The sequence below is a fragment of the Rhinoderma darwinii genome, chromosome 2 (assembly GCF_050947455.1).
Source record: "Rhinoderma darwinii isolate aRhiDar2 chromosome 2, aRhiDar2.hap1, whole genome shotgun sequence".
NCBI lineage: Eukaryota > Metazoa > Chordata > Amphibia > Anura > Rhinodermatidae > Rhinoderma > Rhinoderma darwinii.
Window position 1 is genome coordinate 350,800,459 of NC_134688.1, and position 144,179 is coordinate 350,944,637.

At 43.6% G+C, this 144,179-nt stretch overlaps 1 protein-coding gene and 1 long non-coding RNA gene across 2 annotated transcripts; one reads left to right on the forward strand and one right to left on the reverse strand.

Annotated features, from left to right (window-relative positions):
• Positions 1–17,466: 17,466 nt before the first annotated feature.
• On the reverse strand, positions 17,467–83,143 carry LOC142743208 (uncharacterized). Its single transcript, XM_075853719.1, has 5 exons — positions 82,733–83,143; positions 29,380–29,483; positions 26,705–26,777; positions 22,654–26,032; positions 17,467–18,233 (listed from the first exon to the last, which is right to left on the reverse strand). The coding sequence occupies exons 1-5, from the start codon at positions 82,869–82,871 to the stop codon at positions 18,140–18,142; spliced, it is 3,789 nt and encodes a 1,262-aa protein (XP_075709834.1). The 5' UTR covers positions 82,872–83,143; the 3' UTR covers positions 17,467–18,139.
• Positions 54,226–72,466, forward strand: LOC142743209 (uncharacterized). Its single transcript, XR_012881520.1, has 3 exons — positions 54,226–54,393; positions 64,365–64,440; positions 72,220–72,466. It is a non-coding gene; the product is annotated as an uncharacterized LOC142743209 (long non-coding RNA).
• Positions 83,144–144,179: the final 61,036 nt, after the last annotated feature.

Genomic DNA, 144,179 nt, shown 5'->3' on the forward strand with positions numbered 1-144,179 from the left:
CGCCGGAGGGAAACGCTACAAGCCTATCTCTCTTCCTGTACTCTCCCTAGACTGAAAGATGAGGAGCTTTCATCCCTGAATGCCCCGATCTCTGCGGAGGAATTGTTTGATATACTGAAGGACCTCCCTAGTGGTAAGGCACCTGGACCAGATGGCTTTACATATGGATATTATAAGACCTTTGCAGAGATCTTGGTTCCACGGATGGCTTCGTTATTTAATGAATTCCTGCAGGGTTCTTCCATCCCTCAAACATTTCTGCATTCTCACATTACACTGATCCCTAAACCAGGTAAAGACCACGCAGAATGCTCCAATTACAGACCCATAGCTCTTCTGAATTCTGATGTAAAAATTTTCACCCGTCTTTTAGCTAATAGACTCAATGTTTGGCTCCCTGGTTTGATTCACAAAGACCAAGTGGGCTTTGTGCCTCTCAGGCAAGGAGGAGACAACACACGAAGGACCCTTGATCTCATTGATGCCCTCCAAAAGCAAAAGGAATCGGCGATCCTTCTTAGCCTAGATGCAGAGAAGGTGTTTGATCGCTTGGGATGGCCATTTATGTTTGAAACTCTAAATTCATTTGGGATTTGGGGCCCTTTCTTGACAGCGCTGCGTGGTCTCTACTCCAAACCGACAGCGGCAATTAAACTCCCACACTCCACCTCCCCTCCATTTCAAATCTGGAATGGTACACGTAAGGGGTGTCCCCTGTCCCCACTTTTATTTGTGCTATGCATTGAACCCTTGGCAGCTCAAATACGGAAATCCAGCGATATAGCGGGGGTCCAGATACAAGATAAAGAGTTCAAGGTTTCCCTGTTTGCAGATGACGTCCTCTTGACTATCACTAAACCTCATACCTCCCTTCCTAACCTTACTACTGTTCTCCGTAGGTATGGGAGGCTGTCAGGGTATAAAACTAATACATCTAAAACAGAAGCGCTCCCTCTTAATGTCCCACACCAGGAGCTCCTGCTCCTCAAACACAACTACACCTACAACTGGAAGGAGACCTCCTTGACCTACTTAGGAGTTCAACTCACTCCCTCCTACACGTCGGCTTACAAGGCTAATTTCCCCTTTGTTTGTGGAACTACGTCAGCTAATGGCCAGGTGGGATCCTCTTCCCATGTCATTCTTTGGGTGCATAGCAGCGGTTAAAATGACCTTGCTTCCTAAATTACTGTACTACTTTGAGACTCTGCCGGTAGCAGTACCCATGAAGGAATTGCGGGCCATGCAGTCTTCTATCCTCAGGTTCATATGGCACTCCGGCAGACATCGAATTCCGAAATCAGTTTTATTATCTGCGGGGGGGCTATCGGTCCCTGATGGGGTGAAGTACTACTGGGCGGCACATCTTCGTCGCATACCCAGTTGGGTGTCTTTAAGGGCGTACAATAAATGGACCGAAATAGAGAAGCTATGGATGGCCCCGGTTCACCCAAACTCCTTGTTATGGGGCGACCCACTGGTAATGCCGACTGCATCTTTATTAGGTTCCCATGAGATTTCAAAGAGAGGTGTGGGAAACCTGTAAAAACCGCTTTCATTTGGCGTCGGGTTGCCCGCCCTTGACTTCGGTGCTCTACACTCCCACTATTCCGGGGGGCACTACCCCCCGAATAGTCCGATTGTGGGCGGGAATTGAGGTATTTCACTTGGCTGATATGGTTGATCCCTACACGCAAGAGCTTCACCCGTTCTCATACTTTCAAAGACATCATAATGTTCCCTCCTCTGCATTTTTTCACTATCTTCAGATCAGACATTACATGCAGCAAACTTTCAGATCCACGAGGGTCACTGCACCTACAAGCTTCGAAAGGTTATGTCGATATGCTACCACCACTAGGGGGCTTATTTCAGCCATTTATGCAATACTGCTATCCCCGGAGGGTTCCCCTCCACCTGGGCATAGATGCATGTTGAAGTGGGAGGCCTTACTGAATAAATCCATCCCTCTCTCATTGTGGCAGATTATCTGGTCGCAAGCAGCTAAAACCTCCATCTGCACTGCATATAAGGAAAATCAATATAAAATCCTTATGTTTTGGTACCTTACCCCTGCCTTTCTGCATAGCTTCAATCCGGGTATTCCGTCGGATTGCTGGCGGTGTAGAAGTCAGAGAGGGGATCTGTTCCATATTTTCTGGAGCTGCTCACTGGTACAACAGTATTGGTTGGAAGTTCAGAACTTGGCATTGGCGGTGTTGCAGCAGGATATTCCCCTAGACCAGGGGTCTCAAACTCAGCCAGGTAAGTGGGCCGCATATAGAAAAAATGGGAAGTTGACGGGCCGCATTACTTTCAAATTTGATACAATACAAAATTATTATTAATCAATTAGTTATTTGAACTACTATAACACTATATTACTAGAATAATAATACTACATTACTATAATAATAGCGCTAGGTTTAAAATTTGAGATATTTCTCCATGTGCTTATTTCAACAATCCAGCTTTCCAGTTTAAGTGTCGCTAAATGCAGTCCGGCGGCTCAGTTAGCACACATGTCAAGATTGGGCAGCCCCTTTTTAGATAGTGCCGCAGTGCCCTCTGTGGATGCTGCCGCAGTGCCCTCTGTATAATGCAACACACCCCTAGATAAGGCCACAGTGCCCTCTGTAGATAATGCAACACAGTGCCCTCTGTAGATAATGCCAGTGTCCTCTTCAGAGGCTGTCACACACCCACTTGTAGATAATGCCACAGTGCCCTCTGTAGAGGCTGCCACAGTGCCCTCTGTAGAGGCTGCCACAGTGCCCTCTGTAGAGGTTGCCCCAGTGCCCTCTGTAGAGGCTTCCCCAGTGATGTCAGGGGCTTGCCCAGAGCTGGAGTCCCAGGCAGAGCACTAGTAGGCTCTTCCTGGGACTCCAGCTGTGCTCCTGACATCACTGGGACTCCTGCTCTGGGGAAGCCCCTGACATCATTGTCGATGTATGGACAGCTATGTCAGAGGCTTCCCCAGAGTCCCGGAGCAGAGCCGACACCAGCGCTCTGCTCGGGACTCCGGCTCTGGCGAAGCCCCAGACATCGCTGTTCATATGTGGACAGCGATGTCAGGGAATTCCACAGAGTCCAGGAGCAGAGCCGACACCAGCGCTCTGCTCCGCTCTGGGCAAGACCGTGACACACTGTCCATATATGGGCAGCGATGTCAGGGAATTCCACAGAGTCCCAGAGCAGAGCCGACACCAGCGCTCTGCTCGGGACTCCGGCTCTGGGGAAGCCCCAGACATCGCTGTTCATATGTGGACAGCGATGTCAGGGAATTCCACAGAGTCCAGGAGCAGAGCCGACACCAGCGCTCTGCTCCGCTCTGGGCAAGACCCTGACACACTGTCCATATATGGGCAGCGATGTCAGGGAATTCCACAGAGTCCTGGAGCAGAGCCGACACCAGCGCTCTGCTCGGGACTCCGGCTCTGGGGAAGCCCCAGACATCGCTGTTCATATGTTGACAGCGATGTCAGGGAATTCAAGAGTTTCAGTGCAGAGCCGATACTAGCGGCTCTGTGTCCCGCGGGCCGCAGTTGACAGCCCCAGGGGCCGCATGCGGCCCGCGGGCCGCATGCTTGAGACCCCTGCCCTAGACCCTCTTCATTACCTCCTGAACGTTCCCCCTAGGTCTTTGGGGAAATCATTAGCTCGACTCTTTCGACACTTTCTCACTGCCGCTAAGACGTTGATAGCCTGGAAATGGAGACAGACAACCCCTCCATCTCACATCGACTTAGTAACTAGAATTAGGGAAATACGTACAATGGAACATATGACGCCCTCTATTGACAATGAACTGGACAGGTTCAAAGTGGTGTGGGACCCGTGGGACAAGTATTGGATACAGGAATCTCTAGATTAGGTTGTTGGTTGAGCTCCGACTATCCCTCCCCCCCTTTTAATCCCCTGTGTCTTCTCCCTGATGTCTTGTTTGTCTATTGAAATTTACTGTTTTGCCATGTGAATTGCATGGCCCTCCATGCAACTCTAAGCCATATGTATATTTTGAAAATTTTCAATAAAAACACAGTTGAAACCAAACAGCAGTCTATGACCACATGTGGGGTACCATTTTACTCGGGACAAACTGCTCTACAAATGTTGTGGTGCTTTTTCTCCTTTAGTCCTTGTGGGAATGAAAAAAATTTTGCTAAACCTACGTTTTATTGGGAAAAATGTCGATTTTCATTTTCACGTCCTACTTCCAATAATTTTTGCAAAAAACCTGTGGGGTCAAAATGCTCACTATACCCCTAGATAATTTCCCCAAGGGGTATAGTTTCCAAAATTGGGTCACTTGTGGGGGGTTTCTACTGTTTGGCACCGCAAGAGTCCTTGAAACCTGACATGGTGCCTAAAATATATTCTAATAAAAACAAGGAACCAAAATCCTCTAGGTGCTCCTTTGCTTCTGAGGCCAGTGCTTCAGTCCATAAGCACGCTACAGCCACATGTGGGATATTTCTAAAAACTGCAGAATCTTGGCAATAAATATTGAGTTGCATTTTTCTGGTGAAACTTTGTGTTACAAAAAAAATGGATTAAAAACGAATTTCTGCAAAATAAAATTAGATTTGTAAATTTCACCTCTACATTGCTTTAATTCCTGTGAAACGTCTAAAGGGTTAAGAAACTTTCTAAATGCGGTTTTGAATTCTTTGAGGGGTGCAGTTTTTAAAATGGGGTGATTTATTGGGGTTTTCTAATATATTAGGCCCTCAAAGCCACTTCAGAACTGAACTGCCCCCTGTAAAAATAGCCTTTTGAAATTTTCTTGAAAATTTGAGAAATTGCTGCTAAAGTTCTAAGCCTTGTAACGTCCTAGAAAAATAAAAGGATGTTCAAAAAAACGATGCAAACAAAGTAGACATATGGGGGATGTTAATTAGCAACAATTTTGGGTGTTATAACTGCCTGTCTTACAAGCAGATACATTTAAATTGATAAAAATGCTAATTTTTGCAATTTTTCACTATATTTTGGCGTTTTTCACAATTAAATACTAAATGTATCAACCAAATTTTACCACTATCTTAAAGTCCAATGTGTCAGGAGAAAACAATCTCAGAATCGCTTGGATAGGTAAAAGTATTCCGACGTTATTACCACATAAAGTGAAACATGTCAGATTTGAAAAATGAGGCTCTGTCAGGAAGGTCAAAAGTGGCTAAAGAGGAAAGGGGTTAAAATGTTAAAGTTTGTGATGTACTTGACGTAACGGATGTGTGATATACAATGCCTTTCCAGTTACTAAGCACTAATCATGTTTGTGCATGTCATATTTGGATTAATAACAAAACACACCCAATGTAGTCATCAGCTGTGCGTCAACAGATGTACAGCGTGCGTAACTTATTGAAATTTTGAAATCTATTATTAGGAAAAAATAACTTAAATAGATCTCTTAATGAAGTTGTGGCTTATGAGTGGGCAGAAACCACTATAAGAATGTACAAGATAATAAAGGAAATTATTAGAACCTATGCATAATGTTTAATCTTTCAACACACATGGTGAACATAGCTGTTGTGCCAATGCAATTACCAGTAGGAAAGTGGCTGTGATATCCAGCCTCACTTCTGTTAAAACTCCTAAATGATCATCCATACGCCTTTTCTCTGCAGTCATAAGGGTGCCGTAAAAAGGGGGCGCTGTGACATAAGCCCAGCATGAGTATCCCGTATCTGCCAGAGTAGGGTCAGGCTGTCTAAATATACTGATAATGGGTGGGCTTAAAGGGTAACTAAATGTTCAACAAGCTACTGACATGTCATACATTTTGATTGGTGGGGGTCTCCATGCTCAGACCCCCACCAATCGGTAAAACAAAGAGGTGTGAGCGCTCAGCCGCTTCGTTTCTGTTCTTCATTTTCCGGAAAGTCGATGTATCGGAGTACAGGCTCATAGACTTTCTATTGAGCCTGTACTCCTATACATTGATTTCCGGAAAAAGCTGAACAGAAACGAAGCGGCTGAGCGCTCACACATGTACTTCTGCCGCTCCGATTTAGCGATTGGTGGGGGTCTCAGTGCTCGGACCCCCACCAACCAAAACGGTTGACATGTCACTATGATATGTCAGAATCTTGTTGAACGTTCAGTTACTCTTTAAAGTTTGCTTCGATCCCACATGTTTAACCGCTTAAATGCCACGATCAATAGCGACCACGGCATCTAAGTGGTTTCAGGGGGAGGAGGCTCCCTCGGTCATCCCATCTGCACCCCTGCGATGCAATTCAGCATGCTGATGGTTTTTATGGCAGCCGGAGGCCCAAAGTTTTACACTGCAATACAGAAATAATGCAGTGTATTATAAAAGTGATCAAAGGATTGCATAGTAAAAAGTCTCATAGTGGGACTAAAACTAAAAAAATTGTTTGTTAAAGCTAATAAATGAAAAATCCCAAAAGGAAAAAAAAAAAAATGGAAAATGAAAAACCCAATTTTTCCCCTTATAAAATACATTATTTAATAAAAAAAAAAATAAAAAAAAAAAACAATACAAAAAAAAATATACTTTTTTGGCATCACCGCATCCGTAATGACCCTAACTTTAACCCCTTCCCTCTTTAGCCACTTTTGACCTTCCTGACAGAGCCTCATTTTTCAAATCTGACATGTTTCACTTTATAAGGTAATAACTCCGGAATGCTTTTACCTATCCAAGCGATTCAGAGACTGTTTTCTCGTGACACATAGGACTTTAAGATACTGGCAAAATTTGCTCGATATATTCAGTATTTAATTGTGAAAACCACCAAAATTTTGCGAACAATTGCAAAAATTTGCATTTTTCTCAATTTAAATGTATCTGCTTGTAAGACAGGCAGTTATAACACACAAAATTGTTCCTAATTAACATCCCCCATATGTCTACTTTAGATTGGCATCATTTTTTGAACATCCTTTTATTTCTCTAGGACGTTACAAGGCTTTGTACTTTAGCAGCAATTTCTCACATTTTCAAGAAAATTTCAAAAGGCTATTTTTACAGGGGCTAGTTCACTTGTGAAGAGGCTTTGAGGGCCTTATATATTAGAAACCCCCAAAAAGTCACCCCATTTTAAAAACTTCACCCCTCAAAGTATTCAAAACAGCATTTAGAAAATGTCTTAACTCTTTAGACATTTCACAGGATTTAAAGCAAAGTAGAGGTGAAATTGACAAATTTCATATTTTTTTGCAGAAATGCATTTTTAATACAATTTTTTTTTATAACACAGAAGGTTTTACCAGAGAAATGCAACTCAATATTTATTGCCCAGGTTCTGCAGTTTTTAGAGGATTTTTGGGCCTTATTTTTATTAGAATATATTTTAGGCACCATGTCAGGTTTGAAGGGTTCTTGCGGTGCCAAAACAGTGAAAATTCCCCAAAAGTGACCCCATTTGGGAAACAACACACCTCAAGGAAATTATCTAGGGGTATAGGGAGCATTTTGACCGCACAGGTTTTTTACAGAAATTATTGGAATTAGGCTGTGAAACTTAAAATCTACATTTTTTTCAAAGAAAATGTAGGATTAGTGATTTTTTTTCTCATTTTCACAAGGAGTAAAGGCACCGCAAAATTTGTAAAGCAATTTCTCCCGAGTAAAAAAATTCCCCACATGTGGTAATAAACGTTTTTTTGGACACACGTCAGGGCTTAGAAGTGAAAGAGCGCTATTTGGCTTTTTGATCTCAAATTTAGCAGGAATGGCTTGCGGAGGCCATGTCACATTTACAAAGCCCCTGAGGGGACAAACTAGTGGAAACCCCCCACAAGTGACCCCATTTTGGAAACTACACCCATTGAGGAAATTATCTAGGAATATAATGAGCGTTTTGACCCCACAGTTTTTTTGCAGAAATTATTGGAATTAGGCCCTGAAAATAAAAATCTATTTTCAAAGAAAGTGTAGGTTTAGCAAATTTTTTCTCATTTCCACAAGGACTAAAAGGAGAAAAAGCACTGCAAAATTTGTAAAGCAATTTCTCCCGAGTAAAACAATACTCCACATGTGGTAATAACCGGCTGTTTGGACATACGGCAGGGCTTAGAAGGGAAAGAGCGCTATTTGGCTTTTGGAGATCACATTTAGCAGGAATGGTTTGGGGAGGCCAGGTCGCATTTGCAGAGCCCCTGAGGGGACAAAACAATGGAAACGCCCAGAAAGTGACTCCATTTAGGAAACTACACTTCTTGAGGAATTCATCTAGGGGTGTAGTGAGCATTTTGAACCCACAGATGTTTCATAGAATTTATTAGAATAGGGCAGTGAAAATAAAAACAATCCTTTTTCTTCAATAAAACGTAGCTTTAGCGCAAAATTTTTCATTTTCTCAACAAATAAAGGAAAAAAAGAACCCAACATTTGTAAAGCAATTTCTCCCGAGTACAGCAATACCCCACATGTGGTCATAAACTGCTGTTTGGGCACACGGCAGGGCTCAGAAGGGAAGGAGCGCCATTTGGAGTGCAGATGTTGCTGGATTGGTTTCTGGGCGCCTGTGGGCCCAAAACAGTGGAAACCCCCCAGAAGTGACCCAATTTTGGAAACTACATCCCTCAATGCATTTATCTAGGGGTGTAGTGAGCATTTTAACCCTGCAGATGTTTTGTAGAAATTAGTGTGCACTCGATGTTGCAGAATGAAAATGGGATTTTTTTCCATAGATATGCCAATATGTGGTGACCAGCTTGTGCCACCATAACAAGACAGCTTTCTAATTATTATGCAGTGTTTCCCGGTTTTAGAAACACCCTACATGGGGCACTAATCTTTTGCATGGACATTCGACCAGGCTCAGGAGTGAAAGCGTACCATGTAAAATTGAGGCCTAATTTGGCGATTTACAAAGTATTGGTTCACAACTGCAGAGGCTCAGATGTGAAATAATAAAAAGAAACCCCTGAGAATTGACCCCATTTGGAAACTACACCCCTAAAGGCATTTATTAATGGGTTTAGTGAGCATATTCACCCCACGTCTTTTCCATAAATGATTGCACTGCGGATGGTGCAAATTAAAAATTTATATTTTTCCCTAGATATGCCATTTTAGTGACAAATATGTCATGCCCAGCTTATGCCACTGTAGACACACACCCCAAAAATTGTTAAAAGGGTTCTCCCAGGTATGACGATGCCATATATGTGGAAGGAAACTGCTGTTTGGGCACATTGTAGGGTTCAGAGAGGAGGGAGCGCCATTTGCCTTTTGGACAGCGGATTTTGCTTGGCAGTAGATTTGTTTGATTATTGCTGGTGTTTCCATTTATAATGTGGGGGTACATGTAAGCCGGGCGGAGTATATAAGGGGCATAGTCAGGTGGTATAATAATAGGGTAAAAAAACAATAAAATGATCCATAGATGTGTGTTACGCTGCGACACAACCCTTTCTGCACAGGCCGGTGTCGCACTGATATATGGCGTCCTTTCTTATGCCCCTTTTGGTCCACACTCGGCACCTTTGCAGTTTGGGGAATTTTGCTGGGAAAGTGTTGTCCTGGTATAATACGGGCACCGTCGCTTCCAGCGGATATGTTTGGGCCCTCCCCTTCCTGGTTCCCTAATTTTAGGTCCTTGATAAATCGCCTCTTGAAACAGAAGAAATGTTCCCCTCGGGCCGGCACAACTGCATATTTTTTATTTCCTGACTTATTGGAGCCTTAACTAATTTTATTTTTTCATAGACGTAGTGGTATGAGGGCTTTTTTTTTTGCGGTACGAGCTGTAGTTATTATTGGTACCATTTTGGGGTACATGCGACTTTTTGATCACCTTTTATCCTATTTTTTGGGAGGCCAGGTAAAGAAAAAACCCCAATTCTGCCATAATTTTTTTTATACAGCGTTCACCACGCGTTATAAACTACATGTTCACGTTATTCTGTGGGTCAGTACGATTCCGGCGATACCTAATTTATAGAACTTTTTTATGTTTTACAACTTTTTGCACAATAAAATTACTTTTGGAAAAAGAATGTATTTTTTCTGTCTCCAAGTTGTAAGAACCATAACTTTTTAATTTTTGTTGTCGACGGAGCTGTATGAGGGCTTGTTTTTTTGAGAGACAAGCTATAGTTTTTATAGGTACCATCTTTGGATACGTGCGACTTTTTGATCACTTTTTATTCCAATATTTGTAGGGCAAAGTGACCAAAAAACAGAAACTCTGGTATAGTTTTTTAAGTTTTTTTTATGCTGTTCACCGCGTGCAATAAATAATATAATATTTTGATACAACAGGTCGTTACGGTCGCGGCGATACCAAATACGTATGGTTTATTATTTTTTTTCAATAATAAAAGGACTTGATAAAGGGAAAAAGGGCGATTGTGTTTTATTTTATTACTTGAAACTTTTATTGTTTTCAAACTTTGATTTTTTTCACACTTTTTTTCAAGTCCCACTAGGGGAAATTGCAGTTCCAACTGTCTGATGTTTTTTTTCTAATACATTGCACTACCCACGTAGTGCAATGTATTAGATCTGTCAGTTATTCACGGACAGCAAGCCGATTAGGCTTCGCCTCCTGGCAGGGCATAATCGGCTTCCGTAATGGCAGAGCAGGAGGCCATTGTGTCTCCTGTTGCCATAGCAGCAGTCGCCAGTCCTGATTGCCGGTCAGGGCTGGCGATCTGCTAGTAACCGCTACGATGCAGCAATCGCTTTCGATTGCTGCATCGAAGGGGTTAATGGCAGGGATCGAAGCTAGCTCCGGTTCCTGCCGTTACAGGTGGATGTCAGCTGTAACATACAGCTGACTTCCACCGCTGATGACGCCGGATCAGCTCCTGAGCCGGCGCCATCTTTCCGGGGGCTACGGAAGCCGATCAGGCTCCGCCGCCAGGCGGATCTTGAATGGCTTCCGTGCTAGGCAGTCCGGGAGGCCAGTATTAGGCATCCGGTTGCCATTGCTGGGGTTCCGATAGGCTGCAACCAGCTTAAAATGTAGCGATCACGTTTGAAGGCTGCATTAAAAAGGGGTTAATGGCGGGGATCGAAGCTAATTTCGGTCCCAACCATTACAGCCAGATGTCAGCTGTAAGATACAGCTGAGATCCGGCGATGATAGCACCGGCTCAGCTTCTGAGCCGGTGCCAAACATTTGTCGTAAGTATACAACATTTTGCGGGAAGCACTGGCTTTCCATGACGTATAATTACCACAAATGTCGGGAAGGGGTTAAAACTATTATAATATTTTAGCCACACTGTAAACACCATAAAAAAGAAAAAAAAAAGACAGATTTGCTGATTTCTGTTCATCCTGCCTTACAAAGAATGCGATCAAAAAGTCATATGTACCACAACATGGTACCAATAAATATTACAAGTCTCCATGCAAAAAATAAGCCCTTATACCACTACATTGGCTCTAAGGGTATGTTCACACGCAGTGATTTCAGACGTACTTCGGGCCGTTTACACTTCAAATTAAGCCTGAAAAAACGGCACCTTACGCCTCCAAACATCTGCCCATTGCTTGCAATGGGATTTACGGTGTCCTGTTCCCACGAGGCGTAATTTTACGCAGAGTTTTCAAAATACGGCACATACACTACCGTTCAAAAGTTTAGGGTCACTTAGAAATTTCCTTATTTTTGAAAGAAAAGCAGTTTTTTTCAATGAAGATAACGTTAAAATTAATCAGAAATACACACTCTATACATTGTTAATGTGCTAAATGACTATTCTAGCTGCAAACGTCTGGTTTTTAATGCAATATCTACATAGGTGTATAGAGGCCCATTTCCAGCAACCATCACTCCAGTGTTCTAATGGTACATTGTGTTTGCTAACTGTGTTAGAAGGCTAATGGATGATTAGAAAACACTTGAAAACCCTTGTGCAATTATGTTAGCACCGCTGTAAACAGTTTTGCTGTTGAGGAGCTATAAAACGGACCTTCCTTTGAGCTAGTTGAGAATCTGGAGCATTACATTTTTGGGTTCGATTAAACTCTCAAAATGGCTAGAAAAAGAGAGCTTTCATGTGAAACTCGACAGTCTATTCTTGTTCTTATAAATGAAGGCTATTCCATGCAAGAAATTACCAAGAAACTGAAGATTTCCTACAACGGTGTGTACTACTCCCTTCAGAGAACAGCACAAACAGGCTCTAACCAGAGTAGAAAGAGAAATGGGAAGCCCCGCTGCAAAACTGAGCAACAAGACAAGTACATTAGAGTCTCTAGTTTGAGAAATAGACGCCTCACAAGTCCTCAACTGGCAGCTTCATTAAATAGTACCCACAAAAGGCCAGTGTCAACGTCTACAGTGAAGAGGCGACTCCGGGATGCTGGCCTTCAGGGCAGAGTGGCAAAGAAAAAGCCATATCTGAGGCTGGCTAATAAAAGGAAAAGATTAATATGGGCAAAAGCACACAGACATTGGAGAGGAAGATTGGAAAAAAGTGTTATGGACAGACGAATCGAAGTTTGAGGTGTTTGGATCACACAGAACTTTTGTGAGATGCAGAACAACTGAAAAGATGCTGGAAGAGTGCCTGACGCCATCTGTCAAGGCATGGTGGAGGTAATGTGATTGTCTGGGGTTGCTTTCGTGCTGGTAAAGTGGGAGATTTGTACAAGGTAAAAGGGATTTTGAATAAGGAAGGCTATCACTCCATTTTGCAACGCCATGCTATACCCTGTGGACAGCTCTTGATTGAAGCCAATTTCATCCTACAACAGGACAATGACGCAAAGCACACCTCCAAATTATGCAAGAATTATTTGGGGAAGAAGCAGGCAGCTGGTATTCTATCTAATGGAGTGGCCAGCGCAGTCACCAGATCTCAACCCCATAGAGCTGTTGTGGGAGCAGCTTGACTGTATGGTACGCAAGAAGTGCCCATCAAGCCAATCCAACTTGTGGGAGGGGCTTCTGGAAGCATGGGGTGAAATTTCTCCCCATTACCTCAGCAAATTAACAGCTAGAATGCCAAAGGTCTGCAATGCTGTAATTGCTGCAAATGGAGCATTCTTTGACGAAAGCAAAGTTTGAAGGAGAAAATTATTATTTCAAATAAAAATCATTATTTCTAACCTTGTCAATGTCTTGACTATATTTTCTAGTCATTTTGCAACTCATTTAATAAATATAAGTGTGAGTTTTCATGGAAAACACAAAATTGTCTGGGTGACCCCAAACTTTTGAACGGTAGTGTAAAAAGACGCCGCGTCAAAAGAAGTGCAGGTCATTTCTTGGGACATATTTGGAGCCGGTCTTCATTGACTCCATTGAAAAACAGCTACATAAACGGCCGTAAAATACGCTGCAAAAAAACGTCTGAAAATGCGGAGCTGTTTTCGCTTGAAAACAGCTCCGTATTTTCAGACCTTTTTAGTCTAGCGTGTGAACATACCCTAAGAACTATATGGCTCTTAGAATATAGAATATAGCAATTCAAAAACAAATACTGTGTTTATCGGGCAAAAGTAGTAAAAACATAGAAAAAAAAATACATAAAGTTGGTATTGCCATAATAGTCACAACCCGCAGAAGTTAGTTATGTTATTCATACCACACCGTAAACGGTGTAAATTTAAGATGCCCAAAAAAATTGTGAAATTTATATTTTCTTCCATCACCCTGTAATTAAAGTTAATCAATCAACAAGTTATATGTACCATAAAGTGGTGCTATTAAAAACTACAACTTGTCCCGCAAAAACCAAGTCCTCACAAGGCTAGGTTTGCGGAAAAATATAAAAGTAATGGTGTTTAAAATGCAACAAAAACTGGGGGGGGGGGGGAACAAAAACACATCTCATCAATAATGTCCAGAACAAGCTGGTCGCTTAAAGGGTTAATCTCGCTCGTTTAACCCCTAATGCACCACATTATAAATGGACGCATACTTATAGACGTCTCAACACACAAAGTCGGCAGGCATCCCACAGACTTTTGAGTCAACAGACCACATCAGTGGCCTAGAGGGGGTACAACTAATGGGATGCAGTACTAGCAGGTGCACCCAGGTCCTGAAGATTAGAGAGGCCCCTCGACCCCGAAGGCGTATAGGAGACCTATACTATAAAGGAGACGGACCCAGTTATATGTTTTGCATTGAGCCCAGTTTTCTATGCAGACGCTAGCAAATTGCCCTATTGTCAGGATCATTTCCAATCTAGTTTTCAAAATTGCAGATGGGGTCATGGCCTTAAAGCGTACACTATAACACAAGTATGATAGGTCAACCAACATGATCTGATTTTATTAGGGATTGTGATCATGTTAGTTTGCAGTTGCTGGGTAAAGCAGAACGCTTGTGTCACCCTCCCCGGTGTCCTTTCAAGGCAGTGTTTTATACTTTTAACACCATCCTCCGCAGTTCCCTAGGGCCAGCTCCGGCAGCTCTGGGGGTACAGCATTTCAATGCGGTTTCCGTGGTGATAGCACAGCTAATTCCTTTAAAAGTACATGGGTGAAGACACAAAAACATAGTAACATAGTATGTGAGGCTGAAACAAGACATAAGTCCATCCAGTTCAGCTTAATATCCTGTACTGTTGATCTAATGCCCATTTTTCCTCATCTTCAGGAAAGACATAAAATAAATATTTCCTGACTACAAATATGGCAATAAGAATAAATCCCTAAATCAACAACCCATCTACAGTAATCTAGTACCCATAAATTGCACTTAAGAAAGGTGTAATGCCAGGGTTATGTTTTTTGGATGTAGTAGACATTCCATTATCCATTTTTCTGGCTGGGGAAAGCAGGAAGGCAGCACTGTTGGGGTCTTCAACTTTCCATCTGGCACCATTTTGTAATGGAGACCACAGCATATTCCATGAAAAGAATATAGAGCAGATTCCACATCGTTCATACAACATGCTAGGGTTGTAAATAGTTGCTGGGTTATTTTAGCAGCAGCTGCATTCTTTGGATGTGGTAGATAAGTATTGCTTTGCCGCTCAACCTGGGGAAAGCAGGAAGCCAGCATCACCATTCCACGACTAACTATTGAAGTAATTCAAGACACGCTGGATATATAGATTCGAAACACCTCTCAAATTATCCTGTGGTGAGTTTGGCAGCTCTGGTGTCTTCAATATTGCACTGGCACTATTTGAGCTTCCCCGTTAATATAGGTTTAAAAAAACAAAATCTGCATTAAAAATTATAGGGCCTCAATGTAATCCGGTCTAATATTGTATCCTTGATACCTCAACAAGCACACAGTGGTATCAAATTCTCAAAACCCCTTCCGGTTGCAGACAGTTTGAACCAGAAAAGATTTTGACCTGGGATCTATGCTACTTATGTAGAGCAGAAATCTAGGGACCAGGACAAGCAATTTGTTCAGGTTAGCCAACCTCTCCTGGGCTCCCTGGTCTGTTCAGTGGCACCACAATCATCCAATACCCTTTACGTAAAGTAAGGCTTGCAGTTCTTTAGATGTTCGTTTGGGCTCTTTTGTGACCTTCTGGATGTTTTGTTAATGGGAAGATCTACCACACCAGCTGTCTATTTGTCAATATTGGCTCTCATTGTGGTCTGCTAGAGTCCTAGAGACTTTCTAAAGGCTTGCAAAACCATTGCTGACCGGTAGATATTAATTACTTTGTTTGGTATCTGTATTTGAATCTCTTTAGAATGTGGCATCATGTAATGCTTTTTGAGACCTTCTTGCCTGCTTCACATTGCCAGACAGGTTCTATTTAAGTGAGGTTTAATTCAACAAGTCTGTCTATAATCACACCTGGTGGGGCTAATGAAATTGAACCCAATTATCAATTGAATTTGGTAAACTGATTAAGTAGCGAAGGCCTAATTCACATGACCGTGTTCGGTCTGTGATATACGGTCTGAGTCGGCCGCATTTCCCAGACCAAACAGTGCAGGGAGCCGGGCTCCTAGCATCATAGTTATTTATGACACTAGGTGTCCCTGCTTCCCCGGCGGAACTACGGTCCCATGCTGAAAACATGATTACAGTAAGCGACGGTTTTCCCTCAGCGAGGCAGGGACTCCTGGCATCGTACATAACTAAGATACTAGTAGCGTGCCTCCCTGCACCGTGTTCGGTCCGGGAAATACTGCCGACACGCAGACCGTATATCACGGTCGTGTGAATTAGGCCTAAGGGAACAATTACTTTTTCACATAAGGCCAGTTAGGACTGTACAGCATTTTTTACTTTAGTAAGGCCTCATGCACACGACCGTATTTTTTCCCACCCGTAAATACTGGCGTAAATACGGGTCCGGTGTCACACGTTTTCCACCCGTTTTGCACCAGTATTTACGAACCCGTGCCCGTAAATATGGGTCCGGTGTCACCCGTATTCCACCCGTATTTACGGGCACGTTTTTGGCGGCAAAATAGCACTGCACTAATTGGCAGCCCCTTCTCTCTATCAGTGCAGGATAGAGAGAAGGGACAGCCTTTTCTGTAATAAAAGTTAAAGAAATTCATACTTACCCGGCCGTTGTCTTGGTGACGCGTCCCTCTCTTCACATCCAGCCCAACATCCCTGGATGACGCGGCAGTCCATGTGACCGCTGCAGCCTGTGATTGACCTGTGATTCTCTGCAGCGGTCACATGGCCTGAAACGTCATCCAGGACGTCGGGCCGGATGTCGAGAGGGACGCGTCACCAAGGCAACGGGCGGGAGACCGGACTGGAGGAAGCAGGAAGTTGTCGGTAAGTATGAAAATCTTTTATTTTTATTTTTTACAGGTTTATACTGATCGGTAGTCACTGTCCAGGGTGCTGAAAGAGTTACTGCCGATCAGTTAACTCTTTCAGCTCCCTGGACAGTGACTATTTACTGACGTCGCTTAGCAACGCTGCCGTAATGACAGGGTGCACACATGTAGCCACCCGTCATTACGAGAGCTCCATAGACTTCTATGGACTGTCCGTGCCGTTATTACGGCCTGAAATAGGACATGTTCTATCTTTTTCAACGGCACGGGCACCTTCCCGTGAGAAAACGGGAAGGCACCCGTCGCCAATAGAAGTCTATGAGCCCGTTATTACGGGTCGTAATTACGACCCGTAATAACGGGAGTTTTTACGGTCGTGTGCATGAGGCCTAAATTAATCATTTAATAAAACAGCATTTTGTGTTTACTTTGGATATCTTTGTCAAATATTAAAAGTAGTTTGATCATCTGAAAGTGTGACATGTGAAAAATAGAAGAAATTAGGAAGGGGGCAAACACTTTCACAGCACTGTATATGCATATTGTCAAAAAGTGTTCAAAAGGTGAATATATGCTTTTCTTCAGAAAGTGTTAGTTCAGTCTTGCTGAGATTTAACTCCATTATTCTTCTCACCGTCTCCTAGCAAAGGACCACAAACTACTATTTTTTACATTACAGCAAATACTCAAACTGACAGTGTGACGCTTGTTGCCAAGGAGACAGCAAGAAGCAACAGAATTTTAAATGGTGTGCAGATGTAATGAAAAATAAAATACATTTTGCAATGTGCAAATATTTCGCTTAAAATAGTTTATTGCTGTAAAATAACATTGAGGAAATAGCATGCGTAAGATTTGAGCATCCTCCTTAAAAGCAATCCAGACACGTATTTTCTCTTCTAACACTAAATATACATAAAAAGTATAGTAACACTTGACATATATAAATATACATTGAATATACAAAGAAAAGTGCTTTTTGTAGCGATTGTCATAGGAATTTTCTCTCCTTCCAAACTTATGTACATCTTTATACAGTGGCCATTCTCTTTTTGATATTTATTTATAAAACAAAATTAAGCATATATGCAAAATATTAGAGAAATACAGAGAAAGGCACATAACATTAACATGTAAAATAAAAGGACAAGTAGCAACATTAAAAAAATGAAAAATTATAAAATATATTATATATTTTTAAAAAGGTTCTAGAAGATTTGCAATATAATCAATTACGGGACACCAAAAGTACAATGGAGTTTTGTACGGATATTCTAGGGTTAAACTGCTTTGTTCCCAAATGATGGAAGCACGGATATATACTTACATTGTGAGCTCTCTTAAACCTGCTCTACTGTGGAATAACGTACCAGCAAATAAAATAAATTGTTATGAGTAACCTTTATGACATCAAATCACAGCTTAAAAGTAGCTGCACGAGACAGTTTGTAGGCAGGATGGCAGGAATATGCATGCTCACATGTAACCACCTTGATACATTTGAGAAATTGGCTGTCGGGTTCCTGGTCTGACAGTGAACGTCATGCCTGGTTGGTGTTGACTTTGTGACCTGGGTAAAGTAGAAAATAGCGGTTTAGAATCAGAACAGGTTAGTGTAATGGTTCAGTCAGGCGTGTCGTATTTGACTTGTATTTACGTAAACATTTTACAATTTAAACCTATGGGAATAATATTTTGCAATGCAAGAAATCTGTGTTGTGTAATATTTTTCCCAATGGGCACACTACAGGTTTTCTAGAGCATTTTTTTTGCTGCGGAAATACAAGGCAAATAAGCCTTGTGTGACTGCACCCCAACTCTTAGATACTGTGGCATCCTGCAGACATTTTCAAACTGGATAGGTCTATCGATGGGGGTCCGGGTGTGGAGACCCTCACCGTTGCTGAAACGAAGGTGCAGAAGCACTCAGCTGAGTGCCCTGCACCTTAGTCTGCGATCAGCGCTCCGTACTGCTCTAAAGACAGGTCACAAATATTCTACGTAAGCCGTCTTCAGCCTGACGAGGATCGATGATCACAGCCAAAGATGCAAAGCGCTCAGCTGTTGCACCTTCGTTTCAGCAATGGTGGAGGTCTCAGCACAAGGATCCCCACTGATCCAAACTTCTGATATGTCTCCAGGACATATCAAAAGATTGATTAAAGTGAAGGCTCTCCATACACATGTAAAAGCAGAAGGAAAAAACCCAAAAACCCTATGTGAATTATATTTTATAAGTTGACCAAATAGATGATCAGACAAGTTAAAAAAAAAAAAGTACAATTCCAAGATGAAAACTAACTTATCACTTTTAAGATCTCGGCTTGTCGTTTTTTACTGGAAACCTTCATGGTTTACTTTTCACTTGATAAAAACCAGTTCTGGCCCTGTGATGATCACAAAGGTGCTCAGCGCATTGGAAAACAGTCAGAATTACAGTACAGTTATCAGTCTGCTCTACTAGCCCGACAGAGGCCAAAAGGACACGGTTTTGGACCCTATTAGGTAAACAGGGGCCTATGGATACGTTTGGAGTATACGCCAGGAGCTTTTACTGCGGACACTGCAAGCGCAGTGTGAAATCAGCACAATGTGATCACCACACAACCAGGACACATTTAATGTCACAACACACACACACACACACACACACACACACAAAATGGCCATGAAGAGTACTACACTTGTAAAATGCTGGCTTTAAATGGTGAGAGCACTTGCAGTGTTTAAACTTTAGAATTTAAATCTTGTCAAAATTTGGCATCAAAGTTGACTCTGTGGGCAGAGCCTGTTTATATGCTGCCTGCATGCTCACATGTAAAAGGATGGAGCATCCTACACTGGCCTATATGTAAGCTACTCCACCCTGAAAACAGGATGGAAGGATTTCGGACCGCATTCCCTGCGGTGTTCATGGCGGATACACTGCGCAGCTTGACGCAGTGTATCCACCCTGAATACGCTGTGTGTTCCTACCATTAAAGGGGTTTTCCCCATTAGGTACATTTATGACATATCCATAGAATATGTCATAAATGTCAAAAAGATGCGGGACCCACCTGTCTGGGACCCACACCTCTCTTTAGAACGGGGTCCCCTAAACCCTGTTCTACGGCTGTGTTGCGGCTGAAGCGTGTGAATTCCGACCAAGAAGAAAAAAAACAGCGTAAGCTCGCTGAGCTACGCTGTTTCCATAAGTCCCATAGAACTTAAAGAGGCTCTGTCACCAGATTTTGCAACCCCTATCTGCTATTGCAGCAGATAGGCGCTGCAATGTAGATTACAGTAACGTTTTTATTTTTAAAAAACGAGCATTTTTGGCCAAGTTATGACCATTTTTATATTTATGCAAATGAGGCTTGCAAAAGTCCAAGTGGGCGTGTATTATGTGTGTACATCGGGGCGTTTTTACTACTTTTACTAGCTGGGCGTTGTGTATAGAAGTATCATCCACTTCTCTACACAACGCCCAGCTTCTGGCAGTGCACACACAGCGTGTTCGAGAGATCACGCTGTGACGTCACTCACAGGTCCTGCATCGTGTCGGACGAGCGAGGACACATCGGCACCAGAGGCTACAGTTAATTCTGCAGCAGCATCAGCGTTTGCAGGTAAGTCGATGTAGCTACTTACCTGCAAACGCTGATGCTGCTGCAGAATCAACTGTAGCCTCTGGTGCCGATGTGGCCGACACGATGCAGGACCTGGGGCAGGAAGTGAGTGACGTCACAGCGTGATCTCTCGAGAACATGCTGTGTGTCTGCACTGCCAGAAGCTGGGCGTTCTGAAGAGAAGTGGATGACACTTCTCGTCAGAACGCCCAGCTAGTAAAAGTAGTAAAAACGCCCCGATGTACGCACATAATACACGCCCACTTGGACTTTTACTTTAAACACGCCCACTTGGACTTTTGCAAGCCTCATTTGCATAAATACAAAAATGGTCATAACTTGGCCAAAAATGCTCGTTTTTAAAAAATAAAAACGTTACTGTAATCTACATTGCAGCGCCTATCTGCTGCAATAGCAGATAGGGGTTGCAAAATCTGGTGACAGAGCCTCTTTAAGGGTAGTTCCGGAAACAGTGTAGATCGGCGACCTACGCGGTTTTCTTCTTCATGGTCGAAAAGGACATGTTTTAGCCGCAACACGGAGCGGTAGAACAGAGTTTAGGGGGCCCCGTTCTAGAGACAGTTTTGGGTCCCAAAGGTGGATGCGTCATAAATGTCCCTGGTGGGAAAACCCCTTTAAGGGCCATGTTTTTGAGTTTTATTTTTAAATATAATGCATTGACATTTGCCAATGTACCAGTACATTAGCCCATGTACAATTCTAAAACATAGGCAACTAATAAAGACATATCTATAGTATTTCCTAACCATCACCATGAGAGGACTCCGGCTCTGTCCATATAAGGAAACAACAAAGAGGGAAAAGTGGCTATAGCAATGTAAACACAATGATTAGTATAGATCATGGTGCTTAAAGTGGTTAAAATGGCATAGATTAGCACTTCACATGCACGGTGCCTAAATGATTCTCATCTGGTATTACATCCGTATATTTCTTCCCAAAACCAGTGAGGACCTATCTGAGGAAAGTACAAATTCTTGCCTTCGGAATGAAACCCCATTGGAAAAAGTCTCACTGCCCTGTAATTCATTACTCTTGATCATTCTTACTATTTTGCCCTAAACCAATAACTTACTCTTATATTAGGTGTTCACTGCTACGGTTAACCTCCGTTAGAGAAAAAGAAAAAAATCGCTTATAACATAAGAAAAAAGAAAATGAAACGCGCACACACACCTTCCAGCCAATACGGTCATTGAACATGTTTAGTGACACAAATATATTGCATGCACAAAACATGCTCCTTGCAGTAATTCATCCATTTATTCAGAACACCCCCTTTCACTTTACTTTAGCCCAAATCTGATCCTACACCTTTGCCAAAAGTTTTTTTAAACCAGATTCTTAGCACTCATATACAGATTGAATATATGACCTGGAAGGAGTAACGCTAAAAAGTAAAATGGAGACCTATGTTCTCAGGAATCATACAATAGCAATGTTAACAGTACTGTAGGTAATGTCAGAGCGATTTTTAATATGTAAAACAATTTGTTTGATTTATTTTAAATTAATTCAAAATTTCATGCCCATGGGTGATTTCATGCAATTTTGTCATAAAACCGAAATTTTAAAAATAAATAAAAAAAATGCATCAAAATAGGAGGTGCAAGGTGTGCAGACATATGACATGCCACTTGGTCAACAAAAAACATTTTCACAAAATAAAAAATAAAAAAAGGAAACCAAAATTTTAGCGATACAGAAGCCAAGTGAGCTGATTGGGCGTAAGTATGATTAAATGCGCAACTGCTCGTCAGGGCCACTCAAATGTGACACATATCCTCTCTCTTTGATAAGGGTAGGGAGATGATAACATGCACATAAGTTTATTTACCACACCTCTGGGTTTACTGAAAGTCTGTAAAAGGGGGAGCTGGTGTCATCTGAAAGTAAAGATTAAAATGAAACCAAGAGCTAAGTAGCAATTGTTGAAGTCATAAGCTTTTGGCAGTGAATGGGGTTAATAAATTGGATCAACCAATAAAATTTATGCAAGAAAGTACAAAATGAACCAGCCGACCAGACACTAAAAAAATAAAGGGGTTGATTAGTTGAGAAAACCCATTTTTGTATACACTATTGAGTTAAACAAGGGGGTCCAATGTTTGGAGACCTCTTTCAATTAGCCAGATGGAATTCTGAATTTCCTCTGTGGTAGCGCAGCAGGGGAACTGAACAGTCGCTGCCATGTTCCCTTGCTGAGGTCTTGTCTATTTTTATTTATTTCTTTTTTTTAAATCTCAAGATGCCGACTTTATAACGATTACCAAGTATGGACCAGAGGATAGCCTTAAACGAAACGGTCTTATTTGGCAATAAAGCATTTTAAAAATAGTTGAATGCAAGCACACTAACCTGGTTGAGGATTTTCCTACTGAATAATCAGAATTCGGAGACTTGTACTTCATATCAGTCATAGGTGGTACCATTCGGCTAATATTCTCAGAAGATACTCTCCTACTCTGAGGTAAGAATCTTGATGTAGTGTTGGAACGACGAGGATCTGGTACCATATTAGAGCTAGACTGTGCATACATGTTACTGTAAGACGTTAGCATAGTAGAAGACCTTATGGAGCTTATATTTTTACCATAGTTCCTTGAACTCTCTGGTTCTGGCATGTACAGTCGTTTCTTAATTAGTGAGCCCCTCTGTGAATCTGAGGGGTTATAGTGGTCACTTGAGTAATTGTTAAAGCCAGAGGTGTTGGAGGACGAGAGGGAAACAAAAGGCTGAATAACGGAGTTATTTCTGTCGTAATTTGAAATTAAATCAGACTGAAGGCTTTTGCCGTGATCAAAATGATATGATCTGTCTTGCTGCATGTTAAGCGAATTACGGTTTGATACTACTGGACTATTCATGAACTCAGCTGGGGGTGGTATTATTCCATATTCAATTTCATTATCCATCTTTGAGCCAGGAATAGGTGAAGGAAAAGAGGATATATTGAAAGGAGTTCCGGGTGAATTTGGCACAGTAGTAGAAATGTTGTTATTGAATGTTGGTTTTGGCGTCAAATATTCCTCATACTGGTTTTTGGAAGAAACCGGTAGGTCAGGGGAACTATAAACATATGTTACACTATGCTGGTCACTGGAGCTCTCAGAATTTCTCCCGAACATACGGCTTATGTCAGAAGACTGGAGCTCTCTATCTCTCCAGGTTGATGAAACTGAAGAGGAGTCTGAATTCTGGAAAGAATTATTTGTAAAACTGGTGACTTCTTCCTCAGAATATTGTCCTACATTTACTTTATTGGGTGAAACAACAAATGTATTCCCCTTCCCCTCATTATATAGTGAGGCAGGTGAACATGTAATGAGCCCACTTGTAACAGAAATTTTTGGAAGATTTCCCCTTTCTGAGGACTTTGCTTTTTGTGCTCGCTTCTGTGCCGCCATTAGTAAAGCCATTGGAGAATTTGCTTCAACCTGTTCTCCAGTGACTTGGTGCTTACTTGTACTTTCAGCTTGAGATACAAGATGCTCTCTATTTACAGGTGGTTCTAACATTGCAATTTCTGTATATTGAGGAACACTATCCCGGTTTATGCTAACATCGACATCTGGTTTTGAAATGGCTAATGGCAGTTCATCTAAGGTACTACTTTCAGTTGATACCTTTGTTTCACGATGTGGCTTGTAGGTTGGAATGGAGCTCTTCAAAACATCTGCTGTATTTGTGTCTTTTTGAAGGGAAGCTTCTGGTGGTGAAGGAACGGATAGGTCAAGAGTTGCCTTCGGAATTTTGTTTTGTGCCTCTGAATAGGTTGACTTCTCTGTTTTGTGAACAGGCCTTGCTTGTAAATAGTCCGGCTCAGGAAGCCGAATATCAATTTTATTACTTTTAGGCAGCCATTCAGAATTGTCTGCATCCAAATCTCCTCTCTCAAATTTAGCAGGTAGAAGAGGCACTTTTAACATTAATGAGTTTACTAATTTATTCTCTCCTCCTTTTGAGTGTGAAAAATTTTCATTGGAGTTCTTATTTGCCTCCAGACTTCGATGTGAATTTTTAAGCCGCTCTCCGTTCTCATCTTTTTTTGGAGAGAATAACGCTTCTAACTCGCCCTTTATTTTGCCAACTCTGTTTTTTTGCTCATCGTCAACACTTGAGATAGACTTTGTTTGAGCAGGTCTCACCTCTATGGACTTTGGAATATTTTTTAGGGTCTGCTGTTTTGCTTGTAAGGCTTCCAGCAAAGGTACCGATGATTCGGAACGTGATGGAGTAACAGAGTTTGGCAAAGGTGGAGGTGCTGGTGGTGCCTTTGGTGGTTGAGGAGGAACAAGTGATAGGGGTTTTGGAGTGACTGGAATAGTCTTTGGCTTAGGAGAAAGCAGAGGTGAAGGCATGCGTACTACTGGTGCAGGAACAACAAGAGGAGCAGGTGGTAGAGCGGTTGAATTAATCGTAGGTGAAATCTTTTGTGGTGTAATATTTTGAGCAGGCAGCGATCGCTGATTCGGTGGAGTCATTGGTGGAGGAGGTGGCGGAGCCATCGGGGGTGGTGAGAGAGGACTCTGCTTTACGTTTTCTAAGCTACTTTCTGGGTTTGGTTTAACTTCCTTATCTATTCTAGTCAACTGCTGAGGGAATATGTCCATTTCCTTTCTTGTTAGAGAATCATGTTTAGACCGATTTGAATTGGATAATGAAAGCTCACCTATAATAGGTTTGAGGGAAATATATTTAATTGTAGGCTTTGAAGACTTGTGCATTTCCTGTGTGTATCCATGTTTGTTAATGGTCCGAGTATTCCTTTCAGTACCATTCTGGGAATAATTTTGCCCCTCCTCACCTTTTGCAGGAAGTGATGACAATTCACCTATAGGGTTATTTCGTTTGTAGGGCTGCTTTGAATCATAATCCTTAAATCCTGGCACAGATTCCATTTTGTGGTCATTTATTGCATCATCAGTTTTAATTTCATTGTTTAATTCTACATGAGGATTATGAAGAATATTTGTGTCTTTCAGTGAAGTAGATCTAGAGCTTACTAAATCTGTTATATTTGCTGATTTTTCTATTCCATGATCAGAGCTTTCTGAGAGATCTGGAAGATCTTCCATTATCAGCATAGATTTTCTCTTATTCAAATGCTGTCCCTGACTTGATGTGAAAAGTTTGGCTTGAAAACTTGGATTAAAGCTAGATGGCACTGGAGATTTGGGAGGATCTTTGGAATAACTGAAGTTTTGAGGCTCTTGCAACTGCATTGATGATGTCCTAGTTGGTGCTGGAGGAGGTATTTTAAAGGACTTTGGTAAAGTGTCCTGGGGCTCCACATCAAAATTGGTCTGTCCTTGGTTATGTTGAAAAGCAGCAGGATTTAAGGAAAATCTATTAGGTAAAGTCATGGGCAAGCCCTTTGACTCTGCATTAAGGACAGTTTCAGATTTCCATTTAGCAACATTATTTGTTTGATGTTGTTCACCTTTTAGTACTGCAGATTCATTTGTTGGCAAAAAACTAGGTGGCATAGGTGCTGAAAAATTTGGTGTGGGAGGTATAAAGTCTGGAGGGCTTGGAGATGCTGGAGACGATATAGCTGATGAAGGAGGACTTTTTTGTGGTGGTGGTGGTGGTGCTGCCATGATGGGTGGTGGCGGTGGTGGTGGCATAGATGGCGGTGCTGGGATCTCATGATAATCATCATAATAATTGTTTAATCGAAGATCTCCAACAGAACTATACATCCTGTAGTTTCCATTCAGCTTGGAGTCATTACCTGGAAGCCAAAAGAAGAAGAATCATACATTTAAATTTAAAAATGATCAATCTAGCAAGTCTGCAATTGAGGGTGCATCCAATAATAAACAAACATTTGAGAGTAACTATACATCCAAACTTTTGATATATCTCTATGACATATCAAAAGTTTGAATCGGTGGGGTCTGGATGTAGACCCTCACCGTTGCGGAAACAAAGGTGCAGAAACACTCAGTTGAGCGCCCTGCACCTTCAGCTGCTGTGATCATCGCTCATTGTCAGGCTGAAGACGGCTCACGTAGACATTCTATGTAAGTAGTCTTTAGCCTGACAATGAGCGCTGATCACAGCTGATGGAGCAAAACGCTTAGCTGAGCGCTTCTGCGCCTTCGTTTTAGCAAACTTTTCATAGGTCTCTATGACCTTTAAAAAAATAAAATAAAAAAAAAGTTTAATGAAAGCGTAGTTTCTATTTAATATGGTCTTTGGAATATTTAAATGTCGTGCTATAATATTACATTGCAATCAACAATCATGGTCCACCATTTATTACTTAAGCAACAATTTTCGAAATTGTACATTTTATATGTCACTTTAATAACTTAAATGCTCTGCAGCATTCCAAACTTTCTATAGTAGGAGATACAGAAAAAAAAACAACAAAAAAACAAAAAAAAAAACAACAACTTACCTAAAGAGGCATTATCGGTAAACCCTGCTGGAACTGAAGGGGTTGGTACAGCTAGCCCTTGCGTGTCTGTGTTCTGAAATTAATAAAATACAAAACATTTATTCACCAAAATGTATACATTTAATCCAGGCCCTAAACAGACGCTGCAGCCATCACACGTCTTGCAAACTTTAACTAGTTGTCACCTTTTCCATTAAACTTCCATTTGCAAAGCAAGTGATTAATACACCTTTGATACCTGTAAACAGTTGCAAGACATGTGAGAACTTGGGGCTTACATCATGAAAATAGCTATTCCACCATTTATTTTTATCTTCATAACAAATCTGTTATTTTGCTTTATAGCAATACCAAATATCTATGCGTTATTTATGGTTTGGTTATATAGAAGAAAATTCTAATTTTTAAAAGATTGTATTTATTGCAGCATACCGTCGTCCACTTTAACTACTTGCCGACACAGGACGAGAACACTCGTCCTGAGCGGCGGGTACGTCGCGCATTAGGATGAGCATTCTCGTCTGCGTGCGATCAGGAGCAGGGCAACGGCTGTAATACACAGCGCAGCCCCGCTCTAACGGCGGAGAGAAGAGAAACATCTTCTCTCTGCCGTTAACCCCTTTATACAGCGATCAAAGCGGATTGCAACATTCAAAGTAAATAAGAGGAGGGGGAACTGCTCTTTGATCGTGTCACAGAAAAAAATCTATGTGACGCGGTAAAAGCCCATAACTTGTATGGCCAGACAACCCAGGGTCCATTGAAGGACCCCAGGGCTGTCTGACCATATTTCCTGTTAGGGCATACGGAGATATGTTAAATAAAAAAAATATATATACACAGAAATACATTTTTTACAATAAATAAACTTTTTCAAATGTAAGTCCCAAAACTTGAAATAGCCATATTTGGTATCGCTACGACCATAACAACCTGTAAATCAAATGTATATCATTATTTATTATGATCAGTGTATGGTGTAAAAAAAATTAAAAACTTCTGCGAAACTGCTTTTTTCACCAAAAATAAAAATGTATATAAAATGAAACGATTATGTAGGTGACGTTTTTTGGTACAAATACATTAAGTACAACTCGTCCCGCAAAACACCACACAGTCTCATACAACTACGTCGTACAAAAAATAAAAAAAAATAAAAGTTATGAGCGTCGGAATGCAAAGAGGGAAATATAAAAAAATGGTTCTGTCCTCAAGGCCAAAATTGTCCGTGTCCTTAAGGGTTTAAAGGGGATCTGTCACTAGTTTAGTAATTCCCAATCTCCTAGATAATCTGATAGACGCGGTCACACTGATACTAGTGAAAATTGTGTCCCAAAAAGATTTTAAAAGTTATGAGCTTTTTTTCTAAATATGCAAATGGAGTTATACTTAATAAGTGGTTGTCAACACCAGCGATTCTCCTGAGGTGGCGCTACCTCTCAGCCTCGGACGTCCTATCCGCATGAAGTGGCTTCACACAGGAGGAGAGACTGAGGCAGGAGGAAAGGGGGGGGGGGGTCACTTAACAGCCATATCTCTGGCTGTGGACCACGTAGAAAAGTGGTGACATATGAAAGAGGAGATTCTAATCTTTCATATGACACCAGTATCACAGTTCAACTGGTGATATCTCTGGTTGTGTCACAGCAAGAAGACCCAGGCGGGAATGGAAGCTGTATATTAGCCAAGCAACACAGCGTGATCGTATATCAAGAGAAGAACTATAGGACGCTGATTGGACAGCATCATACAGAAAACATTACACCGCCCAGAGAGAAAAGAAAAAGTTACCTACCATTTGGCAAGTATAGCCAAATTAGTATATTTAGAAAAACGCACATAACTTTGCAAATAAACGTTTTGAAACACAATTTACACTGTAGTTATCAGCATCATAGCGTCTATTAGATTAGTTTGGAAATGGGGCATTAATAAACCAGTGACAGATCCTCTTTAAATTTTGGTAACCTGAGTCCTTTTAAACATGAACGCCAACATTTGTGAAACCAGAGTCCACAGTGACTTCACACAGATTGCAGGTTTCTTCGATTACATCCACTCTACCCATGGCAATACCGCAGCCATAAGTTCCATGCCCCATACCATCACTACAATAAAAACCTAAATCACAGTACGGAAACACTCTCTCTACTAGGTCCTCCTCTTCTTTTAATTATCATCTTTCTAATAAATATAGAAATCTGACAAAGGTTGTTTTTTTTGGCACCCCCTTCCCAGCTTGCAAATGTAATGTTGTATAATGTAATCATCTGTATTGACTTACCTGCTGATGTATTTCGCATGATACTGCAGGTTCACGTGATCTGTATTCTGACAACACAAATCCTACTGAGTCTACTGTAAAAACCGGAATCCTGTCTCTCAATGCAAGTCTACAAGACTTGCATTGAGGGCCTGACTTCTGGTCTCTACAGATGCTGTAGGATACAGGGAGTCCGAATCGAGAACACGTGATCCCACAGCGCCCAAAACAAAGTGGCTACCTGTAAAATATAGCACAAGGTAAGTCAATACCCATATCAACAATACATTTGCAAACTTGTCTCCCGCTCCGCTCCAGGCTTTTTTTTTATTTTTTTGGGGGGGTAGAGGATAGATGGCAAGTAGGATAAATCCATCATAAAGGGCACGTTGTACTGTAGAAAGATACTTACACTAGTAGAAAAATGAAGTACGGGTCTAACTCGGGGACCAGGCCGGGATTTCAAAGTTGCTGTGCCAGAGTCATCCAAGAATGCAAATGAATTGTGCACTTCATCTAGATTAAAAAAAGACATAAATAAAGAAGTATAAAAAGACAGGCATGTTTTAATCTGCTGAACTGATCTAAATTGGTTTTCTGGTTCATACATTACTAAAAACTTTAAATTTTTATTTTTATTTTCAGTCCCACTAGGACTTGAACAAGCGATCATTAGCTGGTACAATAAACTGCAATACTTATGCATTGCTGTGTATTGTGACTTTTACAGGCTTCTGGCAGGGATTAATCCTTTCAGGACAGCTTGTTTTGGCCATTAGGACGAAGCAGATTTTTCAAATCGGACGTGTCACTTTATGTGGTAATAACTCTGGAATGCTTTTACCTATCCAAGTGATTTTCTCGTGACATTTTGTACTTTATGTTAGTGAAAAAAATTGTTAATAAATTCAATATTTGTAAAAAACATTAAGATTTAGAGAAAATTTGCAAAAATTAGCATTTTTCTAAATTTAAATATATCTACTTGTAAAACAGATAGTAATACCACACAAAATACTTACTAGTTTATATTTCCCATATGTGTACTTTATGTTTGCATCATTTTTCTGAACATCCTTTTATTTTTCTAGAACGTTAGAAGGCTTAGATCTTTAGCAGCAATTTCTCATATTTTCAAGAAAATTTCAAAAGGCTATTTTTTTCAGGGACCAGTTCAGTTCTGAAGTGGCTTTGAGGGCCTTATATATTAGAAAGTCCCCATAAATCACCCCATTTTTAAAACTGCACCCCTCAAAGTATCCAAAACAGCATTCAGAAAGTGTTTTAACCCTTTAGGCGTTTCACAGGAATTAAAGCAATGTAGAGGTGAAATTTACAAATGTCATTTTTTTTTTTGCCAAAATTCATTTGGAATACATTTTTTTTCTGTACCACAGAAGGTTTTACCCAAGAAACACAACTCAATATTTATTGCCAAGATTCTGCAGTTTTTAGAAATATCCCACATGTGGCCCTAACGTGCTAATGGGCTGAAACACCGGCCTCAGAAGCAAAGGAGCACCTAGAGGATTTTGGAGCCTCATTTTTTAGAATATATTTTAGGCACCATGTCAGGTTTGAATAGGTCTTGTGGTGCCAAAACAGTAAAGACCCCCCAAAAGTGACCCCATTTTGGAAACTACACCCCTCAAGGAATTTCTCTAGGGTTATAGTTAGTATTTTGAACCCACAGTTTTTTTGCTAAATTTATTTGAATTAGTATATGAAGATGAAAATCGACTTTTTTCTGAAACATTAAAAACTTTTAATTTTTACAAGGAATAAAGTAGAAATAACACCCCAACATATGTAAAGCAATTATAGCAATAGCCCATATGTGGTAATAAACTGCTGTTTGGACCCACAGCAGGGCTCAGAAGGGAAGGAGAACCATTTGAATTTCTGATTTTGCTGGAATAGTGCTCAGTGCTGTGTCGTGTTTGCAATGCACTGGAGGGATGAAAACAGTGGAAACCTCCCAAAAGTGACCCCATTTTGGAAACTACACCCCTCAAGGAATTTTTCTAGGGGTAAAGTTAGCATTTTGACCCCACAGTTGTTTTGCGGAATTCATTGGAATTAGTCTGTAAAGATAAAAATCTACTTTTTTGCTGAAAATACATTTTTAATTTTTACAAGGAATAAAAGGAGAAAAAGCACCCCAACATTTGTAAAACAATTTCTCCCGCTTACGTAAATACGCCATATGTGGTAATAAAGTGCGGTTTAGACCCACACCAGGGCTTAGAAGGAAAGGAGCGTTATTTGGCTTTTGGAGCTCAAATTTAGCTGGAATAGTTTTTGGGTGTAAAGTCGAATTTGCAAAGCCCCCGAGGGACCAAAACAGTGGAAGCCCCCCCCCCCAAAGCAACCCCATTTGGAAAACTACACCACTTAAGGAATCTATCTAGGGGTATAGTGAGCATTTAATTAATATCAACATTATTTCCACTAAAATGTTGGAGGAAAAAGCCGACTAAGATCTGTAAAGCAATGTATCCCGAGAACTTCATTAGAAAGTAATTAACCCTTTCCAGACTGATCCAGGTTTTGCTTTTTCTTTTTAATTTTTCCCTCCCCGCTTTCCGAGAGCCATAACTTTTTCATTTTTCCGTCAATAGAGCGGTGTGAAGGCTTATTTTTTGCGGGACGAGCTGTAGTTTTTATTGGTACCATTTTTTAGTACATACAACTTTTTTAGCACTTTTTATTAAATATTTTGGTAGAGTCAAGGTGACCCAAAAACAGCAATTTTGCAGTTTTAAATTCTTTGTTTCTCACGGCGTTCACCGTGCGAGTTAAATAATGGTATATTGTAATAGTTTGGACTTTTACGGACGCAGCTATATCAAGTGTATTTTTTTTTATATTACTTTAGACTTTAGATATTTTTTTTGGACTTTAAATATTTAGTTAATTTTTGCCACTAATAATAACTACTTACTTTTCTTTTTACACATAGTTACATCGTTTGTACGGTTGAAAAAAGACACATGTCCATCAAGTTCAACCAAGGGATGGGAAAGGGGAAGTGGGATGGGAAGTAAAAAATTTCTACACATAGCAGTTAATATTTTTTTGTTCTAGGAAATTATCTAAGCCTTTTTTAAAGCAATCTACTGTCCCTGCTGTGACCAGCTCCTGCGGTAGGCTATTCCATAGATTCACAGTTCTCACGGTAAAGAAGGCTTGTCGCCTCTGCAGGTTGAACCTTTTTTTCTCCAGACGGAGGGAGTGCCCCCTTGTTTTTTGAGGGGGTTTTACATGGAACAGGATTTCACCATATTTTTTGTATGCGCCATTCATATATTTATATAAGTTAATCATGTCCCCCCTTAGTCGTCTTTTCTCAAGGCTAAATAGGTTTAGTTCTTTTAATCTTTCCTCATAACTTAGATTCTCCATGCCCCTTATTAGCTTCGTTGCTCTTCTTTGTATTTTTTCCAACTCCAGGGCATCCTTTCTATGAACTGGAGCCCAGAACTGGACTGCATATTCTAGATGAGGCCTCACTAATGCTTTGTAAAGTGGCAATATTACATCCCTGTCCCGTGAGTCCATGCCTCTTTTAATACACGACAATATCCTGCTGGCCTTTGAAGCAGCTGATTGACACTGCATGCTGTTATTGAGTTTATGATTTACAAGAACACCCAGATCCTTCTCAACAAGTGAATCTGCCAGTGTAGCTCCCCCTAGGACATATGATGCATGCAGGTTGTTGGTACCCAGATGCATAACTTTACATTTATCTACATTAAACTTCATCTGCCAAGTGGACGCCCAAACACTTAGTTTGTTTAAATCTGCCTGCAATTCATGAACATCTTCCATAGACTGAACTATATTACATAGCTTGGTGTCATCTGCAAAAATAGAAATAGTGCTATTAATCCCATCTTCTATATCATTAATAAATAAGTTGAATAATAGTGGTCCCAGCACTGAACCCTGGGGTACACCACTTATTACCGGGGACCATTCAGAGTAGGAATCATTGACCACAACACTCTGGATACGGTCCTTGAGCCAATTCTCAATCCAATTACAAACTATACTTTCTAAACCTATAGTCCTTAATTTACCCATTAGATGTCTATGAGGGACAGTGTCAAATGCCTTTGCAAAGTCCAAAAACACTATATCCACAGCGGCCCCTACACATTTTATTAGTCCCCATAGGAGACTTGAACCAGCGATCGTTAGATTACTGGTAGAATACACTGCAATACTAATGTATTGCAGCTGTTTTGTTATTTTTACAGGCTCCTGTAACAGCGCGATCGCTGTTTCTGTTTGTTGGTCCCGGGTGTCAGCTGTAATACACAGCTAACACCCGCAGCGTATGGCGCGGGCTCAGTGCGTGAGACGCTCCGTACATCACCCCCCACACCACGACATGCTATTAAGTCATGGTGCGCAAAAGGGTTAATGCGCAGCGGATGGTGCAAAGTGAAAATTAAAATTTTCGACTTATGTGCCATTTTAGTGCACTATGTTGTGCCCAGTTTGTGCTGCAAATAAATTATTAACCGGGTTCTCCCGTGTATGGCGATGCCATATCGGTGGACGTAAACGGCTGTTTGGGCACGCTGTAGGACTCAGAAGGGAGGGTTTTGGGTTTGGCATTTGGGTTTTGGAGCACAGATTTAGCTTGGTAGTAGCTCTGGCATTTTGCTGCTATTTCAGTTTAGGATGTGGGGGTATATGTAGGCTGGGTACATCAGGGGCATAATAAGAGGGTATAATAATGGGGTAAATAAATAATAATCTGCAGATATGTGGCCAGTGTCGCACTTATAAATGGAGCCCAATCTTATCCGCTTTTTGAACACTGCACATTTTGCATCGCTATATTCTGGGAGCCTGAACTTTATTTTTTTCACCACCGGAGTGGTGTGAGGGCTTATTTTTTGCGGGACAATCTGTAGTTTTCATTGGTACCATTTTGGGGTACATGCGATTTTGTTGATCACTCTTTATTCCATTTTTCGGCAAGCAATGTGACCAAAAACCATCAATTCTGACAATGTTTTTTATTTATTTTTTTACGGCGTTCACCCTGGGCTATAAATGACCATTATATATTTTATTCTGCGGGTCGATAAGATTATGGCGATACCATATGTATATCGTTATTTTTACATTTTGCGCAATAAATTAAACTTATTTATAAAATAAAACAATTTTTTTGTGTCACCATATTCTGAGAGCCATAACTTTTTTATTTTTCAGTCAAAAGAGCTGTGTAAGGGCTTGTTTTTTGCGGGACGGGATGCAGTTTCTATTGTTCCCATTTTGGCGTACACGCGACTTTTTCATCACTTTTTATTGTCTATTTTGGGAGGGGTGGTGACCAAAAAAATAGTGATTCTGGCATTGTTTTTCGTTTATTTTATTTGCGGTGTTCACCGTGCGGGAAAAATATTAGTTTTATAGTTGGGGTCGTTACGAATGCGGTGATACCAAATATGTGTACTTTAATTATAGGGAAAAAAAATGAACACGTAAAAAATAAAGACTTTATAGGAAAAAAAGCGGTTCTTGTTTAGGTCACTTATAACTTTTATTTTTACACTTTTAAAATATTTTTATTCTTTTTTTTACTTGTCCCACTAGGGGGACATTTAGACTTACGGCTCTGATCGCTGATGGAATACATTACACTACCTACGTAGTGTAATGCATTCCAACTGTCATTGTGACGTGACAGTCAGGGCTTATTCAGACGAACGGGATATACATCCGTGAAACGCGAGAAAATGGGTGCGTGAAAACGACGCGCACCGCACGGAAGCACTTCCGTGGGACGCACGTGATTCGCGCAACAGCAGTGAAAAGTATGAATGAAAACAGAAAAGCACCGCGTGCTTTTCCGTTTACAAACATACAGTGTCATAATGATGGCGGCTGCGCAAAAAGCACGCAGCCGCGCACCATATGATCATGACACACGGAGCTGTTAATTGCCTTTTGTGCACGCAAAATGCAGCTTTTTTGCATGCGCAAAACGCACATGCTCGTGTGAATCCTGCCTCACACTGACAGGAAGCCTACAACGACCAGCCTAGGCTTGGGACGCATAGGCTTTGGTACATGGCAGCCCGGAAGCCACTGTCTGGCATCCGGTTGCCATGGGTACCATCGCCAGCCCCCGTGATTTCACGTGGGGGCTGCTGATCTCCACTAAACTCCTTAAATGCGGCGATCGGAGTCGACCGCCGCATCGAAGGGGTTAACTGCTGATCGGCAACAGGGAATACAGGGCAGACACCCTACAGTCAACCGCCGCTGCGGTGTATAGTGCTGCGCGGTGGTTAACTGTCAAAGCACTGACGTAACTACACGTCGAGGTGCGCTAAGTTACTGCACACCTCGACGTGCAGTTACGTCAAGGTGCGGGAAGGGGTTAATAGGAGCGCCAAGATAGCAGACCTGGGAGCCTTCATTAGGCTTTCAAAATAGTAAACGGATACCATTATAGTCTATGGGTCACGTATGCCACTGATCGGTATCGGTCACCGGCTACATTGATTGTATACGTTTGGAGCTTTTCCCGACATATATATGTCGAATTTAGGTAGATAAATGTGACGTGAAAGAGGCCCAATATAGGTCTACAGCGAATGCAGAGAGGGCTGCTTATTAATAGCAGTGGCTACTGACTGCAATGAACTCTCTCTCTAAGCCCATTAGCACTCGCGCAATGCGATCACTCAAGGCAAGACCGAATCGGCTACCTCTCAGCGTGTAAGAGTGTAAGTCCGTAATGGACGGAAAGTATTTCGGCCGCAAGTCCCGGACCGAACATATTGCAGGGAGCCGGGCTCCTAGCATCATAGTTATGTACGATGCTAGGAGTCCCTGCCTCTCCGTGGAACTACTGTCCCGTACTGAAAACATGATTACAGCATGGGACAGTTGTCCTGCAGCGAGGCAGGGACTCCTAGCATCGTACATAACCATGATGCTAAGAGCCCGGCTCTCTGCAGTGTGTTCGGCCCGGGACTAGCGGCCGAAATACGTTCCGTCCATTACGGACGTAACATGCTCGTGTGAACCCAGCCAAAAAATACACTGCAGAAAACGTGTAAACTTATGAGAAAAAATGCAAGGTAACTACGCCACAAGTGACTGCAGTGTGTCAGAGGGTGGCATGAAAGAGAAAAAAGAAAGAAGAAAGAAAGAAATCCAAAAAACAATGGCAAATTGGCTGTTTCATATCTGCCCCCCACCCCAAAAAAAAATAATAGCTACTTAATACATTCTGCATACGCTAAAATGGTGCCTATAAAACTTGTCGTGCAAAATATGAAGTCTCATACAGGAACATTGTATAAAGAAAAAAACAAAAAAAACTTTATGATCTCCGGAGCACAAAAGGGGAAAACATTTTTTATTGAAACAGCTAAAAGTAGTTACGCCACTAAGGGGTTCAATTATGCTTAACCCCTTAGTGACCAGCCTATTTTAGGCTTTAAATGACAAAGCAATTTTTTTCGTTTTTCCATCGTCTCATTCAAAGAGCATAATTATTTTTATTCTTCCATCGACAAAGCTGTATGAGGACTTTGTTTTTGCGGGATTATTTGTATTTTTTAATGGTGCCATTTTGGGGTACATGAAATAGTTTGATTAACCCTTTCATGACCAAGGGTCATTGATGCCCCTGTGTCCAGGTCAAATTTTCCATTTTTGATATGCACTTCTTTAAACGTTAATATTTTTGGAACCGCTTTGAATATCAACTATTTTTACTTTGGTTTTTTTACAAAACGAATGAGGATTTAATTTTCTAGATTGGTTTAATTCAGTGTTTTTAAATTTTTATTATGAGCTCAAAAATCACTAAAAATTAAAAGACAAAACACTTATCATCACTTTTTAACATTTATCTCTTTATCTATCTATATATACACACACACATACATACATACATACTATAGAGCTCTGTAACAATTAGTCCTCTTCTCTCTCAGTCACCCTGGATCGCTGTGAGGGGAGAGTGAAGAGGGCTATATACACACACGACCGTGAAAATATGGCAAACGACGAATCAACTGGCACCTTACCTACATTTTCACCCTTGCATTCGGGAATGATCTTGTTTTAAACTATCCAAATAAAATTGGAACTACGTTCTGTTTTAAACTTGACTACGCTGAACCATTGACTTTTGTCTACTTTTTTCCTGTCTACCATACCGTGAGCTGTCACAGAGATCCAAGCGCAGAGCGCAGTGAAAATCTTCATCAAGGTGAGCTGGAGGATCCTTCCCACAGTTTGTTTTTAATCAACGAATGAACTGTCAGTTTTGCGTGGCTGTTTTGCATCAATGTGTCTGTGAATTTTAATCCATTTCCCGTCCGTCTGACCGTTTTTAACCAGCATTTGCCATCCGTTTTTCATGGATGTTAAAAAAATAAAAAAAAATAATGGATGAATTTTATTCATTAGGGCTTTGTCCCAACCCCCTGAAAACACCACAGTGCCCATATAGTGCCACATTGCCCACATAAATAGTGCCAGTGCCCACATAGATAGTGGCAACTGTAAATAGTGCCAGTGCCCACATAGCGCCAGAGTTCTCCCTGTAAATAATGCCCACTTAGTGCCACATACCGTGCCCATGCGCAAGTGTCCCCTGTAGACTGCCAATATAATGCCACAGTACCCATGTAGATAGTGCCACACCCCCGGTATATAGCAGCCCCCTGTATCTAGCATCGCACCCCCCACTGTAAATAGCGCAACCTGAACTGACTCTAGGAGCGGAATGCCCGGTGTCAGACCGGGGCCGGGGTGGTATTGCTATCTGCAGGGGGGGGTGGCACTATCTGCAGCGGGGATGGGTAGATGGCAGGGGCTCCCTCTAGGAGTGGAATCCTCGGCCAGAGCGCTGGCCTGGGATTCCGATGGTGGAGGCAGCTTATGTGGCGCTAATTTACAGAGGGTTTTGCGGGGGTTGTGGATGGCACTATCTACAGTGGGGGGTGTATTCCGGGGCTCTCAAAGCCCCGGAACACATGAGTGAAGTGCTGCTCACACAAGCAGCACTGCACTCAAAACCCCTTCTAGGCGGATGACGTCTATACACGTGCTAACTAAGGGGTTAACTTTAGTTAAACTTTTTTTTGGGGGGGGTGGATAGAAAACAACAAAACCAGCAATTCCTCCATTGTTCTAGGAGTTAAAATTGACGCCATTTACCGTGCGCCATAAATAAGAGGTTACCTTTATTCTATGGGTCGGTACGATTACGACGATACCACAGATGTATACGTTTTCAATGTTTTACTACTATTGCACAATAAGAAAAAAACACTATTTAACATAAATTTGTTTTTGCATCATCGCTTTCCAAGAGCCATAACTTTTTTTTTTCCGTCAATGTAGCGATATGAGGGCTTGTTTTTGCGGGACGAGACGTAGTTTTAATTGGTACTTTTTGGGGGTACATTGGACTTATTAACTTTTATTACTACTTTTTTGGGGGCAATTGAAAATAGAAATTCTGCCACAGTTTTTTGCATTTTTTACGGTGTTCACCTTGCAGTTTAAATTACATGTTAACTTTATTGTTTGGGTCATTACGGTCATGGCGATACCATATGTATTTCTTTTTTACACTTACTAAAGTAAACCACTTTTTAAATGTAAATTTTTTTTATTTATTTTAACTGTAATTTTTATTACTATTTTTTTTTAGTCCCCATAGGGGTCTTCACTATGCGATCTTTTCATCGCCGCTATAATGCTTTGGTATACTTAGTATACCAAAGCATTATTGCCGGTCCATGTAAAACCAACATGCAATCTATTAGGACGTGCCTCTGGCACGGCCTTATAGGCATATAGCCAGGGCAGGCCTGGTGGACTTTGTTAGGCCCCTGGCTGCCATGACACCCCATCGGAGGCCCTTTATTGCATTTGCGACCGCCGATGGGCGATTGAGGGAGCTCCCTCCCCTTCTAAACGACAAACGCTGCGGTCGCTATTGACCGCAGCATTTAAGGGCTTAAACCGCCACGATCTAAGTAATCTTCGATCACTACCATTTGAACAGGAGCCCGGATGTCAGACAGCCGTGCACCCCCTCCATCCAGCACGGGACACCCGTGCAGGACTTAGAGTAAACTACCATGAAAAGGCAGCGGCCTAGCCTAAGGCCCCTTAATGACCACCGTGAAAAGGCATATTGGTGGTTACGAAGGGGTTAAGGCACATGCCAAATATATTTACTTGAGAAACGTCAAAACTTAAAACAACAATTTTCAGAGGGGGCGGGGGACTGGTTTTGTTCCAATTTTATTGTCACAATTAGGGTTAAAATTCTGATAATTACAAATCATAATTTACTGTATGAACAACCCTAACTGGTTTCACAAGATCTGGCCTTGTTCACACACTGAAAATATGCTACAGATTTTGCATACATTTTTTAAGTCAAAGTGAGAATTGGATCCAGGAGAGTAGACCTACACATCCCTCCTTCACATATATTTCTTCTGTTTAGTTCCGTTCCACATTTTGGGTTTAAAAATACTGGCAAAATCTGCACTGAATGACAGGCCTTAAAGTGCACCTGTGCTTTCATAACACTTTTGACATGTCACATAGTGTCATCATACAGCCCAACTTTCAATTATTGCAAAGAGGGACAAGCTTGTTTTCCTTTTAAGCCATGCCTAACACCACCCAATCCCTACCATACCGCCAAGTTCAGCAAACACAGTATCATACGACCATAGTGCCTCTACACAGTATAATTTTCATAACACACACACTATATGCCCCTATAGCTGTGCCCCGGACAGAATAGTGCCCCCTTAACTGCCCCACACAGCATAGTGCCCCATAAAGTATAAAATACATGGGCTACAATCACACGACCGTGAAAAAAATGGCCATTAAAAACGGATCAAATGTCAGTTTTTAATTGCCGTTTTGCATCAGTGTATCCTCAAATTTTCATCCATTTCCAGTCCGTCTCAGTTTTTAATGGCTGTTTGTCATCCGTTTGCAATCCGTTTTTCATGACCGTTAAAAAAAAAAAGAATGTATTTCATTTGTCAGGATTTTTTTTGTCTCAACTCCCTGAAAACACCAGTGCCCATGTAGATAGTGCCCACAGTGGCAGTGCCGTTTTTCACGTCCAAGTTTCCCCATGTTCGTGAATAAGGCCTTATGCAAACTCAGGCCCAACTTTTGGCCATATAGCTAGTTATACCAATTTAAAAAAAATATATAAATGTCTCTCTCGAAGAGCAAACGGAAGACTCTGTTAAAGGGAACCTGTCACCAGCATTTCACCTATTGAACTTTACTTATCCCTCACTGGCCGCTGCTATCACAAGTTCATTGCCGTTATCCCCGCTCCTAAACTCCTCCTTCGACTGTAAATAACGGTCTTTTATCGTAATAATCCGGTGTCCCTTTGTGCACATACACCAGAAGAGGACATCAATGCACAAGCGCAGGGTTTTGTGTGCTGGGGGAAGGCGAGGAGCTGTCAATCAAGGAGGCGGTGAAAGACTTGAGAAATGAAGACTTGACTTATGTTCATTAGCATACGGTGTGGGAACACTAAAAAACGGAATACTAAAGCTACAGAGCCGACCAAGAAGACAATTATAGGTTATATAGAAATTATTTTTCACCCACTACCACCTGGTATTGCCGGTTTAATAGGTGAAACGCTGGTGACCGGTTCCCTTTAAGTCTGTAGGATTGACTATTCATATTGTCTACCGTTGAAAATTATTGGTCGATTATTAGTAACAAACAATATTGTAAGTTAGTCAAGAAGAAGAAACCATTCTAAAATGATTTGAATTGAAACTTTACTGTGCCACTTGACCACAACCAAACCCATCATACCTGCATCTGGGGACGGCATGCTGCACATAGAGCTAGTTCATCACCCGGTCATCAGCTCTCCCAGGTTGGCACCTCAGATAGATTTGTTTTTCAAGACTAGCTAAAAATGTCAATTATATTCTAAGGGTATGTTCACACGCACTATTTATGGACGTAATTCAGGCGTTTCACGCCTGGAATTACGGCCGAAAATACTGCTTGAAAGCGTCGGCAAACATCTGCCCATTCATTTGAATGGGTTTTACGATGTACTGTGAAGACGGTCATTTTTTTTACGCGCCGCTGTCAAAAGAAGAAGGCGCGTAAAAAAGATGCCCGCGTCAAAGAAGTGTATGTCACTCCTTGGGACGTAATTGTAGCAGTTTTCCATTGACTCCATAGAAAAACAGCTCCAATTACATCCGTAATGGACGCTGCGAAAAACGCCTGCACATGCCATTACGTCTGAAATTCAGGAGCTGTTTTGGCCTGAAAACAGCTCCGTAATTTCAGCCGTAACGGACGTGCACGTGTGAACATACCCTTACAATCAAGGAAGATTAAATCTGATGATCACCAAATCAGCTGTCATTCGCAGCTTTCAGACGCAATGCATTGTATGGTCTGCTTAAAAGAATGCAGTGCATTCACATTCTGTGCTGCCCCACCCTATAATCCAAATGATCAGATTATAAAACTGTACATTCTTCAGGTGGCCATACAAATGATAGCGGCAAGCAGAATGCGCACGTACTCTTAGGCCGGTTTTCCACGTAGCGTAAACGCTACAGAATTCTTGGAATTCCGTAGCATTTACAGTAGCAGCAAAGTGGATGAGATTTAGAAAATCTCATACCCACGCTGCAGGGAAAAGAAAAGAAAACAAAAACGCGTAAACGTTTATAAATTGACCTGCTGTGCAGAACTTAATTCTGTAGCATGTCAATGTATGATGCATTTTCGTTGATTTTCTGTTGCGGGTTTTGCCCATTGAATACAATAGGGATGCCCTACCTGCAACAGAAAGCCTAGTGTTGCGACCTTTGCGCCGTAATCGCAGCGATTACCCCGCAGAAATGGCAACTCCAGAAGAGGCTGGACGCAGCCTGCAGGGCTTAAGGGGAAGCCTCCATGACCTCACTGGTAGGGAAAGGGTTAATAGGTAAGGGAGAGTTAGGAGGAGGTGGAGGAGGGACAAGGAGGAGTCAGGGGGCCGTTGCTGAGCTTCCCGCTGTTTGCGGCATTGAGCCGGAAGCAGCGGGAGGAGTAACACAGGGAGAGACAAGCTCCCCGTTGCCCGCGCTTATAACAATGTCGGAGGCCGTATTATTAGAGCGGCTGCGTGCCGCTGATGTGCACCACGGTCCCGGATGGCTTGAGGAGACCGTGGCTGCATTAACTAGGATCCCGGACGCCGTTTCGCCACGCCAGGCCCGGCGTTCGGGGTCTGTTGCAGGGGACAGGCTCCCCTCCCCCGGCCCCCTTACTAGCATTACTATGGCGGCGGGGGGGGAGTCGGCAACAACCGCTCCTGCTCGGAGCAGGCTGAGAGCGTTGCCGGGGGTGACGGCGACTCAGGCCGGGTCGACCCGTCCCTCCCGGCGGTCCCGACCTCCAGAGCGCCTCAGTCCTGAGGCAGTCCCGCGGACACGGCGTCGCAGAGGGAGCCCGATCTCGGACGCTGCAGGCCAGGCAGCTGGGAGGACCGCCCCTTCCCAGGCCCTGCGTCCTGGCAGGAATCCCAAGCCGCGACGGGGTCCGGCGGTAAGCAGGGAGTCGCAGGCCGGGCTCCCTGTCACCCCTCCCCCATCGGATGGAAGATTCGGAGGACAAGGTACGGCCGCCCCGCCTGGTGATGTTCCGGCCAGGGGGCAGGCTTCTTCAGGATCAGCGAGACGGACGTCTAGATCTGCAGCGACGTCGAGGCAACAGGTCCGGTCGGAAGTCTGGGTCCCGGCGGTCGGGCGGCAGGTTGCCGGCCCATCGGTCAGCGCGTCCTCATCCCCGTTCCGAAGATGTCGTTTGGATGGACAGTCGTCGGCGAGAGAAGAGCTGGAGGAAGGTGAACTGGACGTGTATCGTCGAGGTCAGGATGGTCCGGCTGACGGGAACACAGCGCCTGTGCAGCCCGGTGAGTGTATAACTCCATCATTGTCATATCCAGCGATTTTTATGTCGGGTATCGGCGGGGGGGCTGCTAGCGTCGCATCGGTGGCCGGTAGTGGCGCGGGCGGGCGCGATGGCGCGGGTTTGGCAGACTTAGTGGGTTGCTTGAGAGAGCTGGTCGGGCGCCTAGATAGGGCGGTGGCGCCGGTAGTCACGGAAGTGTCCCCGGCGGTAGTTGGGGAGGGTCCCAGGGAAGGGGGATTGTTACAAGCGCGGCCCGTAACGGCGGTTAGAGAGGCGGTCGCGGTGTCGGTACAGACCGAGGCGCAAAAAGATGGCGATCGGGTGCGTATTGATGATCGCGCTCGTGGGGAGGTGTATGTGTGTTTCGAAGGTCCGTTGGGGGCGCATTTAAAGCAGGAGGTGCGTGAGCGGATCTGGAAGGACGAATATGTAGAGATTTTTTCTCTTGCCGCTCGCTAAATTTAATTTGGATAAGAGCAAGCGGGACGAGAGTAAAAAGGACGAGGAGGAACGGCGGCGGTATAGGCTTATCCCGCAGACGTTCGTTAATTGGTCGCAGACGTTCGCCATATTAGCCAGTGTGATAGGGGAAAAGGCGCCGGAAAATTGTTCGGCGTTGTTTTGTTATTTTGATGCTATTGGGGAGGCTCATAGGGCGTATGGGGGCCAGGCGTGGCTGCGATACGACGAGCAATTCCGTCAGCGAAAAGCGGTTCGGCCGGCGATTCGGTGGGACCAGAAGGATATTGCTCTCTGGTTACGGGTTACGGCTCCGGTTAGGCAGGCCTTTCCCGGGAGCGCCGGCCAAGGAGGCCAGTCTAGTCAGGTTGGACAAGGCGGCGGGGGAAAGGCAGGGTTTTGCTGGCAATTTAATGAAGGCCAGTGCAAGTTCGGGGCCACGTGCAAGTTCAAGCACGTGTGTTCGGAGTGTAATGGTGCATCACACGGGGCGGCGAAATGTATGCGGAAAAGGAGGTCAGGGAACCAGTCCTCCGCGGCTGGTCAAGGGGGTGTCACCGGTGAGGGTGGAAAAGATGGCCCCTTATCTAAATGAGTATCCGGACAGGGCGGCGGCCAAGTTGCTTTACGAGGGTTTTCGTGTTGGTTTCGTTATTCCCCCGCCTCCTTATGAGGTTCCGGTTACGCGGAGGAATTTAAAATCGGCTTACTCGCATGCCAAGGTCGTGTCGGACAAATTGTTAAAAGAAGTTTCGTTGGGTCGCATGTCAGGGCCTTTTGTTGAGTCGCCAGTAAAAGATTTAGTTGTGTCCCCGTTGGGTATTGTTCCTAAGCGCGAGCCCGTAAAATTTCGTTTAATTCAACACTTATCGTATCCCAAGGGTTCGTCGGTAAACGACGGGATAGATCACGAGTTGTGCTTCGTAGCCTATACCTCATTCGATAAGGCGGTGGGGTTAGTGCGGGCTGCGGGTCCGGGCGCGCTGCTAGCAAAAACCGAAATCGAGGCGGCGTTCAAGTTGTTGCCAGTTCATCCAGAAAGCCAACGGCTGTTGGGCTGTTTTTGGAATGGGGCCTTTTATGTGGATCGGTGCCTTCCGATGGGGTGTTCCCTTTCTTGTGCGTACTTCGAGGCGTTTAGTAGCTTCGTGGAGTGGGTAGCGAGGGGAGTATCCGGGGTCGACTCGTTGATCCATTACTTAGATGATTTCTTGTGCGTTGGCCCGGGGGGTTCGCCGGTTTGCGGTAATTTGCTTTATGCACTACAGAAGGTTGCGAGGGATTTTGGGATCCCTTTGGCGCCAGAAAAAACGGAGGGCCCAGTAGCGACGATTTGTTTTTGGGAATTGAAATAGATTCGGTGGCAATGGAGTGTCGTCTCCCTGCGGATAAGCTGGGTGCTTTGAGGCTGGAGGTACGGCGGGCTTGTAGACTGAAGAAAATGACGCTGCGGGAGCTTCAGTCGCTGCTGGGGAAGTTGAATTTCGCCTGCCGGATTATGCCAATGGGGAGGGTGTTTGGTAGACGGTTGGCAGCGGCAACGGCGGGAGTGCGTGCACCGCATCATTTTGTGCGGCTCAAGGAGGAGCACCGAGCTGATCTTCAGGTTTGGGATGACTTCTTGGGCCAGTACAATGGTCGCTCGCTGTGGATGGCCCCAGCGCAGGATACGAGTGATTTGAATAATTTTACGGATGCGGCTGGGGCGGGCGGTTTTGGAGCTTACGGGGGAGGTCCGTGGTGCGCAGGTCAATGGCCGGCTAGTTGGGTGTCCAGCGGACTCACGCGGAATCTGGCCCTGCTCGAGCTGTTCCCCATCGTGGTGGCGGCAACCATTTGGGGGGACAGGCTCAGGGATAAGAAGGTTCGTTTTTACTGCAACAACATGGGGGTGGTGCTGGCCATTAATAACATCACGGCGTCCTCTCCTCCTGTAGTTCAATTGTTGCGACATTTAGTGTTGGTATGTTTGTCGTGGAATGCGTGGGTGGTGGCGGTGCATGTGCCGGGGGTACGGAATTGCATCGCTGATGCTCTTTCTCGCTCGCAGTGGGACCGGTTTCGGCAATTGGCACCGGGAGCGGAACGTCTCGGTTTGGCTTGTCCGGAACATCTTTGGGATCTGGTCTCGGTCCCGTAGAACAACTGGTACAAAGGTCTTTGGCGCGCACGACGTGGAGTGCTTATTCTGCTTGTTGGAGGCAGTGGGAGGAGTGGGTAAGAGAGTTGGGTGACGTCAATACGGATAGAGACAGGTTGGTGGCACTTTTGTACTGGTTAGGGGACGCCTGGGAGGCGGGGTTTTCAGTGGCAAAGGTGAACCGGTTCATATCTGCGGTGGCGTTTGGTTTTAAGTTACGAGGCTTTCAAGATGTATCTAAGGAATTTTTGGGTTGGGCCGAGGTAGAGTGGAGGCGGATAGTAGAAGGCCTGTGTCGTTTGCTTTGCTTAGCCAAGTAGGGAAGGGTAAGCTGATAGTTTTGTTCGCCCTCCCGGGGTCGGTTAGGTGCCCAGTAGAGTGCATGCGGGGTTTTTTAAGCCGCAAGCGGGGTCTCCAGATTTGCCTTTGTTACGTCATGTGGACGGGTCGTTTTGTCCAGGTTTCAGTTTGGAGATGTATTTAAGGAATGTCTGACGGCGGTTAAAAAAAGGTGTCGCGGCGGGCTCATATTCATCTCATTCCTTCAGGTTTGGCGCAGCAACTGCAGCGGGGCGCTGGGGGTTGGATGATGAAGGGGTGCGGCGCATTGGTCGTTGGGAGTCCAACTGAGTAAGTCCTATGTCCGCTCCATTTGTTATAATTGTTTTCCATTTCAGATTCGCCTCCGTGTTTGGTGTGGTTGCTGGGTCATTCGTACGTGCACTGGGTCATTCGTACGTGCCCGGACGGTCGCCAGTTGCGCATTCCGCGACAGGATGCGGTTGTGCATTGGCTGGGATTTAGAGGTATGTCATGGAGCAGGGGGTTGGCAGAATTCCAGACATAGGCCCGGCTTGATAGTGGTCTTCTGGTAGAAGGTATATCACTTGAAGGCTTCATCGGGTGTTATCCCTTTGAAGTGGACTTCTAGTGGTCGGTATATCACTTGAGGGCTTCATCGGGTGTTATCCCCTTGAAGTGGACTTCTAGTGGTCGGTATATCACTTGAGGGCTTCATCGGGTGTTATCCCCTTGAAGTGGACTTCTAGTGGTCGGTATATCACTTGAGGGCTTCATCGGGTGTTATCCCCTTGAAGTGGACTTCTAGTGGTTGGAGCCATCTGCAGAGGTGAACGGTGCTTCCGAGCTGGTTTACGGCTGGAGGTAATTGGTGGTTTGCAGATGGCTAATTCGGTGTGTTCTTAAAAAGGAACATCTGAAGGGGCTTCAAGGACTTCCTCTGCTCGGGTTAATGTTAACGTTAAATTGTTATGTACGATTCTGACCCATGTTGGGTCATGTGAATTATTAGGAGGAATTCTCTGGTGGATTCCTAACTAGTTATCCGAATGTTTCGGATTTAAATTGTTTTGATAAAACTGTGAAATTAATAAACGGCTGCTGTGGCCATTTCACATCCAACCTCGGTGTCACGTGTCTTTCCTAAAGGTGGGGTGGAGGGATAAGATGGGTAAGGGAAGGTTCATTAACACACGACTCTACTTAGGAAGGTCAAGAAGAGGCTGGACGCAGCCTGCAGGGCTTAAGGGGAAGCCTCCATGACCTCACTGGTAGGGAAAGGGTTAATAGGTAAGGGAGAGTTGGAGGGAGAGTTAGGAGGAGGTGGAGGAGGGACAAGGAGGAGTCAGGGGGCCGTTGCTGAGCTTCCCGCTGTTTGCGGCATTGAGCCGGAAGCAGCGGGAGGAGTAACACAGGGAGAGACAAGCTCCCACCCTCCCGCCCTTTGTTTGTTACCCCTGTGGGTCTTTATGTACGTCCGTTTATGAGTGTTGTCTTTGTTTTGTGTGCTTATTTAACATGTTTTTCCTTTTTTCCCGGAGTAGGTTCTGTTGTCATGGCAGCTGGCGGGGGGAGTCCTTGAGGCCAGTCAGTACAAAATGGTGGGGGGGTCGCATCGGGGGTATGCGTCCCCCAAAAAAGGTACATGGTTGAAGACTTCATCGGGTGTTATCCCTTTGAAGTGGTCTTCTGGTAGAAGGTATATCACTTGAAGGCTTCATCGGGTGTTATCCCTTTGAAGTGGACTTCTAGTGGTCGGTATATCACTTGAGGGCTTCATCGGGTGTTATCCCCTTGAAGTGGACTTCTAGTGGTCGGTATATCACTTGAGGGCTTCATCGGGTGTTATCCCCTTGAAGTGGACTTCTAGTGGTTGGAGCCATCTGCAGAGGTGAACGGTGCTTCCGAGCTGGTTTACGGCTGGAGGTAATTGGTGGTTTGCAGATGGCTAATTCGGTGTGTTCTTAAAAAGGAACATCTGAAGGGGCTTCAAGGACTTCCTCTGCTCGGGTTAATGTTAACGTTAAATTGTTATGTACGATTCTGACCCATGTTGGGTCATGTGAATTATTAGGAGGAATTCTCTGGTGGATTCCTAACTAGTTATCCGAATGTTTCGGATTTAAATTGTTTTGATAAAACTGTGAAATTAATAAACGGCTGCTGTGGCCATTTCACATCCAACCTCGGTGTCACGTGTCTTTCCTAAAGGTGGGGTGGAGGGATAAGATGGGTAAGGGAAGGTTCATTAACACACGACTCTACTTAGGAAGGTCATGTGTAAATATGATAATTTTTTTCTGTATGCCCTTCTTCCTGCAGTCCAGCCTGCTGTGATGAAGTTTCATCCCAGGTGACCCCTGAAACGTCATCATAGGAGGCTGGAGCGGAGGTCAAAAGGAGTGAGGTGGTAAGTAGGAGCGCTTTTTTTACGCAGCAGAAATTCCGTCCGAAACACCGCACAACAATGTGGTGCGATTTTTCGGACGGAAGGTGCTGCGGGTTTCAAGTCAGATACACTGCGTGATTTTTACGCAGCGTATCCGAACTGTGGGAAACCAGGCTTCGCAGCAGGTCTTGAAAACTAGATAACACGGATGATGGTCAGACTTCATATGCGTTTTCAGGAAGTAATATAAAAACAATAGCAAGTCTATGTAGAAGGGTAAGTCTGTGGTTCCAACAGGAAGTGAAAATATAAGCCCTTCCTTTATACTTCATTACTTTTTAAACGTTTGATAAACTTCTAACATGTCATAGTGACATGTCAGAAGTTTTGATTGGTGGGGGTCGGAGCACTGAGACCCCCACCAATCGCTAAAAAGAAGAGGCAAAAGTGCTCATGTGAGCGCTCAACCGCTTCGTTTCAGTTTGCCTTTTTTCGGCCGATATATCGAAGTACGGGCTTATAGACTTTCTATTGAGCCCGTACTCCCAATATATGGATTTCCGGAAAAAGCCGATCAGGCACAAAGCAGCTGAGCGCTGACACAAGCGCTTCTGCTGCTTAATTTTAGCGATTGATTGGGGGGGGGGGGGGGGTCTCAGAAGTTTTGATTAGTGGGGATCCGAGAACTGACATGTAACTATGACATGTCAGAAGAAGTTTGTGAAACGTTTAGTTACCCTTTAAATCCACTCCTGGCTTTGGCAAAAAGAAAAATTTGCATGTGTGATTCCAGCCTTAGGCCACGTTCCCACAGGTCAGATACGCTGCGTAAAAATGTGCAGCGTATGCAACTAGGAACCCACAGTACCTTCCATCTGAAAAACCGCAGCACAGATGCGGTTCTTTGAACTAGGTTTCCGCTGCAGAAAGGACTGTGGGGTTAAAAAAAAAAAAAAAAAAAAAAAGGAAGCCGTTCATACTTACCTCCTCCCTCTCTTCTGCACGTAGTCCGGGCTCCCTGGATGACACTGCAGGCCATGTGATGCTGCAGCCTGTGATCGGCTGTAGCGGTCACATGGGAAGGGACTGCAGGAAGGAGGAGAGCATTCTGGGTAAGTATGATCCTTTTTTTTCTCGAGTTGCGATTTTTGTGGCGGAATCGCTGCGATTTAATTGAATGGGGAAACCCCGCAACAGAAAATCAATGAAAACGCAGTACAAATTGACATGCTGCGGATTTAAAATTCCACACCACAGATAGATTAAAGTTTATTTTTCCTCTTTTTTTTCCTCAGTGTGGGCATATTTTCTAAATCTTATCGACTTTGCTGCTACTGTAAATGCTGCAGAATTTAGTTGTGGAAATGCCGCAGTGTTTACGCTACATGGGAACCCGGACTAAGGCTACGCTGACACGTAGTGGACTTCCAGATGGAAATCCGCACCAGAATACAATAGCTGAAAAGTGGATGAGATTCGAACAATGGAAGCAATGCCTCGGAGTATCAAGGGAGGCGAGTATATTGTTTTTTTATTTTAAAACTACCTGGGCTTGCAGATCTTTCCGCAAACCTGCAACAATAGGATTTGCTTGTGGATATATTTTTCCCTATTAGGCCCTGTTACACAGAAAAATCTGCCTCACAATTCCTTCAGAAATTGTGAAGCAGATTTTGATCTGCCTGCACTCTTTGCCACGTTTTTCGGCGGCGGCCACTGAGCGCCGCAGGCGAAAAATGCCTCGGGCAAGAAACATACCTCCCAACCATCCCGGATCCAGCGGGACAGTCCCGGTTTCTCATCACTGTCCCGGGCGGTTTGTAAATGTTCTGCTGGGCGCTGCATCAGAAAAGCTGATCGCTGCGGACTGCAGCAGCGATCAGAAGGAGGCAAGACTCTTGCAGCGGTGTTCTCACTGGGATCGATGCTGACCCGTGAGTGGACCTGACCTATCACCTGACCTCACCGATCAGGTGACTGGACTGGTTCAGTCCCGGTCCGGCATCAACACCAGTGAGAACGCTGCTGCAAGACTCCTGCCTTCTTCTGACGGTGAGTGACGTCAAAGCAGAGCGGAGAGTGGCAGCAGTAGGGCCGGCTAAGCCATTATTCACACGACAGGGTTTCTCAGCCGGGTGACGGCTGTTCATAAAAACGGCTGTCACACGGCTGCAGTAGGAGCAATAGACCCCTAATGGAGCTATTCACACGACCGATTTTTTGACGGCCCGGGAAACCTGGCCGTCAAAAAAATGGGACATGCCCTATTTTTGGCCGTTTACCCAGCCGCCCGGCTCCCATAGAAGTCTATGGGGCCTGGTAATACATGGCCATCACCGGAATGTGTCCCGAGTGACGGCCGTGTCTTCCGTCACTCGCGCTCTCTCTCCTCCTCCTCACAGTGCAGAGTGCATGTGAGGAGGAGGGGGGGGTCTTTTTTGCTCCCTGTAGCAGTCGGAATCACCAATCCCCGGCCGGGGATTCCGCTACAGGAGGAGTGTGTGACTACACTGTCCATATATGGACACAGTGACGTCACTTACTTCTGAAGCGGAATCCCCGACCCTGTGGCCAGGGATTCCTCTCCAGGAGAAGTCTGTGACTACACGGTCCACATATGGACATTGAAGTTGCTCACTTCTCCTACAGGGGGGGCTGTGTGGCATTACCTACAGGGGGGGCTGTGTGGCATTACCTACAGGGGGGGCTGTGTGTGGCAACAAATTTAAATTAAATTCATCCGATTTTAAAACGGGCAAAGAAAAAAACGGATGCAAAATGGGTCAAAATCGGCCGTTAAGAACGACAACACGGCCCGGAACAGAATCGGAACGGATGCAAAACGGCCTGGAAAAACGACACTCGGACCCTGTCGTGTGCATAAAGCCTACCTCTACCGCTCTCCGCTCTGGCGGCAATGTGGCACCTACAGGTGGACTGTGTGTGGAGCTATCTACAGGGGGGCTGTGTGTAGAGCAATCTAAAGGGGGGCTCTGGTGGATGATTTTTCCATTGACCAGTAGCAGAGTTACACAACTGGAGAAAAAAAAAATCCCCATCATGCAACTACGCTACCTATCAATTGAAAAGTCATCCACCACAGTATTTTGCCGTGTTTTCCGCGGAAAAAAAAAACAACTCGGTGTGAACAGGGTCTTAAAGTCAAAGCGAAAAATCTGCAACAAATCCATGCACTTTCCTTGACATGCTGCCAATTTAAATAAAATTTAAATAAAAAAAAACCAAAAAACTAAAAACACAAAACTTCACATTTTGGTGTGAAAAATGTCCACTACCCATGAATTAGATTTGATAAAATCTTATCTACTTTGCTGCTACTGTGTTACGCTGCAAACAGTCTGCAAAACTGGACAGGAATTCTACAGCAAAAGCGCTACGTGTGAACATAGCCTAAGGCTGGATTCACACGCAGTTTTTTGAGCCAAAGCTAGAAGTGGATTAAAAAAAAATATATTAATGGGAAAAATAAAAAAGGACTTCGTTTTTTGAGTCAGGAGTGATACCAAGATTGCTTAAAAAAAATAAAATAAAAAAGTCATTTCTAACTGCCTTAAAAACTACGTGTGCTTCCAGCCTAAGGCCGGATTCACACGAGCGTGTGCGTTTTGCGCACGCAAAAAACGCTGCGTTTTGCGTGCGCAAAAGGCACTTAACAGCTCCGTGTGTCAGCCCTGTATGACGCGCCATCATTATGACAATCCGTTTGGATGTTTGTAAACAGAAAAGCATGTGGTGCTTTTGTTTTCATTCATAGTTTTACTGCTGTTGCGCGAATCACGCGTGTCCCACGGAAGTGCTTCCGTGTGCCATCCGTGGTTTTCACGCACCCATTGACTCCAATGGGTGCGTGATGCGCGAAATACGCACAAAGAACGGACATGTGAGTTTTACGCAGCGGACCAACGCTGCGCAAAAATCACGGACTGTCTGCACGGCCCCATAGACTAATATAGGTCCGTGAGAGACACGTGAAAATCACACGTGTTGCACGGATGTATATCACGTTCGTCTGAATAAGCCCTAAGGCCTTATTTACAGGAGCGTATTTCACGTGCGTGAAAAATCACACACGTCGCACGGACCTATACTTGGTTTTTTGCGCATCACGCACCCATTGAAGTCAATGGGTGCGTGAAAAATTACGGACATCACACGGACGCACATCCGTGTGCTGTGCGTGATTCGCACAACAGTTGCTCAAGAAATGATGGGAAAAAGAAAGCCACCTCCATTTTATTTTGCATACGTCAAAACCACTTGACATAAGGATGCCATACGCGCAAAAATAACGCAGACACGCACCAAACACTGATGACACACGGAACTGCAACGCCCGCAAAATGCACGCGTTCGTGTGAATTAGGCCTAAGAGAGGGGGAAGTAAAAACAAAAATACATAAATAGATTGCACATGTTTCATGCAAATAAACCTACTTCCGACAGTTTGTTATGCATGTCAGAAAACATCCAGCTTGGAATTTATGATAAAAGGTGTGGCCGCTACCAAGGATTCACTAGTTTTGAGGTTTCATATAAAAGGTCTGTTAGCCAACGCCTCAGAAAGAATGCTTCATAAAGGGTGTAGATAGTAACACCTACAGTGCCGAATCTTTCATTAGCTATCACAGTACCAAATACAGAAATCACTTCTACACAGGACACCCCAAAATAAATAATTAATTGAACCAATTATTATGAAGTAAGGTTTTGTAATCTGCTAGTGTCCAGTGCATACATCTGTCGCTGCAGAATTTACATTGTCCATGAACGTTGGACATTATCTGCATTTGTCTATGACTTCATAATTAATGAATGCTCTGTCCCTGGTGGATCTGAGAGAGGCCGGCCGGAGAGACTATGACACACAGCGTCAGTGTTCAAACAGTCTCTGCCATGGGGGGCAGATGCATCTTTATTTATGATGGAGAGAGTAGGCGTTACCCTCATACTTACACATATACATACCACATATGGTAAAATACAGAATTCCAAGCTGATCTTAGTATATATCCGAGGCATGTAAATTTGTGCTGTGGATTCGCTGCCAATTTGGTGCAGAATTTCCCTATGGGGTTCAATGGGCAAATTCCGCAATAAATGCCATTGTTTGCAGAGTTTACCGTGACAGCGCTGCAAATTCCGCAAGTAAATAAAGTCTACACTCTCCTCTCGTGGGGCTGCCGTAGCAACGTATCCCTTGTCTTTCGGCTGCTCGGTGTCCAGGCAGTCCTCTGTGATGGTCTGCCTTTCCTATGGCGGGGGGGCGGTGTGTGTGTGTGTGAAAAATAATGGACCAAAAAATAAAAAATAAACCTATGAGGGAATAGGAAAAGTACAGAACTCCCTTGAATTTGGCAGCACCCTCAGGGCTCATGCATGCGGCAAACCTGTACAGGCTCGGTCTGACAAAAGGCTCCTGGGGGAGAATACTTTGTACATACAGAGTCTATTGGTGCATGGCACAATTTTTTCTGTTCCATTGTACACTACCTGACGAAAAAAAAAACAAAACTGAAATCTAAAGCACGAAGGTAAAGTAGAGGCCTCATGAACCTTTACGGCAGCCCTATGAATATAGCCATGTGCATCAGCCCTTAGGGTGTTGACATTAGTCCCACTGCTGCAACCTCCAGCAATATGTAAGAGAACCCATGTAGGAGGGCGAAATAGCCCACTACACCTTGTGGACTGATGTATACTTTTTGTAAATAGGTTACCTGGCCGTTTATGAGACTGTCCAGATGCCAGAAGTGATTCCATAATCACGAGAAAAGTGGATAAAATGGTGACAGGGAAAAAAGGGAAGAGTTGACAGACCCTAATTAAGCATGGTAGTGGCACAGGGGAGCATGGTGACCCGGATACTCTGCGCCATCATGCTTGGAAAGAGGAGGGGCTGAAGGAGTATATATATGAAGAAAATGGATTCAGCGCCCCAATAGAAGGGGGTAGCAGGAGCTCAGTGTGAAGGAGTGACTGTGTATTGAGTGACAATCCGGGAAGCTCGTCTTACTGCAAGGCAGCAGAAGACCGGAGGCTGCGGATAGAGATGGATGCCGGAGCGTGACCCAAGCCTGTAATATTCTCAAACCTGGGTGGTCTGTAGTGGGCCTGATAGGGAAGATCAGGTGGGCAGAGAAATGAAGGTACAGTGGGTCTGGTTGCCCTGGACCATGGCGTCGTATTTGTAGTCCTGGCAAAGGCAAGGCTACTGGGAGTCATTGGAGTAGGTGGTTGTCCCTATAGAGTAGAGCCCTGGTGAGACCGCTACCGGAATCCTGAAGTGACTGAAGAGATCAGTAGAGAGACCTGGCTGTGGTCTGGTGATGGAACAGAAGTAATACGTGTATTGTGGAGGAGTGGATGGCGATACCCTGGTAAAGACAGCCCTGAAGTACGAGACAGAAGCTAATCAATAGCTTTGGCCAATGTGACAACGGCCAAAAAGGAGTAACGCTGTATTCCCACGTAGCATAAACGCCGCAAAATTTCTGTAACAGAATTCGGTACGGAAATTCCACAGCATTTAAAGCAGAGGCAAAGTTATTTTGAAATCAACTCAATTTTATTGAGACCATACAAAAAATAAACAAATCGTACAATAATATCATAACAGTAAGCAATGTGTTGACAGTCCCACATTCAAGTAAAATCACAGCATAAACAGGTCTCAAACCCATGAAACCCACCCCCAACCAAATCCCCATCCGCTGTTGCACAGTCCCATTGACCTCTAAGGCCCCATGCACACGAACGGGCTTTTGCGACCACAATTCCCCCGAAATTCTACGGTAGAATTCCTTCCCCATTCATTCCTATGGGGCCATGCACACGATCGTGGTTTCCATTGTCCGTGCATGGCCCCAGAGCCATTGAAAATAATGGCCGTGGCCATGTGCACAGCCCGCAATCTGCGGGCAGCTGACACTCCGTGGCCGGCCGACCCAATAATCACAGCCGTGCACATGGCTACTGTTGTGTGCATGAGGCCTTACCCTTCCTAAGCCCCCTAACCTACCCCTCTCACTGCTTTTTACTCCTCCGCTATCTATACCTCTACATGCAGAAAAGTTATTTTAAGCGATTAGCAGTGGCAAAGTTAAAGGACCAGTGTCACGAAAAAAAAAATGTTTATATCAATTTGCTTTTAGTGTTTTATTAAAAAAGGTTTTATTTATTTGGGTTTGTGTGTTTTACTTTTTTTTATTTTTTTAACTTTTTCTTGTCTATGGGGGCTGCCATTTTTTTTTTCCATCTCTGTATGTGTCGATTAATGACACATACAGACATGGAATACGGCACATACAGCCCCATAGTGAATGCGAACGGGGCCCGTTCCATCCACTATGCTGTACGCCGTCTGTGTGGGAACGGCGCATGCGCCGCTCCCACACAGTCCAAATCGAAGGTCTTCGGCCGAGTGACGTCCGGCGCCATTTTCTTGTGGACCGGAAGCCGCGGCCGGACAGTAAGATTACTACTTCCGGTCGCGGCTTCCGGACTTGTGCACTTGGAGCGGAGGGAGCAGACGGAGCGGACGGAGCGGAGGGAGCGGCGGCGGCAGGAGCAGGTAAGTTAGGTCAGGATAAAGGAGGGGGGATTCTGTGAGCTCACTAGAGCGAGTGAGTTTTCTCAAATTTTGCAGCATAAAGCGTGGTTGCTTTACTACATGCCAATGCTGCAATTGTGGGAATTGCTCCATCTAGTGACCAGCACTGGGAAATGTTATAAATTAGAATCTAATTTATAATATTTCCTGACCCGTGAAAAAATTAAAAAAAAGTTAGAAAAATGTTTAATCACTTATACACTAACTGTTTAACTAAAAAAGAAAAAAAATATTTTCTAGCGACACATTCCCTTTAGGGTATGTGCACACACACTAATTACGTCCGTAATTGACGGACGTATTTCAGCCGCAAGTCCCGGACCGAACACAGTGCAGGGAGCTGGGCTCCTAGCATCATACTTATGTACGATGCTAGGAGTCCCTGCCTCTCCGTGGAACTACTGTCCCGTACTGAAAACATGATTACAGTACGGGACAGTTGTCCTGCAGCGAGGCAGGGACTCCTAGCATCGTACATAAGTATGATGCTAGGAGCCCAGCTCCCTGCACTGTGTTCGGTCCGGGACTTGCGGCCGAAATACGTCCGTCAATTACGGACGTAATTAGTGTGTGTGCACATACCCTTAATGAGATTAGGCAAATCTCAGCCAAACTGCGGAAAAAAACTAATAAAAACAAAAAACGTAGAAGGGTCGTACAGAAAGGGTTCTGCAGTGGGACACTCCATTCGACAGCATGTCCATTCACGCTGTGGATTTTGCGCAGAGATTCTGTGTGTTTGCTCATAGACTTGAATGGAGAGCATCATTCCGGAGCAAATATTTTGTTACGGATTGTAGTATTTACAAAGCAGAAACCGCAAAAACCGCTGTAAATCTGCAGGTGCACATAATCTTTGCTGTAATCAAATGTTTATTACAAAATCTGCAGGTAAAACCGTAGTGTTTCCACAGCAGAGTCCACTGCAGATTAACTGTTGCAGAAATTCCACAGTGTATCCTGTGCTCTTAGGAAACGCTATAGAGCGCAGATAAATGCCTGGAGAATAACGCAGGAAGATGCGTCACGAGGACACAGCTAGGGCGTGGCCTTGGACAGAGACAGCTCAAGGAGATATTTTATGCAAATATTTTTTGGGCCGTAAATGCCCCGAAAAACGGCTGAAAATACGGGGGCTGAACGCCTCCAAACATCTGCCCATTGCGTTTCGTTCCCACGGTGCATTTTTTTACGCGCAGTTTGTAAAAACAAGTGCATGTCACTTCTTGAGCCGTTTTTGATTGACTCAATAGAAAAACAGCGCCAAAATCTTCCATAAAATGCGCAAAAAAACGGAAGTTGCTTAAAAAAAACACGGCTGAAAAATCAGGGGCTGTTTTTGCTTGAAAACAGCTCACTATTTTACGGCCGTTTTTGGTGTGCCGTGTGAACATAGCCTAGTGGGGTAAAAAATAAATAAATAAAATAATCTGTGAAGCAATCCTTTCTGCACAGGCCAGTGCCGCACTGATAAAGGTTTTTCCTTATCCCCCTTTTGGTCAACACTCCCCAGCAAAATTCCCCAAACTGCAAAGGTGCGAAGTGTTGTCCTGGTATAATACGGGCACCCTCGCTTCCAGCAGATATGTTTGGGCCCTCCCATTCCTGGTCCCCTAATGTTAGGGCCTTGATAATTTGCCTCTTGAACCAGAAGAAATGTTCCCATCGTGCCTGCACAACTGAATATTTTTTATTTCCTGGCTTATCGGAGCCTTAACTAAATTTATGCAGTTTTTATTGGTACCATTTTGGGGTACATGCGACTTTTTGATCACTGCATCTAAGGGGTTAATAGCAGGGATCGGAGCTAGCTCCGGTTCCTGCCGTTACAGGTGGGTGTCCGCTGTAACATACAGCTGACATCCACCGCTGACGCCGCTTCAGCTCCTGAACCAGCACCATCTTACAGTCGGCTACGGAAGCCTTCCAGGCCCTTGCTCCGCGCGGGGCCTGAACAGCTTCCGTACTAGGCAGACCGGGAGGCCAGTATTAGGCCTCTGGTTGCCATTGCAGAGGCCAAAACCCCTGGCAAGATCATCGCTGGGGTGCAGCGATCTCTTTGGACCGCTGCATTTAAAGGGGTTAACGGTGGGGATCTAAGCAAATTTCGGTCCCCGCCATTACAGCCGGTTGTCAGCTGTAATACACCGCTGACATCCGGCGATAATGGCACCGACTCCGCTTCTGGGCAGGTGCCATCCATTTGTCATATGGATACGGCAAAATGCGGGAAGCACTAGCTTTCCACGATGCATCCATACGACAAATGTCGGGAAGGGGTAGGTGCATTTCTGTAATAGCCATAAAGTTTGCTATGCCTCTTAAAGAGAAAGTAACCGTATAATTTTGTGCCAATGTAATAGAAATTGTGTTCAGTCTCGTTCAATAGTTATTGGTCTGCGATGGTTTTTTAAAAAAGAGGGACCACTCGAGTAAACCACATGTTACACCAGGTAGCAAGTGTTAAATTCCCTTGCAGCGCCATCTCAGGTGAAATGAAGCACTGCACAGTTCCCATTGGAAGCAATGGGCCATCAGTGTAATGCACGAACATAATGGGCAAAGTTCTAGCTAACAGATGAGAATTATGATTGTTGCAGAAATTTCTGCGACTGAATATCTGTTCTATTCATCTGAATAGGATGGTTTCTGCAGCAGGTGCATGGAATTCTGCAAGTTCTATTTAAATAAACAGAATTGATTGTCAGCCACAGAAATTTCTGAAACAGATCTGCCGCTCATGAACTTACCCGAAGACCACTTCCACATGGCAGTATTTTGCATCAGTATTTGTGAGCCAAAACTTTGAGTGGATTCTACACAGAGAAAAAGTCTAAAATCGAAAGATTTTTAACTCTTCCTGGTTGTGCACACACTCCCGTTTTGGCTTCCAAATACGGCCACAAAATACTGCCATGTGAAAATGATCATGGCTTACCGGTAATTTGTTTTTCCTTTAACCTTCACGACAGCACCATCAGGACGGATTCACCACCTCCAAAAAGGGACAGGAAAGAGCAGTTTAAATTCCCCCTCCTCTTTAGCCTCTCTAGCTAATGCCGGAGACTTGATAACATACAGGCTAAGAATTTTAATTTATTCATTCAATTAATTTTATTGAAAAGAGTGGGAAAAACCCTGGGGCTGTCGTTGAGGTTAAAGGAAAATGAAATGACCAGTAAGCAATAATAATTTTTCCCCTCTACACCTCCACGACAGCACCACCAGGAGGATTAAAGGGGTTTTCCCACTAGGAAAATTTATGACATATCCACAGCATATGTCATAAATGGCAGATAGTTGCGGGTCCCACCACTGAAACCCGCACCTAAACCCAGTTTTAGCTTTTTGTGCTCACTCTGACTCCCAGCCGCTTCCTGATTGACGTAATCGCTAAGCTACGCTGTTTCTGTAACTCCCATAGTCATGAATGGCAGTTACGGAAGCAGCATAGAATGCAAACTATGCTATTTTCTCCTTTATCGTCGGAAATTAGCAGGATAAAAAGGTAGAACAGCGTTTAGGGGCACCGTTCTAGGGATAGGTGCGGGTCCCAGAGGTGGGACTCGCATCTATCGGACATCATTTATGACATATCCTGTGGATAGGTCATAAGTGTCTCTCGTGGGAAAACCCCTTAAGGACTGAGCCTGTTTTGGCCTTAAAGAGGCTCTGTCACCAGATTTTGCAACCCCTATCTGCTATTGCAAGCCTCATTTGCATAACTACAAAAATGGTCATAACTTGGCCAAAAATGCTCGTTTTTTTAAAATAAAAACGTTACTGTAATCTACATTGCAGCGCCTATCTGCTGCAATAGCAGATAGGGGTTGCAAAATCTGGTGACAGAGCCTCTTTAAGGACACAGCCTATTTTTTCAAATCTGACATGTGTCACTTTATGTGGTAATAACTCCGGAATGCTTTCACCTATCCAAGCGATTCTGAGATTGTTTTCTCGTGACACATTGGACTTTGTTACTGGCAAAATTTGCTCAATACATTAAGTATTTAATTGTGAAAAACACCAAAATTTAGCGAAAAATTGCAAAAATTAGAATTTTTCTAAATTTATATGTATCTGCTTGTAAGACAGATAGTTATACCACACAAAATTGTTGCTAATAAACATCACCCATATGTCTACTTTAGATTGGCATCGTTTTTTTGAACATCCTTTTATTTTTCTATGACATCACAAGGCTTAGAACTTTAGCAGCAATTTCTCACATTTTCAAAAAAATTTCAAAAGGCTATTTTTACAGGGGCCAGTTCAGTTGTGAAGTGGATTTTAGGGCCTTATATATTAGAAAACCTCGATAAGTCACCCCATTTGAAAAACTTCACCCCTCAAAGTATTCAAAACAGCATTTAGAAAGTTTATCGCTTTAGATGTTTCACAGGAATTAATGCAAAGCAGATGTGAAATGTTCAAATTTCTTTTTTTTTTTGCAGAAATTCATTTTATCTATTTTTTTTGTAACACAGAAAATTTTACCAGAGAAACGCAACTCAATATCTATTGCCCAGATTCTGCAGTTTTTAGAAATTATTTTTTCTCATTGCCACAAGGACTAAAAAGGAGAAAATGCACCACTACTTTTGTAAAGCAATTTCTCCCGAGTAAAACAATACCCCGCATTTGTGGTCATAAACGGCTGTTTGGACACACGGCAGGGCTTAGAAGGGAAAGAGCGCCATTTGGCTTTTGGAGCTCAAATTTATCAGGAATGGTTTGCGGAAACCACGTCGCATTTGCCAAGCCCCTAAGGGACCAAAACAGTGAAAACACCAAAAAAGTTACTCCATTTAGGAAACTACACCCCTTGAAGAATCCATCTAGGGGTGTAGTGAACATTTTTAACCCACAGGGGTTTCATAGATTTTATTAGAATTGGGCAGTAAAGATTAAAAAAAATATATTTTCCAATAAGACGTAGCGTTAGCTCAATTTTTCATTTCCTCAACAAATAAAGGAATAAAAGAACCCCATTTCTCTGGAGTACGGCAATACCCCATTTGTGGTCAAACTGCTGTTTGGGCATACGGCAAGGATCAGAAGAGAAGGAGTGCCATTTGGCTTTTGGAGCACAGATTTTGCTGGATTGGTTTCTTGACACCATGTCACTTTTGCAAAGCTCCTAAGGTACCAGTACAGTGGAAACTCCCCAAAAGTGACTCGATTCACTAAACTAGACCCCTTGAGGAATTCATCTAGGGGTGTAGTGACCATTTTGACCCCACAGGTGTTTCATAGATTTTATTAGAATTGGGCAGTGAAAATAAAAAAAAATATTTTCTTCAATAAGACGTAGTTTTAGCTGAAAATGTTTCATATTCTCAACAAATAAATGAAAAAAAAGCACCCCAACACTTGTAAAGCAACTTCTCCTGTGTACGGCAATACCACATATGTGGTCATAAACTGCTGTTTGGGCACAGAGTAGGGCTCAGAAGGGAAGGAGCGCCATTTGCCTTTTGGAGTACAGATTTTGCTGGATTGGTTTCTGGTCGCTATGTCGCATTTTCAAAGTCCCTGTGGGACTAAAACAGTGGAAACCCCCAGAAGTGACCCCATTTTGGAAACTACACCCCTCAAGGTATTCACCTAGGGGTGTAGTGAGCATATTAACCCCACAGGTGATTGGCAGAAATTGGTGTGCACTGGATGTTGCGGAGTGAAAATGTTTTTCAATAGATATGCCAATATGTGGCGCCCAGCTTGTGCCACTGGAGACACACCCCAAAAATTGTTAAAAGGGGTTCTCCCGGGTATGGCGATGCCATATATGTGGAAGTAAACTGCTGTTTGGGCACACTGTAGGGTTCAGAAGGGAGGTAGCACCATTTGGCTTTTGGAGCGTGGATTTTGCTTGTAGTAGTTTTGTTTGGAGTCTTACTGGTGTTTCCGTTTATAATGTGGGGGTACCTGTAAGGCGGGCGGAGTATATAAGGGGCAGAGTCAGGTTGTATAGTGGGGTAAAAAAAAAAAAAAAAAAAAAATAATCCATAGATATTTGTTACGCTGTGACACAATCCTTTCTGCACAGGCCTGTGTCGCACTAATAAATGGTCTTTACTTATTCCCCTTTTGGTCCACACTCGGCACCTTTGAAATTTGGGGAACTTTGCTAGGAAGTGTTGTCCTGGTATAATACGGGCGCCCTCGCTTCCAGCAGATATGTTTGGGCCCTCCCCTTCCTGGTACCCTAATTTTAGGGGCCTTGATAATTCGCCACTTGAAACAGAAGAAACGTTCCCCTCGGGCCGGCACAACTGCATATTTTTATTTCCTGGCTTATTGGTGCCTTGACTAATTTTATTTTTTCATAGACGTAGTGGTATGAGGGCTGGTTTGTTGTGGGACGAGCTATTGTTTTTATTGGTACCATTTTGGGGTACATGCGACTTTTTGATCACTTGTTATCCTTTTTTTTTTGGGAGGCCAGGTGATCAAAAAAACAGCAGTTCTGGCATATTTTTTTAGTTCTTTTTATACAGCGTTCACCATGCATTATAAATTACATGTTAGCTTTATTCTGCGGGTCAGTCCGATTCCGGTAATACCTAATTTATAGAACTTTTTATGTTTTACAACTTTTTGCACAATAAAATAACTTTTGTAAAGAGAATGGATTTTTTCTGTCGCCAAGTTGTGAGAGCCATAACGGTTTTACATTTTTCGTCGACGGAGCTGTATGAGGGCTTGTTTTTAGCGAGACGAGTTATAGTTTTTATAGGTACATGCGGCTTTTTGATCACTTTTTATTTCAATTTTTCGAAGACAAAGTGACCAAAAAATAGCAATTATGTCAGTTTTTTTATACGGCGTTCACTGTGCGGAATAAAGAACATAATATTTTTATAGTTAAGGTCGTTACAGTCGCAGCAATACCAAATATGCATGGCTTTATTATTTTTTTCAATAATAAAATGACTTGATAAGGGAAAAAGGGTGATTGTGTTGTGTTATTATTTGAAACTTATTGTATTTTTTACCACTTTTATTTTTACTTTTTTTACACTTTTCTTTAGTCCCACTAGGGGACTTGAAGGTCCAACTGTTTGTTTGATGTTCTAATACATTGCACTACCTATGTAGTGCAATGTATTAGAACTGTCAGTTGTTCACTGACAGCAAGCCGATCAGGCTCCGCCTCCAGGCGGGGCCTAATCGGCTAACGTAATGGCAGATAGGAAGCCATTGTTAGGCATCCTGTTGCCATAGTAGCAGTCGCCAGCCTTGCCATCGCACGGCAAGGCTGCCAATTGCATACAAACCACTTTGATGCAGCGATTGCATTGAATCGCTGCATTGAAGGGGTTAATGGCAGGAATCGGAGCTAGCTCCGGTTCCTGCGAATAGATCGGGGTGTCCGCTGTAACATACAGTGGACACCCACTGCCGATTACGCCGGCTCCATCTTGCCGATGGTACCGGAAGCCTCCTGGGCCCCGCCGCCGACGGGGCATAGGAGGATTCCGTTCCTGGCGGACCGGGAGGTAAGTATTAGTCCTCCCATCGCCTTTGCAGCCACCGGCAACCCAGCGATCACGTTGCTGGGGCGCTGGTGGCTATAAACTCCTCACATGCTGTGATCTCTATTGAACGCAGCATGTGTGGGGTTAATCTGTCGGATCGGAGGCTAGCTCCGGTCCTGGCCGATACCTCAGGGTGCCAGCTGTAACATGCAGCTGTCACCCGGCGGTGATGTCGCTGGCTCAGCTCCATCTCCTTCACGTACAGTAACGTGGAGATGCGCGAAAAGACCATCTCACATCACGTAACTGTACGTGAAATGGCGCGAAGGGGTTAAAGCATAGATTTTTTTCTAGAGAGGGGGGGGGGGCAATGGCCTGTAAAACTTTACGGCCAAAGCTTACGTCTTGGTTGGACATTACATTCAATCTATAGTGTTTAAAGAAAGTATTCGGAATAGACCATGTCACGGCCTTACAGATCTGCTCAATTGAGGGAGAATCACTCTCAGCCCAGGACGTTGAAACATGTCTGGTCAAATGAGTGGATGACACTTCTCGTCAGAACGCCCAGCTAGTAAAAGTATTAAAAACGCCCCTATGTACGCACATAATACACGCCCACTTGGACTTTTACTTTTAAACACACCCACTTGGACTTTTGCAAGCCTCATTTGCATAACTACAAAAATGGTCATAACTTGGCCAAAAATGCTTGTTTTTTAAAAATAAAAACGTTACTGTAATCTACATTGCAGCGCCTATCTGCTGCAATAGCAGATAGGGGTTGCAAAATCTGGTGACAGAGCCTCTAAGCAACAAAGGAGGAGTCTTCTCCATGACTTTATAGGATCGGGAGATAGCTAGTTTGATCCATCTTGAAATAGAAATCTTGCTTACATTGTGACATCGGTTTTTGCCACGGAACTGGATTAATAATTGCTCCTGAAATAGGGGAGGATACACCTCCTTACATCCAACATATTAAATTCCACCTCCTTTTCATTTTTAGGGGGAAGAACAGAAAGAAGGAAGGGATATCTCTTGTGGACTGTGAAAACTGGATACTACCGTTGGAAGAAACGATGGTAAGGGTCTTAAAATAACCATCTTCCAGAATGCATAGATAGGATGGGCTGGAGGAGAATAATTGTATTTCTCCTACTCTGCGAGCAGATGTTATTGCTGGAAAACCGTCTTCAAAGTCAGGAACTTTAATGAAGCATCCTGAATTGGTTCGAAAGGATGTTTGGTAAGTGCCATCAGTACTAAATTTGGATCCCAAGGAGGAAATTTAGGGACAGTTGGAGCTGCCATATAAGAAGTTGCTCTAAAAAAAAAAAAAAATATCTTATAATCCACGGTTGGTTAGCTAGTCCCCGATCCAGGAAGGCACAGAGTTTCAACATGGACCTTCAGGGTGCTGGTTCTTAAGCAGAGACCTGATTGAAGGAAATCCAATATAATGGATATTTTGCGTTGGAATAAAGAATCTGCTGAAGACGTTCGGTTCAGGAAGGAGAGGAAGGTTCTCTGTACACAGTGGTAAATCTTGGCGGTGACTTTTTTCCAGCTCTTCAATAACTTATCTACTACTTTTTTGGAAAGACACTTATCCATCAACATACTCCGTTCAACATCCAAGCTGTAAGATGAAGTGGATTCACTTCCAGGTGTAGGACTGGACCCTGAAACAGCAAATCCCACCTGAGGGGTAGATACCACGGAGCTTCTTGAGACATCCTCAGTAACAGTGGAAACCATGACCTCTTGGGCCAAGATAGGACTTTAAGACTAATTTTGCCGCTTTCCTCCAACACCTTCAGTAACTTGGGGATGAGTGGAAACGGAGGGAAGGCATTTAGGGGTTTGCCCTTCCAGGTCGGAGATAGGGCATCTACACCTGTTGAATGGCCCTTGTAAGACATGGGGAAAAAAACGTCATTACTTTCTTGTTCTTCCAGTTTGCGAATAAATCTATTTCCGGCTGTCCCCATGATTTGGCGAGATGTTTGAAAATTTGATTAGGACACCACTCTCCTGGGAATAAGGTCGGTCTGTTACCCGATTTTCTGTTCCTCTTAGATGTATGGCTGTTGGAGAGAAGATCTTATTTTCGGCCCAGATGAAGATTTGTTCTACCTGACAAAGGTGACAACTTTTCGCTCCTCCGTGTTACTTCAGGTATGCTACCGTAGAGAGGTCTGAAAATATCCTGACATCTTTGTCTTTTAATAGACTTTAAGGCTTTCACGGCTGCCCAAACTGCAGTTAGTCGTCTTCGGTTTAACAGCGAGATTCCAGGACCCCTGGACCATGTTTTGATCTGAATGGGCTTCCCATCTGGACTGACTGGCGTCTCTGGTTATAACCACTGGATGGTTCAGTGATCAAGGAACACCTCGTTTTTTCTAGTCTCCACCACATGAGAGATTTTGTGGTTTAGAGATTCTTACCTCTTGTCCCAACAGAACAGAAGGAAGTTCTAAAGAGTTCTTGAGTGTGCCTGGGCCCATCTTACTGTTGGAATATAGGATGTCAGTAACCCAAATAGGGACATTATTTCCATCATGGAAGCGGATGCCTGACAACTAAAAGAAGTGACTGTCTGGAGTAGCGAGTCTCTTCTCGCTTGGAAGAAATGAAGTCTGAACCTGTGAATTCAAGAGAATCCCTAGAAAGACCTTTAATTGCTCTGGTATCAGGTTTGACTTTTCTAGGTTGATCAGCCAGCTCAGGGATGGCAAAAGCTGTTGAGTCGTTCTTAGAAGGGAACTCAAACTTTGTTGTGATTCTGCGGAGATTAATAGATCGTCCAAATATGGGATGATCAGAATTTCCTTTTGATGAAGATAGGCGGTGACTTCTGACAATTTTGGTGAAGATCCTGAGGGTAGATGAGAGGCCAAACGTAGGGCCTGGAACTGAAGATGAAATTCCCCTTCAACGATACTGCAAATCTCAGGAATCTTTGCGAGTCTGGATGTATTGGTACATAAAAGTATGCATCCTGTAGGTCTATTGAGTACATGTAGCAAAAGGCTCTGAGCAGATTGATTGTAGAAGTAATTGTCTCCATCTTGAATCTTTTGCACTAGATAAGTTCCTTCAGACGTTTCAGGTTTATGATCACTCTGAATTTCCTGTTTGATTTGGAGACTAGAAATAAAGGGGAATAATAAACCTGGTTGTGCTGCAAAGCCTGACCGGAATCACAACCTGCTTCTGAAGGAGGATCTATACTTCTCTCCCCAACTTCTCCGGACGAGAAAAAATAAAGTTAATATTGGAGTTATTGCAAAATTTTCTGGAGGAAGGGAGCTGAACTCCAGTTGATAGCCCTGAGACACAATGTTCAATATCCATCTACTTGTAGTAACATCTGACCTTGTATGGGTGAAGGATCTTAATCTGCCCCCCCACAAAAATTCTGGCGTTATTTGTTATTTCTAGAGAGACCTTCTCCAGCGTTAGCATTAAACATTGACCCTCTGTTATTATGCCTTTGATTCTGCCATATTGGATTGCCCTCTTTTCTTAACGGAGGGTTTTTCTTTGGTTTCTAAATGGCCGTCTCTGCTGGAAGAAGCAGGTTTCTGTAGGAAATCCCTTCTTTCTATCGGAGGCCCTCTCCAGAACATAGTATAGCCCAGTGTCAAACAGCCCATCCCCTTCACAAGCTATGGAGCATAATCTCAATTTAGATCCAGCGTCTCCTGCCCAAGAACGAAGCCAGATAGCTCTTCTAGCGGAGTTGGAAAGAGCAGCTGTTCTGGCATTAAGCCTGACAGAATCCGCTGATTCATGAGATATGAAGTCCACTGGCTTCTGAAGTACTGGCATGGAGGCCAAAATCTGCTCTCTTGGTGTTTTGGATTTTAGATCTTCTAGTTGTTCCATCCAAACCTTTAATGATCTTGCAGTACACGTTTCAGCGATAATCTGCTTAAGAGCTGCTGTACTGGCCTCCCATGTTCACTTAAGAATACATTCTGTCTTCTTATGCATGGGGTCTTTCAATAATCCAAAGTCCTCAAACAATAGGGAAGTGCGTTTTGAAATTCTGGCTACCGGGGGAACAATTCTAGGGGTGTCCTCCCATTTTTCTGAATCCTCTTCAGTGAATGGCTATTCACGTTTAGGACCAAGTTGTGCCTTTTTTTTTTTTTAACGCAGATCAATTTAGACAAAATTATTGATTTGCACCAAAAAGAAAAGGTGTTTGTGCCTCACTAGACACAAAAGGGTGCATTTCTTGGCAGAAAGTTGGTCTGACTTAAAATGTGCAGCCGTAATTTACAGCCACTTTGAAAAATTTGGCACATCATCTGACTGCCTGGTGCTAAATATTTAACAGCATTAGTGAATCTTCCCCCAATGTCCCTAGAAATACTCAATCACAAGAGGTCTTTGTCGATTAAAGTTACAGATAAGAGGTACAGAACCGGTCCCAGTGAAAACAGACATACAATCTACGTGCAGCATGTAACAGAGCAGGGGAACTGAACCGATTAATTTCTAGTTTTGTGGGAGAAATCTTTCCGTATACCTTGTAATTTATTAATTTTAACTTTCTTATTCTCGGGCTAAGTCCAGTGGGTGGTCCTACTCCGTGATTGACAGCCATCTTTGTATGCACACTCATACGGGGTAGGCAAAGTAGGACCACCCTAAATGAATAAAATACAAGTTACACTGAATCTTTTACCACAGAACTATATATTAATCTGCTCCGCTTCTCCTTCTCTATAACCTGCTGCCTGCAGAATGGACTGCATTTTTTATGGTACACGAATTATAATGGGCATTTTCAAAAGGGAGTGCTCTCCTAAAAGAGGACCTACCACTTTGGCGATAACTCAGGAATGCCTCCCAAACATCCCAGATCCAGCGGGACAGTCCCAGAAGCCAGTAGCATGTTAGTGTTTCAAAAGTATCTACATCCTAGGGAACAGAACAGAAAAGCGCATATGTGAACAGAACCTAAACAGGGCAGTGATCAGCTAAACCAAAGAAAAAGTACATGGTGCTAATGTATGGGGACGAACAATCATGTTAACGATCATTCGCTCCCATGCAATTTGATCATTGCTCTGTTAAAATGGAACTAACAAACGCCAATCAACATGTTGTATTGTTGATAGGCTCTGGTTTACCTGGCAGTTAATCTGCCCATGTAAAGTAAACTGATCTGCTGTTCACATCACCTCAGAAGGGTCCAGCGATTGCGAGAAGGGGATCTCGAAAGCCCTGATCCTCCTCACTGCACCCCCTGCAGTGAGAAAGAGCTTGAATGGAGCAGTCAAATATGTACTCGCCGCTCCATTTAAGATCTATGGGACTTCCGGAAATGCGAGCGCTATACGGCGGTTTCCGTCATAGCCATAGGCTTTGAAAGCTCGACCGCTGCTCCATTCAACGTCCTCAATGCGGATGAGATGTGGATCGGGATCCCAGTTCTCACTATCAGTGGGGGGACCCAGCGGTGATCAGACATCACCTATCCTATGGATAAGTGATAATTGTCAAGTACGGAAGAAAAAAAAACAAAAAAAACACAACACTATAAAAAGATAAAAAATTCTTATAGAAGCACGTCGTTTTTGAATGTGTTTTTAGGCACACCTCAACGTCTGGATACAGCCTAATTGTATGGTCTTCTGTCACTTCATGATACTTCCCCAGAAGTGATAAATTCTCTTTAAAGAGGCTCTGTCACCACATTACAAGTGCCCTATCTCCTACATAAGGAGATCGGTGCTATAATGTAGATAACAGCAGTGCTTTTTATTTAAAAAAACGATCTGTTTTCACCACTTTATTAGCGATTTTAGATTTATGCTAATGAGTTGCTTAATGCCCAAGTGGGCGTATTTTTACTTTAGACCAAGTGGGCGTTGTACAGGGGAGTGTATGACACTGACCAAAGTAAAAACACACCCACTTGGGCATTAAGCAACTCATTAGCATAAATCTAAAATCGCTAACAAAGTGGTGAAAATAGCAGTGTTTTTTTATTTAAAAAAAAACGATCTGTCACCTACATTATAGCGCCCATCTCCTACATAAGGAGATGGGCGCTGTAATGTAGATAACAGCAGTGGTTTTTATTTTGAAAAACAATCATTTTTGAGCAAGTTATGAGCAATTTTAGATTTATTCTAATGAGCGTGTTTTTACTTTTTACCAACTGGGCGTTGTACAGAGAAGTGTCGGACGCTGACCAATCAGCGTCATACACTTCTCATTGTTCCAGCCCAGCCCAGCGTGCAGTGAAAGAAGCTGGGCTGGAACAATGAGAAGTGTATGAAACTGATTGGTCACTGATTGGTCAGCCTCATACACTTCTTTACAACACCCACTTGGTCAAAAGTAAAAACACGCCCAGTTGGTCATTAAGAAACTAATTAGCATAAATCTAAAATTGCTCATAACGTGCTAAAAAATGATCGTTTTTCAAAATAAAAACCACTGCTGTTATCTACATTACAGCGCCGATCAGATTATGTAGGAGATAAGGGCACTTATAATCTGGTGACAGAGCCTCTTTAAAGTTCTTACTCTGACAAATGTGGAAATAAAAGGGTATGTGCACACAACAATGCCAAATGCGTCTGAAATTACGGAGCTGTTTTCAGGAGAAAAACAGCTCCAGAATTTCAGACGTTTTTACAAGTGCACGGGTTTTTCGCTGCGTCTTTTACGGACGTAATTGGAGCTGGTTTTCATTGGAGTCAAAGAAAAATGGCTCCAATTACGTCCCAAGAAGTGTCCTGCACTTCTTTGACGTGGCTGTAATTTTACGCTCCGTCTTTTGACAGCGACGCGTAAAATGACAGCTCGTCTGCACAGAACATCGTAAGACCCATTGCAAGCAATTGGCAGATGCTTTCCGACGTATCGGAGCCGTCTATTCAGGCGTAATTCAAGGCGTAAAACGCCTCCATTACGTCTGAAAAGAGGTCGTGTGCACATACCCTTAGAGATTTATTCACTTGTGCGTGTCCGATTTGCATCCGCATGAAAACTAACAGATTTCCACGGGTATAAATGCCTGTCGCGTCAGTGTGTCTGTTTTTTCACCTCTGCAAGCACTTCTAGGTTTACACTTATTTTCTGCATTACTTTAGCAACTGACCCATGAAAAACGGACAACATATAGGTCGTCCGTGTACTGTCCATTTTTTTCACACACTCATATACTTTAATGAGCGAGTCTGTTCCACAAAAACAGACCAGAATAGGAAACGATTTGTGGCAATGGACACACTTCATGAAAAAAAAAAAAAAATGCACGCCGACGAGAAATTAGTTTGTGTGAATAAGGCCTAATTCTGAAACAAACACTGGATTAAAAATATTTAGTTTGTCCATATTTAGTTCAGTGTGAATGTTTGTGTTGGTTCAATAGCTTGTCTGTGTGATTTCTGGGTTTGTTTTTTTAAATAAATTACTTATTGAGAGCTGTAGGCCAACATCCAGCTCTTTCGAAGTCTACTCTGACTGTAGTTGAAAGCAAAGTATGGAACATACATACAGAACATATGTAGAGTTGTGAATACAGAGAACCCCTCTTCAGATTGAAGCTGCGGGTTCGGCTTCCCACACCCACAAACAAACAGCTAATTTTGCTGGGGGAAGCCGCGTCTGCTAATGCACAGGAAGTTTAGTATTACATATAGCCATTTAAACGACGGCTCGAGTTTGCCAGAGCAAAAACTGCAGTCTGCCTTGGCTCAGAAGGGGGTGAACACGTATTTTTTCAAAAAAAGGAAACCAGAGAAACAACGTAATGCATTTTCCAGTGAAATACTGCAAAACAAGCCACATTGTATCCAAATACAGATAATAGGATATTGTACAGAACGTGCAGCAGACACCCGCACATGTAAAATACAGCTGTCTGATTCACCAGCATGCCAAGCCACAACATAAACACAAAGGGAATTAAGGCAGCTAATGAAAGCAAAGAGAAACCAAATCCAAAGAAGCAGTAACACATCCATGCACAATAGTTACATGGTTAGTATGGTTCAAGAAAAACACTCAATTGCAGTCACTCCCAGGATCTAGCTTATGTCACATAAGAGGACACTAGTCAGGCCCAAACTGGTAATCTGCACTAACGGACAGATTACCCATAAAACATTCAGGTGCACCACCTGTCAGGCAGTGGCGTCGCTTGCAATAATTGGCACTTTCAACTAGATCTGTATTTCAAGGACACTGATAAAGTTGAAATCTATAACAGAGCAGACAGCCATAGACACCCTGCCCTGCTCAGTCTTTAGGCCTGTGTCCTACAAGTCGCTAGACCCACGCACAGGAAGTTGGCCTCTTTGAGTGGGCGGCAGGATGACGTCACTGCATCAGGCTGTCTGCACCAAGTGGTTAACCTCAATGATAGACCCATTCGGCTCGTTGCGGGATTGGCAGGCTTAGGTGCGTAGGAGTTATTTTTTCCTGGGGAAGCAGGGGGCACTATTATCTATGAGGGGCACAAAGTTTATAATTTTTATTATGGGTGGGGAGGCATTTTTACTGTGATAGGTACAAAGAGGCCATTGTTATAATTAAGGGTCAACTATTACCGTCAAGAGGGCAAAATGGTGAGCATAATTACTATGTGGAGGCACAAAAGGGTCCTTATTGTTGTGTGGGAGATCAAAGCGGACACTAAGAAGCACGATTACGGTTTGGGGACTAAATAGGGCATGAATATTGTTTGCGGGCACAGACAAGATCAGTAGAACGGTGTTTTTGTGTACAAATTATGACACTTTTACTGCGTGGAGCACTATTTTTTTTATTGTACAACGCATTTAGGGGTCTGTTCTGGGGTTGTAATTTTATTTGTGTTGCTACAGAGGTTCGGGATGGCTACAGAAGCGGGGCGCAAAAATGTCTGGACAGAAAACTCGTTCATGGTGGTCGGGGCCTGATGGAGAAGAAAAGGAAAGCTACAACCAGAGAATACGTCACATGTGGATCACTGGATTTATAGAGGCGCCATGTGCCTTATAGTAAATCCTAGTATTCCAGATGAGAACACTTTTGGAGGATCTGTACTTTGGTGATGTTCCTTTTATTCCTCCTGGAAACAAATTAAAAAGGTCTGGCCTACATGGAGACTTTTTGTGATGAAACTAACTGATTTTAAACTATGGAGCTACAGCTATACGTTAAATTTGATGCAATCTTGTGGACTGCAGCTGTCTCGATAAAAAAAAAAAAAAAAAAAATCAGTAGTGCTACAGAAGGTCTCTATGTAGCCCAGGTCTAACTGATAACTGGTTGTTACCATTCCCCTAGTCAATAGAATGTGTCCCAACACGGTCACCTAGTTGTCAATTTACACATACATTTCCAAATACAGAGTTCTATGAAAAGATTCTCAAATGGGGAATATACAGTAAGTATTTACTAAAAACAGACATTTCAGGAGAGCGGACACATCCTCTACAATTGTTTTGTATTCTGCGTCTGATCAGTACTGGATTCACTTGTATATTCTGCAGCATGATAATACTCTGCAGAGCGCATGGGTAGAACTGGTATCAGATACCTATATGGTCACTGTATGGCGGTATTATTGGTGCCTGCATAGTGGTAGCATACACTTGTCCCAGACTAAAAAAAGCAACACCTGTCACTTAGGTGTTTCTATATTCCACTTTTATTTTCCTTCTTGTGTTGAAGATCTAGTTTACATATCTAAAAGGTGTGGTGAGGGGAGTGATCAAGTAATGCAAAGCTTTCTGCAGCGCGCTGTGATTTTTCCACTATATTGGGGGGGGGGGGGGGTTTGGATGTGGGCTAGTGGGGTTAGAGTGCAAGGGCTGATTTTAGTCCTAGACCAGCCCTGACCCCAGTAATATGGTTGGGGGAAGCCTGTCCTAGTTGATGTACTGAGGGATTATAACACAGGTCCTTTTATAAATTATAAATTGCAGAGAATAAGAAAAACTATAAAGCTTATTGTCCGCAGCCACTTTGCATTATGGGTACTGGAAAAATACTGAAACTGGACAAACCTGAATTTAAGATATTACCATACTAGTTAGCTTTGTAAATATGATAAAGAAAGTTCTCGAGAGATTCCATTAAAAAAAAGATTAGTGTTCATACTGACGGCCACATATTTATGAAGGCTTCCTGACTTCTATTTACTGTAATAATATAGCACTCACCAATTGGTAACGGCTATATTAATACAGTAAATAGACCTGAGACAGAACACAAGATCTCGCAATAATCAGCGAAATCTTGCGTCCTGAGCTTGGATTCTGCAGTGGGGGGGTTGTGGGAGAACACAGGGGATGTCGGGATACCCCTACCCTCAAGTTTAGGACCAGACTCCTGCATAACGAGAGTAAAACATATACGGAGGAATCTTTCATAATTTTCGAAATAAATGTTAAATATATAAAGCAAAAAAAATTCTTAACGAGCTAATGGGTTTTTAAATAAATCAGCTGCCCCTTTAGAGTATGTGCACACACAAAATCAAAAACCGTCTCAAAATACGGAGCTGTTTTCAAGGGAAAACCACTCCTGATTTTCAGAAGTTTTTTTTTAAGTCACTCGCGATTTCCGCAGTGTTTCTTTACGGCCGTTTCTCTATAGAGTATGACATGCACTTCTTTTTCGCGGCCATTTTTTTTTACGCCGCCGTTTTGAAGAACGGCCGTCGGAACAGAACGCTGTTTTTTCCCATTGAAATCAATGGTCAGATGTTTGGAGGTGTTCTGCTTCTGATTCTTCAGACATTTTTCGTGACTTTACGGCCCGAAAAACTGCTGAAAACACTGCGTGTGCACATACCCTTACAGGTTATAGGTCCTCTTTAATTTTCAAGTATCTTGTAGAAAATGATTTTGCAACCCCTATCTCCTATTGCAGCAGATCGGCGCTGCAATGTAGATAAGGTTTTTTTTTTTAAACGAGCATTTTTGGCCAAGTTATGACCATTTTTATATTTATGCAAATGAGGCTTTCTAAAGTACAACTGGGCGTGTTTAACGTTAAAGTACAACTGGGCGTGTATTGTGTATGTACATCTGGGCGTTTTTACTTCTTTTACTAGCTGGGCGTTGTGAATAGAAGTGTATGATGCTGACGAATCAGCATCATCCACTTCTCTTCACAACGCCCAGCTTCTGGCAGTGCACAGACACACAGCGTGTTCTCGAGAGATCACGCTGTGACGTCACAGCGTGATCTCTCGAGAACACGCTGTGTGTCTGTGCACTGCCAGAAGCTGGGCGTTGTGAAGAGAAGTGGATGATGCCGATTTGTCAGCATCATACACTTCTATTCACAACGCCCAGCTAGTAAAAGAAGTAAAAACGCCCAGATGTACATACACAATACACGCCCAGTTGTACTTTAACGTTAAACACGCCCAGTTGTACTTTAGAAAGCCTCATTTGCATAAATATAAAAATGGTCATAACTTGGCCAAAAATGCTTGTTTTAAAAAAAAAAAAAACCTCTTATCTACATTGCAGCGCCGATCTGCTGCAATAGGAGATAGGGGTTGCAAAATCTGGTGACAGAGCCTCTTTAAATAGCCATAAACTCATACTTATGGCCATAGGAGCAGGTACAGTGGTGGTAGAGATAACAGCATGGAAAATACAAAACCTACTACTTTATAAATATCGTCTGGTAACAGCGAGAAATATGATGCAATTTCTTTGTGCATTTTAATATCTCAGGAAATTTACCAAACCTCAGTTTTGAAAAATAAAGTCTACGTACAACTTTTTTTTTTTTCCCCCTAAGTCAGTGTTTGGTGCAACTTTTTAAAATAGTTTTTATTAAAAATGTTGACTTTGAGATACAGCTGCTTTGTATCCTGTATACAGAGCAGCTGTATCGCTCGCTAAGACCTGAATTCGTCAGGTCCATGGGACTGACTGGTTCAGTGTCAGCGGGTCCTGCATGTCTGACACGCAGTACCCATCTGTAGTCGATCGCATCTAAGGCCCCATGCACACGACCATAGTGGTAGTCTGTAATAACAGATGTAATTATGGACCCATTAATTTCTATAGACAACTTTCCGTATACTTACAGATGTGTATCCAGACCGTAGAAATTATCCGCAAAATATAGAACATGTCTTATTCTTCTCCGTAATAGAAGTTTGTGGACGCTTCCGCAATTGCAGACTACGGATGTGCATCCGTATTTGCGAATCTGTATTTCAGGACAGTGAAAACCCTTACGGTCGTGTGCATAAGGCCTAAATTATGAACTAATTTGAACGTTGCACCAATACACGGACTGTCATTTATTTTTTTTATATGAAAAATCACTTTCAAAAGTTTTACATAGAATTTAAGCAATCCAAATGAATGAGTATATACAAGTAATTATGGAGCCTTGGTATGTCAGCCATAAACTTCACGTGATGACCTAGGTCAGACAGCCTATGTCAACCCCTTAATTTTATATTAAAGAGTTTGTCCAGTAATACTCTCCTGCCCGATCTGACGTGGGGAGACGCTGCTGAACGCCGGACAAGACCGTAGTCAAGGGTCACCCAGCGAGTTTCATGCACAGGTCTTATTTTAAAGAGTAACTTCGCTTCTAAACGTTTGATATATCTCTGACATACTAAAAGTTTGAGTCGGTGGGGGTTCCAGGTGCTAAGACCCCCCCCAGTCGCTAAAACGAAAGGTGCAGAAGCGCTCAGCTGGATATTCGGCTGTGATCGGTGATCCTCGTCAGCCTGAAAACAGTTCACTTAGACGTTCTGGGGTCAATTCACATTGAGTTTCTTTGGCGCAGATTTTGATATGGAAACCGCATCATAAGCAGCGTCCAAAAATGTTCCAAATTGCCCCCCATGGACTTCAATGGGTGGCAGAGGTATTTACTTTCCCTGGTGGCTTTTGATCACTAGGGGGATGGGGCTCTACTCGTTTAAAAAGTTTACTTTTTTTTTTGCCAGCAGCAAAAAAAGTATTAAAAAAAAAATACAAATCTGACATTTCAAAAAAAAAAAAAAGGAATTTTGAAGCCGATTTTCTCTGCCTGACAAAAAGCTGTGCGATCTTACCCCAACAGGGAGCGCCGATCACAGTCGAATGTGCAGGGCACTCAGCTGAGTGATTCTGCACCTTAGTTTCAGCAATGGTGGGGGTCTCAGCACCTGGAGCCCCACTGTTCCAAACTTTTGATAGATCTCTATGACATATCAAGTTTGATTAAAAGTACCGTTACATTTTAATTAAATAGGACCCCTGCACTATACATGCAGAGTTCCAGAGAGTTGTTTGAGCAACGGTCCCGCCCAGCGTGCAGCAGCGTCTATCTATGCCCTAATTTCAGATCGGGCGGGAGATTAATCGCTGGAAGAACCCATTATAGGGTTTTGTCTATTGAAGACAACCTGTTTCTACATGGAAGCCTGCATGGTCAAGCTTCTCTAACACTTGGCAAACAGACATTATTGACAGGGGAAGCCGCTTCTGGTCAGACATTTCCCACGCATGGGAAATGTAGCATTACATGGCGGACATTCAAATAAATAGCCGTCCAGGTCAGGTCCACTAGAGTAGCTCTCGTTCTGGCTCAGGACTCCCGTCTATGATGTCCACATGCCTTAATAAGATATGTAGACAGGGGTTGCCTTCATGTGATAAGGCCTTCAAGGTACGAACACACACAGCGTATACACTGACTATTTTCCGCAACAGATGAAATTGTGGAAAATCCACAATTAATTTGAAAGTATTACAGTAGCAGCAGCGTGGGTGAGATTTCAACAAATCTCATCCCCACACTGCAGAAAAATTCAGCCAAAATAAAAAAAACGCACATAAAATTGATCTGCGGTGCGGTTTCTTCAACCGCAGCATGTCAATTAATGCTGCGGAATCGCAGCTCTTCTGTTGCAGGTTTGTCCATTGAATTCAGTTTGGTGCTTAAACCCACAACAAAGTGGTGTGTGTGTGTGTGTGTGTGTGTTGCAATATTTGCAGTGGAATCACAGTGATTTCGCCACAAAAATGGCAAGACAAAAAAAATAAAAAAAATAAAAAAATAAAAAACGTTATACCCAGAGTTCCCTGCTTCTGCTCCAGTCCGACCTCCCTTGACAACGTTGCATCCCATGTGACCGCTGCAGCCAACCACAGGCTGAAGCTGTCACATGGCCTTCACCGTCATCCAGGGAGGCCGGAGCGGACGTAAGAGGGAGGGGGTCATGTGTATGCGATAAACTCTGGTGCGTAAATTACGACAGAATAAAACGCACCGGCATTCCCTGTGGTGCTCAGGGCGGATACTCTGCGCAGCGTGGCGCAGCGTAACCGCCCTGAATACGCTGTGTGTGTTCCTACCCTTAAGGAAAATGTCCAGTTCTAAAAATAGAAATGATATGTTAGCTAATACCTTTGGGTAACGTTTACCTGCTATTTATGTTCATCGGTGTTGGATGGCAGCCTATTTCTTAGCACTACTCTATTAGGAAACCGCTCTACACTATGGCCCACACGTACTAAAGCGGTCTAAAAGTTAGACAGCGTAAAACAGACCAGGTTGGCACAAAATGCACCAAATTTTTCCCAGTCGCATATGCGGAATGACCCGTTAAGACCCTCTTCTCTTGCTTATACCACTTTGATTTGGCTTATTTTGCACCAATCCCTCCCCCTGATGCTCTGCTTGTTCAGATTAGCTACAGTGTACAAGCAAAAGTCCTCCAGGAGAATTGATTTCCATTACAGCAAGGACAGACTAACCATAAGCTACAAACAACTACACAAGTGAGAGGAACCATTAGGAAATTGACGCACATACATGAAAGGCAAATAAACCCCAGTAATGGAGAGTGTTTGGAGATCTGCTTTAAAAGGGAACCGGTCAGTAGGTTTGAGCCCTCAAAACAGCTGACTTTACTATATAGAGGGTGGTGAGTGCATTGTAAGAATACCTGCGTTGCAGCTTACATGACTGAGAAATCTACCCTGGCACCACAATTGCAAGTGCCACACTCTGCTCAGAGTGACGGCTCTAGTGGTCTCCTGATTGGATGCTAGAGCCAACATTCAGAACAGAGGTGAGGGCCTGGCAGCGTTAGTAAAGAGCCCGGAGCACTGAACATGAAGAGGCTGCATTCGTGGCACTTGCGATCGCAAGGGACATCAAAACGTAGATTTCTCGGTCATGCAACTTGCATGACCAACAGCACACACAACGTTACGCTGAAATCCCCATCCTGTATATGAGGGCACAAGACTGAAGACCGGTTCGGTCTAATGCTTTATGGCTCGACAATCAAGGGAAAAATGGAATTTGTCAACTTTGAGATTTTCAGATGTGTTCAAAAACACTCTGTATATTACAAAGCGAAGCCTGGGCCTTACCTCACACTAAACATAATGCTCGTCAGATCAACATCTATGCTAAAGTCAAGTGCAAAAAGGGAGACAATATAAAACACTAAGCTTGATCAAATCAAAAATGTAGCGTACATATCCTACCTCAAACTGCATATTCATAGGGCACAGGATTAACAGAATCTACAAATTTTTGATTGCCTAAGCATGTTCCCAACGTCAATAGATTAAGCATATGCGTCACAAAAGATGGCATGCAGTTATTTAAAACTATACAAATATGAAAGGCTTCATGTATCAAAAGGTACGCTGCATTAGTAAAACTATATAGGTTTCAATTTGTTCTCTTGAAGCCTTATAACAGGTTCATTTATTTAACCTTATTGTGAAATATACTAAGATATTTATTTATATTAATTGTTACATTGTCCATGAACACAACTTGGGCAAATAGGAACTGGTCAAGACCACAGCCCCAGTAATGTGCGATACGCAGCTTGGGAGCAAAAGTGGTTAAACTGACAAAGTCATACTACGATAGGGGTCTGAGTCAGATTCCAGGCGGTTAGTCATTCGGGACAGTCCACATTCTAGATGACATCATAGAACAAAGCATGTTTAAATACCATACTCACCTCACTTGTCCACAATATACTCAAATGAATACGGCTTGCTCACAAAAGGCTAAGGCTGGGTCCACACGACCTATTTTCAGACGTAAACGAGGCGTATTATGCCTCGTTTTACGTCTGAAAATAGGGCTACAATACGTCGGCAAACATCTGCCCATTCATCTGAATGGGTTTGCCGATGTACTGTGCCGACGACCTGTCATTTACGCGTCGTCGTTTGACAGCTTTTAAACGACGACGCGTAATAAAAAAAAGCCTCGGCAAAAGAAGGACACTTCTTTCAGACGTAATTTGAGCCGTTCTTCTTTGAACTCGAAGCACAGCTCAAAATTTACAGCTGTCAGAGAAGTCTCGCAAAATGCGAGGAGGAGCATTTACGTCTGAAACGAGGCAGCTGTTTTCTCCTGAAAACAGTCTGTCTTTTCAGACGTAAAAGCCTCTCACCGTGTGCACATACCCTAAGGCTAGATGACACGACCTGCTGCACACAGGAATGTGACTGGAGCAAGCACACAATTGCCTCCAATACAATGTATTGACATATGAGCCACAGCTTTCAGTGGCTTCGGCTTTTGTGGTATAGAATACTGTATTTCAGCCAACTCAGTAGAAATAAGTGATTAAAAAAAAATAAAAAATGAAGAGACTTTCCAGAAATATCAATTGATGGCCTAGCCTGATGGACGATAAGTCGGATCTAAGGCTGGGTTCACACGACCTATTTTCAGGCGTAAACGAGGCGTATTATGCCTCGTTTTACGCCTGAAAATAGGGCTACAATACGTCGGCAAACATCTGCCCATTCATTTGAATGGGTTTGCCGACGTACTGTGCAGACGACCTGTCATTTACGCGTCGTCGTTTGACGGCTGTCAAACGACGACGCGTAAATTGACTGCCTCGGCAAAGAAGTGCAGAACACTTCTTTGCAACGTAATTTGAGCCGTTCTTCATTGAACTCAATGAAGAGCAGCTCAAGATATACGAGCGTCACAGACGCCTCGTATATTACGAGGAGGAGCATTTACGGCTGAAACGACGCAGCTGTTTTCTTCTGAAAACAGTCTGTCATTTCAGCCGTAAATGCCTGCTATCGTGTGAACATACCCTAACCCACGGGAGCCCACTGATCAGCAAAACAAGGGGGCTGCTCAAGCCACTTCAATGTTGTTTTAGAAGTGGCACATCCCTACATGCAGCTGTGCTACTCTGTCTGAAACATTGACTAGGCAGTGGCGCTTGCTTGCCCGCCCCTTAATTCTGCTGATTGGTGGAGATCCCAATCCTAAGGAAAGGTAATCACTCGATATTACTGGAAGGCACCTTTTATTTGTTTTCAATGCCTTATGTGGTATGTCATTGCAGTACAGTGTTAGGAGCCTATATGCCCTCTACGTACAGCGCGGTACAGTCACCATGCGCCGTCATACAGGCTCCATCTGGTGCAATGCTTCTACGGGAGAACACACAATACATATGGCATCCGATGGAGCACGACACCATTTCTTTTGTGTTGTATTTCTACCAAATCTGAGAGGAAACAAACCTCCCTATGAAGTCGGAGGCAGACGCCCTATGTATCCAATTATATGGCAGACTATTGCGACTTAAAACAAAACAGAGCCGTAATACAGCTGGGTGCATGCGCCATTAGCTGAAGCCACAGAAAAGTGGAATGGTAAAATGCGCCACAATAAAGACGTGTGAACTTTTTTGCTAAATATTGGTGTATACTGTATATGCCAGCCATAGGTTGGTATAGGGTAGAGCATAAGGCTGTGTATCCAACGATCAGGAAAGCAGTGACCGTAAGAAACCAGCTCTGCCTTCTCTATAGGGAGCCCGGCTTTCTCCGACATTTCCCATGCAGCCGCAAATTCTCTATTGCCAGTTGGAAACCGCTCTGCAGATTTACAGAAGGATCAACAGGACATTTATATTTGTTGAGGAGTCCTCGAGTGGTTAAAATATATATATTTTGTCCGCGGTCATGTGATGGACACAGGTGCTGGGATCGCTAGAAGACACAGCTCTAAGACCTGATTCACACGAACACTGCGCATCTTGGACGTGAAAAACTGCCGTTTTTCATGTCAGAGGTGCATCCGTGCTCAGCGCTGCGGAACGCGATGTCACACATCCCCCATAGTGGAGAGTCTGGAGGGATGCGTGACGCATGAAAAGAACGGACATGTCCTTTTTTTCCCACGGACCGTTGAAACAACGGCTGTGTGAACGGCCACATTGAATTACATAGGTCCGTGGGACGACCGCTGTTCCAACGGCCGTGCCACGGACATATAACACGTTCGTGTGAATCAGGCCTAAGGCCAAATTCACAAAAGCGTATTTCACATCCGTGTTACGCGCGTGAAAATAACGCACGTCACATGGACCTATTCAAGTCAATGGGGCCATTCAATGTTTTTCACGCAGTGTGTCCACTGTGTGAAACTCACTGCATGCCCTAAACTTGTGCGTTTATTGCGCATCACGCACCCATTGTAGTCAATAGGTGCGTGAAATTCACGGACAGCGCACGGACGCACATCCGTGTGCTGTGCGTGATTCACGAAACAGTTGCTAAAGAAACGAGAAAAAAAAAAAAACACCTTCAGTTTATTTTGCTGACGTAAAAAACGCATTATATACGGATGACATACGCACGTAAAAACCGCTGACAAGCGCCATACACTGGCGTCACACGGAACTGCAATGCAGGAAAAAACGCAGCGTTTTTTTTTTTTACGCACGCATGACCATGGACAGAAATTTATCCACATGAAGTAGACAATGAATGTTCCTACTGAACAACAAGCAGAGATCTTGTAAGCGTATATTGGAAAATATAAAGGTGGTCATCAACAAAAATGATCGGGGAGACTACCTCGCTTCTCCTTTAATATCATATTTACAATAAAACCATAATACAAGTGTATATTGCATGTAATTATGTTACAAAACTACTAAAACAAAGTCAATAAATGCTTTCCCGTGCAATATCCGTATAAAATAAACTAAAGAATATTTATACAATCCTGACGAGAGGGTTAAATGAACTCGTCAGTTTACCACAGGGAACAAGTCCAGTGCGACTCCCCACACCAGGTTGTAATGCATGGGATTTGCTCTTTATTCAGTGGTCGGTAACCTGTGACTCCAGAACTCCCAGCATGTGTACATGATGGGTGTTGTGGTTACACAACAGCTAGAATACATGTTGCAAATTTGTGCCGCTCTATAATGCAGCGTAAATAAATTCAGTCACGACTATGGACGAGTATTATTCCTGTCATACAGTGACAGAGAGGAGAAGCCATACCAACAGCAAGTAAAGCAGCTTAGCACGGGAACACCTGCTGCAGTGTCTCCCGCCCAGAGACCCTGTCACTAACCATTGTAGTCAACAGACGCTTTCTTGGCCCCCTGAGACAGTATCCATGGCGGGTTATTCGCATACAGCGAGTTGTTATTTGCGTTCTTCTTCCCAAATAGCTTATTCAAAGTCCCCTGCATGGAACTGTTCTTCTTCATTGTGGAGAAAACGTCCTCACAGCCGAAGAATAGTACTATTAAGAGTCTAGCAGGTCATGTCTCCTCAGGCAGCTTAGGAAACAGCAGTCAGTCCCTGTAGGTCGCAGGCAGGAGGAAATGAAGCTCAGAGCCACCTTTCCAGCAGGTAAATAGCTCATTCCTGTTGGTTGAGAACATGACTTGCCTGTACCTGACCCCACCCTCCTCACAAACTGCACTAGTCACATTCCTGCTCTCACCTGGCACCACCTTCTAATGGAGAGCTCAGCCCAAATGTAACCTCTCTACTACTATAGGCTATGAATAGCACTATATGATGAAAGGTAGCTTACAGGGGTGGTCACCACAGATCTCCATCCCCCTACTCCGCTATTGCTGCAATACATGACTAGGTTTGCTGTACAGGAGCCTGGGAAAGTTTGGTGGTAGCCCTTGTGGGTTCAATGCAATGTGTATTACTGTATGAAAGAAAAGGACAACTCAAAGGATTTTACTTCCATCTGATATTTCTTATGTTTTGTTTTTTTAATGGTTGTATTGCATATGTCAGGAAGACATTAAAGTGATACTCCGAACAAAAGATGAAAGTGTAGGCGTTCACTAAACTAAAGTCTAACCGGAGTGGTCCCTGCCGATCCAGCGATGATCTCCTGACTGATGACAACCACGTAGGAGAGCCTTACTGGCGGTGAGGACCTTTGCCTGGGGTATCACTTTGAGATATCTGCCCCTCCAAATATGCATTATTGAGAAAGCTGTGTTGCGGTTGTTGCCAAGCGGCAAAAAGCGGATGTGGTTTTGCCACGAATTGCCACGGTGTTGTGGTTCTTATGAGCTTCACCTGTGCTAGCTGCAGAACCGCAAGGCAACAACCGCAGCACAACCGCTCCGTCTGAATGTGCTTAACTTCTTGAAGTACAAGCCATTTTTTGTTTTTCCGTTTTCGTTTTTTACTCCCCGCCTTCCATGAGCCATATCTTTTATATTTTTCCGTCAGTGGTGTGAAGGCTTGTTTTTTTGAGGAGTTGGCGTTTCTGTTGGCAGTACCATATAATGTACTGGGAAACTCAAAAATTCTATGTGGGGTAGAATTGGGAAAAACTGTGATTCCTCCAATTTCTTTTGGGTTTCGTTTTTATGTCTTTCACGTGCGGTAAAAATGAAAAATTACATTTATTCTGATGGCCAATAGGATTATGGCGATACCAAATTTATTTGTTTTTTTTATGTTTTACTCCTTTTACAAAAAAAAAGGTAATTTGTATTGCCATTACATTTATTTTCTCTAAGTTGAACAAAAAACAGCGATTGTTTTTTTTGTTTTTTTACGGCGTTCACCGTGCGAGTTAAATAATGTTATATTGTAATAGTTTGGATTTTTAGGGATGCAGCGATACCAATTATGTACAATTTTTTTTTTTACATTACTTTAGAGGAAAAATGGGGAAAAGGTGGGCTTTTTGTACATTTAATATTCAAAAAAAATGTTTCACTACTGAAAACTTTAATTTACTTTTTTCACACTTTTTATTAGCCCCCCTAGAGGACTTGACCAGTGATCGTCAGCTATTGGCAGCGGCATCTAAGTGGTTAATCGGCCAGGAAAAGCACGATCGCTGTTCCTGGCCATTAGTGCAAGCTGTCAGCTCCATACTTCTCCTTCATCATGAGGTACTGGCACGTCATGTTTGGTCAAGAAGGTTAAGGGAACTAGGACCTAGGTGCCAGCACTTGGAATCAGTAGCCACTTTGCTCTCTCTTCTGTGGTGCTAGAGCAGATGTGCTGTATGGTGACACTTTTCTTAAAGGGGCGGTCACCCAACTTTCCTAGAGTTCTTAACCCTTTCCCGTCAGCCATTTTGTTGATTTTCGTTTTAATTTTTTTCCTCCCCACCTTTTAAAAGCCAAAGCTTTTTTATTTTTCCGTCGATAAAGCCATATGAGGGCTTGTTTTTTGAGGGACGAGTTGTAGTTTATAACTTTATGCTTCCAGTCAATACAAATTACGGCGATACCAAATTGATATCGTTTTTTTATGTTTTATTACATTTACAAGGAAGAAACTAATTGTTACAATTTTTAGACTTTTTTTCCCACGAGCGAAAAAAACCGCTTGTGGGAAAAAGAAGCGTCATGCCCTTTCTTCGGACGTTTCCGTCTCTGACCTCCCATTGACAACAATGGTAGGCAGAGAAAGTGTTTTTCGCTGCGTTTTTTTGCCAGTGGCACTCGAAAAACACGGCAAGAAGTGTGCAGACAGGTCAAAATCTGCCTCAAAATTCCTGAAGGAATTTTGAGGTAGATTTTTCCACCTGCAAAAAAACTCAGTGTGAAAAGTGCATTAACCCGTTAGTGACCGGCCCATCGTGTTTCTACGTCGGTCACTAACGGGCCTTATTCCGATGCCATAGACTTTTTACGTCGCGGCATCGGAATAAGTTTACAGAGCAGGGAACTGTCAGATCTCCCTGCTCTCAGCTGCTAGAGGCAGCTGAGGGCTGGGGGCGTCCCTGCTCTGCCGTGTGAGATCGATATTAGTATCGATCTCACACGTTTAACCCCTCAGATGCGGTGCTCAATAGCGAGCACCGCATCTGAGTGGTTTTGGAGAGAGGGAGGGAGCTCCCACCGACACCCGGTGATACGATCGCCGAGTGTCTGTGTCTGTAATGGCAGCCGGGGGTCTAATAAAGGCCCCCAGGCTGCCTGGAGTGAATGCCTGCTAGATCATGCCGCAGGCATGACCTAGCAGATGCCTGTCCGTGTTAAACGGACAGGCAGTAATACACTGCAATACAAAAGTATTGCAGTGTATTATAAATGCGATCGCAGAATCGCATATTATAGTCCCCTAATGGGACTAGTAAAAAAGTGAAAAAAAAGTTTAATAAAGTTAATTTAAAAAAAAATGTGAAAAAAAATGAAAAACCCAGCTTTTCCCCATAAATCTATTACATTATTTAACCCGCACGGTGAACGCCGTAAAAACGCCGTAAAAAAATAAATAAAAAACTATGGAAAAATTGCTGTTTTCTGTGAACACTGACTTTAAAAAAATGTAATAAAAAGTGATCAAAAAGTCGCATCTACTCCAAAATGGTACCAATAAAAACTACAAGTCGTCCCGCAAAAAAAAAGCCCTCATACGAACGCATCGGCGAAAAAATAAAAACATTACGGCTCTTCAAATATGGAGACACAAAAACAAATAATTTTGAAAAAAAAAGTGTTTTTACTGTGTAAAAGTAGTAAAACATACAAAACGATACAAATTTGGTATCGTTGCAATCGTAACAACCCGCTGAATAAAGTTATTGTGTTATTTATACCACACGGTAAACGGCGTAGATTTAGGACGCAAAAAAGAGTGGCGAAATTTCAGATTTTTTTCTATTCCCCCCCAAAAAAAAGTTAATAAAAGTTCATCAATAAATAATATGTACCTAAAAATGGTGCTATTAAAAAGTGCAACTTGTCCCGCAAAAAACAAGACCTTATACAGCTATGTCGACGCAAAAATAAGAAGGTTATAGCTCTTGGAATGCGACGATTGAAAAACGTAAAAAATAGCTTGGTCATTAAGGTCCAAAATAGGCCGGACATTAAGGGGTTAAAGAGGATCTGTCACCAAATTTCACAATATAAGCTGCATACATTATTAAATTGATCACTTAGACCTGATGAGACTGATGTACTTACTTTGAAAATCTGTGTAAGCATGGCTGTATAATCCTTTCTCAAAATTTTCCTGTCCGATATTAAAATGAGCACTTTATGAGTCCAAGTATATACAGTGCATGAGACAAAGTATATGCATGATGTGATCTCAATCCATCGCGCTGTTCCTGGTCGTTTAACCCCTAAGATTCTGTGATCAATTACGATCACAGCATCTAAGACGTTAGAAATCGGGTTGTGCTAATGGCTGTTATGGCAGCCCAGGGGCCTAATAAAGGCCCCCAGGACTACGTTTCTTCATCTCCTGTCAAGCCCTGCCTCTGGCAGGGTTTAACAGGAGTCTGTGAAAATGACAATATACCGCAACACATTAGTATTGCGGTGTATTGTACTAGTGATGTAACGAACGCTGGTAACTATCTAACAAACGCTGGTTCAAATCCCCTAAGGGAACTAATAAAATGTGTAAAAAAAAGTTGAATAAAGATTTTAATTGTGTAAAAAAAATAATTAAAAGTTAAAAAGAAAATCCTTTTCCCATTTTTCCTCTAAAGTAATGTAAAAAATTGGTATCACGTCCGTAAAAGTCAGAACTATTACAATATACCATTATTAAAAATGCCAGAATCGCTGTTTTTTGGTCACTTCATATGCCACAAAAAATTAAATAGAAAGTGATCAAAAAGTCTCTTGTAGCCCAAAACGTTACCAAGGGATTTTAGTTTGTAAATGCTGCTCTATATGTAGGCAACATGTTAGAGAGGACGGTAGCTATATACAAAACAACCTTAGATAACTGTTTGATCAAAGTTTTAATACTTGAGTGCACTATATAAATATCTGATGGAGTAGCATATGTGAGCTGCGCCGCGATTGCAAGTGCCACTAAGTGATGGCTCTAGCGGTCTCCTAATTGGCTGCTAGAGCCGTCACAGCGCAGAAAGTGGCACTTGTGACTGACGAGCCAGGGGAATCAAACGTCAGTTTCTCGGTCATACAACCGGCATGGCTGAGACAAAATTTATGTACAATGCTCTCCCCTTCCTCTTTATCCCTCTGTCAGCAGTTTTGAGGTCTCAAAACTGCTGACAGATTCCCTTTAAAAGGGTTATTCCACCAAAACAACTTATCACCTATCCACAGGATAGACGCTCCATTCACTCTCTATTTCCCTGTGGGACTATTGGAGATAGCTGAGTACATCGCTCGGCTATCTCCAGCAGGTTTGAAGTTGCTGCGTTAGGTACCTCAATGAACGGGCTTCTGTGCCCCAATGAGCACTGTTGTCCCCTCATTTTGCTGTTAAGTGGGGTCCTGTGGGTGGGAAACTCGCTGATCATACATAGATGACCTATCTTAAGGCTTCATTTAAACAAAGATTTCTCAAACTATCAGAGGTTTAAGAAATCTTTACCAAGGATCTCTGCAGCCATTTACCAGCAGCCCTCCTCAGAGTCCAATGGGGAGGAATCTCCTGAACCCAGAGGCGGCACAGCGTCATTTCTATCTAGCAACGGCTCTCGGGAGAGCCGCATGATAGGCAGCAAGGCCTGTAGTAAATATTGCTACAAACAGCATTTACATTTAACAGCTCTGTCACCGAAACCTTCAGTCCCGCTGACCTGACCGATTTGGGTTTGAGCGCAGATACAGCTTCTGTATCCAGGATACATAGGAGCTGTTTCTCAAAAAGTAATAAATTTTTTAATAAAAAAACAATTAAAAGTTGTCAAATCCTCTAATACGTTGTTTTAGGAAAATAAAAAAAAAATATGCTCATTAAGGATAGAACGTCAATGCAAAATCCCGGGAAAACCCTTTGAACTACCCGTTGTGTTTATCCTTAGGGTATGTGCACACGACAACACCAAATACGTCTGAAATTACGGAGCTGTTTTCAGAAGAAGTGCAGGCATTTTTCGTGGCGTCTTTTACGGACGTAATTGGAGCTGGTTTTCATTTGATTCAATGAAAAACGGCTCCAATTACGTCCCAAGAAGTGTCCTGCACTTCTTTGCCGCGGGCGTAATTTTACGAGCCGTCTTTTGCCAGCGACGCGTAAAATGACAGCTCGTCTGCATAGAACATTGTAAGACCCATTGCAGGCAATGGGCAGATGTTTGACGACGTATTGGAGCCGTCTTTTCAGGCGTAATTCGAGGCGTAAAACGCCTCCATTGCATCTGAAAAGAGGTTGTGTGCACATACCCTTAGGGTTTTCATTAAATAAATGCATTTAACCCATGGGACTACTGATTATAACACTATATTTTGTAATTGACATGTATGCCTTTCATTAAAGGCTATGTACACCTTTGCAGCCAACCAATATCTAGATTTTTTTTTTTTTTAAAAGAACAATCTTTGCAAATAGTCTTTTATTAAAGGAAAATCCTACAATTTCAAAATACAGCACCTATTCAGTCTGATGTGTTTCCTTGGTTAGTCTACAAAAAAAATGTGTACAGTAGTCTGATCCTGCATTTATATGTTACTTCTCTTCACCATGTGCCCTTTTCTTGTTAACCTACAGACAGAGCGAGATGGGCAGATGAAAGGGAGTAAAACATGACTACAGGAGCTGACTACACATGGGCATCATTGTGTTTGTTGGTAGTCTGTTACCATGGAGACAAACAGGTCTGCATTAGAGCTGTAGACACAGAATGGTAGAATATATATTTTTTTAAAAACCTATTTGCAAAGTTGCTTCCTTTTTTATGACTTTAGATAAAAAAAATTGTTACAATAGTGCACATCAAATGTAAATTTGCATTTTAAGTTCCGATATTCTATTCCATTCATATTAAATACCGTTATTTATTTGGACTAACCTCTGGTAGACTACTAGTAGGTTATCTCCATAGCAGATAATAACATTTAGTACATTTTCCAATTTGTAGTAGGATGCCTCCACCCCCCCCCCCAAAAAAATTACTTTATTATTCATGTAGCAAAGAAAATATCATATGGGTCAAGGAGTTTATTGATGAATAGTAGTGTTTTTCAATATAAAAGAATGGCATATCCGTATGAGTATTTGACTGTATGCTATTATGTTTGGGGAAATGATCAAACCAGATATGAATGGATATGGAAATCATTTTTAGTCAAACATGGCTGGACATTTTCAGCCATTGTCATCATTCAGATTATAATCACTGGATATGAATGTGTTGATGTTGTGAAAGCGAGCAAATAGCATACTGGAATGTTCACATGCAAGAACAGAATGCCTTTAGATAGCTTAGATTGCATGCCTTTGTCTACGAATAATATGGCTGCTGACTTTCAACCATCAATTCTATGTTCCTATGGCAACTTTCATATTAAAGTTCTTTTGTAAGAAATCGCCCACCAGTACAGCAAAGGAACCTTTGTGGATAAGCATGTATTTATTTTTTTCATCAATATTTCTTGGGTATCTTTATATTCTACATCTCTGTTCGCAAATCGTAGCCACTTAAAACACACTGGCCCCTTTGGGTCTCATAAATTAATTCTATTACACAGGCATGGCGGCTAGTTTCATAGGAATCCAATTAAACGAACAGTATATTTTTCTTAGTGCATGAGCAAATCATATAGAGACTATACATACAGATATTGCCGTGATCGGATATCAACTTATCGTACAGTATAGGAACCGCACCTTTTTGAGCTACGGCATTGAGATACTCCTTGTAACGTCTGCAGACTCCTATCAGTCTGCAAACGTCTTCCTCCCCAGAGATGCCAGCAGATGCGGCCGTCCTGTCCTGTAGTGACCACTAGGGTGCATGCTCAAGCTCATTCCTGGCCTTAAAGGGCCAGAGCGCACACATGTTTTAGATTTGACTGATTGCTCCCAGATGAGCCTTGACTATAAGAAGGGCCCTTCCCCTTCACTCATTGACTGAGCGTTGTTGTGTTTACCTGTGGTAGTCTTTGCAAATGGTCCCTTAGTGTTTTCCAGTTCCCAGTGTTCCCGTTCCTGATACCTGTATCCTGTATCCAGTGCTACCTTGTTCCTGTGCCGAAGAGAGTTGGAGTCGTGTTGTATTATATACTACGCCTGCTGTATTTCACCGCGCCTGGTGTCTGCCTGCTGCCAAGGTCCCATCCAAGCCTGCCATCGCTACCCTCTGTATTGCCACAGGTACCCTTATTCGAACTATAGACTTTGCCTTGGTATCCTGTTTGGTCATCCGCTATGGCGGTACGGCCCAGTGGGTCCACATACCCATTGTAACAGTACGATTAGGCCATGGACCCCGCTGGTCAATCCAAGACCATGACGACATCACAAGCCATGCGGTCAGATATGCTAGACCTCCGCTCACGACAAGACGAAGTCCTCCAGGCGGTGAACATCATTGCACATCGGCTGGATACGCAAGTTGCAGCCTTCCCGGCACCTGTTCCTGTTACCTCTACTATTCCTCCTACTACACCTCCTGGCAGTGCTAACTCCCGATATTCTCTGCCACTACCTCATTGCTATGATGGAGATTCGAGGACCAGCAGGGGGTTTCTGAACCAATGCCAGATTCACTTCACATTCTATGCAGAGGCCTTCTCTTCTGGTGATGCAAATATCGCCTTTATAATCTACCTCTTCACTGGCAAAGCCCTGGCGTGGGCGAACCCCATTTGGGAATGTCAGGGACCCGAGACCCATGAGTTACAGTGGTTCATACAGACTTTCCGTACTATATTTAAGGAACCCGAGAGAATTTCATCGGCTTCAGCATCCCTGCTGACCCTTCGCCAGGAGGACACCTCCGTGGGCGAGTATGCCATTTAGTTCCGCACCCTCGCTGCCGAAGTAACCTGGAATGACGAGGCCTTGTTGGCTACATTCTGGCAGGGACTATCCCCTAAAATTAAGGACGAGCTTGCCGCCCGAGATCTGCCATCTACCCTGGATGACCTCATTCTTTTGGCCAGCTGGATTGACATGAGCATCCGTGAACAGTCCCAAGAGGTTCGTCGTGAGGGAGGACTCCCTAGACCGGCTCCTACATTTCAGCATTCCTTGCTGCCCTGATCAACTGTTCTACCAGAGGAGCCTATGAAGAGGGACCATCTCAAGTTGTCTATCCAGGAGAGACAACGCAGACGCACTTCGGGACTCTGTCTGTATTGCGGTCTCGGAGGCCATCTTGTACGTCTGTGCCCCCAAAAGCCCCGGAGCCTAGGGTTGGTTGGAGAGACAACTCTGGGTGAAGAGGGACTTTCTTCCAAATTGTCCATCCCCATGACCATAGTGTCCGGTGAAAAGAAGCACCGGGTCTCTGCTTGTCTGGACTCTGGATCCGCAGCTAACTTCATTCAGAGAGACCTGGTGGATCTTCTCCAGTTGCCCACAACCCCCCTGGAGAGGTCGTTGATCGTTGCCTCGGTGAATGGACTACCTCTGTCGACCCAATTGTAGCTGTGACCAAACCGCTGAGGCTCCAAGTGAGAGCCCTTCATTCAGAGCTAGCCTCGTTTCTTGTCCTGCCCAAGGCAGTCAACACTGTGCTGCTGGGCCTTCCTTGAGTTCGACTACATGCCCCAGTTCTGGACTGGAATTCTGGAGAGGTTCTCCAGTAGGGTCCAAGTGCCTCAACCGCTGCCTGGGGCAGATCCATCTGGCCCAGCCTCTCCAGCCTCAGTCATTGGCAGGATTGCCTTCTCACTATTCACAGTTTGCAGATGTTATCAGCAAGAGGGAGGCGGATACGCTGCCCACACCCGGCATATGACTGCCCTATTTAACTGGTTCCAGACGCGTCCCTTCCCCGTGAAAGAGTATACCCTCTCCCCTTGTGAGAGACTCAGTCTATGTCCGCCTATATTAAGGAGAATTCGGAGAGGGGTTTCATATGAAAATCCTCCTCCCCGGCCGGGGCCGCTTTCTTCTTCATCAAAAAGAAGGACAAATCTCTTCGACCCTGCATCGACTACCGGGGCCTCAACCAGATCACGGTCAAATATAGATATCTGTTGCCACTGATTTCAGAACTTTTTGACCGCATACGAGGAGCCAAGATTTTTTCTCAACTAAACCCGCGTGGTGCTTACAACCTAATCCGGATTCGCCAGGGTGACGAATGGAAGACGGCATTTAACACCGAAGATGGTCACTATGAATACCTGGTGATGCCCTTCGGCCTGTGTAATGCTCCCGGAATTTGTCAATGAATTTGTCAATGACATCTACTGGGATCTCCTCTATGTCTGTGTTGTGGTCTATCTCGATGACATCTTAATTTTTTTCCCAGACCCGTTAACTCCCTGTAGATATCGCCATAAAGCCCCCCTGTATATAGCGCCACACACCTCCCCCTGTATATAGTGCCACACAGCCCCCTCCCTTGTATATAGTGCCACACAGCCCCCCTTAGTAGATAGTGCCACACAGCCCCCCCATAGTAGATAGTGCCATACACAGACCCTTGTAGATTGCGCCACACACAGCCCCCTGTAGATAGAGCCACAGCCCCCCCCTTGTAAATAGTGCCATATGGCCCCCTTAGTAGATAGTGCCACACAGCCCCCCCCCCCTTAGTAGTGCCACACAGCCCATTGCATATAATGCCACACAGCTCCCCCATGTGTATAGTGCCACACAGCTTCCCCTTGTGTATAGTGCCACACAGCCCCCCCCCCCCCCGTGTATATAGGGCCACAAAGCCCCCCAAGTAGTACAAGGCAATGGCGCATCCGAGAAATTTGTATCAGCCAGGGGGATGTCAATCAAACATGGAAAGGTGGGTTTGGAGGCAGGCCTACGTGACTCTTCAGGATAGCAGCACCGACCCATGACCCTTTAATGAGTAATTAGCATATAGTGTGTGCCGTTTTAAAAGTTGATTTTATAGATTTTGCTGCATCTGAAAAAAACATACATTTGGAAATATTGTCAGGTCATGTATTACTGCATGGTGGCGGTTCAAGAGACTAAAACTACCTGACAGGTTCCCATGAAATATACAATGAATTGAAAACAATTCCATCTGCCCAGCAATTTTGTTACTATAAATATATCCTATATAATTACAGCTCCAGAATCAAGCTCTTAAATATGTACAGTACCACAACCAAGCTCAGTACATAAATACAGCACTAGAACAAAGCTCTGACATATATACAGCACCAGAACAAAGCTCATACATATATATGGCACGAGAGCCAAGCTCAATACATATATACTGTAGACCCCCATGTAGATAGAGCCCGCACTATAGATAATGCCACACACAGTTTTAGTACAAAAAAATAAAAAAACTTTACATACTCATATGATCCCGTTCTTGCGCCATCCGGTGGCAATGCAGATCTGCTCTCTTCTGAGCAGGTCTGCTGGAGCTGAACAAGCGGCGCATCGTTTAAAGGCGTGATTGGCAGGGCAGAATGACTTGCCCCATCAATCAGCGCCTTTCAACCAGGGAAGCGGTGCAATGACGTCCTCGCGCCACTAGCATTGTTGAAAGGTGCTGATTGGCAGGCCTAGTCATTTTGGCCCGCCAATCAGCATCATTGTAAGGCGCTGAATGGTCGGGCAAAACGTGCCCGGCCATTCAGCACTAATGCATGTATTTGTACATGCGTGCTATAGATGCAGGTACAGTACAATTTCTGCAAGAGGGGGTGGCTGTCGCTAGCACCGGGGCCCACTCCGGTGCTAGCGATGCCACCGGGCATGAGAGGGCCTATGCAGCCCGGTCCATAAATGTTAGAGACTCGACGGCGCGGGCCCCGTAGTAGCGTCGTTACCGCTGTAGCAACCATAACGGCTACTGGCGGAACCACCGTGCATATGGGCGGGGTGTGTCGGCAGGCGGCAGGGGCCCCCTCATGCCGCGGGCTCCATAGCAGCCGCTACGGCTGCTACAGCGGTAGTTACGCCACTGGTCTCAAGATGAATCCTGAGAAGGTAAAGGTGTTATGGAATGGTCATGTCCTCAAGGCTTAAGGTCCATACAGCGTTTCTTGGGATTCACCAACTTCTACCGGCAGTTCATCCCGAGCTTCTCTTCACTGACAGCTCCCATCTCTACCCTCACCAAGAAAGGCATGAACACCAAGGTATGGACTCCAGAAGCAGAATCCTCATTTAATAGCCTGAAGAGTGCCTTCACGTACATCCCTCAGTTTTCGTTGGAGGTGGACACCTCCTCGGTTGGTGCAGGCACACTACTGATCCAGAGAGGTCCCAAAGGCAAGGCAGTGGTATGTGGCTATTACTCTAAGCTTTTCTCTTATGCAGAGCGCAACTACTCGATTGGGGATCAGAAGTTACTGGCCATCAAATTGGCTCTGGAGGAGTGGAGACATCTACTAGAGGGTGCAGCTCATACCATCCTGATATTTACTAACCACAAGGACTTCACCTATCTTCAGATGGACCAACTGCTGAACCCGTTCCAGTTTGAGCTCCACTACCGCCCTGCCGAGAAGAATGTGAGGGCCGATGCCTTGTCCAGGTCGTTCCAGACTGAGGACACCATGGAGTCTCCACAAAACATCATTGATCCATCTTGCATTATCTCTGTCAAGCCTCTGCAAGTTAAAGACATCCCTCCAGTAGAATTCTGTGCTGGCGACACAGCTCCAAACTGGCAGGTCACGCGGGTGCCCGTAAGACCCGAGACCTGATTGCCCGTCATTTCTGGTGGCCCACGCTGCCTAAAGGCATCATGAGTGATTGGAAAAAAATTGAAAAAAGGACCATAATGGCGCTACTGTTAATTTAAATTGAAATGAACAATGTTCAAGAATGATGAAGACGCCGGTCCGGTGTTGAAACGTGTAGCTTGTCCTTGCATTTATTTTTATTTCAATTGAAATTAACAGTAGCGCCATTATGGTCCTTTTTTCAATTTTTTCCAATTACTTATCTACCGGCAACATATTTTAGCTGTTGCGCATCGGACCTAGGCAGCAGCTGTTTGTTGTTACAGTGCACCTTCTATCCTAAGTGTTTTACCTGCCAGTATCTAACACTTACAATGTGAGCACCAACTGTGTTTATCTTGCTCTCTCTGTGTACCGTTTTAATCTACACTATGTGGCGCCGTGTCTCTTTTTCTCAGTTTTAGCTCAAATCATCATGGACTTTGTCTCGTCCTGCACAGTGTGCGCGACTAACAAGGTTGCTCACTCCAAACCTGCTAGCCCGCTCCAGACGCTGCCTGTGCCCAATGCTCCCTGGCAGCATATAGCAATGGACTCTTTCACGGACCTGCCTCCCTCTGCTGGATGCAGTACGGTCTGGGTGGTGGTCGACCGATTCTCAAAGATGGCTCATTTCGTTCTGCTAATCGGCCTACCTTCTGCTTCTCAACTGGCCAACCTCTTCATCCAACACATCTTCCGCCTGCACAGCTTACCTCTGCATGTTGTGTCTGATCGGGGGGTTCAGTTCACCGCAAAGTTCTGGAGAGCCCTCTGTAAACTCCTCGATATAAAGTTGGACTTTTCCTCAGCCTATAATCCCCAGTCCAATAGTCAAGTCGGGAGGATCAATCAGATCATGGAGAACTAGCTACGACACTTCATATCCAGGCAGCATGATGACTGGGTGCAGCTTCTTCCTTGAGCCGTGTTCTCTTACAACAACCACGCAAGCGAGTCCACAAGAACCACACTATTCTTAACCTTTTCGGCCAACACCCACAAATTCCTCTCCCGTTCTCAGTTATGTCGCAGATGCCAGTAGCTGACTCTGCATTCCTGACTCAGCATTCAGGGACTTCCTACAGATCTGGCAGCAAACCTGATCCTCTATTCCGCTGGCAGTCGACCGCATGAAACGAAAGGCAGACACAAGGAGAAGATAACCTCCCCAGTTTCTTCCGGGTACCAAGATCTGGCTGTCCTCAAGAAATATTCGGCTGAGGGTGCCGTCGTGGAAATTCGCTCCCAGGTTCCTCTGACCCTTTGAGATCCTCCAGCGGATCAACCCGGTCTCTTATAAGCTCTGACTGCCCGCTACCCTCAGAATCCCCAACTCCTTGTACGTGTCTCTTGGTGGATTGGAAGGGGTTTGGCCCAGAAGAGAGGACCTGGGAACGTCAAGGCTCCTTCCCTCATTAAGAAGTTCCTCTCTCATTCTGGCCCCAAGAAGAGGGGGTGTAAGAGAGGGAATACTGTTACATCTGCGGTCACAAACCGCAGGCTCCTATTATCCTGCAGACGTCTTCCTCCCCAGAGATGTCAGCAGATGCGGCCGTCCTGTCCTGCAGTGAACACTAGGGTGCGCGCTCAAGCTCATTCCGGGCCTTAAAGGGCCAGAGCACACACATGTTTTAGATTTGACTGATTGCTCCCAGATCACCCTGGACTATAAGAAGTGCAATGCCCCTTCACTCATTGCCTGAGCGTTGGTGTGTTTACCCGTGTTAGTCTTTGCAAATGGTCCCTTAGTGTTTTCCAGTTCCCAGCATTCCCTTTCCTGCTACCTGAGTCTTCCTGTGCCGTAGAGAGTTGGAGTCGTCTTGTGTCGTATACTACGTCTGCTGTATTTCACTGCACCTGGTGTCTGCCTGCTGTCAAGGTCCCATCCGAGCCTGCCATCGCTACTGTCTGTATTGCCACAGGTACACTTATTGGAACTATAGAATTTGCCTTGGTATCTTATTTGGCCAGCTGCTATCCCACTACGGAAATATGGCCCAGTGGGTCCACACACCCGTCGTGACACTCCTCCAGACAAGTGGTAGATTGTGACACCCGTTTATATATACTTTACTCAATTGCATGATTTTCATGTAACTTTTAATATTGTTGAATGTAATTGAATCTCTATTTTGAATTTACTGGTAGTAATTTCATTCGGAACTTGCAACCGGATTCTACAGGTTCTCTTGCATAAATCCCATCATTGAATTGACTGGTTTGGCAAAGATAAAAGTTCTCAAACATGCGGCCCCTGACAGTGGGAGAGCAGAGAGCAAGCCGAAGGAGGAGCGCCGTACACAAACCACTGTAGATAGTGCCACGGTGTACAATTTTTTTTTTTTGCCGAAATTAATTTCTAATACATTTTTTTTTGTAACACAGAAGGTTTTACCCGAGAAATGCAACTCAATATTATATTGCCCAGATTTTGCCGTTTTTATAAATATCCCACATGTGGTCCTAGTGTGCTAATGGACTGAAACACAGGCCTCAGAAGCAAAGGAGCACCCAGTGGATTTTGGGCATCCTTTTTTTTTTTAGAATATATTTTAGGCACGTTGTCAGGTTTGAAGAGGTCTTGTGGTGCCAAAACAGTGAAAACACCCCAAAAGTTACCCCATTTTGGAAACTACACCTCTCAAGGAATTTATCTCGGGGTATAGTTAGCATTTTGACCACACACGTTTTTTGCTAAATATGTTGGAATTAGTCTGTAAAAATTTAAATCTACTGTGTTTCTGAAAAAACATAGAAATTTGTAATATTTACAAGGAATAACGAAGAAAATGCACCCCAACATTTGTAAAGCAATGTCTCCCGATTACGGCAATACCCCATATGTGGTAATAAACTGCTGATTGGACCCATAGCAGGGCTCAGAAGGGAAGGAGCGCCATTTTGGTTTTGGAGCCCAGATTTTGCTGGAATGGATTTCGGTGCTATGTCGCGTTTGCAACGCCCTGGAGGGACCAAAACAGTGGGAACCCCCAAAGTTACCCCATTTTGGAAACACCCCTCAAGGAATTTTCTAGGGGTATAGTGAGCATTTAGACCCCACGGGTCTTTTGCAGAATTTATTAGAATTAGGCCGCGAAAATGAGTATCACAATTTTTTTCCACTAAAATGTTGCATTTTCTCATTTTCACAAGGGATAAAGGAGAAAAAAACAGAAAAATTTTGTAAAGCAATTTCTCCTGAGTATGGAAATACCCCACATGGGGACATACATTTTTTTCCATGAGAAATGAATTAACCCTTTCAGGACTGATCAATTTTTTGCTTTCTTATTTTCGTTTTTCACTCCCCACGTTCTTAGAGCCATAACTTTTTTCTTTCTCCGTCAATACAGCAGTGTGAGGGCTTATTTCTTGCGGAAGGAGCTGTAGTTTCTATTGACACCATTTAAAGTGCCATAAAATGTACTGGGAAACTGAAAAAAAAATATTTGTGGGCTGATATAGGAAAAAAATCTGATTCCACTTTTTGGGGTTTTCGTTTTTACAGCTTTCGCCGAGCCGTATAAACGAAAACTTTACTTTATTCTGCGGCTCAATACAATTACGGTGATACCAAATTTATATCGTTTTTTTTTATAATATACTACTTTTACAAAGAAAAATCTAATTGTTAAAATAAAAATTGTTTTGTTTCACCACATTCTGAGAGCCGTAACTTTTTTATTTTTCGGTTGATTGAGCGGTGGGAGGTCTTATTTTTGCGGGACGAACTGTAGTTTTTATTGGTACCATTTCTTGGTACATAAAAAGTGATCCAAAAGTTGTATTTGATTGTTTTTTTTAGAGCTAAAGTGACAAAAAAAAACAGCGATTTCGGTGGTTTCAATTATTTCAGTTTTTTACGGTGTTCACCGTGCGAGTTAAATAATGGTATATTGTAATAGTTCGACCTTTTACGGACGTAGCGATACCAATTTTGTTTATTTTTTTACATTACTTTCGGTAATTACGGCGATACCATATGTATATAGGTTTTTTTTATGTTTTGCAACATTTGCGCAATAAAATCACTTTTTTATAAAATTATTTCTTTTCTGTGTCACCATATTCTGAGAGCCGTAACTTTTTTATTTTTTAGTAAAAAGAGCTGTGTAAGGGCTTGTTTTTTGCGGGAGGGGTTGTGGTACTATTTTTGGGTACATGCGACTTTTTGATCACTTTTTATTCTCTATTTTGGGAGGGGTGGTGACCAAAAAATAGCGATTCTGGTGAAGTTTTTTATTGATTTATTTTTGTGGGTGTTCATCGTGCGGGAAAAATAACATTATAGTTTTATAGTTTGGGTCGTTACGAACGCGGCGATACCAAATATGTATACTTTTTTTAATGTGTTCATTTTTTTCCTATAATGAAAGTCTTATTATAGGAAAAAAAGCATTTTTTGTTTATATAACTTATAACTTTTATTTTTACACTTTTTAAAAAACATTTTTATTACTTTTTTTAAACTTTTTTTACTGGTCCCACTAGGGGACATATGGACTTGCAGCTTTGATCGCTGCTAGAGTACATTACACTACCTACGTAGTGTAATGTGTTCTAACTGTCATTGTGACGTCACACTGACAGGAAGCGTCAGAGGGCCGGCCGGAGGCCGCTCCTCCGAGGCTTTTGTACATGGCAACCGGAGGTCATTGTCTGACCTGCGATTGCCACGACAAGCATCGGCAGCCCCCACAATCACTTCGTGGGGGCTGCCGATGTGCTTCAAACCCCTTAAATGCGAACGCAATCTGTCGCCGCATTTATGGGGTTAATTGCCGAAATCAGTGGTGATGGTCCGCTGACCGGCAAGACTGGAGTGTCAGCTGTTCGCAAATCTGTCGCCGCATTTATGGGGTTAATTGCCGAAATCAGTGGCGATGGTCCGCTGACCGGCAAGACTGGAGTGTCAGCTGTTGGGGACAGCTGACCTCCCGGTTCCCGGACACTGTCCGTTAAGAAAGTGTGCGCCGGGAACTACTCCGCAACTGTACGTCCTGATGTGGGAAGCAAGCTCTCTGCAGGACGTACAGTTGCAGCGCAGTGCGTGAAGATGTTAAACGTCCGATTTTGAGGTAAGCATGTTTGGAACGCTAGAATGTCTAGCAGTACATAAAAGGTGTTGTCTGGGGATTTAAAGTTATTTTTATAACGGCTCGGGACGGTCCACAAACATAAAAAAAAGTCATACTCAACTAACTGGTCCCCCGTCATAAATGCGCCGAAAAGGACAGGTCCTTGTGTTGTGAGGCGTGGCTATAATGCACTTAAGTGTGTGAAAAGAATTCTGTTGCAAAATAAGCCAAATCAAAGGTGGTACGATGAAGAAAAAAGGTTATGCAAGATGTGCAAAATTTATCATACAGAATGCACCATTGTGATAAATTTAGTACATCTTCTGGCTGCCTGGTCTTAGTTTACACTGTCTAAATCTTATACAGTATTTGTAAATCTGCCTGTGTAACAAGCCCACCGATTAGCCGTCAAACAATCAATTGCTGATCGGATCTTTTATGCAGGCATTGAAATCATTGGCTGTTGGCAGCATATCTCCCCGTGTAAACAGGGGATGTGCTGCCGACAATATGCAAACAGAATTGGAGCCGAATGTTCGAACTAACACATATAGTTCTGATGATTGCCCCATGTAATGGAATAAAAGAAAGTCAAATAAAAAGGACATATAGACATATTTGGTATCCTCACAACCGTAACAACCTGCACAATGAATTTATAACATCATTTATAATGCTCGGTGTATGGCATAAAAAAGAAAAAAAATTATAACTGCAGCAGAATTATTTTTTTCTGCATTTTTGCCAAAATATAACATAATATAAATTATATTCGAATGCATATGATCCCCAAAAAATGGCACATAACTACAGTACTGCAAAAAAACAAAGCCCCATATAGCTACCTTGAACAAAAAAATAAAAAAGTTATGGCTGTCGGAATGCAAGGCCAAAATTGTCCCGGTCCTCAAGGGTTTACTCTGGTACAGCCCCATACATTTTGTTGTGGCTATGCCTGGTAATACAGCTTACAGCAGCTCATCTAATGGGACTGCGATGCAGTTCCAGGCACATCATGGGGACGCAGATACATACAGCTGATTGGGGTTGGTGCCGGGAGTCGGACCCCGATTGATCACATATTAATGGCCATCAATATTATATTCCCAGAAAACCCCTTTTACTTGGTTTTAATATGATGTTCTTACTATGAATGCTGTATATGTTTTATGCCAAACATAATAGATCATGTGCTATCCAAAGAGATTCACTTTTGGCTCATCTCATTATAGAGCAGTTTGCCAAATGGTTTGGCGATCATCCAGGTTTGTTTTTTCAGCAAATATAAGGCGAGCACTGATGTCACTCTTCAATAGCTGTATTTCTATTCAACCTTGCTTCTATCATATGAGGACTGAATGTTCTTTGAAAACCAGAATGTTGTGCGACTTTCTTGATGAGTTTTCTTCTAAAGTGATTTTGGCCAATTGGGCACTCCTGGGAAGGTGTATCAGGGTCCTATTACACGGCCCGAGATGGGCTGTGAAAACAAGCGCCGATCAACGAGACAGGTAGTTGATTGGCGCTCGTTTGCTTATTTCAGAAAGAGCAATGATCGGTTATGTATGAGGACCCAAACATTTCCATGATGTCAGCAGCACAACTCCCTGTTTACACAGGGAGTTGTGCTTCCTACTAGTGACCATTTTCTTGGCCGAATAAACGAGGAGATCAGATGATCAAGGAGCATTTTCTCGATCATTGGCCTGTGTAAAGGGGTCTTTACTGTACCAAGTCCTCTCCTTTTATAAATAATTGCTCTTACTGTTTTCCATTGAAGTCCCAGTCTTACAAGTGGCTTTCTTATAATTATTTATTTCCAGACTGATATATTTGAACAACTTTTTTCTCACCTCTTCTGGAATTTATGTTATTGTGTTCTTGTAGACACTTTGTGGTGATTACCACACTCCCATGGTAAGGTTTAATATATAGTGAAGTCTATGATATAACAATGGCTGCTATCAAACCTGACTTTTATCAATGAGTTCAGCTCAAGCTAATTATCAATTACATTTGTAGAATTGGTTGGTTGAGTAAATGAAGCCAGTCCGTATGGGTGTTGGATAACTGTGTTCTTTAAATAAATGCTGTAATATTTTAATACTTTAATATGTGTTTACTCAGGTTTAATTTGTCTATTATTATAGTTTTATTTTATTATCTGAGTGAAGAGTAGATGACACCTGAACGATGGCACTTACTTTTCTCTCAAGACTAAATATTGACCAATCCCAGGATATGTCGAAGGCTATATTCAGAGTCCTGTCAATGGGTATCTGCTGGTATAAATAGTACTATGCTGATTTCTGCTTCTGAAATTGTGCATGGCTCTAGAAAGTTTTGCATTTAGGCTCATGGAGAGAACATAAACTGGGAGAGAGATAACAGCCTTATTTCAAAATTTTATGAATTATTCAGAATTAAAGGACATAAGTGTAGTGTCTTATGTAATAACATTCTGTTTTTCACATACCATCCATACCTTCCTGTGCCGCACAGACTTAATCTTAGTATTTTGTCACAAGGCATGCTATATCCATTATATATCTCCTGTGAATCCACCAATCAAGGTGATTAAGATCTAGATGTGCAAGTCAGGAAACACCTAGTAGACATGAAGCCACATCCAGCTTTTCCAGTTCTACCACTTAGGCAAGGTTCTCAGTTATGTTACTAAACCTTATGTGCATGGCAATGTTTACATACACCTGTCAAAACCCACTGAGTAACCAAGCTAGATTTATGATGGAAATAGTTGGCTTGGTGATAGGTTACATAAAAACATTAACTCCAATGTTCCTCGGTCACATTTGATGCAGAAAGATGCAGTTTTTTTTATACGGATAGCAGCATATACATTACCAATGTTTTTTATAGACAAATTTATTTGTTATTTTCCATAGCTTCCGAGTTCCGGAAACAGTGTAGCTTGCCGTGCTATGCAGTTTCCATAACTCCCATTCACTCCTATGGGAGTTACAGAAACAGAGTAGCTCAGCGAGCTCTGCTGTTTTAGTAACTCCCGACCATCTAACCAGGAAGTGGCCGGGGGGCAACAGGAGCCGAGCAAGGTAGAATGGGGTATAGGGGGTCCCGTTCTAGAGATAGGTGCTGGTCCAGAGGTTTTTTATCAGTGTCTTGGTTTGCTAGTATATGGGACATTACGTGGAACGTATTGCACCTTCTATTTACATCTGATAATGAAGTTGAAGTACATCTTTACACACACAAACTTACATTTGGAACTGTGATCACAAAAAGGATGATGAGGAAAGTGATGGTGTTCGTTTCACAAAGTATGGCAAAAATCATATGAATATGTGCGCTTTTGTTAAGCTTATAGTTGCATTTTTTTTTTTTAGTTCTGAGCCTCTGATAGGGTTTCTGTGGTCCTTTCCAGAATTTTTGATGACAAGTCTAGCACATTCTGCACCACTATTTTGCCTATCAAATATATAGGAGACCTGACAGACCCTATTAAAGTCAATGGGGACTGCCAGGATTGTAAAACACATCTGTCATAGCTCCGTTAATTTCTGATCACACCTTTTTGTGAGAAACCGCAAAATAACTTTTGCTTTAACCATTTTAGATGCTACAGAACTCAAACATATTATTAGAGTAAACAATTATGAAATCCTATGGCACCAGCTAAATTTATGTTTACAATGTGAAGTTACAGAATTCTACTTCAGCCATTCTAAAAGTGTACCCATACATGACGTGTTCAGTTTGTACCGAAACCAAAGAGTTCATTACGCCAAGTTCTATTGAGCAATTTACTGTGATTGATTGATCAGTAAAAGATATTTCCTAAGTGAATCACCAGCTACTTCTTGTCTTTGTAATAGTGCGAGCATGTGAAATATAATCTCTTATGGACTTCAAACAATTAAATGCCAACATGTCTTTGGTAATTGTTGTGTGAAGTCATCTTTCCAAATAGTGTTGTGTCTGTTCAATCCGATATACCAAAGTAAAACCATGTATCATTGCAATTATACAAGTACCTTATGATGTGAGGAAGTATAACACTTTGTTCCATTTTCTCAGATTCAGATATGCCACGTGGATTTAATCAAATGTGCAATTTTACAGAGTTGTTATTAAAAGCAGCATATTTTCAGTCCAGCAAGTTTGATAGTGGTTCTGACTCACTGTATTCTTCTTATTTATTTCAGCAATATTTTATTGAGGCTCTGTTTACATCACATTTGTCCGTTTATGTTTATTGTATATGTCAGAAAAGCTCCTGACGTTCACGCTAAAAGTGTCCAAAAGAGGAGTGTCCTTATCGCCCCGTCTGGCCGTATATGTCAATGTACCGCAGATATCAAGGTATGGAATAGCATATTAGACTACATTATTTCATCCTGCGGAGATCAGTAAAAAAAAAATGTATATGTTAAACATATAATTTTTTTAAACTTGGTAGCATATTGGGTGACGGATGCCACTGTATAGCATCCGTCACAGGCGTCCCTTAAACGGATACGTCATGAGCTTTTCAATAGCTTTTCATGACGTATTGGTTAAACTACTATTATTATAGCCTATGGGTGATGGTTGCCTTAGACAGATGGCATCCAGCATCCGTCACAGTGGCATCCGTCACCCATAGGCTACAATAGCATCCGTTTAACGGATATGTCATAAGAAGATTCATGAGACCCTTGATGACATATACGTTAAACGGATAACATTATAGCCTACGGGTGGTGGATGCCACTGTTAGGGTATGTGCACACGACCTATTTTCAGACGTAATGGAGGCGTAAAACGCCTCGAATTACGCCTGAAAAGACGGCTCCAATACGTCTGCAAACATCTGCCCATTTCTTGCAATGGGTCTTACGATGTTCTGTGCAGACGAGGTGTAATTTTACGCGTCGCTGTCAAAAGACAGCACGTAAAATTACGCCCGCATCAAAGAAGTGCAGGACACTTCTTGGGACGTAATTGGAGCCGTGTTTCATTGACTCCATTGAAATACAGCTCAAATTACGTCCGTAATGGACGCCGCTAAAAATGCATGCACTTGTAAAAACGTCTGAAATTCTGGAGCTGTTTTTCGCCTGAAAATTGCTCCGTAATTTCAGACGTATTTTGCATTGCCGTGTGAACATACCCTTAGGCATTAGTCACAGGCTATGTGTAATATATAAGTTGTGAATTTTTCCCAGCGTATATGTCAAATGTAGGCCAAAAATCGTGATGTGAACCTAGCCTTAAAATAAATGTTTTAAAAGAATGTTTACAAATTATAAATCTATACTGAAACACTAATTTTTCCTAATCTGTTTTTATTTTCTGATTGCATTTTTTAAATTCTATTTTCATTACATGCAGCCATCTTGCCTGAGCTGCTGCTCTGATTTGTGAACAGCAGTTCAGAGATTTGCTTTACAGCAGCCACATGGCCATTAGAACTTCAGTCAGAAAACAAACTATTGACTTCTATGGTAAAGTGTTGTGGGCATGCTCTGTGACATATGCAGATGCCACTGTGCTGGGAGGGGAAGGAGGTGAGCAGTGTCCATCACCTATTATCAATGGTGGATTCTGTGTTACCTGCCTCCAGATTTATAATAGAGGTGTTACCTTTCATTGTAACCCTGCCTGTGAAAAAGAGATGACTTCTAAAATGTGATCTCTACAAGTCAATGAAATGTGAGCCTTTTATGAGGCTTAGTCGTCTGTGTGAAAACTGCAATATTTCAGACTTTTTTCTCTATAGATTAGATAGATAGATAGATAGATAGATAGATAGATAGTGACATTGAAAATTTTAATAACACACCACCAACATTTTTAAACAAATTTGTTCAGAATAAAATTAATTATGAGGTACATATAATCATGATACAGTAAGCCATATGGCTGTAGTTTCATAGCTTCATACAAATTTATAATACAATATTTATGAAAAGTAGGGGAACTGGCACCAGAATCAGAATTGCTAGTGGATGGAAAGACTTGTAGACTGTCATGTTTATTCCAGGGCACACAAGCTATGGAATATATAGAAATGGGCAGTGGAGTAACTACTGCTGTAGCAGCTATAGCGGCTGCTACAGGGCTCGCGGCATGAGGGGGCCCGTGCCGCCCACCGTCACGGTGGTGCCTTTAGCAGAAGCAACGGCTGCTACAGCGGTAGCGACGCTACATTCAATAGTATCTGCGTCCCTAGGACTCAGATACTATTGAACGCTATGGCAGAGCAAGGAGGTATCTCCCTGCTCAGCCATTAAAAGGGTTGTCCCACAAACCACATATATCTCCTACCACACAGGATAGGGGATACATGTGTGATCGCTGGGGGTCCGACCACTGGGACCCCCAGCGATAAGGAGAACGGGGCTTTCGTGGTCTGTGTCTGGCTTGTGTGTCAGGAAGCTCCATAGAAATGAATGGAGCGCCGGTCGCGCTTGTGCGCATGCGTGACCGGCGTTCCATACATTTCTATGGAGCTGCCGGACACAGAACTCGGAAGTCCCAAGCTTCTCATGGAGCACCTTGGGGGACTTTCAGTCCCCCCTTCTCCTTATCGCTGGGGTCCCAGCGGTCGGACCCCCAGCGATTACACATGTATCCCCTATCCTGTGGATAGGAGATACGTATGTTTTGTTGGACAAAACACAGGCTGTTTTCTTTTGGGAGGGACTAGGGGCTGTATGGCGCTATCTACAGGAGGGGCTGTATGGTGCTATCTACAGGAGGGGCTGTATGGTGCTATCTACAGGGGGGCTGTATGGTGCTATCTAAAGGAGGGGGCGCTGTATGGCGCTATCTACAGGAGGGGGGCTGTATGGCGCTATCCACAGGAGGGAAGGTTGTATGCCTCTATCTACAGGAGGGGGTTGTATGGAGCTATCTACAGGAGGGGGGCTGTATGGAGCTATCTAGTGGAGGGGGCTATATGGCACTATCTACAGGAGGGGGCTGTATGGCACTATCTACAGGAGGGGGGCTATATGGCGCTATCTACAGGGGGCTGTATGGCGCTATCTACAAGGAAGGGCTGTGTTGCACTGTCTACGAGGGGGGCTGTGTAGCACTATTTACAAGGGGGCAGTGTGGCACTATCTACAAGTGGGGGTGACACTAAAGGGGGGCTGTATAGCACAATCAACAGGGGGGTTGTATAGCACTATCTACAGGGGGCAATACCTACAAGGGGGCACTGTGTGGCAGAATCTACAGGGGGTACTATCTACAAGGAGGGCTGCGTGTGGCACACAGTGAGGGGGGCCCAGTCAAAAGTTTGCTTGTTGTGCCTCTGGACATGGGCCTCATTTATCAAAACTATCTAAAAGAAAAATTGGACTTGTTACCCACGGAAATCAATCTGAGCTCAGCACTCTGATTGGCTGCTGTGGGTAGAAAGGCTAGCAGGGCAGGATTGCCCATCTGAAAAATGCCAGATGGTCTGATATCAGCAGTAGGCGATGCCCTTGGAGAGAACCACTTTAACTTCCGGAAAAAAGGAAGGGAGGCAGCACTGCAATGTTAAATTTCAAATGGTTTATTCCCCATTTGTGAAGAAGATGCAACATAACAGCTGCTCAGCTTGACAATGGCTGCGTTGAGCAGCTGAAACTTTGCATCTTTTTTCACATATCGGTGAATAAACCATTTGAAATTTAACATTGGAGTGCTGCCTCCCTTCCCTTTTTCCTGTGACTGTGGGATCTTCAAGTCGGATTCCTGGAAGCTTGCACCCACTTGGCACATGAGAGGTCCCTTTTCTGCTTTGCTGCTCCGATCTCTGGTGTATGGGCCCCTTTTAACTTCAGGGCGTGTATCCAGATGAAAACTATGGCACAGCAGAGAGCCATTGGCTCCCTGTCCCACCATTTACTCTTGTAAACCTGCAGCCTACTAGAGGCTTGAAGCTTGCTAAGGGCATCAGCAGCCCGACACAGGCGGCATGATTATGATACTGAATATTGCCACCTGTGCTGTGTTGTAGAGAGCAGAGACAGAAAGAGACCCCAGTCACTCATTGTGGGAACAAGAAGAGGTGGGCTTCAGTTTTTTATATTTTCAGTGCCACAAAGGGACCACTAATAATGGGGGTTAGACAAAAGACCTAACTGCACAAAAACACGCCTACTAATGTGAGGAGGGACAAAGGGGGTATGTTACTACCGTATGGAGCCCAAAGGGGGGTATTAGAAACTGTATGGGGGCACAAAAAGGGTATTACTACTGTGTAGGTACACAAAAGAGGACATTATTACTGTGTGGGGGCACAACGGGGGCACTTTTACTGTGTGGGGCCTAAAGGAGTCAATATCACGGTTTAGGGGCTTTATTACTGTGTGGGGCCCCAAAAGGGGCATTATTACCAAAATGGCACTATTATCATCTAGAAGACTATGGATGGGGAGATTGTGTAGCGTGGTGAGAAGCTGCTGGAAAAGTGAGGAGCCAAAGTTGTCTGTGCTGTATATTCTAGTCAGGAGTAGTTGTGCGTCCACCTGGGCCGAATGGAGAAGAAAAGGAAAATTGAACTCCAATCAGAGAAGTCATCACCTTTGAGCCACCGGATTTAAAACTGTACTGTGAGCACTAATATGGTCTGCAGAGAGCCTTTGTAGGACTGGTATCTACCACTATATGGTCACTGTATGTTGGTAATATTTGTCTTAGTATAATTATTTTTATTCAGTAACAGTATGGTAATACTATTCAGTCACTATATGGTGGTAATACGTGGTTCTGTTATGGCAGTAGGTTTTAGACAACAGAAAATAGGAAAAAAATTATTTGTTAAGAAAGAATTTATTCTGTTTCACCACATTCTGAGAGCCAACATTTTTTTATATTTTTTTCATCGATTGAGCAGTGTGAGGGCTTATTATTTGCGGGACGAGCTGTAGTTTTATCAGCACCATTTTTTGGTACATACGATTTTTTTGATCACTTTTTTCTATATTTCATATTTTAAGGTGACCAAAAAACTATTTTGATGTTTTCAATTTTTAAACTCACCGTGCGAGTTAAATAATGGTATAGTGTAATAGATCAGACTTTTACGGACGCAGCGATACCAAATTATTTTATTTTTTACATTGTGCTTGGGGGAAAATGGGAAAAGGACTTGAACCAGCAGCTACTAGGTTACATGTGGAGTAACTGAAACAGCATAACTACGCTGTTTCCCTAACTCTCATAGTAGTGAATGACAGTTACGGAAGCAGCGTAGCTTTCGAGCTACGCTGTTTCCGTAACTACTGTTCAGTTCTATGGGAGTTGCGGAAACAGCTTAGCTCAGCGAGTTACACTGTTTCAGTAACTCCACATGTAATCAAGTGGCCGGGAGAGCACAGAAAGCTATAACGGGGTTTAGGGGGCTCGTTCTAGAGATAGATGCAGGTCCTGCATCTATCTGACATTTATGACATATCCTGTGGATATATTATAAATGTCCTTCATAGAAAAACCCCTATAAATGCTGCGGTCGCTATTGACCACGGCATTTAACTAGTTTAAGGGGTTTGCCATAAAACACATTTATCCCCTATCCACAGGATAGGGGCTACATGTGTAAGCGCTCCGGGACTGACCGCTGGGACTCCCAGCGATAAGGTGAACAGGGGACCGAAAGTCACCCAAAGCGCTACATGAGTGTTACGTCCATGGCCGGGGGTCGTCGTTCTGACTTACCCCTTGACGATCCCAGCCATGGACGCCTCTCTTCTCGGCGTGCGCTCCCTCCAGGGAGACGCCGGCACTCTCTTCCGGGTCCTCGGACTGTGTCCCGCAGGGCGCGCGCGCCCGCGCGTGCACGGCCTTGAAGGGCCAGTACGCGTCCAGCTGCCTTACATCAATTATCAGCCCAAATGGCTGCTGGACTATAATAAGGGGCCCTGCCCACTGGTTCCTTGCCTGAGCGTTGTTGTATACCCTAGTTTGTCTTGCTAAAGGTCTCCCAGTGTTTTCCAGTTCCCAGTGTTACCGGTTCCTGCGGCATGTACCCTGTATCCCGTGCTATCGTTACCTGCTGCGAAAGTCAAGTCGTGTCTTCCCGCTGCATCCGCGGCGTCACCTGCTGTGAAAGTCAAGTCGTGCCCTTGCCACTGTCTACATTGCCTCAGGTACCCGTTCAGAACTATAGACATTGTTTTGTACTTTGTTGGCCAGCTGCTACCCCGCTACGCGGTACGGCCCAGTGGGTCCACACCCCGCGTCGTGACAATGAGAAGCCTGGACTTCTGGGTTCCGTGTCCGGTTTTTCTGTTCCGCAGCTCCATAGAGATCAATGGGGAGCCGCTCGAGCATGCGCAGAAGAATCCTATTGATCTCTATGAAGCTGCCGGACACAGAACGCGGAAGTCACAGCTTCTCGTGCAGCACTCTTGGTAACTTTCGGTCCCCGTTCTCCTTATCGATCAGACATGTATCCCCTATCCTGTGGATAGGGGATACATGTGATTTATGGCAGAAGCCCTTTAAACTGCCAGGAACAGCGAAATTGCTGTTCCTGGCCGTTAGAGCAGCGTGTCAGAAGCTGACACCTGCAGTGTATGGAACGGGCTCAGCGTGTGAGCCTGCTCCATGCATCACCCCCCTCCAGCTCCATGATGTGCCAGCACGTCATTGGTCGGGAAGGGGTAAAGTAATGAAGCGGTCATGGGGCCCGGCGAGGCCAGGTCCCTTGACTGCGGACTATAAGACGCAGGGACTTTTTAGCAAGATTTATTCTTGCTAAAAACTGCGTCTTATAGTCCGAAACATACGGTACTTTAGAAATAATCTAGGAAGGAATACACTTAAATTTAACTCTTCAAATAGTTATAAAAACAACTATGAGGTATAACGCCATATACCAAGAACAACACGAAGAACCAGTACAATCATTGGGGAAGAGAGGGAAAAGGGTACATTCTACCTATTCGTAGAGATCCTGGTATATCCCTATAGAAATGCCCTAGGAAAAGCAGAGTAATCGCATCAAAAAGGGCAGCTCTGGTCTGGAATCTTCTAGAGCCCCTGATGCACCCTTCAGTGTACTTATCTCACTACACCAGCTAATTCTCAAAAGCAACAATGAATCTAATATTATCTGAATTGCAAGAGAATATACAATTCAGATAGTACCATGTATTAACCCCTTAAAACCAGGCCAATTTGAGTTTTTCATTTTCGTTTTTTCCTCCCCGCCTTTCAAAAGCCATAACTTTTCTATTTCTTCGTCGACATATGAGGTCTTGTTTTTTGAGGGACAAGTTGTAGTTTTTCATGGCACCATTTATCGTACTGCATAATGTACTGGGAATCTGAAAAAAAAATATTTTGTGGGGTGAAATGGGCAAAAATCAGCGATTACAACATTTTTGGGGGGTTTTTGTTTTTACGGCGTCCAACAGGGCGTAAAAACTACATGTTCACCTCATTCTACAGGTTGATACGATTTTGGCAATACCAAATTTATATGTTTTATTTTATGTTTTGCCACTTTTAAAAAAACAAAACCTATTTGCTAAAAAAATATATATTTTGTGTCGCTATATTCTGAGAGCCGTAACTTTTTTTATTTTTCCATCAATTTAGAGGTGTGAGGGGTTAAATTTTGCGGGGCGAGCTGCAGTTCTCACCAAAACCCTTTTGGGGTACATGCGACTTTTTGATCACTTTTTATTCCTTTTTTTGGAGAGCTAAGGTTACCAAAAAACAGCAGTTTGCATGTTTTATATATTTATTTTTTTTACGTCGTTCACCGAGCAGATTAAATAACAATATATTGTGATAGTTCTAACTTTTCCGGACGCGGCGATACCTGTTATGTTAACTTTTATTTATTTTTTTAACATTGCTTTAGGGAAAAACTGGGAAAAGGTTTTTTTTTTAAACTTTTAATATTAATTATTTAATTACTTTTTTTTATTAGTCCCCCTAGGGGACTTGAAGCAGCGATCGTTGGATCGCTTGCATGATATACTGCAATACTAATGTATTGCAGTATATCGTGATTCTGACAGTAAAGGAATACAAAGATGGCAGAACTGGGGGCCTTTATTAGGCCCCCAGGTTGCGATAACAACCACTGTAAATGACCGATCGTGCCATGGGGGGGCCCGATGGCGTGTTTGAGGGGTCACCGCCTGGTTCTAACAATTTCAAAGTGATCATTGATTCCGTCCGTTGCAGTGAGGTGTCAGCTATGTAACACAGCCGTCACCCGCTGTGTATGGAGTGAGCTCAGCCTGTGAGCCCACTCCATACTTCCCCTTAATGGTTGCCGCGTATCAGTACGTGCAGTGGCGTAATTAATGCTATAGCAGCCATAGCGGCTGCTACGGGGCCCGCGGCATAAGGGGGCCCATGCCACTGGCCGTCACGGCCCCCCCATGCCCGGAGGCTCCGCTAGCAGCCGCTGTGGCTGCTACAGCGGTAGCGACGCCACACTCAATAGTGTCTGTGTCTTTCAGAACACTATGACACTATGAGGTATCTCCCTGCTCTGCCATAGGCTACTGTTAACAGTAGTGTAGCTCTAGGGGTCGCAACAGTCACAATTGCCACAGGATCTTAAGCCTGGGGGGCCCGCTGGGCCCCTGTAGCCACACAGCTACGCAGCTATGGGGGACATTATACTGTGGGGGCAGCCATGGGGTGCATTATACTGTGTGGGGCATTATACTGTGGGTACAGCTATGGGGGTATTATACTGTATGTGCCATTACACTGTGGGGGCATCTATGAGGGGCATTATACTGTATGGGGTATTATACTGTGGGTACAGCTATGGGGGGGGCGTTATACTGTGTGGGGCATTATTCTGTGGGGCAGCTGTGGGGGGCATTATACTGTGGGGGGCATTATACTGTGGGGGGCTGCTTTGGGGCATTATACTGTATGGGGCAGCTATGAGGGGGCATTATACTGTGTGGGGTGCATCTATGGGGGCATTATACTGTGTGGGGTGTTATACTGTGGGGACTTCTATGGGGGGCATTATACTGTGTGGGGCAGCTATGGGGGTATTATACTGTTGGGGCATTATACTGTGGGGGCAGCTATGGAGAGTATTATACTGTGGGGGTCAGCTATGAGGGGCATTATACTGTGGTGGTCAGCTGTGGGAGCATTATACTGTGTGGGGCATTATACTGTGTGGGCAGCTATGTGGGCATTATACCGTGGGGGCAGCTATGGGGGCATTATACTGTATGGGGCAGCTAAGAGGGTATTATGCTGCATGGGGCAGCTGTGGGGCAATATGCTGTATGGGGGAATTTGGGAATTGTACTGTATGGGGGCATCTGTGTGGGCATTATACTGTATGGGTCATCTGTGTGGGCATTATACTGTATGGTGGCAGGTATTTGGGCATTATACTGTGTCGGGGACACTATGGGAGCATTATACTGTGTGGGCTGAACATGGTGTGTATGGGCGGGGATTGGGTGGAATTAGAGGCGAGCCTTAAAAGGAAAAAAATTTGCCGCTGCGCCCGGCATCGACTGTCCCGATTTGTGATACTTGGAGGCACTGTCTACACGGAGGGCTGTATAGCACTGTATGGGAAGGCTGCATAGCCCTGTCTACAGGGGGCGCTCTATAGCACTGTCCACAGGGGAGGCTGTATAGCACTGTCTACAGGAGGGGGCTGTATAGTACTGTCTACAGGGGGGTCTGTTTAGTACTGCCTACAGGGGATCTGTATAGTGCTGCCTACAGGGGGGCTGCATAGCAAGGTCTACAGGAGGGGGCTGTATGGCACTATTTACAGGGGGCACTATCTACAAGGGCGGGCTGTGTGTGGCACCCAGGGGAGGGGGCCAGTCAAAAGTTTGCTATGGGGCCCAGTGTTTCCTAGTTACGCCCCTGAGTATGTGACATGTCGTTAAGGGGTAAAAGAAACAAGAAAATTACAGATTTGAAATAGTATTTTTATTTTGTCCCAACGCGTTTTCCCAAACTCATTGGTTCATCAGGGGGCTATAATGCAACATGATATAGGTAGCTACAATTTAACACGAGGATGGAAACATCCCCATAGACAAATGAGAAAAAGCAATACATTCGAAACAAAATTAGACCAGGAGTGGAAATAACTGTGTACTGCAAGTTAATGATACATTGCAGTATATGATATCCTTCACACACGTCAATAGTCATATAAAAGTGTAGTAAAGTCTAGGAGATAAAACTTCTGCACAAGAACCAAAGTGCACTTAACTCATATATCCCCGTACACATCAGAGGGTCCCAAACACTGAGTGAGTATGCTCGGTCTGGGAAGATTGCCACCATGCTGAGAGGGCAGGATTCCACCTACAGTGATCACAACTGCTCTTTATCGCTACCATCGTATAAGAGCAGCACACCACCTGCACTGTGTGATGCCATTTGAAGCACCCCAGACCGGGCATACTCACCCAATGTTTGGGACCAGATTCATTTAGGGAGGGGAGGAGCGAAGCAGGCTCCTATTACAGCTTGTTCGCTGCATCAATCACATATAGAAATTAAAAAGCAAATATACTAAAAAAAGAACTTACTATAAATCACAGCTTCCCTATTGGATTCAATATTATTCCCAAAATGCCATCCGCCATACAGTCTGCACCATATCTGGCAGATACCGGCTGTTTTATACAGCTGACACCCACCTGCATTGGCCGGGATTGGAGTTAACTCCGATCCCTGTTGTTTAACTCCTCAGATGCCATGGTCAAAGCGACCGCGGCATCTGAGTGGTTAGATAGAGTGAGGGGGCTCCATCTGTCCCCCTATCGCCACTCCCACGACTAAATCATGGGGTGCCAATCGGTTGCTATGGCAGCCGGATACATATTGAAGACCTCCAGGTTTTCTTTCTCTGTTTGATTTTTTTATTTTTTTTAAATAAAAACTTTTTAAATTGTTTCTTAAAAATGTATAACAATAAAAAAAAACATAATTGGTATTTCCAGGTCCGTATAAGTCCAAACGTCTTAAAATACCACTTTATTTACCACGTGAACACTGTAGGAAAAAAAAAATTACAATGCCAGAATTGGTATTTTTTGGTCACCTTGCTCATCCCAAAAAAATGGATTAAAATGTTATGAAATAGTTGCATGCACCCCAATATGGTACCAATAAAAATTACAGCTCGCCCTGCAAAAAACAAGCTCTCACATAGCTCCATCGATGGGGAAAAAAAAGTTATGGGTCTGAGAATATGGCAATACGAAATATATTTTTTTAACAAACTGTTTTAACTATTCAAAAAATTATATAAATTTGGTATCGCCATTAAGTAGTGAAACTATCAAAAAAATTATATATATTTGGTATCGCCATTATCGTACTGACCTGCAGAATAAAGTTGATATGTAATTTTTACCACACCCCGTAAAATGAAAACCCAAAAAAACAGCAAAGAATTTTTTTGTTTTTCAGTACATTATATGGTACATTCAATGGTGCCATTAAAAAAACTACAACACGGGGGGCGTGGCTTGGACATGGTGCTGACCAGACGTGCTGCTTGAGAGCTCCGTTCCTGCACTTCCCTAACCCTATCATAAGCACATTAATAAGCATCATTTTATCACCCTGATGGTCAGGAAATCCAAGGCCTCCACGGGGACTCCTTACTGTACACGGCAGATGTCTTCAGCCGGCTCCATCCAGAGATTTCTGACCGACGCTGCAGCTGGAACATCATCTAAGATGGCGCCGCTGGAGGGGAGGCGAGATGGCGCCGGGACTTCGCTTCCAGAGGGGCTATCCTCTGCGGCCGGTGCTGCTGCATCAGGTATCGCTAGTACCTTCCCCTCGATATCGGGCTCTCAGGGGCAGTTTCCCTCCCTGCTGAATGGGATGGAGCCGAGCTCTTCTGGGGCTGAGATGGCGCTGCCTGCGCGGGACTGCTCGCCACGTGGTGCCTGTCATGGCGGCCGGGTTTCTCCCTTATCCTCCCCTCATGTGCTGGGGCCTGCAATGTTGCCTTCTACCTCTCCCAGAGATATGGCTGTTCATCCCTCCTCTCATATAGTTGGTTCTGCTGTCCTAGGGGATGATTTACAGGGCCTGAGACGACAGTTATCAGCATTGCCCACTAAACAGGACATGGAACGTTATGTAAACCGTCTTGAGACGACGTATAAATCAGAGATACAATCTCTTACTACCAATTTATCTAAATTGTCCGATCAAGTACAGCGGATGGAAAGCGATGTTTCCGGTATTACACAGCAACAAGTTTCTCATGCCGACCGATTGGATCAACACTCTCATCAGATTCACGCATTATTTAACCTTGCTGAGGATCATGAGAATCGGAATCGCCGTAATAATATTCGGCTTCGGGGCATCCCTGAGGATATCTCTCCAGGTCAACTCATTCCTGCTCTACAGTCTCTGTTTAATTCATTACTCGGGCGCCCTGCTGATGATCCTCTGGAGCTGGATAGAGCTCACAGGACTCTAGGCCCGCGTAACCCGGATCCTGATAGGCCTAGAGATGTGCTATGCCGTGTCCATTTCTTTTCTCTTAAAGGAACAGTGTCATGGCAAATAATTTTTTTTATATGTTAAAGATGTTAGTGCTTTAATAAAAACGTTTTTATTCATTTGTGTGTTTGTGTTTTACTTTTTCTTATTTTTACACTTTTTCTTCCCTATGGGGGCTGCCATTTTTTGTTCCATTTCTGTGTGTGTCGATTAACGACACACACAGACATGGAGTACGGCAGCCACAGTCCCATAGGGACTGTGAACGGCTCCCGTCCCATTCACGTCCGTGTACGGCGTCTGTGTGGGAACTGCGCATGCGCCGCTCCCACACAGTCCTATTCGAAATTGGCGCCGTCCGGCGCCATTTTCCTGTGGACCGGAAGTCGCGGCCGGACTGTAATATTACTACTTCCGGTCGCGGCTTCCGGACTTGTGCACATGGAACAGCGGCAGCAAAGGGAGCGGACGGGCCGGAGGGAGCCGCGGCGGCAGGAGCAGGTAAGACATTTCAATGTATGTTAGTGTTTGTGTGTGTTTACTACTGTATGTAAACCTACTACACTGTGGGTTACCTCAAAAAATGGCGACACACAGTGTAGGAGGTTAAACCTTTCAAACCCCTCGTTTATCCCGGCACTAGCCAGGATAAAGGAGGGGGGGATGCTGAGAGCTCACTAGAGCGAGGGCTTTTAACCCAATGTTGCAATGCTGCAATTTTGGGAACTAGCTCCATCTAGTGACCAAAAATGGGTAGTATTATAAATTAGAATTAATTTATAATATTTCCTGACTATTTCCTGACTCGTGAAAAAAATAAAAAAAATTTGAACCATGTTTAATCACCCACACACTAAATGTTTAATTTTTAAAAAAAAAACATGTTTTTCTGGCAACACCATGCCTTTAAGGAGCAGATTATGAGGAAGGCACGGGATAAAGGCGAGGTGTTATTACAGGGAGTCAAGATCCAGCTGCTGTCTGATTTGTCCAGGATAACTCTGGACAAGCGCCGAGTGCTACGTCCTTTGCTGGATGTCTTGAGAGAACATGAGATCTCCTATTCCTGGGGTCACCCCTTTCAGTTGCAGGTTCGCAGGGACGGGGCACTGCTGAGTGTTCGTGACCCGGGGGATGTTCCGGATTTCTGCGCTGCACTCCGTTTGCCTAGAGTCTCTCTCCCTGATTGACCTTATGTTCCCATCCCGCCGCCGCGTCCACGATCACGCAGGCGAGGTCGTTCTCCTGCTTCTCCTATGAGGCGTCATGATGGTCGTCCTGCGGAGCCGATGTGATGCTCTTTTAATGTCTCCTAATTGCAGCCTGCTGTCGGAGCCTAATTACAATGGTTATTGTGTTCATCAGCTGAGGCAATTATATTCGGAGTTACATGTGGTCATTACTGTGTGGGTCTGCATTATGTTTTAGGTGATTGCTGTTGGAGACCTGGTGGCTACTGATGTCGGTTGATTGCTGTTAATACGCCCCAATCGTGAATGTTTATTTTTATTATTTTTCTTTATTGCTAACCTGTCTGTACATTTATGCTGACAATGAATGTATTCAGGGATGTTCTCTGCTGGGGTTTCTTTAGGGCCCTACTAACAATGTATATTCTTATTTAATTATTTTTGGGTATTATTCTAAGTGCCTTGGTTTTCCTTTCTTTTCTGTTATATCGTTATTTGCTATATAAAAATTGCTGGGTTGGGGGGTGCGGGGCGCTGGCTAGACCTTGTCCTGACACTTCTCCTCTTAGGGTCTCACTGGTTATATCTGGTGTATATTGGATTGTTTCTCCTTGATTAGATCAAGGAGTGGGTGCTTGTTTCACCCGCTTGTTTGTCCTTGTTGTCGTGTCTCCCTTCCTTGTCTGTCTTGTCCTTCTCTTCATTGTGGTAGCACATTTCTTGACTTGCTAGACCTACGGGCGTTGGAGATGGCACAGTTGAAAGTCTGTACCTTTAATGCTAGAGGGCTTAATGTCCCGGAAAAACGCTCGCAGATATTGTACAACATGCACAAAGAGCGTGTAAATATCCTGTTTTTACAGGAGACTCATTTTCAGGTGGGCCACACTCCACAGTTTACAAATCGTTATTATCCAGTCTGGTTCCCCAGTGCCAACCCGGAATCCAAGTCCAAGGGTGCTAGTATATGTATTCACAAGTCACTCTCTCATAAACTGGTAGACGTCCTGGTTGACCCGGGTGGTCGGTATGTGTTTATTAAACTGTCCATTCGGAATAAGCTGTTCACATTGGCTAATGTGTACCTCCCCAATCAGGATCAGGCGCGAGTGTGCTGCGGGTATTTGCGGAAATTGGAGGAGTTCACGGAGGGAGTTTTGATTGTGGGCGGTGATTTTAACCTGACGTTCAATTCCAAGCTTGACACCTCCTCGGGCAGGTCTGCGGTTCCGAAGTCCCACTTGGGAACCTTGAAAACTGTGATACATTCCATGCAATTGATTGACGTGTGGAGGATTCTGCATCCTCAGGTAAGAGAATATACTTACTTCTCCCCGCTACACAATATGTACAGTAGGCTGGACGCCTTTCTTATTAGCCACCATTTGCTTACCCGGCATCCTACCTCTGAGGTGGGCCCTATGGTTTGGTCGGATCATTCCCCTGTATTTCTGACACTCACGTTTCCTAGTTCGGTACCCAATTTCCAATCTTGGAAACGTAACGATAATTTATTGCGTGACTCAGTGTGTGTGTCAGCCCTTAAGGACTCGCTAACCGGTTTTTTTGAGGTACATACACGTGACACCACCCCATTACCATTACAGTGGGAGGCGCTAAAGTGTGTAGTAAGGGGAGTCCTGATCCAGCATGGGGCTCGTTTGAAGCGGGAAAAAGGGGTAGCCATTGCGCGCCTCCTTGCTCAGATACGGGATCTTGAATCCTGTCATAAGCGTGTACTTTCCTCACAGATATTTGCGGAACTTACTACAGCGAGAGAATCCTTGCGTTCTCTGATAGACCAGTCACACGCTCGATTCAGGGACCGTATGCGGAAACATTCGTACGAATTTGCAGACAAATGTGGCAGATCTCTGGCACGGATACTACATCCTCGCACCCAGGCGTCGTATATCCCTAAAATTACTTCTCCCTCGGGCGGTGAGGTTCATGATCCGGTGGGCATCACTGATTGCTTCAGACAGTATTACTCGGCATTATATAATCTTAAAGGCCATTTTCAGGATATGCAGGCGGATGCGTTGCGGGATAAAATAGACCGGTATGTGCGCGACACTGCGTTGCCGTCATTGGGGGACGGGGAGGCCTTGGGACTTGAGGAAGATTTTTTGGAAACGGAAGTGGCGCGCGCTATTGGAGACTCCCCCTTGGGCAAAAGTCCGGGACCCGATGGGTTTAATAATAAATTCTACAAGACATTTAAGGATCAATTGGCTCCGTTCTTGACGAAAGTTTTTAATTCTGTGTCTTCCTCGTGTCCCTTTGCACCTCAGTCCCTTGAGGCTCATATTACCCTTTTACCAAAACCGGGCAAGGATCCGACGCCGTGTGCGCAAATATTCGACCAATATCATTGATAAATGTAGACGTTAAGATTTTTGCGAAGTTGCTGGCCTCTCGACTCTCGCCTTTCTTACACGATCTGGTTACGGATGACCAGGTGGGGTTTGTGCGTGGTAGGGAAGCGCGGGACAACACTAACAAGACCCTCCTTTTAACATCATACTGCCAATCCCATAAGATACCGATGTGTTTACTCTCGGTCGATGCTGAAAAAGCTTTTGACAGGGTACATTGGGTGTTTCTCCGCAGTGTCCTGACACAGGTGGGCCTTGGCGCCACTATGGTGGATAGGATTATGGCATTATATCATGGGCCTACGGCCCGGGTTCGAGTTAATGGTTTGTTATCTGACTCTTTGTCTATTACTAATGGCACGAGACAGGGGTGCCCACTCTCACCTTTACTCTATGTTTTGGTCATGGAACACCTGGCCGTGGCACTGCGGAACAACCATAATGTTAATGGCGTCTGTGTTGGCGCGAAACATCACAAACTAGCATTGTATGCCGATGATCTCCTTGTGTACATTACGACTCCCATGATTTCCTTGCCATCTTTGACCGGGGAATTTGAGTGATTTGGTCATTTGAGTAATTTTAAAGTCAACTATTCTAAATCGGAGGCATTGAATATATCTCTCGATACATCTCTAGCCACCCATCTCACTCGTGTTTTCCCGTTCAAATGGCAATCTAAATCTCTAAAATATCTGGGGGTGCATATTCCCACACAACAGTCGGATTTGTTCGCTTTGAATTACACACCCATTTTGCAGCGCACCTTGAAGGATTTAATGTCATATGGTGGGAACCGCATATCGTGGTTTGGGCGCATTAACGCGGTTAAAATGGACATTCTGCCCAAATTCCTATACATATTCCAAACCGTCCCTATCGTAATTCCAACGAGTTTCTTCAAAACCTTACATAGGGCCATAACAAAATTTGTTTGGAGCTCCTCTAAGCCTCGTGTTCGTTTTGCTGTCCTTAGTCGGCCGAAAGTGGAGGGGGGGGCAGGATTGCCGGATTTTAAACGCTACCACCAAGCTGCGGTCCTCATGCGATTGGTAGACTGGTTCCGCTCAGGTACGGGTAAGCAATGGGTGCGCATTGAGAAGGCTATGTCTCCCCAAGCACTGTCGTCTCTGCCTTGGTTGTCTGCTCTTCAGCGACCTTCATCTTCTCTGCCTTCCCTCACACGTCAGTTTCTTGTAGTCTGGGAGCGGATCATTGCTACGATGGACATTGTTCACCGTCCAGGTCCTCTAACTCCTCTTTTTGATGATCCTTCCTTCCCTCCGGCGGTGGGTGTGGACACATTCCTCTGTTGGGAGAGACAGGACGGTGGTTTCTTGGCTAAGACTCTTACACCTGAGGGTACAATCTTGTCACAGTCTGTTGTCTCTGAGGCCTGCCCGGGGGGACGTCCGGTTTGGTGGTCCTATTTTCAGTTGCGCTCCTACCTTTCTTCCATGGGCGACCGTCTTGTATTGTTGCAGGGTAAGACTCCTCTGGAGCACTACTTGTTGTTGACTACTGCCCCCTCTCATGTGTTGTCCTATTTACACGGGATCCTTCTACCTAAATACGATTACTCTCAGCTGACATTCACTACCGCATGGGATGAGGAATTGGGGACTCGACACTCTGCTGAGGAGTGGGGCACATCTTTCTTCCTGGCGCATAAGCTACCGACCTCGTGCTTTGCCCAGGAAAAAAATTATAAGATTCTCACCAGATGGTACCACTGTCCTTCTTTGCTTCATAGGATATTCCCTGATGTATCTGATGAGTGCTGGAGGTGTGGGGAGGCTCCTGGAACCATGCTGCACATTTGGTGGGATTGTCCCAAGCTTCGTCCCTTTTGGGGAAAATTTTTTGATCTTGGTAACAAACTTTTTCATACTGAGGTTCAGACTTCGGCCTCCATTGGCTTACTTTCCATGGTTCCTGGATCACTCCCACACCTCAAAAAGAGTGTCTTTCGGCATTTTTTGACCGCAGCAAGAACAGTGATTCCTCGTCATTGGAAATCCAGCACTGTACCTTCCTTGAAGGAATGGGTGACGGAGGTGAACGGAATTATGAGGATGGAGGAGTTGATGTCTGCTGATCAGGGTAAAGCTGAGCTCTTTGTCCGCACTTGGGCAGTGTGGTCTGGATTCTGGGGTGGTAATGATCTACCTCTCTGGCTGGATGGCCTCTTTTGAACACCTATATAAGCCTACCTTTTGAGTGCTAGGTCTGTATGTGTTTCCCCTTGTTGTCTTGTGTCTGTGTTAATCTGACGTATAATGTGCACTTATATGCGATAGTTTTTATCCAACTGTGGGGACTGGCTTCCCTAAATAATGCACTATCTTTGCTGCACTTATGGTATTGTTATTCTCATTGCATTGTTATTTAGTTTTTGCTTACTGATTAGGAGGTTACCTCCTACTGTTGTTTCTATGTCTTTGTATATTTTATGCGATATTGAAGTGGTTATATTGCACTGTGTGTGAATTTTGCAAATTTATGAAACCATGTGTATGCTGTTATGTTTTGTATATTTTCAAAATAAAAATCTTTGATAAAGAAAAAAAAAAACTACAACACTTCCTGCAAAAAACAAGCCCTTATACAACTATGTAGACGAAAAAATAGTTAACAAAAATGTGTCTGGTTCTTAAGGGGTTAAACAAGTATGTATTTTAGAGTTACATTATATGGCCCTGCCTCCCATCAAGAGCAATCAAAATTTTCGAGGCGGGAAATTCAAATTCCACATGGTATCACTACGGTTTTGTTTACAGATGACTGAGTGCAGTTTACAGCAGTTTGTATTCTGTTAATGTGATATACACCTTGATAAGCCATAACTCACAAGCGCACAAACAAGTGAAGAATTCTAAATATATTAAGAATTTTAATATTTACAGAATATTATATAATATTTATATCTTGGACAGTCTTTTTTATCCCTAGAAAATCCACAGCATGCGTATCAAATCCACACAGAGTTTTGTCTGCAACATGGGAATTGAGTTGCGTAAAACTTCATTCACATGTATTACACTGTACTACATTGCAGATTTTCAGTGCAGATTTAAGATTTATGCATTTTAGTACAGAGGAAATCCCACCTTCCGGTGACATGATTTGCCCACCCTTACATTACAGTGGACTTTGAAGTGTTCCAGGAGACCCCTCGTTCTATTTTATAATAATGTCCACTGATAAAGGTCTTTTTCTGAGTTGTAAATAATCAACCATGCTTTACATGTCGAGTAAATTACCTTAACCTTCACAATCCCATAAAAATCACAGAACCTTTGCACTTGGGTGTCTCCGGATTAATTTCCATAGTAACATAGTTTGTACAGGCCGTAAATATATAAGTCCGTTTCCAAAGACAAAAACCTAAAATAAGTGATATAATTCTATTTTTTCATGCATATGACTATCCGTGTTGCGTCAGTGTGGATACCGTGTGTCATGCGTTTTCCTCGTCCATTTACCTCCTCTTCAAGCACTTCCTGGTTTTACTTTATTTTATTTTTTTCTGCATTTCTTTAGCAATTGTTTAGTGTAAAACGGACAACACACGATGTCGTTCGTGTGTTGTCCGTGTTCACGCACCCATAAACTTCAATGGGCGTGTCTGATCCGCCGGAGCAGACCAGAATAGGACATGCGGTGAGTTTCTCATATAAAAAACCAAAAGAGAAGGATTGACACTGGGAAATTGAGAAGTAGTAAATGTACAAAAACTTTATTAACAATGATAGCACAATATAAAAAGAATCCAAAAAGACCACAGTAAAAACAGGGATCATTGGCTGGTGAATGGAGTCAGACCATGCAACTATGTGAGAGGCAGGTAAATAAAGTGCATGTGCGTCCTTTAAATGATGTATGTAACTATCCGTTAGATAATAGTCTGTACAGAAGGTAATTCAATAATATGCATCAATAGATATGAAGTGTTTCAGACTATATAACTGTATTCAGATAGTATGGTCGTTATAAGACAACAGATATAACAGCACAAGTACCAATTGACATAATGACATATCAAGGATCGAAAGCATGCAAACCAAAATACATGAAAATTTCTCAAGGAATCAATGAAGTCTCACATACCCATGGTGATTGAGCAAAGTAAATTCAGCCAAGGTCTGGGCAGACGAAGGCATTAGCGCCGAAACGCGCGTTGGGGTGGACCTTGGCTGCATTTACTTTGCTCAATCACCATGGGTATGTGAGACTTCATTGATTCCTTGAGAAATTTTCATGTATTTTGGTTTGCATGCTTTCGATCCTTGATATGTCATTATGTCAATTGGTACTTGTGCTGTTATATCTGTTGTCTTATAACGACCATACTATCTGAATACAGTTATATAGTCTGAAACACTTCATATCTATTGATGCATATTATTGAATTACCTTCTGTACAGACTACTATCTAACGGATAGTTACATACATCATTTAAAGGACGCACATGCACTTTATTTACCTGCCTCTCACATAGTTGCATGGTCTGACTCCATTCACCAGCCAATGATCCCTGTTTTTACTGTGGTCTTTTTGGATTCTTTTTATATTGTGCTATCATTGTTAATAAAGTTTTTGTACATTTACTACTTCTCAGTTTCCCAGTGTCAATCCTTCTCTTTTGGTTTTCTATTTGCATTTTCTGATGCTGTTAGGGTTTCACACGCTGAAATCGACCCAGTGGTCCACACATACTTCCATGTGCGATTTACCCTGGACCTTTGGGGATACAGATTTCTGTTCCTTTCTTTCTTGAATCGGTTCTATGAGTTTCTCATATGTAAATTTCTCTATTGAATTGCATTGGTCAGTGTGCTATTTAGGGCAGATTCACACGAGCGTTGCGTTTTTGCGCGCGCAAACAACGTGGCGTTTTGCACGCGCAAAAACCATTTGACAGCTGCGTGTGACATCCATGTCTGATGCGCGGCTGCATGATTTTCGCGCAGCCGCCATCATAGAGATGTGGCTAGTCGACGGCCGTCACTGTCCAAGGTGCTGAAAGAGCTAACTCTTTCAGCACCCTCGACAGTGAATGCCGAACACAATATCGCAAAACCTGTAGAAAAAAAGAAAAAGTTCGTACTTACCGAGAACTTCCCGGCCGTTGCCTTGGTGACGCGTCCTTGGTGACGCGTCCTTGGTGACGCGCCTCTCTTGACATCGGGCCCCACCTCCCTGGATGACGCGCCAGTCCATGTGACCGCTGCAGCCTGTGCTTGGCCTGTGATTGGCTGGAGCTGTCACTTGGACTTAATTGTCATCCCGGGAGGTCAGACTGGAGGAAGAAGCCGGGAGTTAGCGGTAAGTCAGAAAGTTTTTTTTTCTACAGGTTCATGTATATTGGGATCGGAAGTCACGGTCCATGGTGCTGAAACAGTTTAACTCTTTCAGCACCATGGACAGTGACTATCTCCTGACGTCGCGTACCGATAATTTTTTTGCCGGGTTCGGCCAAAACGAGTTTGGCCGAACCCGGTGAAGTTCGGTACGCTTGTCCGGCTTCGCTCATCGCAAAGACACTCCGTTTGGATGTTCGGAAACAGAAAAGCACGTGGTGCTTTTCTGTTTTCATTCATCCTTTTCACTGCTGTTGCGCGAATCACGCTCGTCCCACGGAAGTGTTTCCGTGTGGTGCGCGTGATTTTCACGCACCCATTGACTTCAATGGGTGCGTGATGCGCGAAATACGCACAGTGATTGAACCTGTCTCGCTTTTTGCGCAGCAGACTAACTCTGCGCAAAAAGCACGGACTGTCTGTACTGCCCCATAGACTTGTATTGGTCCATGCGTGCCGCGTGAAAACCACGCGGCCCGCACGGACCGAATACACGCTCGTGTGAATCCCCCCTTAAACAAACACACTGACGTAAATTACCATACATTCGTGTGAATAATTAGTCCTAAAGGAAACATAAGTGCTACTTTCTCTATTGGTCTCAATGTTTACATGTTGAGCAGGAGAGAAGCCATGTGGCAGAGTTGCCTTTACAGTATTAAATTAAATGAACACACTAATCCTTAGTAAGGGACAGAGTACATCACGTTTTTGCCCTCAATCAAAGATATAATTCGTTAGGACTCCTGACGTATACCTCCGACGGAAGACTGCAACATATCCCCCTCTTATAACGACCAGCAAGTTTGTGGACCCACTGGACTACTCCACAGGAACGGCTTATGGCCACCTCTAACGGCATTGTCAAGCAGTCTCCCCGGTCTTCACCCTTTAACCCCTATACAGGGATCTGGTTTTCGTTGTGGGGAGACTGCCAGGTCACTCTACCTCTTAAAGGTTGTCCTGGCTGGGTAGCTGCTGGCCAGACAGATGCAAGACAAGCACAGGTAGATGGTACCTTGATGAATGAAGGCTTGATTGTGGATGACAGGTGGATAACAGACAGCAGAACGTAGGCAGGTATCTGGCATCTGGACACAGGCAGGTAGAAGGTTACTGGACACAGGCAGGCTGTGGATTTCTGGATGCAGGCGGGTAACTCACAGCTGGATATAGACTGATAACGGACAACCAGATGCAGACTGGTAACGGACAACTGGACACAGACTGGTAACGGACAACTGGCTACAGGCTGATAACTGGTAGCATAAGCAGACAGGATCAGGTGCATACAGGAACTTTTGCAGGATAACTCTAGGTTGTTTCAATGTTGCTCAGGTACATGGACGTGCCTTAAATAGTCCTGGGAAGCAGCAGGGAAGATTGGGTGATTTTAGAATTTTGCGTGCTGTCCCTTTAAGAATACGGCCGGGGTGCGCGCACTTTGAACACAGCGGCCGCGAGTAGAAGGGAGAAGACTTTGATGGCCTCGTGGGAGGAGAAGCCGCCGAGAAAAGAACAGCACTTGGCGGCGGGGACCGCTGGCAGGAGCATGACCCCCGCCAGTGTTACACCTGTATAGGCATAGAGGGGAATACGTTTTGCGAACCCCCTAGGCAGATCGCTACTTGAAGCACTGTGCTCGGGGAAGTAGCTACTACTTTCTGTGAATATGTTGACTTTTTGGTCTAACACTCTTGTTAGTCAATGAACACCCATCTCTGCCAAACACCTTAGATGTTGCTGTCGATATCTCCGATCCCAGAAGTCTTGACAGGACCATAGCTGTTTATTACAGTTGTGGTCCTGTTGCCGATCGCGCAGGTACACGTGTTTAGCGCCCTAATAGTACGATGAGGACTCCTGTTATGGCACTGGCAATAAGGGGTACAAAATTATGATGTCTTACCTTATGCAATAGTTTTATTAATACTAGTGTTTAATACTGTGTGTATGTATATATAGATGTATCCATATATGTGGGGTTAGTGACTGCCTCCACTTGTTCTTGCACTCCTCCCATTCTGCCCTGGGTGATTTTAATCAGCTCAATGCTGGATCCTACCATCCCCAGGTATATATGTAGGCTTAGTCCCAGTTCTGGGTGTATGTGCAGCGTAGGTTCCCACCTTACAGAGGTCGCCTTGTCGTGGCAGGTGGGCTAACACTTTTTGATCAAAATGTGCACTAAGAACCTCCCTATTTGTAGGTAGATTTAGCTTTAGTGCATATCTATTTATATTTAGTGGTTTAGGTGGCATTAGTGTTGCAGGGTGCTGTCTCCATTTTTTTATATCTGCTATATATAGATGTAGCCGTCTTTACCTTGACTTTTAACGCATTAAATAAACAATGGCTAGATCTCTTATCTTGACTTTTTCAATGACTTTTCAATGGCTTTTGTTGTGTGATATCACGCTGCAGCAAGTTATCAGAGTCAAGTTATTGATGGCGACATCCGTATATATATTTATATATATATATATATATATATATATATATACATAGTATGTATATATATCTATACTGTACATGTACAATGTATGTACTATATATCTATATTTTTATATATATATATATATATATATATGTATATATATATATATATATATATATATATATATATAATTTGCAATGTACATATGCACCGATCACTTATAGCATTAAAACCACTGTCAAGTGAAGTGAATAACATTGATTATCTCATTACAATGGCATAGGCCAAATTTTGTCAGAGCATCTCTAAAATGGCAGGTCTGCTGGGGTATTCCTGATATGCAGTGGTGGAGTGCCTTCAAAAAATTCTGGCGACAGGATCATGGGCACACAAGGCTCATTGATGTGCATTCAGAGCGAAGGATAGCCCGTCAGGTTCAATCCCACTGAAGAGCTACTGTAGTGCAAATTGATGAAAAAATTTAATGCTAGCTGTTATAGAAAGGTGTCGAAACACACAGAGCATTGCAGCCTGCTATGCTTGGGGCTGCATAGCCATAGACCGGTCAAAGTGCCTATGCTTACCCCGCCAAAGCGCCTACAATGGGTGAGTATCAGAACTGGACCATGGCCCAACGGAAGTTTGATCAGGTTTTTTTTACATCTCGTAGACGGCCAGGTGTGTGTGCATTGCTTACCTGAGGAGAAGAGATTGCACCAAGATGTAATATGGGAAGAAGGCAAGCCAGGAAAGGCTGTGTAACGTCATGGCAATCATGTGGATGTTACATTGACGCGTACAACCTACCTAAACATTGTTTCAGACGAAGTACACCCCTTCATGGCAACACTATTCCCTTATGGCAGTTGCCTCTTTCAGCAGAATAATGCACCCTGCCACACTGCAAAAATTGCTCATGAATGGTTTGCGGAACATGGCAAAGATTTCAAGGTGTTAACGTAGCCTCCAAATTCCCCAAATCTCAATCGGATTAAGCATCTGTGGGATGTGCTAGTAAAACAATTCCAATCCATGGAGAGCCCACCTCACAATTTACAGAACTTAACCCCTTAAGGACGCAGCCTTGTTTTGGCCTTAAGGCTCAGAGCCCATTTTTCAAATCTGACATATTTCAAATTATGTGGTAATAACGTCGGAATGCTTAAACCTATCCAAGCGATTATGAGATTGTTTTCTCATGACACATTGGGCTTTATGTTCGTGGTAAAATTTGGTCGATATATTCAGTGTTTATTAGTGAAAAATTGCAAAATTTAGAGAAAATTTATAAAAAATAGCATTTTTCAGAATTTAAATGGATCTGCTTGTAAAACAGACGGTTATACCACCCAAAATAGTTACTAGTTCACATTTCCCATATGTCTACTTTAGATTGGCATCATTTTTTGAACATTCTTTTATTTTTCTTGGACGTTACAAGGCTTAGAACATAAACAGCAATTTCTCATATTTTTAAGAAAATTTCAAAAGCCTTTTTTTTTAAGGTACCTGTTCAGTTCTGAAGTGGCTTTGAGGGGCCTATGTATTAGAAACCATGAAAAAACACCCCATTTTAAAAACTAGACCCCTCAAAGTATTCAAAACAGCATTTAGAAAGTTTTTTAACCCTTTAGGCATTTCACAAGAATTAAAGCAAAGTGGAGGTGAAATTTGCAAATTTCATTTTTCTTGCTGAATTTCATTGTTATTCAATTGTTTTTCTGTAACACAGAAGGTTTTACCAGAGAAATACTACTAAATATGTATTGTCCAGATTCTGCAGTTTTTAGAAATGTCCCACATGTGGCTCTAGCGCGCTCGAGGACTAAAACACAAGCCCTAGAAGCAAAGAAGCACCTAGTGCATTTTGAGGACTCTTTTTTTTATTAGAATATATTTTAGGCAGCATGCCAGGTTTGAAGAGGTGTTGAGGTGCCAAAACAGTAGGAATCCCCCAATAGTGACCCCATTTTGGAAACTGCACCCCTCAAGGAATTCATTTATGGTTGTTGTTACCATTTTGATCGCACAGTTTTTTCACAGCACCTATTTGAATTGGGCTGTGAAATTAAAAAAATTTCATTTTTTCCAATAAGTTGTCATTCGTGATCAAAATTTCTTATTTTCACAGGGAACAAAATACCCCATTTTGTTGCCCAATTTGTCCTTAGTGCGGCAATACCCCATTTGTAATGATAAACTGCCGTTTGGGCCCATGGGAGGGCTCAGAAGGAAAGGAGCGCTATATGTTTGTTGGAGTCCAGATTTTGCTGGATTGGTTTTCAGGTGCCATGTTGCATTTGCAGAGCCCCAGAGGTATCAAAGCAATGGAAACCCACCAGAAGTGACCCCATTTTGGAAACTACACCCCTCAAGGAATTCATTTATGGGTAATGTAACCATTTAGACACCTAGTTTCTTCACAGAACTTTTTTGAATTGGGCTGGGAATTAAAAAATATATCTTTTTTCCAATAATATGTATTTTGGGCTGCAAATTTCTTATTTTCACAACAAATAAAATACCCCACTCTGTTGCGCAATTTGTCCTGAGTGCGGCAATACCCTATTTGTGGTGATAAACTGCCATTTGGGCCGATGGGAGGGCTCAGAACGAAAGGACAACCATTTGGCCTACTGGGGATTTTCTGGTGCGAAGTAATGTATGCAGAAGCCCCTGAGGTACCAGTACAGTTGAAACCCGCAAGAAGTGACCCCGTTTTAAAAACTACACCCTTAAGGCATTCATCTAGAGGTGTAATGAGCATTTGACCGGAGACATACACCCCATAAACTGTAATGTTGGCTCTCACGGGTACGGCAATACACTACATGTGGCTGTTATCAGCTGCCTGGGCACACAGCAGGGCTCAGAAGGGAAAGATGAGGGGGATAAGTTGTGCGGAGTGCATCAGGGTAAGTAAAATTGGGGTAAATTATAAACCAAGGGATGTATGATAAATTTTAAAACACTCTCTCATACAGAGCTCTGGTTTTTCGGGACACGCGTCACATTGATATATTGTGTCCTCCCTTATCCCCCTCTTATAGCAGACTTTGCACCTCTTTTGACTTTTTCCCTTCTTGCCAGTTTGGGGAACTTCTCCTGGAAAGTGTTGCCCTTGTACGATGTGTGTGGCCTCGCTTCCAGAAGTACTGGGTGCCAGTGGCGGATTAAGTAGACCATGGGCCCTGGGCTGTTATCCAAACTTGGGCCCCCCTTCCTCACCGCCGCCCTGCCGCGTCGTAACTATTTTTAACACTACCTTTTTGGGCAAGCATTAACAGTGTTACGATTTCCCTTGTCACAGCGCGGTGTCCCTACATACTGACAGTATCACACTGTGCAGGGACACAACCTCCTGACAAGGGGAATTGTCTATCAGTCCTGGACTGCAGAAAGACTTTTTGTGAAATACAAGGATTTCCTATAATAAACATGTAAGGAGAGGTGACAGATTCTCTATAAATCTAGTGACTCACAGGTGACGACGTCTCAGATTCTAGTAGTTTTTTTCCTCTTTTCTTCTCCATCCGGTCCAGCGCTCATGACGACTTCTCCCGGCCATGACTCATTTCTGCAGAATTTGCCACTCAGACGTCTCCTCACTTTTCCAACATTTCCACACCTATAAACGAAAATAAAGTTATTATGGTGCCACATACTGTACCCCTAAATATAATAGCACCAAACACTGCGCGCCTGAATATAATAACACACACTGTAAAACGCCACATACACACAGCCCCTGTAGATATTACACACCCCCATAGATATCGCCATACACAGCCCCCTCTATATATCACACATCCCCCTCGTAGAGAGCGTTACACACAGCCCCCTATAGATAGTGCCATACAGCCCCCCCCCCCTGTAGAGAGCGCCACACAGCCCTCCCCCTCTTGTAAATAGCACCAAAAAGCCCCCCCTATAAAGAGCGCCACACACATACCACTGTGGATAGCACTACACAGCCCCCCCTTGTATATAGTGCCACACAGCGCTCCCCCTTGTATATAGTGCCACACAGCGCTCCCCCTTGTATATAGTGCCACACAGCGCTCCCCCTTGTATATAGTGCCTCACAGCGGTCCCCCTTGTATATAGTACCTCACAGCGCTCACTCTTGTATATAGTGCCACATAGCGCTCCCCCTTGTATATAGTACCTCACAGCGCTCACTCTTGCATATAGTGGCACACAGCGCTCCCCTTTGTATATAGTGCCTCACAGCGCTCCCCCTTGTATATAGTGCCACAAGGTTATGTACACATTTAAAAACTTTATATTATAATTATATATATATATATATATATATATATATATATATATATATATAGTATGTGTGTGTATCAGTGTGATTGATTGATTTTATTAAAAAATATTTTTACTTTTTGAGATACGGCTGCTTTGTATCCTGTATCCGTCAGGTCAGCAGGACTGACAGGATCAGTGACACGCAGGATCCACCTCAAATCTATCACATCTAAGATTATAATTTAGCGCAGGGCCCGTTTCACTGATCCCATCAGTCCTGCTGACCTGACGGATACAGGATACAAAGCAGCTGTATCTCAAAAAGCAAAAATATTTTTTAATAAAATGTAATTACAAAGTTGCACCAAACACACATTTTTATAAAGAAAAAAAAAACAACGTGATTTTTGCGACTTTTTTTCCGTAGACAATGCAGGTTTCGTTTTTTATCGTTTTTATACACACCTTTTTTGCTATTTTAGAACTTTTATTCATAAAGTTTGAATATAATAGTAAAAAAATAAGCTTTTTTACGTTTCAGCTATTTTTTTGGGTAATAACATAGTTTTACCCTAAAATAGACCTTTTATTTGTGATCGTCATTGTCTACCGTAAATTTTTATATATTACATGTCTATATTAGGGTAATTGGGTCAGCGCTAGCGTTACAACAATGATTGGCGGGGGGAACGTTTTTTTTTGGGGTGGGTATTTTATGTGTATTTATTATTTACATTTTTTTTTGCACTTTACTTTATTCTTTTTTTATTACTATGGTCTGTCCCCCAAAGGTCAAAGAAGACCTTTGGGGAACTTTATATATTTTTTTTCTTTCTTTTAGGGGAGATTCACACGAACGTTGCGTTTTTGCGCGCGCAAACAACGCAGCGTTTTGCGAGCGCAAAAACCATTTGACAGCTGCGTGTGTCATGCGTGTCTGATGCGCGGCTGCGTGATTTTCGCGCAGCCGGCATCATAGAGATGAGGCTTGTCAACGCCCGTCACTGTCCAAGGTGCTGAAAGAGCTAAATCTTTCAGCACCCTCGACAGTGAATGCCGAACACAACAGCGAAAAACCTGTACAAAAAAAAGATAAAGTTCCTACTTACCGAGAACTTCCCGGCCGTTGCCTTGGTGACGCGTCCTTGGTGACGCGTCCTTGGTGACGCGCCTCTCTTGACATCGGGCCCCACCTCCCTGGATGACGCAGCAGTCCAAGTGACCGCTGCAGCCTGTGATTGGCTGCAGCCTGTGCTTGGCCTGTGATTGGCTGGAGCTGTCACTTGAACTGAAGTGTCATCCCGGGAGGTCGGACTGCAGGAAGGAGACAGGAGTAATCGGTAAGTTAGAACTTCGGGTTTTTTTTACAGGTTAATGTATTTTGGGATCGCAAGTCACTGTCCATGGTGCTGAAACAGTTTAACTCTTTCAGCACCATGGACAGTGACTATCTCCTGACGTCGCGTACCGATAATTTTTTTGCCGGGATCGGCCAAAACGAGTTTGGCCGAACCCGGTGAAGTTCGGTACGCAAAGACACTCCGTTTGGATGTTCGGAAACAGAAAAGCACGTGGTGCTTTTCGGTTTTCATTCATCCTTTTCACTGCTGTTGCGCGAATCACGCTCGTCCCACGGAAGTGCTTCCGTGTGGTGCGCGTGATTTTCACGCACCCATTGACTTCAATGGGTGCGTGATGCGTGAAATACGCAGAGTTATTGAACCTGTCGCGCATTTTGCGCAGCAGACAAACGCTGCGCAAAAAGCACGGACTGTCTGTACTGCCCCATAGACTTGTATTGGTCCATGCGTGCCGCGTGAAAACCACGCGGCCCGCACGGACCGAATACACGCTCGTGTGAATCCCCCCTTACACCATGTTTTTCCACTGTAACTGGAGCTGCACAGCAGCCCCAGTTACAGGGGAAATCAGCCCTCTCATAGTGACGATTGTCACTAATAGGGCTGTGCTGGGTCTAGTAAGACCCAGCAGCAGCCTGCCACTAACGGCACCCGGCGATCATGTGACCAGTCACATGATCACCGGGAGGAATAGAGACAGCGCCGCTGCTGCTGTCTCTATTCCTTTACACAGCGTTCATTGAGCGCTGTGTAAAAAGATATCAGAGAAGACGGAAGCAACGAAAGCTGCTTCTGTCTTCTCCTCAGGGTCCCCGGCAGTCACTGACAGCCGGAGACCCGACATTCAGCTGCCCGATCGCGCGGGCAGCAAGTTAAAACCCGAGCCGTAGAAAGTCTATGGCTCTGGTTTTAAGGACCCGTCCCTGACCGCTGGCCGTAAAAATACAGCCAGCGGTCGGGAACCAGTTGGGCATGATAAGTCAACTAACCTAAGCGCCGGTGACCGCCCGCCCGGCTCTTCTCTTGCAGCTTTGGAGTAACAGAACAGCCGTCCGTCGCTGTTCTGTTACTCAATGGCGGCGCCCGCACTGTCAGGGAGGCGTGTCCTACCCCTGGATCCCGGCCAATTCCCTGCTCCTCCCCATCTTCGGAAGTTAGCAGCGCTAGCGCGCTGAATAGGTTTACATGTCGATGTGCGGTTCGGGCTGCCATGGGCCCCCTGCGAGCCTCGGGCCCCGGGCGGCCGCCCGAATCGCCCATATGATAATCCGCCACTGCTGGGTGCCCCCCCCTTCCTGGTCCCTAAAGATTAGGTTCTTGATAATCACCTCTTGAATTTCCAGGAAAGTTCCCGTCTGGCCTGAACATCGATGTAGCATGTACACATTGTACAAAGCCATCGTTATGATGTGCACGGCCAGCTTCTTATACCACACTGCATGGCGCTGTAGGGCTTCAGGACTTGATCTGACAAGTCCACCCCTCCCATGTACCTATTGTAGTCCAGGATGCATTCTGGTTTGGGGGTCTCTGTACTGGTACCTCGTACAGGTACATGGGTACTGGTGTGGCCATCTCTCTTGTCCTTGTACTTGACACACAATACGATGCTGCTAGAATGTGCCCTGCTCTCAGCCCTTCTTGTTTGCCCAAGCAGAGTCTTAGGGAGGCCTCTCAGATTTCTTCTAGCAGTGCCGCATGCCGCAGGACTTCTGGAAGCGAGGCAGTTGAAGAGTGGGACGCTGGTATAAAAATTATCCAGGTAGAGGCAGTTGAAGAGTGGGACGCTGGTATAAAAATTATCCAGGTACAGGTGGTAACCCTGGTCCAGCAGTGGGTACACCAAATCCCCCACAATTTTTGCATTAACTCACAGTAATAGGGGGGCATTCTGGGGGTTGAATACTGGTGTCCTAGACAGAGAGCAATTGTGACCCTGGGCAGTCAGCGGGTAAAATATACAATCAACACAAGGAATGCCTGCAGGCAAACAGAAACCCTTATTTCCTGACTACCCACAATATAATAGGAAAATAAACTAACAAGTTTTTTTAAGCTACGTGTAGCAAAAGACAGACCACATAAATGTCAGTTTAAAATTATCACTGTCAAAGTGCCGAAGTGAAAGTGAAAACAGCCAGCTAGGGAGCTCGGCAGAACATTCAGACGGCCAGGGTGAATACTGACTGAATAAAAGTCAGTTGTGAGGCAGAGGCCACACTTCAGTGAATCGGCATTAAATTCGGCTAGGACAGGAATTAAAAAACACTTTAAAGCCCCCCCGACATGTTTCGCTAGCTAGTAGCGTCCTCAGGGGTACATGGGGCTAAAGCTAAAGCGTAACATATACGAACATATACGAACATTTAAAGCTCTATGCACATTATGCACCGTGAATGCCAAAGAGTGTCTTTTTGACCTGTGTCTGACTGCTATGATCGATTAGATCGAAAACAATTAAATCAAGTGGCCTTTGACAGATTGAAAACAGAATTATAGATACAAATTTATAGGCCTGAAAATACATACACAAAAACATTTGGTTAATACATGTATAAATATTCTGAACAATAATCTTTATATGAGTGGAGATGTAAACATTTGGTTTAAATAATTAACCCCTTCCCTGCCGCCCACTGTCTTTTGACGGCAGACGGTTCAGGTCCCCAGTCTACAGCGACATCTTTTGGCAATGCTGCAGAAGAGGCCGATGAGCGCTCCTGTGAGCTTATCCTCTAAGCAGGAGCTGTAACATACAGCTCCTTAACTGGTTGCCGACACAGGACAAGAAAGCTCGTCCTGAGCGGCGAGTACTTGGCGCATTAGGACGAGCATTCTCGTCCTGTGTGACAGCCGTCGGTGCGCGCGATCGAGAGCGGGGCAACGGCTGTAATACACATCTACCGCCCTGCTCTGACAGCGGAGAGGAGAGAAACATCTTCTCTCCGCCGTTAACCCTTTGAATGCCGCGATGAAAGCTGATCACGGCGTTCAAGGAGAGGGGACTGCACTTTGATCGCGTCACAGAACATAACTGTGACGCGATCAAATCCCACAACTTGTATGGCCAGACAGCCCAGGGTCCATTGAAGAACCCCAGGGCTGTCAGAACATATTTCCTGTTGTTAGGGTATACTGAGGTATGCCCTAACAACTGCCTGTGTACAATCAGTACACAGGCTAATGTACTGGCATATGGATCTATGCCAGTACATTACAGTTACAAAATAAAAATAAAAATGATAAATCCCTTTATGGGTAGAGATGAGCGAACCGGGACAACCGAACCCGGTTTCGGTCCGAACTTCCGGAAAAGTTCGGTTCGCAGCGAATCCGAACTTCACCGGGTTCGGCCGAACCCGTTTTGACCGAACCCGGTCAAAAATATTATACAAATCGGCAGCCACTTGTCTCTATCAATCACTGATAGAGAAAAGAGGCTGCTGATTAAAAATAAAATAAAAAGCATTTCATACGTACCTGGTCGTTGTCTTGCGGACGAGTCTCTCTTCTTCCTCCAGTCCGACCTTCTTTTCTGACGCGGCAGCCTGTGATTGGCTGCAGAGGCCTCTGCAGCCCGTGATTGGCTGCAGAAGTCTCTGCAGCCCGTGATTGGCTGCAGAGGTCTCTGCAGCCCGTGATTGGCTGCAGAGGCCTCTGCAGCCCGTGATTGGCTGCAGCGCTCACATGGGCTGCATCGTCATCAAGGAATGTCGGGCCGGATGTCGCGAGGGACGCGTCACCAAGGCAACGGCCAGGAGACCGGACTGGAGGAAGCAGGGAGTTCCCGGTAAGTGTGAACGTCTTTTTTTTTTTACAGGTACTCTATATTGTGATCGGTAGTCACTGTCCAGGGTGCTGAAACAGTTACTGCCGATCAGTTAACTCTTTCAGCACCCTGAAGAGTGACTATTTACTGACGTCGCCTAGCAACGCTGCCGTAATGACGGGTGCACACATGTAGCCACCCGTCATTACGGGGCCTCATGCACACGACCGTAAAAACACCCGTTATTAAGGGTCGTAATTACGACCCGAAATAGCGGGCCCATAGACTTCTGTTAGCCACGGGTACCTTCCCGTTTTCTCACGGGAAGGTGCCCGTGCCGTTAAAAAGATAGAACATGTTCTATTTTTTTATTTTACGGGTCGTGCTCGTAATTACGACTCGTAATTACGAGCACGGCCGGCCGCTTTTACGAGCCGTGCTGTCATTATAAGGGTATGTTCACACGACAGCGTCCGTTATGGCTGAAATTACGGGGATGTTTCCGCCTGAAAACATCCCCGTAATTTCAGCCGTTATGGCATATGCAGGCGCTTGAACGCAGCGTCCATTACGGACGTAATTGGCGCTGCTATTCATTGGAGTCAATGAATAACGGCTCCAATTACGGCCAAAGAAGTGACAGGTCACTTCTTCTACGCGGGCGTCTATTTACGCGCCGTCATTTGACAGCGGCGCGTAAATTACGCCTCGTGTGAACAGACAAACGTCTGCCCATTGCTTTCAATGGGCAGATGTTTGTCCGCGCTATCGAGGCGCTATTTTTGGACGTAATTCGGGGCAAGAACGGCCGAATTACGTCCGTAATTAGTGAGTGTGAACATACCCTGTGTTCACACGCACTAATTACGGATGTAATTCGGGATTTTTTGCCCCGAATTACGCCCGAAAATAGCGCCTCGATAGCGCGGACAAACATCTGCCCATTGAAAGCAATGGGCAGACGTTTGTCTGTTCACACGAGGCGTAATTTACGCGCCGCTGTCAAATGATGGCGCGTAAATAGACGCCCGCGTCAAAGAAGTGACCTGTCACTTCTTTGGCCGTAATTGGAGCCGTTATTCATTGACTCCAATGAATAGCAGCGCCAATTACGTCCGTAATGGACGACGCGTTCAAGCGCCTGCACATGCCGTTACGGCTGAAATTACGGGGATGTTTTCAGACGGAAACATCCCCGTAATTTCAGCCGTTACGGACGCTGTCGTGTGAACATACCCTAAATTTTATAGCAGCACGGCCCGTAAAATAGAAAAATAGAACATGTTCTATTTTTTTAACGGCACGGGCACCTTCCCGTGAGAAAACGGGAAGGTACCCATGGGTAACAGAAGTCTATGAGCCCGTTATTGCGGGTCGTAATTACGACCCACAATAACGGGTGTTTTTACGGTCGTGTGCATAATGGCAGCACGGCTTGGAAAAACGACCGGCTGCCTGTGGCCGGCCGTGCTCCTCTCCTGAAATACTCTGTGCTGCCTTAAACTCTGTGGACAGGTCAGGATCCTGTTTCTTTTAAATGCTGCTAGGGAACCCGCTCGATCCACTATATAAGGCTGCGCTACAGTGCAGCATTTAAAAGAAACAGGATCCTGACCTGTCCACAGAGTTTAAGGCAGCACAGAGTATTTCAGGAGATGAGCGTGCAGATTCAGTGCTGCTGTGAACTCTGCTCTTACCATTACGTAGCTCTCAGTCTGTTACCTCTCCTCCACTCCTGTCCTCAATAACACCTTCACATGATTGGCAAGTCACCACCCCGCACAAGATCCGCACGCTCATCTCCTGAAATACTCTGTGCTGCTGTGAACTCTACTCTTACCATTACGTGGTGACTTGCCAATCATGTGAAGGTGTTCTTGAGGACAGGAGTGGAGGAGAGGTAACAGACTGAGAGCTACGTAATGGTAAGAGCAGAGTTCACAGCAGCACTGAATCTGCACGCTCATCTCCTGAAATACTCTGTGCTGCCTTAAACTCTATGGACAGGTCAGGATCCTGTTTCTTTTAAATGCTGCACTATAGCGTAGCCTTATATAGTGGATCGAGCGGGTTCCCAAGCAGCATTTAAAAGAAACAGTGTGTGTGTTTGGGTATGTGTCTTTGTCTGTTTTTGTTTTTATATGTGTGTTTGTGTTTATGTGTGTTTGTGTATATATGGGTGTGTTTGTGTATATGTGTTTGTGTGTATATATATGGGTGTATGTGTATATGTTTGTGTGTAGATGTTTGTGTGTGTGTGTTTTTGTATATGTGTGTGTTTGTGTATATGTGTGTATATGGGTGTGTTTATGTGTGTTTGTGTATATATATGGGTGTATTTGTATATATGTTTGTGTGTAGATGTGTGTGTGTGTGTGTGTGTGTGTGTGTTTATATATGTGTGTGTTTGTGTATATGGGTGTGTGTATATGTGTGTGTTTGTGTATATGTGTGTGTTTGTGTATATGTGTGTGTTTGTGTATGGTTGTTTGTGTGTGCGTGCGTGTATATATGTGTGTGTTTGTCTGTTTATGTGTGTGTGTGTGTGTGTGTGTGTGTGTGTGTGTGTGTGTATATCTTGTTGTGTTTGTGTATATGTGTGTGTGTTTGTGTATGGTTGTTTGTTTGTGTGTGCGTGTATATATGTGTGTAGGTGAGTAGAAGTATTGTTATTGTTCACATTGATAACTGTTTTTTTATGTTGTTGCAGATTTTGATGTACCGATTGGACTACATCTTCGATTCGTTGGACTACTGCGTAGATCTACGTTTTTTTAAAATTTAATAAAATGGTTAACGAGGGTTTTGTTGGGGATTTCTTATTTCAATAAAAAAGAATTGTCTTTGTGTTTTTTTTTTAAATTTATTAGTGCCTAGATAATGGTAGTTGGCTGATTGACAGCGTCCATTATTAAGGCGGTACTTAGTGTTAGCCGGTGCAGAGGCTAGCACTAACCACCCATTATTACCCCGGTACCCACCACCACCAGGGGTGCCGGGAAGAGCTTGGTACGATCCAGTACCCGACCATCTGTTGTGATGGTCGGGTACTGGGGCGGCCGTAGGCTGGTATTATGAGGCTGGGAAGGGCCAAAAACAGTGGACCTTCCCACCCTTGTAATGCTAGGCTGCTGCTGCTGTGTTGTATCGGGCTGGTTATAAAAACGGGGGGGACCCCACGTCATTTTTTTTTTGGAATTTAACAAATTTAACAATAGACGTTGGGTCCCCCACATTTTTAATAACCAGCCATATACGCAGCAGTCTGGCATTACATGGGTGGGAAGGGCCACTGGTTTTGTCCATTCCCAGGCTAATAACACTGTGTTGTATGTGGCTGGTTATGATAAATTGGGTGGAACCCCATGTCTTTTTTAAAAAAAAAAAAAATAATAAAAAAAAAATGACGTGAGGTCCCCCCCACTTTTATAACCAGCCAGATACAACACAACAGCAGCAGCCTAGCATTACAAGGGTGGGAAGGTCCACTGTTTTTGGCCCTTCCCAGCCTCATAATACCAGCCTGCGGCCGCCCCAGAGCCCGACCATCACAACAGATGGTCGGGTACTGGATCGTACCTGGCTCTTCCCGGCACCCCTGGTGGTGGTGGGTACCGGGGTAATAATGGTGGTTAGTGTTAGCCTCTGCACCGGCTAACACTAAGCCTCGCCTTAGTAATGGATGTTGTCACTCAGACAGCGGCCATTACTAAAGTGGTAATAATAAAATTTGAAAAGAAAAAGACAAAGTTATAGATAAAATATTTTATTGAAATAAAGCACCCCCAACACAACCCTCATTAACCATTTTATTGTAGAAAAAAAAACAGTCATCGAAGTAGTCCTCGAAACCGACGTAGTCCAAACACCAAACCTGTAAAAAAATAAAAAAATGAAATAAAACATGTCGTAGGCTTAGATTCAGTTTAATGTGTGATACTGACTGTTATACCATGTATAGAAGCCTGCCGCGAAGTTGACTTAGATACAGGGCGCCAGCAGACAGTATCATACATGGCCATACAGACATATATACAAACAAACATACATGCAAACTATCATACATACATGCATACACACACACATGAAACCATACATACAAACATGCAAAGATACATACATATATACAAGCATGCACAAATATACATGCAAACATAAATACATGCAAACATAATTACATACATGCACATATATATAAACATACATGCAAAAATAAAAACATGCAAACATACATGACAACATACATACATGCAAACATACATACATACATACAAACATGTATACATACATGAATGACAACATACATACATGCAAATATACATTCATGCAAACATACATAAATGCAAACATACATACATGCAAATATATACATGCAAATATACATACAAACATGCACATATATACATACATGACAACATACATACATGACGACATACATACATACATAAAATGCAAACATACATACATACATTCATGCAAACATACATGCAAATATATACATGCAAATATACACATGCAAATATACACATACATGCCAACATACATACATACATGCAAACATACACACATGCAAACATACATACATGCAAATATACATACAAACATACATGCACATATATACATACATACATGACAACATACATACATGCAAACATACATTCATGCAAACATACATTCATGCAAACATACATACATACATGCAAACATACATTCATGCAAACATACATACATGCAAACATACATGCAAATATATACATGCAAATATACATACACACATGCACATATATACATACATGCCAACATACATGCACATATATACATACATACATACATGACAACATACATACATACATACATACATGCCAAAAAAAATAATAATACGTTCATACTTACTTTCCTCCTGTCCGGGCTCCAGCGATGACGTTTCATCCATGTCGCCGCTGCAGCCTGTGATTGGCTGCAGAGGCGGTCACGTGGGATGAAGCGTCATCCTGCCGTGCGTGACCGCCACTACAGCCTGTGATTGGCTGCAGCGGCGAAAGGGATGAAACGTCATCGCTGGAGGCCGGACAGGAGGAAAGTAAGTACGAACGTATAATTTGTATTTTTTTATTACATTTAAATTGTATTTTCCGCGCGCCGAGCATGTACTGTCAAGGTTGCTGAAAGAGTTAGTGCAGCCCATTAACTCTATCAGCACCCGAGACAGTAGCATGCTCGGCGCACGTAAGTGACAGGTTCGGTCCGAACTAGTTCGGTCCGAATCGAACTTTTTTGTGAAATTCGGCGAACTAGCCGAACCGAACTTTTGAAAAGTTCGCTCATCTCTATTTATGGGATTAAAAAAAACAAAGTTAAATGAATGTAAAAAAAATTTATGATAATTAAAAAGTATAAAAAATACACAAACACACATTTTTTTTATAATAAATAAACTTTTTAAAATATAAGTCCCAAAACATGAAATAATAGACATATTTGGTATCGCCAACAACCTGTACAACAAATGTATGACATTATTTATGATGCTCGGTGTATGGTGTAAAAAAAAAAATATTAAAACTGCTGCGGAACTGCTTTTTTTCTGCATTTTCGCAAAAATAAAACTGTATAGAAATTAAACGATAATGTATGTGTACCAAAAAATGGTACATAGATAAAGTACAACTCATTCCGCAAAAAACAAAGTCTCAGACAACTACGTCGTACAAAAAATAAAAAAGTTATGAGCGTCGGGATGCAAAGAGGGAAATATAAAAAAATTGTTCTGTCCTCAGGGCCAAAATTGGCCATGTCCTTAAGGGGTTAACTTAGAGCAGCCTCCAATACACAGCTGGGATTGTAAAAAGTTCAGACACCAGCTGTTTAACCCTGTGATCGCCACGGACCGTGACCGTGGCATGATCAAAGGGGACTTTCCTCTTCTCTCGCATCACCGGAAACCCAGGGAAAGACCGGGGAATCCTTCTGTAGTCTAGGACCCCAGGATGGTCTGTTTAGTTTGCCTTCTGTTAGGGCACACTATGTGCTGCCTTAACAGAAGCCTGTGTCAGAATGATACTTAGAATACAAGAGTATTTTTTTTTTTAAACATGTCCGAAAAAAGGCATTATTTTGCATAAAATATATTTTATTGCCCCTACATTACATAAAAACAACAAACCTACACATGTTAAGTAACTAAACAACCGTAGTAACCTGAAGAATTAATTTAATAGGTTATTTAGCGTGAAACGTGAACGAGATTAAAAATAAACAAAAAAATCCATGCAGAGAATCGCATTTTCCTATATTCACACCGTAAAAAGAAATGATATAACTTACACAGTAAACTATTTCTACCCTCAAACTCCGCAGAAAAAAATTCTCCTGCATAAAACAAAGCCTCATATAACCACGTAAATAAAAAAATGTAAATAAAAATGACTCTAAATATTTAGCAAACAAACCTCTCCTAGTGGTGAGGTGAAGCGTACAATTTTTTTTGGGGGATAGTCCTTTAATCCAAGAGAGGGATTGCTACATAGTGTACAGTATGCATGACTAACTGAACTTGAACAAAGGTAAATATAGCAAAGCCTCAGGATCAGCAGTGCTGGCAGAGTGGACTACATGAACATCATCCAGGGACAGCCTGCAGTTCTATACATCAGGGAGCACAACATGCATGAAAAAAAATCAGACATGGGGGG

Coding starts and splice junctions, on each gene's coding strand:
- LOC142743208 (XM_075853719.1), bottom strand. CDS start 82,871: ATGAAGAAGAACAGTTCCATGCAGGGGACTTTGAATAAGCTATTTGGG. Junction 29,484..82,732: donor AGCGTCTGTTGACTACAATG/GTTAGTGACAGG, acceptor TTTTTAATCTAG/ATGAAGTGCACAATTCATTT. Junction 18,234..22,653: donor GTAGGAAAATCCTCAACCAG/GTTAGTGTGCTT, acceptor TACTTTACCCAG/GTCACAAAGTCAACACCAAC.